Source organism: Microtus oregoni, unplaced genomic scaffold, assembly GCF_018167655.1.
Source record: "Microtus oregoni isolate MIOR12 unplaced genomic scaffold, Mior012 000174F_ref0000296, whole genome shotgun sequence".
Taxonomy (NCBI): domain Eukaryota; kingdom Metazoa; phylum Chordata; class Mammalia; order Rodentia; family Cricetidae; genus Microtus; species Microtus oregoni.
This window is the reverse complement of record NW_024544830.1, coordinates 531722-675900: the sequence shown is the minus strand read 5'-3', so window position 1 is coordinate 675900 and position 144179 is coordinate 531722. Positions and strand designations below refer to the sequence as shown.

The 144179-nt window shown below is 44.0% G+C and overlaps 2 protein-coding genes and 1 long non-coding RNA gene across 6 annotated transcripts; 1 reads left to right on the top strand and 2 right to left on the bottom strand.

Moving 5' to 3' along the window:
- Window positions 1–57698: 57698 nt before the first annotated feature.
- On the bottom strand, window positions 57699–129094 carry LOC121445322 (cbp/p300-interacting transactivator 1-like). 3 transcript variants are annotated; one of them, XM_041647388.1, is made up of 3 exons: window positions 128967–129094; window positions 58856–58980; window positions 57699–58339 (listed from the first exon to the last, which is right to left on the bottom strand). In XM_041647388.1, exons 2-3 carry the CDS (start codon window positions 58913–58915, stop codon window positions 57806–57808), a joined length of 594 nt encoding a protein of 197 aa, XP_041503322.1. In that variant the 5' UTR covers window positions 58916–58980; window positions 128967–129094; the 3' UTR covers window positions 57699–57805. The 3 variants fall into 3 exon arrangements, with proteins under 3 accessions (XP_041503322.1, XP_041503320.1, XP_041503321.1); XM_041647386.1 differs by lacking the exon at window positions 128967–129094 and adding an exon at window positions 60906–61081; XM_041647387.1 differs by lacking the exon at window positions 128967–129094 and adding an exon at window positions 60618–60788.
- Window positions 61862–119109, top strand: LOC121445323. Of its 2 annotated transcripts, none has more exons than XR_005973915.1 (5): window positions 61862–61973; window positions 111398–111500; window positions 112752–112855; window positions 115302–115357; window positions 116208–119109. It is a non-coding gene; the product is annotated as an uncharacterized LOC121445323 (long non-coding RNA). The 2 variants fall into 2 exon arrangements; XR_005973914.1 differs by having other exon boundaries at window positions 115302–115424.
- On the bottom strand, window positions 125949–131486 carry LOC121445324 (histone deacetylase 8-like). Its single transcript, XM_041647389.1, has 4 exons — window positions 131481–131486; window positions 130900–131086; window positions 128967–129108; window positions 125949–126550 (listed from the first exon to the last, which is right to left on the bottom strand). The coding sequence occupies exons 1-4, from the start codon at window positions 131484–131486 to the stop codon at window positions 126496–126498; spliced, it is 390 nt and encodes a 129-aa protein (XP_041503323.1). The 3' UTR covers window positions 125949–126495.
- Between the last annotated feature and the right edge of the window lie 12693 nt (window positions 131487–144179).

The following is a 144179-nucleotide window of genomic DNA, read 5'->3' as shown; positions in this document are numbered from 1 at the left end:
AAACAAACTCCAAAGCATTTTTGATTTCCATTTAACATTTATTACCTTCTTGTTAGCTTAAGATGACTCTATCGTATCTAAGTAGTCTCAACTGTGCAATCCTGCTCACAATCCCGTGTCTCCTAGCACCTGTATCTTGCCCATCAACAATCAAATATTCAAAATCAAGACAGTACTATAGAGGATCCAGAATACCTGTGTACTTCCCAAATTTATGTGACTTTTTCTTTCATAATAATTTTGCTGTCTTTAAAGACTTTATATTTTAACTACTTATTTCTTTCTGTGACTGTCTGTACCCATTTGCTTTTCTTTCTTATGCCTACACACATTGTAAAACACACTGGAACATGTTTATAGGTTTTTCCTTCTAGATCTCTTTCACTCCATACCTTTTGGGCTTTATTTTTCCACATGAGCAAAAAACTGCCAAGCTGTGAGGCTAGAACATCTGCGCAGCATTGGTGGCTTCTCAGGCTACTTCTCAGGTTGGGATAGTCAAGTACAAAGCTCACAGCCTGGTCAGAGGTTTGTGAACAAGAACTGCATTATTCCATTCTAAGGATGAATGCTGGTACCTAAGTTGGCACAAGCAGCGTTTAGTTAGCTTGCTGCTTCTCTTTTTGGTTTACTGCTGCTGGCCTAAAAGCAGTGCCTCTTAGAGGACACATTCCTTTTCTTAATTCCTTCCTTGCTTCCTTCCTTGCTTCCTTCCTTCCTTCCTTCCTTCCTTCCTTCCTTCCTTCCTTTCCTTATTTATTTATTTCATTTTATTTTGGTCCTGTGTTCTTTGGCTCTACATGGAAATTTGCTCCAATGTTGGGCACAGAAATATTTTTAGCTTTTCTTTTACTCTACTCCCACATGGGGCACCCAAATGTTTTTTGTTGAAATTTTATTCTTTGCTCTTTCATCTTTTGGGGGCCTGCCACCCAGATCCCCAATAAATCAGACAAATCAAGCTGTGTTGTTTTGTATAAATGCCTGGTCTTATCTGGCTCACTTCATAACCAGCTTTTCTCAACTTAAATTTTCCCATGTAGCTTTTGCCTGTGGGCTTTAATCTTTCTCTATTTCTGCATTTATTTTTTTCTCATTATTCTGTGTCTGACTGTGTGTCTGGCCCTTAGAGTCCTCTCTTTGTTATCTTGCTCCTTGTCCTTCCTCCCAGATTTCTCCTCCTCTTTGTTCTCTCTGTCTGCCAGCCCTCCCTATCATTGCTCCTGCATTTCTGTTGGCCATTCAGCTCTTTATTCAATCATCAAGAGTTTTAGACAAGCAAAGTAACACAGGTTTATGGAGTGTTAAACAAAGGTGCCATGAAAGAATTCAACATGTCATTGCAAAATTAAACAAATGCTCCACAAGATAAAGAAATGTACCACATCTTAAAATAATGTGCAAGAACAGTTTAGTGTTTTTATAGGACTCTCAATCCTGAGAACGAGTTGGTCTCTGACTCTTGTGCCTGCTCTTGGGGATCTTCTCCTCCTTTTGGTTTGCCATGTACAATTTTGATATGATAGTTTTTGTTTCATCTCAGTGTGATTTTTGTTCTGTCATGTTTGGGTGCTATGTCTTAGAAGCCTTTTTTTCTTATGAGAGAAAAAGTGAATGGATCCAGAGAGGAGGGCAGGTGAGAAGGAACTGGGAGGAGTAGACCGGTAGAAACTATACCCAACAAATATTCTATAAAAATGAATCTATTTTCAATAAAAGAAAGGAATTTAAAAACTATCGTGGATAATCAGAAATGAATATAAACAAGCAGCTGATGCCTAGTCATCTACATTTTTTATGATAAAAGGAAAGACATTTATAATGGGAAGGAAAAGTATCAGCACCAGAACCCCCACATCAAGTTCTCAACCCAAAGGAGATTTATTTGCTCCAGAGAGACAGAGGGAAGGGATAAGTGACAAAGGCAGGAGATAGAGGAAGAAAGAAAATGGGAAGGGTACCAGGGAAAGTTGGAAGAGATATTTGTCCCAGAGTGACAAAAGACTGTCTCTGGATAGAGAGGGGGCAGATGTGGCACATAGGTATGGCAAGTAATAAAGATAAAAGGGGAAATCCCGCATTACAATGAAGTTTTAAATTCTAATTGGGCATGTTAATTAGGTGGACCAAATGGGGCTTTTGATTGCCAGATTTCAATACTTTGATTGCTGGACCTTGGGAGTCAGCCTTGGGAAGAGGGTTTGGCCTGATAAGGGAGTGGACCTTAAGGGTGAGCCAGCTACAGGTAATATAATCCAATTGGGGAGAAGGGCATGGCCTGCCAGAGCTCCCTGTCCTAGTGGGTTTATGTCCCTTCAATAATGTGGTCCATCCTGTGATTTGGAATCACACTGAGGGCATGTGCTTGTTTGTTTCGTATATCTCATTCTGGAGCTCACCATTCAGCTCACAAAATAGTCCGTGGTGACTTCAAACTTGTGGTAATCCCCTTAACTCAGCCTTCTTAGGGACAGAATTGAAGAGATAGGGCATGGCCATCTTGCTTGGCGGTGGGCATGGCTGCTTTTGTTGTTTTTGTTGACTATTACTTTAAGATCTACAGTTCCCTACAAGATACCACTTTGGAAGTTTTTGGAAAATGTTAATTGGAGATTTGTTGAAGGAGCTGTGGGCTGCGTTCCTGCCACCCGGCCCCTGCCACCTGGCTAGCTTATGCCCTGAAATAACAACACACAAACTGTATTCATTTAAACACTGCCTGGCCCATTATATCTAGCCTCTTCTTGGCTAACCTCATATCTTGCTTAACCCATATTTAGTAATCTGTGTAGCACCACGACGTGGTGTCTTACCAGGAAAGATTCAGCATGTCTGACCTGCGTCCATCTTGGGCTGGTGCTTCATCGCATCTGCCCTAGAGGGGAGAGGCATGGCATCTGGCTCACTTTCCTTCTTCTCAGCATTCTGTTCTGTCTACTCCACCTACCTAATTTTCTGACCTATCAGTCCAAGCAGTTTTCTTTATTGATTAACCAATGAAACAAAAGATTGACAAATGATCTTCCCACATCAGAGATTTTCACTTTTTTTTGTCTCGAGGTGGGCCTTGGATACATCTCTTTCTGTCTTCTTTGTTGTGTTGTTTTTCATGCACCAATCTTGCCATCTGTTCCTCAAAGATGCAGATATGTTTAGACTAACAGGGTTAACGATAGAGCTTTCTGTTTCAAGAAGATGATTGCTTTCAATTGCAGTGGTGTGTAATAATTAGTTTTGGCCTTTTTGTGTGCCCTGTGTGTATATGAGAGTATATTCATCTGGGTGCGTGTGTGTACTGAGGATATAGTCAACATCTAATGTCCTTCCTCATGAGTGTTCTACATTTTCTTTCATCTCTTTCCAGACAGATTTTCTCCCTGAAGCCTAGGGTTAGTCAATCGCAGGTTGGCTGTCCAGTAAGCCCAGTGATCTATGTGTCTTTCTGCCTCCACAGCTCTGGAAACATAAGATGTATCTCCTCCCACCCCTGCTTCTGGAATCTGGGGATAAAACTCAGTTCCTCATGCTTGCTTAGCAAGAACGTTATCTTCTGAGCTACCTCTGCAGCCCAGGCTTGTACTTATTTTACTGTCTGGATGCTTTCATGACATCTTGGAGATTCTGTGCTTTTGTTGTTGTTGTTCATTTTGCTTGGATTTCTTTAGAGATGGTGTCCATATGTAGAACAGGCTGTCCCTGTCCTTGGTAGGCTTCTTTCTGCCCCTCTCTCCATAGTAGTTCTGGAAGTATTTGTAATCAATATTTTGCTATTGCTATTTGACTGTTATAAAATAATGGAAGCAAAGTAGAGTTTGAGTTGGGTATGATGCTGTTAACTTTAATTACATTTCTTGCTCTCATTCTCTCTCTGAGTTTGTGGTGGGGCAGGTGTTGTGTGTGTGCATGTGGGTGTGCTAGAGGGTGTGCATGTGTGTATGCATGCCTGCATGTGTTCCCAAGTATGCCAGTGTGGAGGTCAGGGAAAATCATGTCACTATTGGTTCTTTCCATCCATTTTGTGGATACTGGGGAGTAAACTTGGGTCTTTGGTCTTCTAAGTCAACACTTTATACTGTTGAACCTTGTCTTAGTTTTCTATTGCTGTGAAGGAACATCATGAGCAAAGCAACTTTTAAAAAGGAAACATTTAGTTGAGATGGCTTGCTTACACTTCAGAGGTTCAGTTCATTAGCATCAAGGCAGGGCGCATAGGAGCATTCAGGCAGACAAGTTGCTGGAGCTGAGAGTGCTTACATCTTGACTCAGAGACACGAGGAAGTTGACTGTTTGTCACACTGAGGTATGCTACACCAAATGAGACCTCAAGCCCACCCCCCACAGTGACACGTTTCCTCCAACAAGACCATAGTTCCTAATAGTGCCACTCCCTTTGGGGGCCATTTTCTTTCAAACCACAACAAGTTCTTACACTGCCTCATATTGGACATGAACTTTGGCATGTTATCCAGAACATTGGCTTTCCTGTTGAGTTCACGGTTCTACTCTTTTGTATATTTTAGTTGATTATGACATTAGGAGTTGTTAGAGTCATCTTGTTAGTTCCCAGCCACCCACATTCAAAATAACCACACAGAAACTATATTAATTAAATCACGGCTTGGTCTATTACCTCTAGCTTCTTATTAGCTGGCTCTTACATCTTAACATCACCCATTTCCATTATTTTGTATATCACCATGTGGCTGTGTTTTACTGGCAATGTTCCAGTGCATCTGTCTCTGGCAGCAGCTCCATGGCTTCTCTCTGACTCTGCCTTCTTTCTCCCAGCATTAGTTTCGTTTTCCCGCATTGTTCTCTTTTGCCCTGCCATAGGCTCCATCAGCTTCTTTATTCATTAACCAATAAAAGCAGCACTTATATAGGAGTACCCACACCATTTCCCCTTTCTGTTTGAATAAAAAGGCTTTAACTGTAACATAGTAAGATTACATAAAACAAAACAGCCATCAAGCAAGAATCACAGTTACAATACTTACATCTATTTTATCTTTTATCATAACTAAGGAAAAGTATAATTGTAACTATCTATTCTTTAACTCCACCAAAGACTCCAGAAGTGCATTGTAAGCAACTTCCAAAACTCTAGAATTGACAGAGACATCTCGCTGCCTGGACAGTCACCCAAAGTTCTCCTGTAACATTGAGGGCACAGATATTCAGGGCCATAGTATCCAGCAGACTTTTCCATGGAACAGGAAATTTCAAACACAGTTCCACCTATATTGGTAGTTTGTCAGTCACTTCCTTCTCTGTCCTACAGAATGTCTGGAAGGCTCTTTCATGAAGCAGAAATCCCGAAGGACCGTCTCACCTTTAGGCAAGTTCAGCAGTCATTTTTCTGTGGGTCCCGAATGTCCAGTTCATACAGCATAACATCAAGAAGTCCATGAAAGAGGAGTTTCATGCACAAATGTCTAGCAAACTTCATAAGAAGATTCTTCGATGCCTCTCTTCCTCTTGAAGTACATTGGTGCTGCCAGGAACAGATGTGTCTCATTGTCATGAAAAGCCCTAAGTTCTTAAATCATTCTGTAGTCTTTGAAGATCTGAAGAATATCTGTACATCTGAAATATATCTCTGTATATCTACTAAATAAAACTAATGACTACAAACTTGACTATTATAAACGATTATCTATTAGCCTTTATTTCTTAATTGTCCATTATATTTTTATTTATTTTTATAAATTTATTTATTTATTATGTATACAGTATTCTGCCTACATGTATCCTATAGGCCAGTAGAGAGCACCAGATCTCATTAGGGATGGTTGTGAGCCACCATGTGGTTGCTAGGAATTGACCTCAGGACCTGTGGAAGAGCAGTCAGTGCTCTTAACCTCTGAGCCAACTCTCCAACCCCCTTTATATTTTTAAATGAGCTTCACAAACACAATACCTTAATCAAGAGCAGAAATACATACACATATATATATAAATTAATATATATATATAAATATAAATAAATATAACAAAATTGATCACAATTTTTTTTGTCAATGAAACAAAATCCATACCAATGCAAAGTATTGCTCTCCATATCATCCCCTTTAAATGTACGCAAACATTTATAAACAATATTTGGGAAGTTGGGTGCTGTTCTCCTCAAACTGCTTCCTTTCTTTATTGGACAAAGAAACATTAGGGGGTGTTCACAGCAATGTTTTGAGGGGGTCTTAGTCCATCAAACTACATTAGTCTAAAAGGAATCCACATGTTATCATCTTCTGTTAAAACAAAAGAGAACCTCTTTTCCAAATCAAAGAACCTTACACCCAAATATTGAAGTCAAGATACTTGTAAAATATATATGGTGGTTTAGCTTAGCAGCCCATACAATGATATGTCTCTCTGTACTTAGTTGATTCACAGTGAAAAATTCAAAGTAAACACAATAATATACATAATCCAGACTCTCTGTGTATTTTCCATCTTTATGTGGCTTATGTTTCTGTACTCCATTGACCCATGAGTGTCTGTGTTCTGTCTTTTAAAGATTTTGTTTTATTTTTTTTGAAACCATTTACTTCCTTTTATAACTCTCTATACACTTTTTCCTCTCTTTTTCAAACCAAAGTTATTTTTAAAATATGCTGTGTCTCATTTAGAGGTCATTTATGTCTGAAACTGTCCTGTTGTGCATGTGTAATTCTTTTCTGACCAGGACTGCTTCTTAAAATGCTAAGTGGTTTGCCTGGGACTAAGGTTGCTTTGCCTTTTGGCTCTGCCCAGTCTAACATGGTAGAGGCCTGTTCACTGCCTCTGAGACTGTCGGGTGGGAGCTGTCCTCACCACCTCAACTCTGGTAACCAGTTGGCCCAAGCTGCCACCATGTAACTTAGAACATGTCTCCCACAAACCCCACCTCCTGAAAGAGCCAGAGTACTCACTGGCAGCAGGAAGCAGGAAGCTGCCATTTCAAAACGCTTTATTTTATTTTATTTTATTTTATTTTTTGCTGCTGCTGCTGCTGCTAAATCAGGAAGACCTCTCTTAAAGGAACCTCAGTGCTCTACTCACTACCAGCAATCAGAACCCATTGCCAATTTGCTGTTGGCTTGTTCCTTCCTGGCTCCCTAGATTTGAAATAACCACACACAATCTATGTTAATTAAATCACTGCTTGGCCTATTAGCTCTAGCTTCTTATTGTCTAGCTCTTACTTCTTAAATTAACCCATTTCCATTATTTTGTGTATCGCCACATGGCTGTGGCTTACCAGCAAGTTTCTGGTGTATCTGTCTGTGGCGGCAGCTGCATGGCTTCTCTCTGACTCTGTCTTCTTTCTCCCAGCATTCAGTTTACTTTTCCTGCCTAGCTCTATTCTGCCCTGTCATATGCCCGATTGCCTTTATTTATTCATTATTTATTTAGTTTCTTTATTCATTAAGTAATAAAAGCAACACATATATGAAAGGACTTCCAACAGCATTTAGGCAAAAAATTATCAAAAATGGTGGGAAATGTCAATGAGAGGAACACTATGGACAGGCATGGTTCTAAGATTTTGGTGCCCATGTGTATACCGTGCAGCAACAAGCAAGTAATATCTGATGCCCAGTCCTCAAATTTCTCATCAGTAAATAGAGACGTAATAACATTTCACTCCAGAAATTAACTAACACATTTTTAGGGCCTGTGTGATGTCAGGCACAATGACATAGTATTAGAATACTCGTGGGGTCTTAGCATTGTTGGCTCATCCCCCAACAGTAACTCGTGTCTAGATCGTGGGGTCTATGAGGGCATCTGGCCAGTATTGCTGTCCCCACTGCCTTAGCCTCCTGCCACACACAATAGAGGAGCTTAAAGTGACTGATGAACTGAAGCACAGTTCCCAAAAATTGAAGCTGCCCATGAGTAGCAGAGACTTTTGGGTTCAGTCCTGTTGTGGGAGCTGCGGGCCTGCTTTTCGTCCCGCCCGGCTCCCGCACAGCTAGCTTTACACCAGAAATAACAACACACAAACTCTATTCATTTAAACACTGCTTGGCCCATTAGTTTCAGCCTGTTAACCCATTTCTAATAACGTTTGTAGCACCCCTAGGTGCGCTTACCGGGAAGGTTCTAGCCTACGTCAATCCTGGGTCTGAGCTTCATTGATCGCGTCTGCCCGGGAGAGGGGAGTATGGCCTCTGAGCTCAGTTCCTCTTCCTCCCAGCATTCTGTTCTGTTTACTCCACCCACCTATGTTCTAAGCTATGAGGCCAAGCAGTTTGTTTATTACTTAACCAATGAAATCAACAGATTGATATATGACACTCCCACATCATAGTCCTTTAGAGTCTGTGGAAGTTAGTGTAGGGGAAAGAAACATCATGGCAGGTCCCCCAGGACGGAAATACACTAAAATGCCAGGCAAGCATGGTTGCGACAAAAATTCCTGGTGTATAGAAAATAATCTGCCATAGCTGTTCAATTTTATTGCATTTTTAAAAATTCTTGGCCAGGAGAACAAAGCTCAGTTCAGATGAGACTTCTGGGGATGGAAAGGGACTTGAGAAGGTGGTGTGCGCTGCTAAGTCATGCAGTTGCTTCCTCTAGAGTGTAAACAACAGTGTGTGTGTAATTTTAGAATATGCCAAGTATATGCTATCCCTGGTAGTACACACTTCTTTTCAATTAAAAGTGAGCTGAGCCTTAGCTAACAATATTGAGAAGAATCTATAAATGCCATATGCTGTGTTCACAAAAGAGCAAGTAGAGTCACAGGTGCCTCCATGCAGGCACAGTGCAGCTGTGGTTATGTAACAGACCTTTGATAACTGCACAAGGGATGTTTATTAATCTTTTAAAGAAACGGGCAAGGAAAAAGCAAGAAAGGAAGGAATGAACGAGTGTAGGGAGAAAGAAGAGAGGGAGATGGGCAGGAAAGGAAGAAGGTAGACTGGGAGGCTGCATGGATGAAGAGAGGCTTTGAAAGTGACTACAGAAAGGGAGAGCTGGAATAAAGTATTTTCATCTGAAAATGTTGGTGACATTTTACTAGCAGCGGCAACAACTCAAACAAGGCCCTCCATCCCCATCCTTAATCCTTATTAGACTGCCTTCTGTGGAGCCACACCAACCCTGAAAACAGCAACAACAAGAGCCACAAAACAGAACTGGTTTTAATTGAGCGAGATGCACAGAAAAGACTCAGAACCTGTGTGTGTGTGTGTGTGTGTGTGTGTGTGTGTGTGTGTGTGTGTGTGTGCTGTAATATAATGGATTTTATGTGGTGGCTGACTTTTGGAACAGTGCACCAGTTAGAAAGGTCCAGTGTAGGACTGTCAGTTAAAATCAAGTGAAGGTTTTCTTGCCAAGCAGATATCAGACAGGAGAATGGCACTACTCTAAAGTGTTCTGGGATAAGAATGACACAGGTGTACCAGATAGAATGTGCAAAAGAGAAAACTAAAAACATAAAGTTTTTAGCATACAAAATACGACAGAGCCACAGGGAGAGGCGTCCTGACCTGATGACTAGGAAGGCCAGGTATTCTGTGGATAACCTGCTCCCTCTTAATTCGTCCCCAGAATCAAAGGAAATGCGGTCTGAAGTCTTCGCAGCCGAGAGTGTACTGGGGATCTGGAGTTCGGAGACTCACATACACATGGAAGAACAGAAGGAAGGGAAGAGGAAAGTTACATTTGGGTCTGTGGAACAAGAATTAGGAATGTTTCCTAGCAGACATCGTGTCCTACAATGGACTGACAACAGACAAAGGAACAAGCAAACAAACAAACAAAAAACTCATGTCAGTGTAGAACTAGCAGAGAAACCGTGGGATTTAACTCTGGCACAGAAAGGAGAGCTCAGAGACAGTCTCAAACAAGGCAGAGGGAACAGCGTTCCCAGACATGCAAGTGTTCTCTGAGGGATTTACCATGGCTACTGCTGAAAGAGAAAACATGATGGGAGGACAGACGGATGTCCACGACAAGCAAGCATGCTGAACCTTGAAAGGGCAAATTACAGTTTAACAAGGAGACCTACTACTCAAACTGCATGCACACCTCAGGCAGGCACATGCAGAGACACCCATCGCCAAATGGAAGCAATTTTCGCAGCCACCACTAGAGAGTGCAAACCTTAATTTGTTCCTCCCAGGCTAAAGGTGGGATCAGTTAAGTGAGCACCCCTATCCACTAGAGCCTACAGGCCCCACCTCCCTGTAGGCGGAAGTGGGTCTCAGAGCTGCCACCAGTGGGCGGGTTTCAAGGGACGTGCTGGAAGCTCATTGGCCTCTGTGGCAAGGCAGGAGGTGGAGCCAAATACCGCCCAGTAGCCACCTAGGACTGAGGAGAGAGGATCGAGGACCAGAGCTGAGGTTTCTCTCGAGGGCTCAAGCCCCTTTTTCTGAAGGGCCAGCGGAGTCTCTCTAAGTATGACCTGCGTATTCTTCTGTGTCTTTTTCTTCTTCTCTTCCTTATGCTAAGGTGCCTATTTATCTCAGCTTTAGGCCTCTTTAGGCGAAGCCTGCTGGAGAAGGGCAACATCCCAGAAGACCGCGCCTCACCTCAACCCGGCCCCTCTAACCACACAGGCTATGCACAGGCCCCACAGGCCCTGGCCCGACCCCTTCAGAGAGCACCATTCTCCGGGTCACCTGGCGGTCTGGCAATCGCCCCAGAACCATTGAGGTGGGGAGAGGGTGTGAGGGAAGAGAAGCAGCTGTAACAGGGTCCCAACCTTCGAAGTGTTGAGGTGCGTCTGCAAGACTGGTGTACAACTGGGGAGAGAATGTGCGTTTGGCGGAAGAAGAGGGCCTGTGTCGAGTCGACAGAAAGCTGAGTTTGCCAGATACTTTGTCTTTGGGCTAGGTCAGGGACAGGTACTCTGCATGGGCTTCAGAAAACGTCTGTCCCCTGTAGAATGCTGGGAAGGAAGAAAGGGTAAAAGAATGTAACCGAGAGAGATCTGGATGGAATTCGCGAGACTACTGTTTGTTTGAAAGCCAGCATGTCACTGGTTAGCTCGAGTTGCCCTCAGTCGTGATCCCAGCTACCCCAGGTTGATGGGTAGGGATGACTTCCGTGTCCCCTGTCTTCAGAAAGACAGAATGATTTCATGAGCAGGTGTGGGATGGATTGGTCTGTGGGACAAAAGGATAATCTTTTGAAAGGGAGAGCAAGGTGGTGCTAACTATTAAAGTGTGTTGTGATGGAAACTCGAAGGGAGAATGAAAGGAAATGGAATACTGGGCATCCATGAGACTACTGAGTAATTGGTGAATATTTTCCCATGTGTGGAGTGAAGGGATAGAGGGCACCTGGGAAGACAGCTGTCAGCTTCTGGGCTTTGGTGTGATCGTCGAGGGAGGCCTGGGGCTTCCTGTGTGTGAAGGTGTTGTGAGTCTGAGGCGATCGACCCTGTAAAGGAGCCAATGCCAGGAAATTCTTGGGGGTGATGGTGAGGTCAGGTGCTGGGGGAGTGGACAACCCGGTGAGGGTGGAGACTCTGTCAGCACAAAAGGGAGACAAGGGCCAGGGGAAACCATGGCAGGACAGATTGGTAGTAGTAGTAGTGGAGGGCCTGTTAGAGAACATTCTAGCCACCAGAGAGGCATTATTTTTGTTTGTTTATTTGTTTGCTTTGCTTTGTCTTATTTTCTTTTTGCTAAGATAAGAGCAGTTACTATTTTTCTTTCCAAAATTTTTATTACATTTTAAAATATATTTTACATACCAACCATAGTGTCCCCTTCCTCCTCTCCTCCCACTCTCCACCATCACCTCCTTTCTACCCACACCAATCCACTCCTCAGAAAGTGTAAATCCTCCCATGGGAGTCAACAAAACATGGTCCAACAAGTTGAGGCAGGACCAAGTCTCTGCCCCTTTTTATCAAGGCTGAGTGAGGTAGCCCATTTTAGGGAATTGTTTCCCAAGAGCCAGCTTATGTGCCCGTGACAGATCCTGGTCCCATGGTAATGGGCCCTATGTACACACCAAATTACACAACTGTCACCCACATGCAGAGGGTCTAGGTCAGTCTCGTGCCAGACCCCTAGCTGTTGGTCTGGTGTCTGTGGGCTCCCACAAGCGAGGATCACAGTCTGTGTGGGTTTTCCCATCATGATCTTGACCCCTCACACACACACCTTGCTAATATAATCCCCTCCTCCTCTCATCAACTGGACTCCCACAGCTCAGCCCAGTGCTTGGCTGTGGATCTCTGCATCTGCGTCCATCAGTTACTGGATGAAGGTTCTATGACAGCAATTAGGGCGGCTATCAATCTGGTTATGAGGGGAGGCCAGTTCAGGCACCCTCTCCACTATTGCTAGGAGTCTTATCTATGGTGTTCCTTGTAGATTCCTGGAAGGTTTCCTGGCACCAGACTTCTCCCTAACATCATAATGCTACCGTTTTCATTGGAAGAAGCAGATACTCTTAGGCCATGGTGATACAGTGGTATTTCTGCTCTCCACCCCAGAACCATGGAGCAGCAAGACAAAGTGGATGCTGCCTGTGGTCCCTCCGACTTGGAATGTAACATGGGGAACGAGACTGGAGCCCCACTGGTCGTTGGTCCTGGCCTCAGAGGACGTGCGAGCCGCCGAGGCAGAGGCCACAGTTGTACCACCAGAATCCAGGCCAGGTGAGAAACCCGCCTTCCTGTGAGTATGGCGTCTAGGTAGGGGAGAGGGTACAGCTTGCTTTGCAAATGGAGATACCCTGGTCTGGGGAATACACAGGACAATACAGTGGCCATGGTGGTACAGTGGCTTTTCGGCTCTCCACCCCAGACCCTTGGAACAAAAAGACAAAGTGGGTGTCTGCTTCTGGCCCCGCAACTCGGGATGTAGCATGGAGAACAAGACTGGAGCCCCACTGGAAATCAAACGTGGCCTCAGAGGACGTGCAAGCCACCGAGGCAGAGGTGCCAATGGTGGCTCCAGGACGCAGACCAGGCAAGTAACCTGCCTCCTCGTGAGTATGGTGTCTAGACTGGGGAGAGGGTCAGGTTCACCCTGCACACGGGGATACAGCGTCATGGGGGGATACTCATGGGCATACAGGGGCCATCGAGGTATAGTGAGGTTTCTGCTCTCCACCCCAGAACCACGGAACCAAAACCCAAAGTGGGTGTCTGCTTCTGGCCCTCCAACTTGGAATGTAGCATGGAGAACAAGACTGGAGCCCCACTGGGAATCAAACGTGGCCTCAGAGGACGTGCAAGACGCCGAGGCAGAGGTGCCAATGGTGGCACCAGGACCCAGACCAGGTGAGAAACCCGCCTCCTCGTGAGTATGGTGTCTAGACTGGGGAAAGGGTCAGGTTCACTCTGCACACGGGGATACAGCGTCATGGGGGGATACTCATGGAGATGCATTGGCCGTGGGAATACAGTGGCATTTCTGCTCTTCACTCCAGAACCATGGATCAAAGCCACCAAGTGGATGTCTGCTTCTGGCCCTCCAACTTGGAATGTAACACGGGGAATGAGACGGGAGCCCCACTGGGAATTGGACCTGGCCTCAGAGGACGTGCAAGCCGCCCTGGACGAGGCAGAGGTGCTAATGGTGGCACCAGGACTCAGACCGGGTGAGAATTCCACCCCTCACACTCTCAGGTCTTTGACATCTCAGGTGTGCTGCCTCCTTTTGGGTATCCTGTGTGAGTTGAGAGGCGGTCAGGCCCCTTTGCACAAAACTAATAGGAGTCCTCCATACCCCTACTGTAGGGAGCACAGCGAGGCTCTGCCTGCTCTGGGTTCTGAGAAAAGGGTGCATGGTGCACTGCTAAAGAGAAGACAGATTCAACCACCAAGGACGACTAAGGCTGTAGCCGGCAAACCCCTCTGTCAGGGCAAGAAGTCCTCTGCCAAAGCAAGAGGTCACAGTGAGTGTCCTTGGCTGGGGAGGGAGCCCGGGTTTGATTGGAGGGAAGTGCAGCATGAGCAACTGTAGCCAGGCCTGTCTGTCAGAGAACTGCAGTGTGACCATGAGCTAGTGCACCCTAGACCTCAGTGCCCCAGGTAGAAGACATAGTGTCAATGAGAACAGCACTAGTTGGCAGGAAGCAGAAATTTGGGGTGGGCTCTTTGAGCAGGTCCATTGTGAGGAGCTCTCAGAATGGGGGTGAGTATCTGCAGGAGAGCCTGGCGGACACCCAGCAGGGAGGAATTGGTGGTCTTTTTACAGCTGACAATGAGAACACTGCTTGCCAGCCTGAAGTCTTGCCCCTCATAAGCCCCCAGGAGGTAAGGAGAATCTGTTGCTAGAGTGGGCGGCTCCTGCCTTTCACTGTCAAGTCCCTTTCAGCTGTGTCTTGAAGTCAGGGCTTCCACCTCTACCACTTGGTCAGCACACAGCCTTGTGTGACCCTGGGAAAGGGCACTTCCCCTTGGGCCTCAGTCTCCTCAGTGCCAGTAGACCATGCTGAGATTGGAGGGGGTTCAACAGGCTCTTCAGAGCCCTGACATTCTGGGTTCCTGCCCTCAGCCTAAAATTTGCCCAGCCCCTTTTTTTCCTGGCTGGCCTGGAACCCAATCCATGTAGTCCGTGTCTCTGCAGAGCTCCCAAGGGCCTCCATCCCTCTGCTGGCCCCCAGCATTTTCACCTGCACCCTACATGACAACGACCTTGGGCCCGCAATTGATTGCTTTGCCTTCCATGGTGCTCCATGAGGCTTTTGCCTTGTCCAACCCGTGAGTGGAGAGGGTCCATGGAGCCGGCTGTGTCTGAATTGTTGCAGTAGGAGAAACAGGAAAGGGATGATTGTGGGAAGGAGAAGGCTGTGTGTCAGGCTGTGCGGGCAAGGACAGGGTCCTCTCCTGATTTGACAGCTCCTACTCCAGAGTGGCTTTATTTTCCAAGCATCCATTTCCTAGTGGACATTTTGTCAAAAGGATCCTACACCTCTCGCACTGAAGAAAGCACCAGCACAAGGCCTGCCACACAGTGGGCCTTCAACACGTGGGCACTGTTTTTCCACATGGCTACAGATGGGTGAGACAGAAGGTCCTGGTAAAAACTAGGGTCATGGTGGCGAGGGCCATAGAGGCCCAGGGGAAAGTCCAGAGGCCAGCAAGTAAGCCTCCTGGAAGTGCTGTGGTGGATGGGCAAAATGCTGGCAAGAACCAGTCCCTGAAAACAGGAGGCCATCATATCTCTGCAGGGACTTTGTAGATTATAATGCAAAAACTGGTGGATCCCTGATGTCTTCCTCAATGTGTATCTGGGAGAGAATTAAAAGGGGCTTGTGACAATTAATGTCTCAGAAAAAACGTGTCAGACGGGGTGTGCAAAGGAAAACAGGCTGTGCAGGACAAAGGACGTGCCCAAGCCATGGGTCTAAGTTCTCCACAGTCCTTTGGACTCCTACCTTCTGGTACTGCAGAAACCTTGTCAGTCTCAATGGATCAGTGTTGCCCACCCATCCAAGTGTTTAATCCCCTCACCTCTTCTTTCCAGATGCACGGATCAGACCCCCCTGCCGTGTTCCTCCATGGAGTATCATCCACCAGAGACACAGGTCCCTGCAGAGAAGTTTGGGCTCCCGAATGTTGGGCAGGAGGAGCTAAGTGGATGTGTCGAGGAGACCGCCTTGGGGTTGGGAGCAGCTGGCCACTGGAAGGGCATTTGTACTTCTGAGAAGAGGTGGTGGGTGCGCAGCTCCTGTTCTCCTCACACCCGTTTCTTTACAGGGGCCCGTTACCTCTGACCAGGCCTCGGTTTCTGCCCCCTTCGAGTGTGAGGAGATACTGCAGGCTGCTGCGGCCCTGATGACTCTGAAGAACTCTTCTTGGACCTGGCGCCAGACCCACAGTTAACCAGGTAGCTGGCTTCTTAAACAGGACCATGGGGTGGAAATGGGTGGGAAATGGGAGGCTCTGTGGCAAGTTGGTCATAGCTGGGCACGTGGGGGTAAGTTGGTAGTTTGAATGACTTGGGGCTGGGTACCCCTGACTTCTGGAGCAGACTTCAGAGAGGGCACTTGAGGATTGCTCAGAGAATGCTCAGCTCCTCTAGTTTGTGCTCAGCAGCAAGTGGCTGGTGTCCTGATGTCCAGAGAGAGAAGGAGACCGAGGCTCTTGGGGGTTGCAGGCACTTGCCCCAGGGCAGGTCGCATGTTACATGGAAGACATAGAAGGAGCCAGGATCCTGCTTCCTCACTCAGGCCCCATGTCCCCATTCTACTGCACACCGTAGTGGTCTGTAGAAGACATACATGGAAGGAGATATAGTCTCTGGTCTCAGGGGGAATCTCAGTCCAGATGTGCAGCCTGGGTTCCTGCTCAAGGTGTATTTTGCCACCAAATCTCAAGTGGCCCACCCAGAGGGCAAGGGCCTCATAAGCTGAGAAGCCAACTAAACCTCTAGTGTCTCTGGAAAGCAAGGCTGGACACTGTCGAGTACAGAGGCAAATGGGGCCTATGGAGTGTAGGCAGAAGCCACGCTGGACAGACCTGCTGGATTGGAAGGGTCAGGATGAAGCTGGAGAGGTGGCTGACTGATCACAGGGCCATGGCAAGGGTGGGAGAGGAATCCTAGGCCAGGGCTTCTTGAAACTTCCTGTCTGGAAACCCTGTTCCAACTGAAGAAATGTTTACTGGACACACATATATAGGCACGAAGGATAGACATACAAACCAAACATTCACAGACAATAAACTACAAAGAAATTTAATTCAATACTAATCCTTGGAGTACATGTAATTTCCCATTTACTAAAGATAAATGTGAATGCCAAGGAAGTGGATGTGCTTGTTTAATTTTTCCCAAAGAGATAAATCTTAACCCCACATTGGACACTGTGGGGCACAAAGTATTTTCAACATTTTTCAGAGTGGATTGGTACTTTTAATTTATAATCGTCACAGCCGAGGATGCTCTTCACAAAGATAGGGAGCAAAAAACTGGCAGAAGTATGTCTAGGGCCTCTTCTCAAGTGTCAGGAGTACCGCCCTAATCCCAAGCTAAAACTCATCTGACAGTTTTTCACAGGCTTCAAGTCAGCACCTCAAACAGCAGTTTTAAAGTCAAGCATCCTAAAACATGGTGAGGAACCACAGAAGGAAAATATTTAGAGGCTATTGTTTGCCTCGTTTAAACCACCATGTTTCCATTAGAGCCCTCCAACAGGTCTCAAAGCAACCTTTAAACAGGAAGGGAAAGACGGATTCCCCAGGCCATCCTCTGACTTTCCATACCAGCACTTACTAAGAAACACCAGTGTGTGTGTTCCCCTCCTCTACTCTATTTCTCTCTCTCCCCCTCTCTCTGTCTTACACACACACACACACACACACACACACACACACACACACACACGCACGCACGCATGCACGCACGCACGCACGCACGCATGCACGCACGTGCATGCACATCTAGGCCAGGAGGACTGGGTAATGGAAATCCAAAGAGCTTTCCTGACATCAGGAAGGTTTTATTTAGAGACCATGGGCTTGACTGGAGTAGGTTTTGGCCTGTGATGGAGGAATCAGGGAATGTGAGGCTGGAGGTGGGGAATCCAGGCGGGAATATGTCTCTCCCTTGTGTCAGTGACAACTCTTCAACTGTGAGAGACAAAGAAGAAAGGGCTCGAGTCAGGAAAGGGATTCGGGGATTTGTGATCCTTAGGTGGTCCTCATCCCATCCTTTCTCCCTTCAGGTCTTGCATGAGTTGGAGCAGTGAAACCTCCCAGCCCATCCTTGTGACTGGGATCCAAGGCAGGCGACCTCTTGCTATCTACTGAGCATCTGGACTGCACCTCCCTCTTGAGCTTAAGGGCCCAGAGGAGGGGGTGCAGGTTTGTTCAAGGACTGAGTAGTTGATAGATTAACGATAGCTGTCTCAAATGCTTAAATGTGTTTTGTCAACGTTCAGGCGTTTCATAAGCTTTCAGACTCTTTTCATAATGTGGATCCTTGACTTACATAGTGTGTTTTTGTACCTCCATCCCTTGTTCCTTTGGAGGCTAGCACTTTTTAGTGTATGTTCTGTAGGTAAAATGATAATACGGCCTTTCCATTGTTGGGGTTCTACGTGAGTTGGTATGCCAGTGTTTGTATTTGTTTTGTGATGGTGTATGTGCCTGGGCGCTCCTGTACTTTATATCTGCATTGTGGATACATGAGATGTTTCAGTTTGTGTCTAGGCCTGTGTATGTGAATAAATAATAAAACATTGTTGGGAAGCACTACTCAGGTCTTCACTGTAACTGGCTACATTTTCCCCAATGGTCTTTCTTCTGGGACTCTGACCCTACCACTTGTTTGAAACCTTAGCCACTCTGCATGCCTGTTAATGTCTTCAAAAGCTGTGCCGCACCAAATAGAGACCCTCACACTTCACCAAGAAGGGCTGTAGCATGCAATTTGCCTTGGTTCTCTCTGATTCTTTGGGTTAAGGCTTCAACCCAGCCCCTGACATCCATATATCCAAAGAATCTGAAACGTTTAAGCAAAATTTCCTTTTCAATCACCTGCCTTGGGTGTTGCCTCAGTCCTGACTCCACGTCCAAAAAAGCCCATCAAATGGTAAACCCTCCTCAGAGATGCTCCAAACCACTCCCGAATGGTATAGAAACAGTAACCCAGAACAAACAAGTCGTTTTCTGGTCGTCCTTCTTTTTTTATTATTTATTTATTTATTTTTTAACTTTTTTTTATTGAGAAAAGAAAAAAAAAACAAATTTCCTCCTCCTCCCAGCCTCCCATTCCCCCCCTCCTCCCACCCTTCTCCCCCTCCCCCCACTCCTCTCCCCCTCCCTCTCCAGCCCAAAGAGCAGTCAGATTTCCCTGCCCTGCGGTAAGTCCTAGGTCCTCCCCCCTCCGTGCATTTCTAGGAAGGTGAACATCCAAACTGGCTAGGCTCCCACAAAGCCAGCACATTACGTAGGTTCAAAACCCCATGCCATTGTCCTTGGGTTCTCATCAGCCCTCATTGTTCGCCATGCTCAGAGAGTTCAGTTTTATCCCATGCTTTTTCAGTCACAGTTCAGCTGGCCTTGGTGAGCTCCCAATAGATCAGCTCCACTGTCTCAGTGGGTGGGTGCTCCCCTCGTGGTCCCGACTTCTTTGCTCATGTTCTCCCTCCTTCTGCTCCTCATTGGGACCTTGGGAGCTCAGTCCAGTGCTCCAGTGTGGGTCTCTGTCTCTGTCTCCATCCATCACCAGATGAAGGTTCTATGATGATATGCAAGATATTCGTCATTATTGCTCTAGGATAGGGTCATTTCAGGTTCCCCATCCTCAGCTGCCCAAGGAACTAACTGGGGACCTCGGCTTGGGTATCTGGGAGCCACTCAAGGTTCAAGTCTCTTGCCAACCCTAAGGTGGCTCCCTTAACGAAGAACCGTGCTTCCATGCTCCCCCATCCAACCTTCCTTCATCCCAATCCTCCCCCTTCCCCAAGCTCCCCCCATTCTCCCCCTCTCCCCCCTCTCTCCCCATCTCCCCTTACCCCCATCCCACCCCACCCCCAAGATCTCAATTTTCTCCCCGGCAATTTTGTCTACTTCCCATAGCCAAGAGGGCAACTATATGCTTTTCCTTTGGTTCACCTTCTTACTTAGCTTCTTTGGGATCACCAAGTGTAGACTCCGTGACCCTTGTTTATGGCTAGAAACCAATTATGAGTGAGTACATCCCATGTTCATCTTTTTGGGTCTGGGATACCTCACTCAGGATAGTGTTTTCTATTTCCATCCATTTGCATGCAAAATTTGAGAAGTCATTGTTTTTTAACGCAGCATAGTACTCTAATGTGTAGATATTCCACACTTTCTTCATCCATTCTTCCATTGAAGGGCATCTAGGTTGTTTCCAGGTTCTGGCTATTACAAATAATACTGCTATGAACATAGTTGAACAAATGCTCTTGTCATGTGATAGGGCATCTCTTGGGTATATTCCCAGGAGTGGTATTGCTGGGTCCAGGGGTAAGTTGATCCCGAATTTCCTGAGAAACCGAAACACCGATTTCCAAAGTGGTTGCACAAGATTGCATTCCCACCAGCAATGGATGAGTGTTCCCCTTCCTCCACAGCCTCTCCAGCAAAGGCTATCATTGGAGTTTTTTATTTTAGCCATTCTGACAGGTGTAAGATGATATCTCAAAGTTGTTTAGATTTGCATTTCCCTGACTGCTAAGGAGGTTGAGCATGACCTTAAGTGTCTTTTGGCCATCTGAACTTCCTCTGCTGAGAATTCTCTGTTCAGTTCAGTGCCCCATTTTTTAATTGGGTTAATTAGCATTTTAAAGTCTAGTTTCCTGAGTTCTCTATATATTTTGGAGATCAGACCTTTGTCTGTTGCAGGGTTGGTGAAGATCTTCTCCCAGTCAGTAGGTTGCCTATTTGTCTTGGTGACAGTGTCCTTTGCTTTACAGAAGCTTCTCAGTTTTAGTAGGTCCCATTTATTCAATGTTGCCCTTAAAGTCTGTGCTGTTGGGGTTACACATAGGAAGCGATCTCCTGTGCCCATCTCCTGTAGGGTACTTCCCACTTTCTCTTCTATCAGGTTCACTGTGTTCTGACTGATAGTGAGGTCTTTAATCCATTTGGACTTGAGTTTTGTGCATGGTGATAGATATGGGTCTATTTTCATTCTTCTACAGGTTGACATCCAGTTATGCCAGCACCATTTGTTAAAAATGCTTTCTTTCTTCCATTGTATACTTTTGGCTCCTTTATCAAAAATGAGGTGTTCATAGGTTTGTGATTTAAAATTCGGGTCTTCTATACGATTCCATTGGTCAACTTCTCTGTTTTTATGCCAGTACCACACTGTTTTCATCACTGTAGCTCTGTAATAGAGTTTGAAGTCAGGGATGGTAATGCCTCCAGACAATCCTTTATTGTATAGGATTGTTTTGGCTACCCTGGGTTTTTTGTTTTTCCATATAAAGTTGATTATTGTCCTCTCCAGATCTGTGAAGAATTTTGATGGGACCCTGATGGGGATTGCATTGAATCTATAAATTGCCTTTGGTAGAATTGCCATTTTTACTATGTTGATCCTCCCAATCCAAGAGCAAGGAAGGTCCTTCCATTTTCTGGTATACTCCTCAATTTCTTTCTTCAATGCCTTAAAGTTCTTGTCAAATAGATCTTTCACTTCCTTGGTTAGAGTTACCCCAAGATATTTTATGCTGTTTGTGGCTATTGTGAAAGGTGAAGCTTCTCTGATTTCCCTCTCTGTTTCCATATCCTTTGTGTATAAGAGGGTGACTGATTTTTTTGGAGTTGATCTTGTATCCTGCCACATTACTAAAGGTGTTTATCAGCTGTAAAAGTTCTTTGGTGGAGTTTTTGGGGTCGCTTATGTACACTATCATATCATCTGCAAATAACGAAAGTTTAACTTCTTCCTTTCCAATTCGAATCCCTTTGATCCCCTTATGTTGTCTTATTGCTATTGCTAGAACTTCAAGTACTATATTGAAGAGGTATGGCGAGAGTGGACAGCCTTGTCGTGTTCCTGAGTTTAGTGGGATGGCTTTAAGTTTCTCTCCATTTAATTTAATGTTAGCTGTCGGCTTGCTGTATATAGCTTTTATTATATTTAGGTATGACCCTTGTATCCCTAATCTCTCCAATACTTTTATCATAAAGGGGTGTTGAATTTTGTCAAATGCTTTTTCAGCATCTAATGAAATGATCATATGGTTTTTTTCTTTCAGTTTATTTATATGCTGGATTACATTGATAGATTTTCGTATGTTGAACCAGCCCTGCATCCCTGGGATGAAGCCTACTTGATCATAATGGATAATTTTCCTAATGTGTTCTTGGATTCGGTTTGCCACTATTTTGTTGAGGATTTTTGCATCGATGTTCATGAGTGAGATTGGTCTAAAATTTTCTTTCTTGGTTGAGTCTTTGTGCGGTTTTGGTATCAGAGTAACTGTAGCTTCATAAAAGGAATTTGGCAATGACTCTTCTGTTTCTATATTGTGAAATACATTAAGGAGTATAGGTATTAGGTCTTCTTGGAAGATCTGGTAGAATTCCGCATTGAAACCATCTGGTCCTGGGCTTTTTTTGGTAGGGAGGTTTTTGATAACCTCTTCTAATTCTTCGCGACTAACAGGTCTATTTAGATTGTTCACCTGGTCCTGGTTTAACTTTGGTATATGGTATTTATCTAAGAAAGTGTCCATTTCCTTTACATTTTCCAGTTTTGTGGCATATAGGCTTTTGTAGTAAGATCTAATGATTCTCTGAATTTCCTCTGTGTCTGTGGTTATGTCCCCCTTTTCATTTCTGATCTTATTCATTTGCAAATTCTCTCTCTGCCATTTGATTAGTTTGGATAGGGGTTTGTCAATCTTGTTGATTTTCTCCAGAAACCAGCTTTTTGTTTCATTGATTCTTTGGATTGTTTTCTGTGTTTCTATTTTGTTGATTTCAGCCCTCAGTTTGATTATTTCCAGTCTTCTACTCCTGCTAGGTGAGTCTGCTTCTTTTTTTTTCTAGAGCTTTCAGTTGGGCTGTTAAGTCTCCAATGTGAGCTTTCTCTGTTTTCTTTAAGTGGGCACTTAGTGCTATGAACTTTCCTCTTAGGACTGCTTTCATAGTGTCCCATAAGTTTAAGTATGTTGTTTCTTTATTTTCATTGAATTCCAGGAAGACATTAATTTCTTTCTTAATTTCTTCCTTAATCCAGGTATGGTTCAGTAGTTGACTGTTCAGTTTCCATGAGTTTGTAGGCTTTTTGGGGGTAGCATTGTTGTTGAATTCTAACTTTAATCCATGGTGATCTGATAAGACACAGGTGGTTACTAATATTTTTTTGTAACTGTGGATGTTTGCTTTGTTACCGACTATGTGGTCGATTTTTGAGAAGGTTCCATGAGCTGCAGAGAAGAAGGTATATTCTTTCCTATTTGGGTGGAATGTTCTATAGATGTCTGTTAAGTCCATTTGATTCATTACCTCCATTAATTCTCTTATTTCTCTGTTAGGTTTCTGTCTGATTGACCTGTCCATTGGTGAGAGAGGAGTGTTGAAGTCTCCTACGATTAGTGTGTGCGGTTTGATGGCTGCCTTGAGTTTTAGCAATGTTTCTTTTATGTACGTGGGTGCTTTCAAATTAGGGGCATAGATGTTCAGAATTGAGACTTCATCCTGCTGAACTGTTCCTGTTCTGAGTATAAAATGCCCCTCTCCATCTCTTCTGATTGATTTAAGTTTGAAGTCAACTTTGTTAGAGATCAGTATGGCCACACCTGCTTGTTTCTTAGGTCCATTTGCTTGATAAGCCTTTTCCCAGCCCTTTACTCTGAGTAGGTGCCTGTTTTTGTGGCTGAGGTGTGTTTCTTGTAAACAGCAGAATGTTGGATCCTGTTTTCGTATCCAATCTCTTAGCCTGTGCCTTTTAATAGGTGAGTTGAGTCCATTGACATTAAGTGATATTAATGACCAGTGGATGTTAACTCCGGTCATTTTTTTAGTCGTAGAGTTTGTGTGTTTCCCTTCTTTGATTTGTGTTGGTGAAGGGTCTCTAGATGTCTGAGTTATTGTGGTCATTGTTGGACTCCTTGGTTAGTGATTTTCCTTCTGTTTCTTTCTGTAAGGCTGGATTTGTGGCTGCGTATTGTTTAAATTTGTTTTTATCCTGGAAAATTTTATTTTCTCCATTTATAGTGAACGAAAGCTTGGCTGGGTATAGTAATCTGGGCTTGCATCCATGGTCTCTTAGTTTCTGAAGTACATCTATCCAGGACCTTCTGGCTTTCATGGTTTCCATGGAGAAGTCAGGTGTAAGTCTGATAGGTTTACCTTTATAAGTAATTTGGCCTTTTTCCTTTGCAGCTCTTAATATTCTTTCCTTATTCTGTATGCTTTGTGTTTTAATAATTATATGGCGAGGGGATGTTCTTTTTTGATCCAGCCTATTCGGTGTTCTGTATGCTTCTTGAACCTTCATAGGTATATCTTTCTTTAGGTTGGGAAAGTTTTCTTCTATAATTTTATTAAATATATTTTCTGGACCATTGAGCTGCACTTCTTCTCCTTCTTCTACTCCTATTATTCTTAGGTTTGGTCTTTTTATTGTGTCCCATATTTCCTGAATATTTTGTGATGAGAGTTTGCTGGAGTTGCTGTTTTCTTTGATCAGAGTGTTTATTTTCTCTATGGTATCTTCAGAATCTGAGATTCTTTCTTCTATCTCTTGTATTCTGTTGGTTATGCTTGTTTCTGTAGACTCTGTTTGTTTACTTAAATTTTCCATGTCCAGCCGGCCCTCTGTTTGTGTTTTCTTCTTTGCCTCCATTTCAGTTTTCAAGTCTTCCACCGTTTCCATTATCTGTTTGATTGTTTTTCCTTGGTTTTCTAGGGTATCATTCACTGATTTATTCAGATCTTCAAACTTTCTGTTATATTTCTCATCCATTTCTATAAGGGCATTTTTTACATGCTGTTTAAGGGCGTCAATCACTTTCATGAAGTCAACCTTTTCTACTTCTTCTTGATTAAGGTGTTCATGTCCTCCCGTTGTGAGGTCGCTGGTTTCTGGTGGCTTCATGTTGCTTTTCAGCTTGTTGGGCGAATTCTTGCCTTGGCGTCTACCCATCTCATCTTCCAAATGCTCCCTTACGGATCTTCTTTACCGGATCAGGTCTCCTTGCGTACCCAATGCTGGATCTCCCCAACATTGTCTCTCCCCAACGCTGGGTCTCCCCAAGGCTGGGTCTCCTGGCGCTGAGAGATCAGGCCTCCGTGCTGGTGGGCAGGTCGCAAACAAAGCGCCTACCCTGCTTGGTGCAGGCAGGCCATATAAACAAAGAGACTCCCGCCCGCTTGGGTGCCCCGATGATTCGGACCCAGTGCCCAGACTGGCTGGGCTGGGTGATGTTATGTGCAGAAAGAAGGCGGTGGGGCAAAGTGGGGAGGGTTCTGGATGGAAGCTGGGTGGGCTAGGAAGAAAGAGGAGGTATGCAGGGAGTGGGGGCCCTGCCGAGAGCTCAAGAAGGACAGGGGGCCAAGGAAGCTCTGAACTCCCCTTCCCGGGCTGGCGCCGCAGGGTCAGAAACTCACCCCAAGGCTGGGTCTCCTGGCGCCTAGAGATCAGGCCTCCGTGCTGGTGGGCAGGTCGCAAACAAAGCGCCTACCCTGTTTGGTGCAGGCAGGGCATAGAAACAAAGAGACTCCCGTGCCCACTTGGGTGCCCCGAGGATTCGGACCCAGTGCCCAGACAGGCTGGGCTGGGTGATGTTATGTGCAGAAAGAGGGCGGTGGGGCAAATTGGGGAGGGTTCTGGATGGGAGCTGGGTGGGCTAGGAAGAAAGAGGAGGTATGCAGGGAGTGGGGGCCCTGCCGAGAGCTCAAGAAGGACAGGGGGCCAAGGAACCTCTGAACTCCCCTTCCCGGGCTGGCGCCGCAGGCCTGGTCTTCCTTCTTCTAACTCTCTGGGACCTTTGCTATCCATTAAACCTGGACTTTTTCTAATTAATTATTTTTGTTTGTTTGATTTGGATTATTGTGTTGGTGATGAGATTAGTTGGGCTGCCAAATCTTTACATCTGGATGTCCCACTTACGGGATTGTTTTTCTCACCTACCCAGGTTCACATGTTGGGTAAATACCTCCCCCGCCCCGCACCTGCCAGACTAAGATTGGCTTTGTCTGGGTAAGTTCTGAGTTCCAAGTCATTGCCTTTAGAGGCCCAGGGAGTCATACAATTCTGGCTGTCCTACTAAAGATGCAGCCTTGCCTGGGTCCCAATCAGACCAGGAAAAGGACCTGCCTTATTCCAGGACACAAGGGCCTCCCTTGTCTTTCTGGGGTTCCTTTATCATGAGACACTCTGTTAAGGAATTTCTCACATCCATCTGTTTTTTGTTCCCCAAAGTATATCACGGTGTATTCGTTTTACTAAACTTAGAGACCCAAGTCTAGGGATGACTTAGAAAAGGAACGCTAACAATTTGATGCCTGATCTCCAAATGCCCTTGTGCTGCTTTGTACAAAATATTTTTCAGTTGGGGATATCTGACACCTTATGTACCTTAAGGCCTAAAATATATTTTCCCTGTGCAAAACAAACAAGCCCCCATAGGCCCAAGATTTCTGGTTGCTATGCTCCTGCTCCCCCTCTCCAACCTCCCTCCTTGCTTCTCTAGTTGTTTGTTGTTGGTCTCATGCTGGCATTCTCTCTATAAGTTTCTGTTCCCCCTCTCCTTCCACTCTAAAACATCAACAGAGATCCCAGCTACAGTAGGACCACAGACCTAGACATGACCCCAGTAACAGCCATGAACTTTTCCCTGCTATGGCCTTAGTTTCAGCTCAGGCCACACACCACAGTGTGGCCCCTGGAAATCACATGGACCATGGAAATCAATGTGGTCAGGCTGCAGTGCAGACCATGGATATCTGAGTGGTCTTCAGAGGTAACAAGAGCCATGGACATCAACACGGATCTGAGTTGCAACAGGGCAACAGACAAAGACATGACCCTCAGCAACAGCCCAGATATCATCATGGCCGCATATGGCAGCCCAGACCAAGGACATGCATATGGCCTTTTATGCTAACTCTGGCCAGGGACCTAATAAGTTTTCTGTACCCCAATAATAGGTTTCTTTATCAATGCAGTAGGCCAGATGAATCTGTATTGAAAAAGGAAAAGACCAGGTTCTTTTTGAGCAAAATAACTCTCTGGTGAGCTCTCCAGGCCCCCAGAGATCAAGGCAGGAGAAGGGGCTGGAAAAATCACATGGCCAAAATAAAGCTTGACACTTATGTACCCTGTAGTCATGGGGTGTTGTTGTGTCTGCCACAAGCTGAGTTTGTGCCCAATTAGAATGAATTAGGAGGGGATTGGACAGCTGGCAACTTCAGGGGAAGAGCCAATGAATCCTACAAGAATGTGGAACTGGCTTTTGGTGGCTTTTCTTTGTTGTAAATTCTCTGAAAGGGCAGGTCTTAGAGAGGGAGAAATGAGACATTCTGGATCAAGGAGCAGCTTGGGTGATATGGGAGTCCCCTCTGTGTGCTGTGATCAACATTAATTAATAAAGAGACTGCTTTGGAACTATAGCCAGGCAGACTGTAGGTAGGCAGGGAAAGCTAGGCTGTATGCTGAGAGGAAGAAGGACGAAGTCAGAGAGACACCATGGAACCGCCAAAGTGAGACATGCCAAAACATTGCTGGTAAGCCACCTTCCATGTGTTTGCTGGCACCTCCCATGAGAGAGATTTTCATGATTAAGCCATAGCAGGAAAAAAGCCGCACTCACAAGGACAGCAGACAGGAATGGAAGAAGATCTGGGACCATGAGGTTGCTGGCTGTCAGGAAACTCTTCAGGCTTGGTGTTTGTTATTGAGTCAGGGATGTTTTCTAGAGGAGTAGCTCCCTGGTATGTGTGAAGACTTGGCTTCAGTGGGGAGGGAGGAGGAAGAACAGCTCTGGAGGGACAAGACCAGGCAGTTGCAGTGAGTTTGACCCTGAAGATAGGCAGCTGCCTTTTCCTCCATGGTATGTTTGCAGGATTTAAACAGGGCTACCAGGAGGCAGCAGGGTACATCTTCATGTCTCATACAGACTCTGGTACTATGGATGCTCAAAATGATAGAGCTTGATCAACAATTGTACTGACCCATTGTTCAGCCCTTGAGATACTTGCAGGGCATATCAGGAATGGTCTGTAGTCTGTGGGGTCTGTCTTGTGACTTCAGGGGTGATGATTTCTAAGGACCTGGTCTGTCAGATACTACTCAGTCCACCCACACTGTAGCTCTGAGCTTTGAAAATTGACCATCTTGGTTATGATGGGAGGAGCAGGTCAGGAAGATAAATAGCATCTTAGCCTATGGACTCATGCAGGAGGGATCATCAGAGACAGACCTTCATGAGAGCAATAACCTTAGGAACCTTGCAGCTGGGCTGCAGTGTCCGAGTCCCCTGGGCTTTGGGATCAGAGAATGTGCAGGTATTCAGGATTTCAGAGAGCTCTCAATGAAAGGTTTCACTGTAGATGTGATACTGAATGTCAGCTCTGGAAACTGTACCACCTTGTTGAAGGTCACAGAGAGATGTGGTATCACAGGCAAGAGAGTCAAATGAGAACACCATGAGTGTGAATAGTGGTGACACATGAATCATGCCTCCTAGCAACTCACAGGGTCCAGAAACCAAGGGACTGTGAAAGGTCCCTCATGAAAAGGAGAGTTCAGGAGGGTGTTTTTAGCATGGTATGGCACCAAAATCAGCGGCTTTCTGTCAAGTCAGCCAGGACTGTGCTAGTATAGGTGGGACATCTGGCTCTGGGGAATGTGGAATGGGGATTCTGGAACTCTTTCTGTGTGCTGGGCTGGGATAAAGTGATGAGGACTGCTTATTATGAAGCTCTACTCCATTAAGACCATTGTTGCCTACTGGAATTTTGGTTTGTCCAGTGACACCTCCTCCTTAGCCATGTTATGGGTAGGGGGTGGACTCCTCCATTTAAAGGTCCTCTTTCCTGCAGTGTCCTGAGGCCTGAAAGGAGCGGGAGCATTAGAACCTCATCTCATTGGCCTGTATTAATTTGGTTATCCCAGATTCATTTCTCGAATGCCCAATATCCGCATAGAAATTGGCTCTCCACCTGCACACACTGTCCAACATCTACTCTGTGGGTGTCTGGGCTTCGAGTTGGGGGCAGCAAATGGGAGAGTATGCGTTAATGTTCCAGAGCAGAATCTAGGAGCTGCACAATTTAGTGGATACATAATTACCATCTCATTTGGTCAGTACAAGGTGCCCTAAGACAGGGACTGCGTGTTCCGAAATCAGCAAGACAAAGCTCTTCCCTAGAGTGGAGTCTGAATATGGCAATTATGGCAGTGTTCCTAACAGAAGCCACACATCAGTGGGCAACAGCTACAGCTGTACAAAGAGTATGGTTATGTGTGATTGGGCATGTGCGCTCCTGCATGCACTCACAAGCAGAGCAGAAGCAGTAAACGTCTGCATATCTGGAGTGCTGTGGGAAGAAAGAAGGGGGTGGGAGGGGAATTGGGAAGGACTAGGAAAACAGACAGGAATGGAAAGGGAGAGCAGAAGACAGGCGTCCAGGGGGAGATAGAGAAACATTTGCTCTCTGCATCAGCATCATGGGCTCATTCTGCTTTTGATAAGGCTCCTCCAACCACCCGGAATTGCTTGCAAATGTATCCACTCTGATCTGCCCCCTGTCCAGAGAACAATTGCTTTTGTGCTATGTGCTGGGAAGATTAGCCTGCAGCTACTTGTGAGCATTGCAGACCCAGAAAGCAAATGAAAGTCCTTGTAGGGAAAGGGTGTGTCTAGAGGGAACTATAAGTCCGAGGCCCCCAGGGGGAGGAGAATTGGAAGATCTCTGTGTCCACTGAAGGCAAACTAGAGACCCTTGTGTAGATTCCCAAGGGTAGATTGATGGTGTGTGGAGTGAGAGGTAAAGTCTCTTATAGAATCCTTTCATTTGGAAATGCCTGATGGAAGAGAAGCCTCCACAGGCTGGTAAGGAATGTATCCAGCCATGTAGATGTTGGGCTTTCTTAATGAACCATCTGAGGGTCATGACAGAAAGGCTAAATCAATGCACACCTGAGTGGCTGCCCAAGTGGCAGTGCACAGATCATATCCTCTGTGACCTGGTGGAGCCAGAAGGAGTCATATAGTCATGACATTGATAGTACTTAATCCATTCACCGGCCTGGCCTCAGAAAAGGACAGAGTTCCCAGCTCATATGGAAACCACGACAAGAAGCAGAGTTGTGGGTTCAGGTCAAGAAGATGCCAAATACATCCTTAGATAGTTCAATTGTGTGGATTTCAACCGGTCTTGCCAGGTGGTGTCAGTCAAGTTCATGGAAGAACTGACCCAGTCCAGAGCATCACATGACCTCTTCAAAGTCACAGAGATGACTCAGACCAAACCTGGGACTTGACCCTGAGTCTGACTGAGAGGTGTGCACATCCTGTGTCCACTGAGCCACATGAAACTCTCCCAGTCTGACTCAGGCCCTCTGCAACTTGCCCACAGTCCCAGCACTCGGGTAGTCCTGTTATCTTCAGCATTAGTGACTGACATGTAGTCCATCTAACCAAATATACCAGCATTACAGAATAGTTATTCTCCCAGCTTTTCTTTGGTTGGGGAATCTGCATGACTTGTCTAGGTCCTCCACTTTTCACCCTTTCTGACACCTACTTGTAATCAAGGTGTCAGATGCCCACGAACTGTGATCTCATAGGTGGACTGAAGGTGAGCCAGGTGTTGACAGGATCCAGTTCCTAATGCTCTGCAGCATGAGGGCCTTAGCCTGTTTCTGTCTGATAGAGGTATGATTGCCACCAACTCATTGTAAGCTGTTCATCTCCACAGGGACATGTGCAGTTAGTACTGGAGGGAGGAAGTTTGCCTGCTAGGGGAGGCTTAGTCTTGTGACAGCCTGCCCTTGGGCAGCAATGACTTACTACTATAGTTTCCAAATGCTGCTGGATACAAGCATGGCGTTGGGTTGGGCCCATTTCATTAGGACCAACGTTCCTGGAAGGAGGTTGTCACTGAGGGCTGTGCTAGAAGTGTGCTTACCACACGTTTCTGCACTACATGGAATATGCAGTAATGAAAGGTGGTAGGGGGACCTGTTCAAAGAAGGAAGGAAGGGATTAAATGTAGATCTGAGAACACTGAATGCATTCCTAATATGTAAGGGGCAATTCCAGGGAAAGCAAGCAGCATTGAGAGCAACACAAAATTAGGTAACTTGTGAGGTTCCCATGTCATTTTCTGTGTTTCTTTTTGAGGAGTTGAGGTGTTGTCGTGAAAAGTATTCTAAAAATGGAAACCATAAGACCAAGTGGAGGTCCCATGGCCACTGCACACTTCATTATAGAGCCTAGTGCATCATGGCGAGGGCAATCCCATCAGCCCAACAGATTCATTTGGCATGATTCCCAGTACCCAGTGAGCCAGAATCCAAATCAGAGCCTTCGCCAAGATCCAACCAGTTTTTGTGCCAGTAGTGTGGATTTTTTTCACACCGAGATGCAGAGGGAGATCACGCTGTGTTGTAATTTTACTGAATTCTCTTCCAAAGCAGAAATAGATGGGGTGACACATTGTGACATAAACAACCAGACGATGAATGATGGAACTCTGTTGGGTGAGTTCATTGTTGTCAGAATATAAGTTATCACTCCCCTCTAAGCCCTACATGTGGTTTGTGGTTTCTGGGACATTGTGGCTCCTTTTGACCCAGCTCCACGGCCTTCGGCCCACAGCCTTCTTGTTCAGCACTAGAGATGTCACTCAGTCCCTTATGGAGACGACCACTCTTGATAAAATATTTGATACTTGGTTTCCTTTATGTCTCAGAGTCACATACTGTCACCTTCACCAAAACACACAAACCATATACTGAGGAGATGAGAGGAGGACCAAAAAATATTATAAAGCCAGATAACAGAAGTGTGCTTAGCAGTTGGGCAGCTTGGATAGTAAGGACTGGGAGCAACAGACAGAACTTGGTCATCATCTGGGAGTCATGTCTGTGGCACTGTTGATCTTTGAGATTCTGGGTATGTCTGTTGGGAAGGAGAAAAGAGGGACAGTTGGTCGTTGAGCACCTTGAGGAATTGACACATGGGCTATGGTTCTCTTGGTACATAAATGGAGACAGTTAGGCTTGCTGCTATGAGAGAGGCAGAGACTGCGGTCACAAATATCTATAATTCTAGAACTCAGAAGGTGGTGGTAGAGGTTCAGAAACTCAAGGACATGATAGTGATGTCTATGCCAGCTGGGCTCAAGGCCTTGTCTTGAAACAAAGGTAAGGAGAGGAAAGGAATTCCTCTGATAAGGGAGACTACAATGGTTAATAGAAAATCCAGTGTTTTAATGAGAGTCAGTCCTCTTCAGGAAAGCCATCAAAGCCTGCTCTGACATTTGCTGCCTTTTACCAAGTGCTTATTGGGAGGTTTATGTGGATACAGTGGGTCCAGGGCTGTATTCATGATCCCCGGGACTCAGTGACTTCAACATATCCTACTGATATGGGCCATCATAGCCAGCCCATATCTATATTCATTTCACAGAGCAGTGCCATCCAGAGACCTGGGTCACTAGCCTTTTGTGGACAGTGATCAATCACCTTGCCGGGAAAACAGACTCACATGTTTTTGAGTTTGCTTATCATGGGGAAGAAAGGGCGATCCAGCCACCTTCACTGTTAACCTAGGACTCCAGGCTTTTCCCTGCAGGGGAAGGTCTCCAGACAGCCACAGTTTTCCTCATACAGGAAGGTCCTGTCTCAGCCACAGCAGGTAGAGACATTCAGATTATTCCAGAAGTGTGCTGTGCATTTGGTGTAGGAAAGGAGTTAGTGTCAGAGGTGTGCAATCCCCTTAATCCTGTTGTGCTTGTGAAGACTGAGAGCCAGTCCTTTCTGAGAATTCCATCCCTGTGTCCCTGTCCCAGTTTCCCACCACCCCTTCTGGAGATAAGTACATGCTGGCCAAGCACTTGATACATTTTCCTCACTCCTTTGGACCTTGGGATGCCTCACTAACTTGTATATCTGTTTCTCGTCCTGTCCTCCTTTCTCCCCCAAGTCCATTCTAATCAAGCATACTACACCAAGGCCAGTGGTGAAATGACTTATTGAAAGTGGTTTTCCCTACCGTTTAGAATCCGCTAGCAATGATTATCTAAGGCTTAAGACTTGGCAGAAGGTTGAGTTTCGGATTGTTAACATCACATTTTCCAAAAGAAAAACACAGTCACTTGTCACTCACATCTTTCTAGTTTCCAGCTCCATCCACATGTTGACAATTTCAGCAAACAGACAGGGAGACTCTTCCTGTATCTTAAATGTCCCATAAGCTCTCCATGACTAAAGCCCAAGGCCCACCAAGGATCTGTAATCAGACTCCAGGTGTCTCTTCCATGAATTGGTGGCAGCCAAGAGGCTCCAGAGGGAAGCAAAGTGGCAGGAAGTGTCTCACGCGACCCTGAAGCTTGGAGCAGAAAATCTTTTTCTCTTTGATGTACTCAACATGCTGTCACACCTTTTGCTTAGTAACTGGTGTTTATTGGTTGTACATAGAACTGAGTTTTATGCCGACAGTGTCATTCAAGTATTGGAGGAAGCTTTTCTCCACAACCCCTACTCTTCCTTCTGTTCTCCTCCAATTTATGGCAAGTGCCTCAATTTCTTCTAATCTGTTTCACTTCTTCTTTGATGTCACTTAGACATCCATGATTTTATGTATGTATGTATGTATGTATATATATATATATATATATAAAGCTTAGGATTCTCAAGTGTGAGAAAACATGTAAAATTTATCTGTATGACTTACTTAACTTAAAATGCTACACTCCAAATGCAGAAGAATAAGGCTAGATTCCCCACTTCTCTGTGGAGAAACCCATGGCAAGTGAATGACTAGGTTTACTGTAAGACCTGAAACCCTGATAATGATAGAGGCAGACAAGGATTTCCTGAAAAGACCTGTGCTTGTTTAGCAAATGAGGCCAGCAGCAAAGGGAGCAGTTAATCCACTGAAGAGACATCATTCACAATGGAGGAAAAATCTTCACTAACCAGACACCCGGTAGAAGAGAGCTACCTAGCTGTTGAGTATTGAAAAAGGCAGTATGCCTGAGGATCTCTCCATGGTCCTGATCTTGAGGATGCTCTGGCCTAGCATGTAGCAGAGCTGGAGAAGAGCTTGCTAGAACATGATTGGCCTTGAGACCATGACATCTCAGACCCAGAACAATGATGTCTGTCAGAAGCAGCTGTTTGTTTTGCTGTCACTCTTGTGAGGAGTACCACTCTATCTAACCCAGGCTGACCTTGAACTCAGAATCCTTCTGTCTCAGCCTCCCTATGCTGAGGATAGAGGCATACACCCACACAACCAATGTAATGTATGGTTCTGATCTGCAGTAGGAGGAGAAAGAATTTGAAGGTGCACCATGTGCAAACATTTCCAAATAGAGGTGTCCTTGCTGGCTGCTGTTTCCAAGAGTGTCTGAACTAGTACCTGCCTGCAGTGTATGTTACAGGCTGGAATTCTTACAGTTTGTAGTGTTTCCCAGTTTACAACAGGATACAGGCAGCTGATTTCTATTCTGTTTCCATTATGACTCGTGACATGGTACTCTTACTCCTTTTGAGATGGCCATTTCATTTCTATATCTGCCATTCTCAAATCAGTGGTGTTCTCTTCCATTGTAGCTTGTTCCTCTTTGTTCATTTGTTTGTTCATTTTTTCTACTTTTGCCATCAGAGTTCTCAGTGTGCTCCAATGTGTTTCTTCTGCATGATTGAAATGAAGACTGTGTTGTTCTCAGGCTCATTCTTCTGTTTGCTATCCGTGTCTTTTGATTCATTGGATGATTTTCAATTCACTGGCATAGTGTCAGTTTCTTCATGCTCATAATAACCACACAAGGCTGGCAAGATTTACCTGGATGTTCTGCTGGAAATAAAGTATCCATGAGGCTTCAGGGATTTTCCCTCCAGAATCTAACAGGTATGTCAATGTGTGTATGCTGGCCCTAATGCTATACAAATACCTGGGGCCATGACAGACTGTTCCCCATCAGCAATTCTGCCACATACCCACTTGCTCTCTGGTGTAGAAGGAAGAAATCACACAGAATTATAGATTGGCATAAACTGGTGTTTGGGCACATACCTGCCACCCTGTTACGGGAGACTGGATCTGGAGTTTTGTAAGTTTGAAGACAACATGGGATACATACTGAGTTTCAGATCTTAGTCACTTCTCTATTTTTGTGAGGCGACATCATAGCCAAAGCAACTGATGAGAGAAAGAAACATTTTGTTGGGTGTTTGTTTTCAGTTCCATAGGTAAAGTCCTCAGCATCATGGCAGGGATCCTGGTCACAGGCAGGTAGACATGGTTCTGAGCAGATAACACACAGGCGGCCATGGTGCTGGAGCAGTAGCTGCAAACTTACATGTTGAGACAACACCCAGAATGGTGAGAGACCAGAGCTGGCCCTATGGTGTGGTGTGGACTTTTGAAACCTGCAAGCCCACTCCTAGGGACACAGCTACTCCACCAAGCCCATATCTCCTAATCCTTTCCAAACAGTCCCACCAACTGAAACCAAATATTCAAACACATGAGCCTGTGGAGGTCATAGGCATTCACAACATCACATCTACAGCGCTGGGCATAGTGAGAATGTATCTAAAAAACACTCCCAATTCTCAAGACAACCAAGGGAAGCCCAAGCTATTGAAGCTCCCCAAGCATTGCTACCACTAACTCACTGTTAGAGGCAGCCTGATCTACTGTCCCCACACCCTCAGAAGTGTCTGACTCTCAGCACACATTCCTCCTCTCTGCCCTCTCATTTCTGTGAATTACATCAGGACTTCATGTAGACATAAAGGAGCAATAAATATCCTAAAATATAAGAAAGGCACAGAACTCAATAGCAAAGGAAACCTACAGCTATCCCTGTTTGAAAATTGACTGAGAATCTGTGTAGACATTGTTAAAAGGAGACGTATTTCTGGGGGTGCTTTTTTTGGGGGAATTTGGGCACAGTTATTTATTTATTTATTAAAGATTTCTGCCTCCTCCCCGCCACCGCCTCCCATTTCCCTCCCCCTCCCTCATCAGCCGAAGAGCAATCAGGGTTCTGGGGGTGCTTTTAAGGGCATCTCTAGTATATTAGCATTCTCTCTCTCTCTCTCTCTCTCTCTCTCTCTCTCTCTCTCTCTCTCTCTCTCTCTCTCTCTGTAGAAAAACTTGCCGTTAAAGGAGTGGAAGCAGTGTCACCTGGTGTTATGTAACAAACTTCCTGGGGAGATACAACACAGACACACAGACACACACACACACACACACACACACACACACACACACACCTACTTAGCCCAGAAAGCGAATCCAGGAGAAGTAGGTTCTAATGCTTGCCAGTGAAGGAACAGACTTGCAAGCAAGAGCAAGACAAAACAGGCGAAGAGAGAGAAGGCTTTCTTTTTCCATGTCCTTTATATAGACCGCCAGCAGAAGGTGTGGTCTAGAGTGAATAGGGATCTTCCCACCTCAGAAGATCTGGATGAAAGATGTATCTCTCCACCTCAAAAGATCCTGATTAAAAATGGGTCTACCGCTGGGTGGTGGTGGTGCGTGCCTTTAATCTCAGCACTTGGGAGGCAGAGACAGGAGAATCTCCGTGAGTTCGAGCCCAGCTACAAGAGCTGGTTCCAGGATAGGCTCCAAAGCTACAAAGAGAAATCCTGTCTCAAAAAAACGAAAAAAATATATATATATGGGTCTTTCCACTTCAAATGGTTTAAGTAAGAAAAAAAAAAAACCTTCACAGAAGTGCCCAGTCAGTTGTGTTTTAGTTGATTCCAGATGTAGTCAAGAATAGTCACCCCAGTCACTCATTGGGGCTCTCTTTCCAGGTGCTTCTAGGTGTGCTTGCTGTGTTGTGTGTGGGGGGCACTAGTGAACAAACACAGGGTGTTATGGTGTTGCATATGCTAGACAAGCTCTCCAGTACTGAGCAGTAGCCCTAAACCATGTCTTTTTTAAAACTCTAGAATCCACATATGGGAGAAAACATTGAACATTGTCTTTCTTGAGTCTGGTTTATTAGTTTGGTTTATTTTGCTGAATGTGATGCTTTCCATCTATCCGTTTCTCTGAAAACAATATGATTTCTTTTTTATTTAAGGCTGAATGGATCTCCACTGCATACACATGTCACCTGCTCACCATCTTTCCAAGGCTGAGCCTATGGCTAAGATCGCTGGCTTGCATTTCCCTGATGATGGCTAATTGATTTGCAACATTTTTTTTCATATATATATTGCCCCTTTCCTCTATCTCTCTGTTTTTTTTTAACTTTTTAAAATTGATTTTATTGAGCTCTACATTTTTCTCTGCTCCCCTCCCTACCTCTCCCCTCTTCTTCAACCCTCCCCTAAGGTCCCCATGCTCCCAATTTACTCAAGAGATCTTGTCTTTTTCTACTTCCCATGTAGATTAGATCTATGTATGTCTCTCTTAGGGTCCTCATTGTTGTCTAGGTTCTCTGGGACTGTGGTTTGTGGGCTGATTTTCTTTGTTTTATGTTTAAAAAGTTTCTCTTTTTGAGACAAGATTTTGTGTGGCCTAGGTTGCCTCAAAGCTTACCGTATAGCAAGAGAACAGTGACTAAGACCGGAGGTCATATATACCAGAGACTGGGGTATTGCTATGACAGGTCCCACCATGCCATTTGTTAGGAGAATATGGAAGATTCGGGGGCTTTGGATTGGAAAAGTGGTTGGATTCTTTAAATGGGGCTTAACGGGTCATCCTAGTTGAAACATAAAAAACAGTGCTGAGGGCAGTTTGAATGGGGGGGGGGCTCAACTCAAGAAGTTTTAGGAGAGTAAGTGGTCTAGAGACTGTTGTTTGTGTTATTTTGGTAAATGATGTGTTGCTGTTTTGCCCTTGTCCTAAATATCTGCCTGAGGCTAAATTGAAGAGTTTGGGGATTAACGGCATTGGCAAAGGAGATGTCACGACAGCCTAGTAGTGACTGTGGTATGGTTATTAGTGGTCAAAGTTATGGAGATTTTTAATGAAAGGGAACAAGTTAGGCAAGTAAAAATACAGTATGTACAGTTGGAAGAGAAAAGGAGCCAAGTCCAGAGCTCAAGGAGATAAAAAGCTTAAAAAAAAAAAAAAAAAGCCGTTGCTAAATGGAACAAAGGGAGTGGTAACCTCAGGGCAAGACCTCCACCTAGCTAACCTTCCAACTTGTGAAAAGGAATTAAAGAAAATTCAAACAGTGAAGGAAACCCTCAGCACCAGAAAGCTGATTCAGACGCAATTGAACGAGGGGGTCATGTTCTAGCCCCAGCAAGTAGCAGCTTCTTGGCCGCTTCGGCTTTAGAGTCAAGAATAGAAGAACAGGGTTATGGGATCTCTCTACTACTAAGAAAAACCATTTAGGTCAAGTGTGTGTCAGGAGTGTCCCTGCTTGGATCCCCAGAGAGGCCATTGTGTGAAGCTGTGAAGGTGAAGCCTGGATTGCCTTGGAGACCCCAAGATGTTAGAGATGCCAGAGCCGTGGGAAACCTGCTAACAGGGGGTGGAACCAGTCCAAGAGAGAAGTGCGTTGTAGTCACCGAAGCTGAAAGGAGTTGGGATCTGAAGAGGGTTTCTTTGTCTGATGGCATGGAGATGCAGAGTTGGGAGTTTGCCCAGCTGGTTTTTGATCTTGCTTTAATCCAGTATTTTCTCACTATGCGCCCTTTCCTCCCTTTTGGAATGTAATGTATATTCTATGCAATCGTACATTGGAAGTATGTGATCTGCTCTTTAACTTGATTTTACAAGGGTTACAGTTAAGAGATCGCCATAAATCTCCTAAGAGTCTTTGGACTTCTAAACAGGCTTTAGACTGTTTTAGGTATGGGGGACTTTTAAAGTTGCCCTAAATGCATTTTTGCATTATGATATAGCTATAAGCCTATGGGGGACAGGGAGTTGGATGTGGTGGTCTGAATAAGAATGACCCTTGTCGGCTCAGATTTTTGAATGTTTGGTCACCAGGAAGCGGCACCATTTGGAAGGATTAGAAAGATTAAGAGGTGTGGCCTTTTTGGAGGAAGTGTTTGACTGCAGGTGAAGTTTCAAAGAAGTGTCAGTCCCAGAGTCAGTCAGTCAGTCTGTCTGTCTCTCTGTGCCTCCAGATCAAGATGGAGCTCTCAGTTACTGCTCTAGCACCTTCCTGCATGCTACATTGCTCCCTGCCGTCATGAGACAATAAGCCAGCCTCCAATTAATTTCTTTTTATAATAATTGCCTCCGTCAGCCTAGTGTCGTGGCACATACCTTTAATCTCAGCACTCAAGAGAGGCAGGTAGATCTCTGTGAGTTTGAGGTCATCCTGGTCTCCTGTAATGAGTTCCAGAACAGCCAGGGATATGTAGAAAGACTCTGTCTCAAAAAACAACAAAACAAAACAAAAGAGTTGCCTTGGTCACGGTGTCCCTTCACAGTAATAGATCAGTGACTAAGACAAGCCACGGATGACTTTGAATTCCTGACCTTGCTGCCTTCACCTCCCAGGTGCTGGAATTGCATTCATGACCCTTCTTGCCTCTCCATTCTTTTCAGAACTAGCTGTTCAAGATGGTCGTTCGGTTTCTTTGCATCCTTGTCAGCACCCGATGTTCTCACTACTTTATTTTGTTTAGTTAAGACATTTTCTTACTATGTAAGCTAGGCTGGCTTTAAACTTGCTGCAATCCTTCTGCCTCTGCTTCCTGTATGCTTTTGCTGTGTAAGTGCATATGTGTGTGTGTGTGTGTGTGTGTGCGCACGCGCGCATGCGCGCGCGATTGTGATACATGTATAGCAAGTTGTAGTTTTGGTTGACATTTCCCTAATGTCGGTGCTAGTGGCACTGATGACCTCAGGTACTGACATGCCATCTGTATATCCTCTTCACTGATACTTCTGTCTTCACTGATACTTCTGTGCATGCATTTTGCCCATTTTCTTTTTTTTTAATTTATTTTTTTTATTTTTTTAAATATTTATTTATTTATTATGTATACAATATTCTGTCTGTGTATATGCCTGCAGGCCAGAAGAGGGCACCAGACCCCATTACAGATGGTTGTGAGCCACCATGTGGTTGCTGGGAATTGAACTCAGGACCTTTGGAAGAGCAGGCAATGCTCTTAACCTCTGAGCCATCTCTCCAGCCCCCCATTTTGCCCATTTTCTAATTGGATGGTTTGGCTTTTATTGTTAAGCTTAGACTCCAGTCCTTTGGCAAAGAGATGGTTTGCAATGTTTTTTAAGTGGAAACTTGTAAAAATTGCATCTACTGCAAGAGACCAAATGGGCAGGACTGTAGGTGTAGTAGCACCTGCAGGCTACATCAAGGGGCCTCGAGAGGAAAAGTGGCAAGATGTCTTCTTATGTTTGGATGTTGGATGATGAGTTCCTCTTTGTGGAGCTCCTATATGTAATTCATTCCATGGGAAGGAGGGCAGCCCAGATTGGCTGGTGAACAATTCCAGGACATTAGCGCAGTCCACCAGGAATGTAAAGTCTAATACTAATCTGAGTTTAGGGGCGGGGCCTCAGGCTGCCTGAAGTTCTGCTGTGCCATTCCAGTGTAGTCTGGCCTCCCCTGGGATTTCCAGAGCAGTCTGGGGGGTTTGAAGGAAGACAGATTGACTCACAACATGTATCAATAGGCCTTTAAGATGGTGGATAAAGGCAGCTGTCACCAGGTCTTAGAACCTGAGTTTGAGTCCCGGGATATTAATAATAGACGAGAGCGATAAAGGACCCGGGCTCCTTGCAAGTTATTCATCCCCTGACTAGCATGGGAGCGCTACACCATAGCACTGTGGGTGCACATGCACAGACCTTGAGCATGTGCGTCATCTGCCCACCACAGACCCTTCCGTTGGTCCTGGAGAACTTATTCTTATTTTAGATGAGGGAATGGAAGGAAGGGGAAGGAGAGAGATAGTGGGGGAAGAGGGACATGAGGAGAGCGGGGGAGAGAAGAGAGAAAGAGAGGGAGAAGAGAGGGAGAAGTGGGGAGAGAGAGAGAGGAAGAGAGAAAGGAGAGGAGGGTGGGAGAGGGAGGAGTAGGGGGACAGAGAGAAGGGGAGAATGCAGATATCTTTTTCTGGTGTGTTGTTTTTCTTCACCTCTTCATATGGGCTTTCACAAAGCAAAAGGTCTCAATATTGGCAAAATCATTTTTTATTAATTTTTATTTAGGAATTGTATTTTGGTGTGAAGTCTAAGAATTCTTTTCTTAGCATTAGATATTTTGTTTTTGTTTTTGTTTTTGTTTTTGTTTTTAGCTTAGGCTAACCTCAACCTAGAGATCCTCCTGCCTCACATTCCTGAGGTCTGGGGTTACCGGGCACCATTGCCACACCCAGCTTTTTCAGGCCTGTGTTACTGCTCTCCTCCAGTTCTTCCTTTAAGTCGCTTCTGCACCTTTGTCAAAATCATTTGGTTGTACTGTGTGAGTCTATTTCTGGTTTCTTCATTTTGTCTGTTGATCCCTGTGCCTCTTTCCTCCAGCATCTCGTTGCTTTAATTACTGTAGGAGCTTTGCTCTCCGTCACAGCGATTCCTGCCATTTCATTCTTCCTTAACAACATTCTTTGAGCCTCTGTGATTCCTTTATCTAGCCACACAATTTTTATTTTTTTCTTTACCCATATAATATTTTCTCTCTCTCTCATTTTTTTTAAAGACAGGGTTTCTCTGTATAGCTCTGGCTGTCCTGGAACTGACTCTGTATGGCAGGCTATTCTGGAACTCACAGAGATCCCTCTACCTCTGCCCCCCAACTGCAGGGATTACAGGCCTGTGGCACCAATGCCAGGTCCATGTAATATTGTTTTAAGATAGGGGTCTTACTCAGGATCTAGCTCTAATGCATGAACTGGCTGTGTGGAGCCAGTTCTCTATGGAGAGAGACCTTGTTTAGCCTAGGCATGGGGTGGGAGGCGGCCTTGACCCTGTCTCAGTGATGTGATGGGACAGACTTAGTTGACTTCCCCAGGGAGGCTTCATGAATGTTATGTGACCACTCTACTGACTGAGCTATACCTCTAAGCTCCTCTGATCAGGTTTTTAAAATAAATGAATGTAGTAGTGATGAATGGTATCATGTTTTCAATTTTGGTGCCTGTGTGTTCCTTGATCGTATATGGAAATGTGATTGCTTTGGGGTGTTGGTTTTGTGGGTGTTTTTGTAGGTTCCTTGGGGTTTTCTACATAGACCACACACTGAGAACTTTTAGAGAGCATTCTTTTCCAGACTGGCATGCTTTTTTTCTTTCTTGCTATACTCCAGAGCCTGTGACTTACACTGCTGCCTTGCGTAAGAACGGCGAGTGATGGAGTGGGAGACAGGCTCAGCTGTTAAAAGCCTGTACTGCTTTTGCAGAGAGCTGGAGTTTGATCCCCATCCCCCAAGTCAAGCGCCTCACGCCCACCTGGAATTTCCACTTCTGGGGATCATAAGCCTTCTGCTAGCCTGTGCAGGTGCTTACACACGTGTACACACATGCGTACCTATAAGTAAATAATATTTTTTCGATGTTCAGTATTTGCTATTCTTCTCTCATATATTAGCTCCCAACCACAGTTTCCCCTCCCTCCTCTGCCCCAGTCTTCCCTCAAAAAAGAGTAAAGCCTCCCAGGGACATCAACCAAACACAGCAAAATATGCTCCTGTAAGACCAGGCACAAGCTATCAAATCAAGACTGGATAAGGCAACCCAGTAGGAGGAAAAGGGTCCCATAAGTAGGCAAAAGAGTCAACAATTGCCCCCACTCCCAGTGTTAAAAAGCCCACAAGAGGGGCCGGAGAGGTGGCTCAGTGATTAAGAGCACTGACTGCTCTTCTAGGGGACCTGGGTTCAATTCCCAGCACCCACATGGCTGCTCACAACTATCTGTAACTCCAGTTCCAAGGGATCTGGCACCTTCAGACATACATACAGGCACAACACCAATGCACATAAAATAAAAATAAATCTTAAGAAAAAAAGAAGCTTATCTGTTTTTTTAAAAAAATAACCACACAAGAATGCCAAGCTGCTCAGCCACAAATAACATATATGCAGAGGACCTACCTAGGTCAGACCCCTACAGGCTTCCAGATCTCCACGAGCTCCCACGGGTCCTTGGCAGTTGATTCTGTAGGCTGTGTTCTTGTGGTTAACACAGTTTTTAAATTAGAAATATCCAGAAGTTTTTTTTACCGTATTAAAATGAAGGAGGAAAGAAATGAATAGTAGTAATCAGAAGAGACAAAAGAAACCAAATTTGCTGTGAGCTAATCTATACAGAAAACACAATGCACAAAAAGACTTTTTTCTCTTTCTACCACTGTTGCCTAGCATATATAGCTGCCTCTATTATCAACATCCTATACCAGTTAGAGATTTTTGAAGCTACTTCAGCAGATTATAAATAATTTTTTTAAAAAAAAGTAAAAGTGAGTGGCTCATTCCTGTAAACCTATACTTGAGATGCTGAGGCAGGAGGATTGCTATGAATTCCAGGTTAGCCTAAGTTACATAGCAAGACCCTGTCTCAAACAAACACACACAAACAACAAAAAGCTGAGTGTGTTGACGCATACCTATAATCCCAGCACTTGGGTTATTGAGGCAGGGTTGCTACAAGTTGGCAGCAGCCTGGTTTACACAGTGTGTTCCAGGCCAGCCAGTGCTACAAAGCAAACCTCTGCCTCTGCTATAGAGATTTGCATTGGTATGGATCTTGGTTTATTGATACAAATTTAAGGTCAATTTTATTATACTATGTATATGTGTTTCTGCTTTTGATTAGGGTATTGTGTTTGTGTAGCTCATTTAAAAATATAATGTATAATTAAGAAATACAGGTTAATAGATAGTCATCTATAATAGTCAAGCTTGTAGTCATGTTAGTTAGGTTTTATATATATATATATATATAGAGAGAGAGAGATTTCAGTTAGATAGATGATCTTCAAACCTTTAAAAGACTATAGAATATGGCATTTAAAATGTTTTAAGAACTTAGGACTTTTCATGACAATGAGACACGTCTGCTCCTGGCAGTACCAATCTACTTGAGGAAGGTGGACATCAAAGAGGCTCCTCATGGAGTTTGTTAGCCATTTGGGCAAGAAACTGTTCTTGCCTGTACTGCTTGATGAACTGGACGTACAGGACCCACAGAAAAATGACTGCTGAAGTTGCCTAAAAAAGGTGAGACAGTCCTTCAAGGATCCTGCTTCATGAAAGAGATTGCCAGACATTCTGCAGGACACAGAAGAAAGCAACTGATGGACTTTGCCATTACAAGGCAGAACAGATCTTCAAATTTCCTGCTTCTTGGAAAAGTCAGCTGAGTACTATGGACTGAAGATGGATGCTCCAATAATACAGAAGAACTTTGGGTGACCATCCAGACAGTGAGATGTCTCTGTCAATTCTAGAGTTTTGGAAGTTGCTTACAATGCACTTTCTGTTTACTTAGGTAATATTATATTCTTCTGGAGTCTTTGATGGAGTTGAAGAATAGATAATTATAGTTATACTTTTCTTTAGTTATTATAAAAGATAAAATAGATATAAATATTGTAGCTATAATTCTTGCTTGATACCTGTCTTGTTGTATGTAATTTTACTATTTTAAAATTAAAACCTTTCTTCTCATTTAATCAGAAAAGGGGAGATGATGGGGATTCCCCTCTGTATGCTGCAATTACCATTAATGAATAAAGAAACTGCTTTGAGCCGGGCGGTGGTGGTGCACGCCTTTAATCCTAGCACTCGGGAGGCAGAGACAGGTGGATCTTTGTGAGTTCGAGGCCAGCCTGGTCTACAAGAGCTAGTTCCAGGACAGGCTCCAAAGCTACAGAGAAACCCTGCCTCAACAAACCAAAACGAAAAGAAAAAAAGAAACTGCTTTGAGCCTATAACAGGGCAGAACAGAACTAGGTGGAGAAAACTAAACTGAATGCTGGGAGAAAGAAGGTGGAGCCAGGAGAAGCCATGTAGCCCACCAGAGACAGATGCCACCCAGTAAGCCACAGCTATGTGACAATACACAGATTAATAGAAATGGGTTAAATTAAGATGTAAGAGCTAGCCAATAAAAAGTTAGAGCTAATAGGCTAAGCAGTGATTTGAATAATATAGTTTCTGTGTGATTATTTTGGGAGTCTAGGCAGCCAGGAAATGAATAAGCAGCCTCCTACAACATGCCTCAAACTGACAGACACATAAACAAACAAGCACAGCAAGAACTTACTTCCTTGTCTTTTTCTCGGCCTTGAGGGAAAGCATTTAGTTTGTGTTCATTAAGGATGATGCTCTTAGGGTTTGTTTGTTTATCTGACATAATAGGGATGGGATCCAGGGCTATGCCAATCCTAGACAAGTGCTCTACTGCTGAGGCTACATGTCCAGCCCTACTATTTTCCCTCCCTTCCTGTCTTTTTTCTCTCCTCTTCTCTTCTTCCTCCTTTTTTTCTTCCTTCCTTCCTTTTTTTTGTTTTTTTTTTTTTTGAGACAGGGTTTTTCTGTGTAGCTCTGGTTATTCTGGAACTCACTCTGTAGACCAGGCTGGTTTTGAACTCACAAAGATCCACCTGCCTCTGCCTCCCAAGTGCTGTGATTAAAGGTGTGCACCACTATCACCCATCTCCTTTCTTCTATTTATTTGTTTAGTTTATTATGTATACAGTGTTCTGTCTGCATGTATGCCTGCAGGCCAGAAAGGGTCTCATTACAGATGGTTGTGAATCACCATATGGTTGCTGGGAACTGAACCCTGGTCCTTTGGAAAAATAGCCAGTGCTCTTAACCACTGAGCCATCTCTCTAGACCTTCCTTCCTTTCTTTTAAGAAATGTACTTATTTATTTTTATTTTATGCACATAGGTGTTTGCCTGGACATATGTATGTGCAGTGTGTGTAAGCATTGCAGCTGGTATGGACAGGGATCCCAGCAGTCAGAAGCCAAGGAATACTAAGTGCTGCAGCTCAGATGGGAGAGTGTTCTGGCAGTCGGGAGCCAGGGAATACTGAGTGTTACAGCTTGGATGGAGGACTATTCTGGCAGTTGGGAGCCAGAAAATAGCACAGGTCACAGTAAGCCTAGCAGTTTACAGCCCTGCTCTAAGGAAAGGCTTCCACAATGTAACTGCTCCAGGAAACGGCTTCCGCAGCGAGGTTGTTACAGTGTAACTCCTGTGCTCCGAGTGTAACAACTCTGCTCTGCTAGGGGAAGGCTCCCTGGGCGAAAGTGTTACAGTCTAGCTCTGCTCTGTCTCTGCTGGGGGTGGGGTGGAAGAAGGTCTTCACCCAAATCTCATTCAAGAGATTTAGTGGGAGGGAAGAATCCATGAGTGGCTGCCGCTACCAGGGTGGAAGAAGAGCAACCATTATCTGAACAGGTGCGTGCAGGGCTTCTCAGGGGTGGAGTTTTCCCAGGGAGAAGAGGGACTGGTTGGTTTTCCCTGCTCAAGGATGGGTTAGTTTAGTTGGTCAGAGGCAAAGATGTCTGGTTTCAGGGCCAAATTGCTGGCCTTTTTTTGTTGTTGTTCTAGTTTTGGGGCCAGGACATATTTCTTTCACTGGCTCTGATACTAGGACCAAAATGTATTTCTTTGGTACCGGTTTCAGAGTCAGGGTGTATTTCTTTGGTTCTGGGTTTGGGGCTAAAGTATTTCTTTCATTGGCTCAGGTCTCTGAGCCAGGGTGTGTTTCTTTCACCGGCTCTGATTGCAGGGCCAGGGTGGGTTTCTTTGGCTGGCCCTTTTACCCTACAATGGGGACCAGCTACAGCTCAAATGCAAAAGTATTCTGGCAATCGGTGGGGGGCAAGGAATACAACAGGTTACAGCCTTGCTCTAGGGAGAGGTTTCCCCAGTGTAACAGCTCTGCTCTGGCAGGGGAGGGCTTCCGGAGCGAAGTTGTTACTGTTTGGCTCACAAACCTGGGAGTATAACAGCTCCGCTCTGCTAGGGGAAGGTTTCCCCACTAAAAGTGTTGTAGCCTTGCTCTGCTCCAGCTCTGGTGAAAGAAGGTCTCACCCAAACTTCATTCGAGAGATTTATTGGGAGGAAGGAATCCAGGAGAGTGACTGCCTCTGCCAGGGTGGCAAAAGGGCAGCCGCAAACTGAACAGGTACAGGGCTTCTTAGGAGCGGAGTTTTTCCAGGAAGATTTTCAGGGTGGGAATTGGTCAAATTTCAAGCCCTTGAACTCGGATTGGCTAGATCTTGTGCTCAGGGATTGATTGGCTTCTGCTTAGGGTTTGGCTTATTTCCCTGCACAGAGATTGGTTTTTGTTTTCTGCTTAGTTGGTCAGGGCAGATTTGGGTCTGGTTTCAGGGCCAACGTGTGTTTCTTTCACTGGCCCTTTGTAGCCTTTTGGCTCTAATTTCAGAGCCAGGGCATGTTTCTTTCACTGACGCTGATTCTAGGACCAAAGTGTGTTTCTTTGGCTCTGGTTTCAGAGCCAGGATGTGTTTCTTTGGTTCTGGGTTCAGGGCTAAAGTGTTTCTTTCCGCCGGGCGGTGGTGGCCCACTCCTTTAATCCCAGCACTTGGGAGGCAGAGGCAGGCGGATCTCTGTGAGTTCGAGACCAGCCTGGTCTACAAGAGCTAGTTCCAGGACAGGCTCCAAACCCACAGAGAAACCCTATCTCGAAAAACAAAACAAACAAAAATAAATAAATAAATAAATAAATAAATAAATAAATAAATAAATAAAGTGTTTCTTTCACCGGCTCTAGTTCCAGGGCCAGGGTGGGTTTCTTTGGCTGGCTCTTTCCCCCTATGCTATGTATGTGCCTGGTGCCTTGGAGGCCAGAAGAAGGTGTCAGATCCCCTGGAACTAAAGTTACAAATGGCTATTAACCAACATGTGGGTGCTGGGAACCAAACCTTCTGCAAGAACATTAAGTGCTCTTAACCACAGAGCCAACTCTCCAGCCCCTTTCTTTCCTTTCCTTTTTGCTTCTGAGACAGGATCTCACCATGTAGTCCTAACCGGTTTAAAACTCTTTATTGTAGAGTAGGCTGGCCTTGAACTCACAGAGATCCACCTGCCTCTGCCTACTTAGTGTGGGATTAAAGACCTGTACCTTCATGCCTGGTCCGTTTTTTAAATTATATATATATACTTTTATTTTATATATACTATATATAAAACGTGTGTGTATGTGTGTTTTGAAATAGGGTTTCTCTGTATAATATCCCTGGCTGTCCTGAAACTTGCTTTGTAGACTAGTGTGGCCTCGAACTCACTGAAATCTGCCTGCCACTATGTCCCAAGTGCTGAGATTAAAGGCATGCACCACCACCCACCTGGCTTATATATTTATTTTAAGACAGTGATTCATCCTGAGACAGCGTCTTAGCCCTGGCTGTCCTGGAACTTTCTATGTAGATCAGGCTGGCCTCAATCTCACAGAGAACCACTTGCCTCTGCCTTTCTAGTGCTGGGATTAAAGGCATATGATACCATGCACACATATCTTGAATTTTTAAAATGTTACTTTGAGTTGTTATTTTTGAGGTAAGGCCTCACTATGTTGCCAAGGTTTAGTCAAGTGATTCTCCTGCTTCCCATGTTGCTGGAGGTTTTTTTTTTTAATATTTATTTATTTATTTATTATGTAGACAATATTCTGTCTGTGTGTATGCTTGAAGGCCAGAAGGGGGCACCAGACCTCATTACAGATGGTTGTGAGCCACCATGTGGTTGCTGGGAATTGAACTCAGGACCTTTGGAAGAGCAGGCAATGCTCTTAACCACTGAGCCATCTCTCCAGCCCCCTGGAGTTTTTTTTTTTTTTTGTAGTGTTCTTTTATTTTGTTTTTTGAGAAAGAAGCTGCTGGTATGTAGCCCAGGCTGGCCTAGAACCTTAGATGCCTCAGTCCTTTGGCTGCTGAGAATCCAGACTGTACTGCCATTCACAGCACGTTATTGAACATTGAATGTTGAGCCCACTTCACATACCAAAATAAATGCCACTTGGTCATAGTTAGGGTTCTTTATATGTGCTGTTGGATTGGTCTTCTTAATTTTTTTAAGACTTATTTATTTATTATGTATACAACATTTCTTCCATGTATGCTTGCATGCCAGAAGAGGGCACCAGATCTCATTATAGATGGCTGTGAGCCACCATGTGGTCTCTGGGAATTGAACTCAGGACCTCTGGAAGAGCAGTCAGTGCTCTTAACCTCTGAGCCATCTCTCCAGCCCCGGTCTTCTTAATTTTTAAAAAATACTTATTTATTTATTTATTTATTTATTTATTTATTTATTTATTTATTTATTATGTATACAATATTCTGTCTGCGTGTATGCCTGCATGTCAGAAGAGGGCGCCAGACCTCATTACAGATGGTTGTGAGCCACCCTGTGGCTGTTGGGAACTGAACTCAGGACCTTTGGAATAGCAGGCAATGCCCTTAACCGCTGAGCCATCTCTCCAGCCCGGTCTTCTTAATTTTTTGTTTAGAATGTTTGCATTTAAGTTCAAGAAACATTCTTGAGACAGGGTCTGACAGAATAGCTCTGAGTGGCCTGGAACTCAATTAATACATGGACCAACTGGCTTCAAACTTATCGGGATCTGCTTGCCCCTGTCTCTTAAGTGCATGAATTGAAGTTGTGTGTCACCACACCTGGTTCTGGAAATGTTTTGATCTGATGTTTTGTTTTGTCTGTTGTCTTTGTCTAAACTGGATATCAGGATCAGGGTAATGCTTGGAAAGTAACTTTATCCCCTTGGTTTTTCAATCCTGAATACCACAAAAGGGAGGGAGGGAAAGGGAGGGAGGGAAGAAGGGAGGGAGGGAGGGAGGATCAAATCAGTGATCTAAATTTCTACCTCAAGCATCAAGTAAGGGGGTGGTGTTAAAGAGACGGCTCAGCAGTTAAATGCACTGGCCCCTCTTCCAGAGGACCTTGGTTCTATTCCTAGCATCCATATGGAGACTCAAAATCTTGTGTAATTCCAGTCCCAGAGGCTCTGGCAATCTCTTCAGGACTCTTTGGGTACCAGGCATGCAAGTAACGCACAAACTTATATACAGGCATTCACATAAAATAATAAATCAAAAAATTTAAAAAGTCCTCTAAAAACCAAACCAAAAACACATATACATACACACATAGAAAAAATATCAAGCTTGGTGGCCCATGATGGTAATCCCAGATTTTGGAGTAAAGCCAATGTTAATGTCATTAATCCTTCTTTGAATACTTAATGAACTTTTCTAGAATTCTCTGGAGAGGAATCTTTTCCAGAAATTCTTTAATCCTATTTCTCTAATGGTTATGGGATTACTCAGATCTTCTTTTCTTCTTGGCAGAGAATTGCAGTGGCTTGTGGCTTGTGGCTTTTGAGGCGGTGCCGCATTTCTAAGTGGTGGCCCACGTGAGCACAATGTCACACTATTTTTTCCTTTTTCCGTTGGTGGCTGTAGGATCGGTAATGATTCTCTTGGTCATGCCTGATGCCGTTAACTTATTTCTCTTCTCTTTTACCGCTATCACTCTTGCTAGAGTTTAGTCAATCTTATTGATCCTTTTTTTAAGAAGTAACTTTTGTTTCATTGATTTTTCTCTATTGTTTTCTTGCTTTCAATGTTATTGATTTCTGTATTTGCTTGTAGTTCCTTCTTTTTGCTTGGCGCACGCGTGTGTGTATGTGTGTGTGTGCGGTGTTAGGGCTCCACTTCCAGGACTTTGTGCATGTTAGGCAAACACACTACTAGTAAGTAACATACACTCCCAGCTCTTTTTGGTTCTTTTGTCTGTTTCTTTTGTGGAAGAGACTTTTGTAGCCCAGGCTGGCCTTGAAGTTGAGGTGCAGGCAAGAATGACCTTGAACTTCTGATTTGCCTGTACTGAGTTCTGGGAAGACAGGAGCATGTGACCACATGTAGTTTTCTGCAGCAGTGAAGACTGAGCCAGCATCTTGGGGATGCTAGGCGATCAGTCTACCGCCTGAACTACACTGTGAGCTGGAGTTTCGGTTTTCTGAAGAATTCCAATACTGAGTTCCACAGTAGCTGCACTAATTTATATTTACAAACATTTGTTGCTCTAGGTGTTCTTTATTTTATTTATTTTTAATGCATTTTTAAAATTTTATGTACTTTATGTGTTTTTCAATTATGTGTATTTTGTCTGCCTGTAAGTCTGTGCATCATGTGTGTGCCTTGTGTAGAAGGAGCTTGGAAGAGGATATTAGATCCACTGGAGTTACAGGTGGTTGTGAGGTGCCCTGTGGGTTCTGGGAATCAAACCAGGATCCTCTGAAAGACCAGCCAGAGCAACTGAGCCATCTCTCCAACCCCTGTGTATTCTTTGTTTGTATGTTTGTTTTGAGACAGGGTCCTACTCTGTAGCCCAGGCTGGCCTAGAACTAAGTCATTAAGCCTTCAACTCCTGATCCTACTGCCTATGCCTCCCAAGTGCTAGGATTACAGTGTTTACCAGCACACCTAGCTTGGTGTTTATTTTTTTTAACTCTTTCTATTCTGAATGTTAATCCCATGTTGGCTGAGCATGTGGCAGTGCCTTTCTCCTTTCTATAGGCTGTCGCTTTATTCTGTTGACTCCTTCCTTTGCTGTGCTGAAGAGTTTTTTATCCACACATATTTATTGATAATGATTTTGACTATATTATTATGTGTAGTGTTCTTAGTGGTTGTCATAACTATTATCATATAATTTCTCACACCTTACCTTCAACTGGGTTCATATTGAATCAGTTTTATTTGTATGTCTCCAAGTTCACTGATTTTATTCTCTGTCATCTCTTTTTTTGAAACAGAACTTCACTGTTGTAGCTCTCGCTGGTCTGGAAGTCACTGTGTAGACCTAACTGGCCTTGAACTTGCAGAGATCTGCCTGACTCTACCTCCTGAGTACTTTGATTAAAGAAGCAGGCCATCACACAGCTACTACTGAGTCTGTCCAAAGGTCTTTGAAGTTTCAGCTTTTAAAAATACGATGATTTCTGTTTAGTTATTTTTTATAACATATTTCTTTGCTGAGCCTTTTCCATCTATTTATTTATTAGCCTGTGTTTGCAGTATTGGGAATTGGAGGCAAGTGCTTTACCACCAAGCTGCAGCCTTGACCTTTAAAACAACCCTTTTTATTTTTAAATAATGTCTCGTTGAAACGTCCAGGCTTGAAGTTACTCCATAGCTTAGCAGACCTTGAACTTCCAGTCTTCCCATCTAACCTCCACCAACTCCAGGAGCTGCAATAACACTCCATATTACCAGGGAGATTTGTTTCTTTTTTAAATGTCAGTCTTGGAGATTGAACCCTGGGCCTCCTGCATGCAAGGCAAGCACTGGACCACTGAGCCACGTTCCAGGCACATTCACGTGTTAGTGACTTTGCAATTAATTGAGACGTCTTTGTCATATAGCTGCATTTTTGAACGTGTCTTCATGTTGGAGTCAGGTGACTGGTTTATCTCGTCCCAGGTGTGGTTTGCCTGGCTCATTAAGGTGACGGATTTTTTTTCAGTTAGCATCCTGGACATTTCAGGTATGTTAGGTGACTCTTTCGCAAACTTTTAAAACATTGCTTTTAATTATGTGTATGCACGTGGCAGCGGGGAGGTATGCTCATGTGAGTGCAGGTGTCCTCAGGGGCCAGAGGTAGCAGATCTCCTTGGAGCTGGAGTAACAGATGTTTGTGAGTCATAGTTTGTGACTGCTGGAAAATGAACCTGGGTCCTCTGGAAAAGCAGTCAGTGCTCTTAACCACTGAGCCATCTCTCCAGCCCATGTTTGGTGACTCTTGATCCCATTTAAATCTTTTATTTCAGGGCTAGAGAGACAGTACAGCAGTTTAGGTTGTGGTCCCCCAAACGGTTTCATTTTCTGAGCCTTGCAATGTTATTTTATTTGGCTTCATTCTTCTGCTCTTCCTGGGGTTCCTCTTCTAGACGTTGGTGGTCCTATTGACAGGAACGGAAGGCCTTCCAAGTTGTGCGATGCCTGATTCTGCTGGGCCATAGATACTCTGGGGTGAGCAAGCAGCTGAACTAGGGTCTTCTTATGCTGCTGAGCACAAGGTTGGGAAACACAAGGCCTCTGACTGCTACAGGAAAATGTGGCTCCCCAATGGAGCCCCAGCTCAGAACTTAGATGCAGCAAAGCCCAAGATGGCTGTCTGGAGCTTCAGCTGTGGAGTAAGGCTTAGGTCTTCCTGCTAGTCACCCAGTGGGCTGCTCTTTTCCCCAGTCTCTTGCTTAGAGAAAACATACCCACTTCCCAGCATCCCTCAGTCTTTCTCTCTTCCTTGTCACTCAGTCTCGGGTTATCTGCCAGTATGTGGGAGATAAATATTGTTGCTTCCCAAGTCTTGGGGTTCCTAGCCAGTCTATTTTTTTTGTCTTGTTTTCTTTCTAAGGCATGTAATTGCACTTCATGGAGAGAAGCGATGTAAAGTGAGTCTATATAATCTTTTTCTAGAGCCAGAAGTTCTGGCATGGTTTAAATTTGCACTTAACATGAGTGAGCAACTCTTGTCAAGTATTAAAACTTTTAGAGGGGCCGGAGAGATGGCTTATTGGCTAGAAGCACTAGCTGCTCTTGCAGAGGACCTACATTTAGTTCTCAACACTAACTCCAGTTCAAAGGGTTCCTTTTCTGATCCCCAGAGGTACTGGATAAGCACATGGTGCACATACAGACATGAAAGCAAAACGCCAATATTTATATATAATAAAATAAAAAGAATCCTAGCCAGGTGGTGGTGGTGCACACCTTTAATTTACCCAGCATTCAGGAGGCAGAGCCAGGCAGATCTCTGAGTTCGAGGCCAGCCTGGTTTATTAAAAAAAAATAAATAAAAATAAAACTATTCTATTCAGGTGTGGTGGTGGTGCACACCTTTAATCTCAGCACTCGAGAGGCAGATGCAGGAGGATCATTGAGTTTAAGGCTTTCCTCTTCTACTTAGTTCCAGGCCAGCCAGGGCTACATAGTGAGACCCTGTCTCAACCAACCAAGCAAACAAAAAATGTTTTAGAGCTGGGTATGGTGGTGGCACACGCCTTTAATCCCAGCACTTGGGAGGCAGAGACAGAAGGATCTCTGTGAGTTTGAGGCCAGCCTGGTCTACATTGCAAGTTCTGGGAGAGCTAGCGCCCCTGTCTCAAACATAGATTCCTTTGTGACTTCCCATTCCCTTCCAGGAACTCCACAACCACCATATTTTCTGGGAGCGCAGAGCAATGCAGTGCTCACCCCTCATCATCAGAGTGTCTGTAAACTGTAGATACTGTCTAGTGTATTGATTATCTTTTAAAAATGTTTACTATTTGTATTTATGTGTATGTGTGTGTGCTTGCATGATTTTATGTGCACCACTTGTGTGCAGGTTCCTTTGGAAGCCAGAGGGTGCTAGAGCCCCTAAAATTAGAATTCCAGGTGGTTGTGAGCTGCCTGATGTGGGTACTAGGAAATGAAGCCTGGTAATCTGCAAGAACAGTAACTGCTCTTAACCAATGAGCCATTTCCCCAGCTCCATGTTGGTTACTTTTTGGTTTTGGCTTTGTTTATGATATGTATTTTTTGATACAGGGTCTCAGTGTGTAACCCTGGCTGGCCTAGAACCTGCTCTGTAGACCAGCCTGGCCTGTAGACCACAGAGATCTGACTGCCTCTATCAATCCCAATGGGATTAAAGGTGTACACCACCATACCTGTGTGACATTATTTTTATTTTGTTGTTTTTTAAACAGGGTCTCCCGTGTAGCTCTGTCAGGCCTGGATCTCAATATGTATACCAGGCTGACCTTGAAGCCACAGAGATCTGCCTACCTCTGTGTCAGGAGTACTAAAATTTAAAGGTGTGCACCACCATGCCTGACTTTTTGGTGTGTGTGTGTGGCTTATTGTAAATATTTTTTCAATACTTTGTATTTTTATGTAGCTCAAGGTGGACTTGAACTTGTGATCCTCCTGTTTCTACCTCTGCAGTGCCAGGATTCAAGACAAGGGTGCAGAGGCTGTGTGGTCTTTGGAGTGCAGTTCAGCTTTGGAGTGGTAGTGCACGCCTGCAATTCCAACCCTTGGGAGGGTGAGGCAGGAGGTTTGCTAGGAATCCAAGGCCAGTCTGGGCTGCCTAGTGAGCTCAAGGCCAGATGGGGCTGTAGAGTGAGACCCTGCCTCAGCAAACCAAAACCAACCTCCAACAAAAATGCAGCTAAATAATGTAGTTAAATATATCAATGTTTTCCTAGCTTCTGGGCTTTGTGTCCTTGAGAAAGCCTTCTCGTTTCGAGATTGGTTTTTTCTGATGCTTTGTTCTGGTTTCCAGCAGGCCTTGTTCTATCTTCTTGGTAATGTTCCATTTGTTCCTCTGATTGGAGGCTGTGCTCCCACCCTCACTAGTTTTGCTGCCCTGTGCAAGTTCAATTCATCCTTCAAGGCCATGACTGCCTTGGAACTGTGAGTTCCTTTTAATCAGGGACAGGGTCTCTCTAGCTTATCCCTAGGGAACAAGATGGACACTTGGCTCTTAGAGACATTGCTACCTGTCCTCATTTGCTCCAGGCTGTGGGGTCCTTGCCAGCACGCCTTGCTCCTTACCTGTGTGATCTAGGGCCTAAGCAAGGAGACCCCGGGATTTGCCTTCTGGAACTAATGAAGGTATCCAGCTGTGAAGAGGGCTGAGTATAAAACAGTGGCGGCAGGAATGGAGATTTGCACAACCGTCTTCCACTGTGTCTGTTTCTGTCTGCGCTGTCCCTATCCTTCCCTAGTAGACCTGGCCCTCTCTGGAAGATACGTCCTGCCTCCCTTCCCCCTTTAGCTTCACGGAGAGCTGGCTTAGGTGACCACACTTCTTGGGTCCGGACACCAGGAGGCAGGGTTGCTCTCTTCCTCACAGAAACACCTTCTCTAGGTGCGATGGTAACTTCAGGGGGAGCTAAGGATGCCCATATGCCCATACAGCCAGCAAAATTTCCATCTCCGGATGTGGCGATGAGAGACTGGCATTTAAATAATCAGTAGATGGAGTAATGGATGTGTGACTAAGCATCATCTAATCTGTTGAGAGCTTGACTAGAACTAACAGGAAGAGGAAAGGTGAATTAGAGCTGGAACACTCATCTTGCTCATCTGCCCTTGGATGTTACTCAGCACTCCTGAAACTTTGGTCTTCAGATCTTGGTGCTATGACTGCCCTCTGACCCCCGTAGGCCTTCACATCCACACTGAGTCACACCACTGACTTTCCTGTATCTTTGATTGCGGACAGCAGATTGAGGGACTCCTTGGTCTCTACAACCTCGTATTTGTGTGCACTACGTTATTATACGTATCATATATACTAGAAATTACATGTATATATATAATTTCTCTCTCTCTCTCTCTCTCTCTCTCTCTCTCTCTCTCTCTCTCTCTCTCTCTCTCTCTCTCCACACACACACACACACACACACACACACACACACACACACACACACAGAGTTTTTTCCCCTAGGGATAGATACATCTTCATACCAAGACGCAAAGCAGGGTTGGCAAGGATACACTCGGAACAGGTAAAGAGCTATTTCTCTGGAGGACCAGAGGTGGTCAGGATTAAGGGAGAGAGCTGGACAAAGGCTTCTTTAACTGTATCTGGACTCTCTCTCTCTCTTCCTCCCTCCCTCTCTCCCTTCTTCTCTTTCTTTTTGGTCTTATTTTGTAGCTCTGGGTGGCCTGGAACTTGCTATGTCTATCAGGCTGGCCTCAAATTCACAGAGATTTGATTGCTTCTGTCCAACCTAAGTTTTTACTTCATAATTGGTGCTTTGAGTTTTGCAGTGCTGGGGATAGAACCCAGAACTCATGCATGCTAAGCAAGTGCTCTACCACCAAGCCACATATCCTAGATTATACCATGTATTTATTACTTGTAAGATGTGAAAATAAATAAAGGGACCGGTTCAATCCTAGAATGCCTTCCCCAAACATCACAGGTAGATGGAGTTATTCCTTTTTCTGGGATCAAATAATACTGTTCCTTGTGCTCTGGAGAATACAGGTTTATTGCAATGTTTGTGTCCTTCTTTCTCTGAGATGGGAAACACCCTCAAAGGTACAAACTTCATCTAATTCTTGATCCCAGTGTTCAGCAAAGTGCCTGACTCTGAACAGGTCCTCAGGGAAGGCCTTTTAGTAGTAGGCGTCTTGAATGTGCTCACCATGGGACAAGTCTCATGTTGCTCCCCAAAGGCTAATTAATAATGTTCAGTGGTCAAAGAAGAACATCCTCAGGAGTCCGAAATGTGGGCAGCAGTTTCCAGCCCTTACATGAGGCCAGGGCTGCATTAAGACCTCGGATCTGAGGCAGAGTCATTATCTTGTCGCTTGGCTTTCTTTTGAACTCACTGCCTCAAGAGGTCTCTAAACATTGAAGTTGTCAAGCCTGGACCTTGTTTGTACTTTTTAGGTTGGAGAGGGCCAGTCTAAACAGGACATCCTCACACAGGGTGGCCAAGGAGGTAGGAATGAGGGGACACACAGGCTAGCTTAGAGTCATCTAGGCTTGGAGGAGAGGAACAAGGAGGTGTCAGAGGGGCTTGAAGAAGGCACCTGGAATCTTGCTTTAATGACAAAAAAGTTTATGTGTATGCATTTTGCCTGTATATATGTGTACCGCATATATGCTTGATGCTGGAGGTCAGAAAAGGATGTCAGATACCCTGGAATGGGAATTATGGCTGGCTGTGAGTTGCCCCTGTGGGTGCTGGGAACTGAATCCCAGTCCTCTGCAAAAGCAATACATGCTTTTAATTCTTGAGCCATCATTTCAAACCTGGATTGGCGGCTTCTAGTGTTGGGAACATATGCCATGTAGCCAAGGGTGTGCCAATGGCAAGGAAGCTGCAGACAAATTTGAAGCAGCTTGTCTTCCAAGAATGCCTTGACCACCAGCTCCTGTGCTCAACCTTCAAGAGGACAGTGTTTGTGGGGTGTTAGGGAATTGAAGCTAAGTACCTGGACTCTTGAGGAGATAAGGGCAGTGGTAGCAGCAGCAAGAGTTCCGAGACCACCTTTGCTAACCCTCCCCAAAATCCTCAGACTCTTGCAACCCAGAATTAACAAGACTATGAGAGTGCACACCACAACTTTAGACATTGATAAAGAACATAGTCAGTTATCTCTTTGCAAGTAACTTTTATTTACAACTGAATTGGTGGCTTTGTTCCTCAATTTTTAGGGACACTTGGAATCGGCAGCCAGAGGGAAAATCTGCAGTGAAATCAAACTCATTCTACCCCAGCCATAGCTCAGGAAGCTCATTGGCTCGGTCTAGCCCCAGCTCTACCACCAGAGACATCAGCACTTCCTCATCCACTGGGTCAGAATCAATGATAGTAGGGCTCTGGGAACCAGAAGGAGTGGCTGATTCTCCCCCTTCTGCCCCTTCCAAACCTTCCACCCCTTCCACCTCTTCCACCCCGAAGCCCCAGTTTTGCAGGGGCCCTGCCTCCCCTGGTTGGTCTGGAGTGGCAGCAGCAGCTGCTGCCGCAGCGGCAGCGGCCCCATGATACTGGCTATTAAGCTTCTGCAGCTGCATACTGGCCAGCAGATGAGGGGCAGGGAGCAGGTTGAAGGGTGGGGGCTTGGTAGAAGGGCTGGCAGTAGGAGAGCCTCCTGGAGATGCTGATCCAGAGGAGCTCGCAGGAGCTCCATTGGCTTTGGCTCCATTTGAGTTGACCGCAGGGTAGTGCAGGATGGCCACTGCTTTGTGTTCCTTCACCCCGAGGTTGGAGTAGTCCAGAGAGGTCATCTCCTGGTCGCCATTCTAGAAGACAGAAAGGTATACCATAGTAGCCCTCCTGGTTTTCTTTTTGGCATTCACTGGATCTGGACTGCTCCTGCATGCCCTGCATTTACTGCTAATAGTGGGAAGGTGAGAGGAAGAGCCCCTGGACAGTGAGCTTTCTTTGGCTACTATGGTTCTGATTCCTAAGTTATCCAAAGTGGGCCTCCCTCCCCTGCTACTCAATGTGGCCCCCATCTAAAAAGGGCACCCCTTTGTCCCTCTCCTCAGCCCCACTATAATCTCTTTGCTACAGTGGTCTTGTTTCAATTCTGCTTCTTTGCTCCCTTCCTGCTGTCTGTCTTTCAATACCCCTAGTGAGTTCAATTCAATTGCTTTTAGACAAAAGCTACTCTCATTTTTCCCGACAAAGCCCTGCTGTATCTTCTCTGGTCAATCACACTGGCTACATGCACACCTAGGAAGGCTAGGAGCATGTCCCCTAAAGTCCATCTTTCCATGCCGCAGTATCTCCATCGGTAAAGTGGCAAAACTTACCTCCTTCACAGAGTTGGCACCACCCTTGACATCAAGTGCAGGCCTTGACATAGTTGGCATTTCAGAGTCTGGGCAGAAGTCAGATAAATCGGTGGGAGTTGAGGCCTCCAGCTGGAGCTGTTCGTCTGTAAGTAAAAGAGAAAAAATGAATAAAGGTGAAAGGCTTTCTTGACAAAGGAAGCACTAGAAAATTCCAAGTCAGGATCCATTCAGCTACACAAGGACGCTGATCAGATTAAACTAAACAAAAATAAAAAACCAAAACAAAACAAAAAACCAAAAAACCAACCAACCAAACAAACAAAAAAACAGAGAGAATCTGGGCAGGGAGCAGAGACTGAGGTGAACTCTGACCCGAGGCCAGGAATATGCTCTATTCAGCCAGGCTCTAACAACGACCCCCAATGCCGAGAGAGAACACATGAACATTTACTCATACAGGTTATTACAGAGTCCAAAGCTAGGGGTGGCGCTGTTCCTGATTCCCAGAGCAGGCATGTCCCTGAGAAAGCAGCGCACCACGTCAATGGACCACTAGCCGCCAGGTCTAGGTCTCCGATGGGACTGGGGGAAAGAGAGAATTCGGGAGAAGGATGCCCTAGAGTCTCCAAAGCCCTGTCTTGGGGTATGCCTACAAGAAGACAGCAGACCAGGGGGTTTTGGAGGCTCCGAGGCAGCAGGAGCCACAGAACAGCTGGAAGTAGCTCAGTTCCTCCATGTCTCAAGCACCTACGAGACAGTCCCTAGATTGGGCTTTGCTAGGACAACTGTCCCAGAGCCCATAGCCAGGCCACACCCATGTGGGCACGAGAGAAGAAAGGATTCTTCCTGGAGGGAAAATCCGATGAATCCAATGGTTTTCAGCCTGGAAGCAGCGGCAGCAGTTTGTAAAGCAGCATCTTGCAGTCCTTTGCCACATAGCTCTCCTGACCACAGGTCAAGTCCTCATACCCGAAATACTCAGATGGCTTCTAAAGAAATGATTCTCTTGCCCATGTGCCAAAGAGATAAGAGAATAAAGGGGAAAAAAATCAAAACCAACCAACCAACCAACCAAACAAACAAACAAACAAAAAACCACTTCGAACTCAGAAAATTAAAATTTCTTATTTTTCTGGAAGCATATGTTTAAAACCCTCATATATTCTAGCATTGTCATCTTAAGGAACCCAAGAGTCATTTCCCCAAAGAGACTAGAATTTTGCTGGGACTCTACCCTCCTTGTTACCCCCAGCGGTTGTTAAGAATGCGTTGGCTTCTAAAGGTACCACTATCCTTTTTCCTCTTCAGCAACCGCCTACTGGGAGAAAGGAAGGCAGGGGAAAAAAAAGGAGAAAACATAGAGGGGGCACTTGCTGGGTCCCGCACCACTGCTTGACTGAAGTACAAACAGAGCTGATGCAAGCCATCTATATTTCAGCCATCTATCTCAAGACAAGGGCGCTAAGCGTCTCGTCGTCAGGAGAGCCAGCACCGCCACTATAGCAAGTTCCTCATCGCTTCACCTTCGTCTCCATCTTATCCCTCCCGTATGGCACCCGTACCCAAATGTTCAAAGGAAAAAAAAAGCCCCCCCTCCCCAAGAGCAACACTAACAGGGGTTAGAAAATATGAGAAAAGTGCGTGTGTTCTAGTGTCGTCTCTCAGGGCAGGCCCTTGTAACATTCCCCTCGAGGCGCTCCAGCCCGCTCGGAAAGCGCAGAGCCCATCTCTGGGGTGATCTTATTTCCTGCCCCCCGCGATCCCATTTTCTATCCCCTACCCGATCCGTCGGCCATTGGAGGGGAACAACTTGATTCACGAATGTCTGGACGAGCCACGAAGTGACCACTGCGAAGCCGCCGGGAGCCGCCGCGGAAAAAGCCGCGCAACAAGTGCCGGCTCCGCGGCTTGCGCCTCCCCTCCCCAGCCCCGCCTGGCCGCCCCCCGCATCGATCCTCCCCCGCGCCCAAAGGGGGGTATGAGAAGCGGGGATGGAGAAAAGGGAGAGGCAGGTGGGGGGGGGGTCATGAACCTGTCCAGGGAGCAAAAGTTAAAAAATGACACCAACCGGTAATCTCCATCTCCATTGCTACTGAGAAATCTAAAAACAAATCCAAACAGCACTGCGGCTTGGCTTGCACGCCTCCAAGCAGCCCGTTGTTTACCGACAGCTCCCCAGGCCTCCTCGATGCGCCCCGGTGAGGGCCACCTGCGCGGGGCTTGGCCGGACGCAGCTCTGTCCGCCAGGAGCAAGCAGCAATGCCTGAGGGCTCCAAGCTTCCTTTACCTCAGGTGCTCTGAAGCAGACAGGCGATGAGACCTACATTTTGTTCAGAGCTACTTAGAGGGATCATATGGCAGCCTCCGTGGCTTCCTTCAAGGCCCAGGGTTGATGTCAAGGCTTTCTGTCCTGTGGTCATCCAGGGCAGAAAGAGGCAGGATGCGACGACGCTGAGAAATGCTGTTCTACGGGACGGGACCATGGGGCTAGGTGCACGCATGCAGTTCACATGGTTCATGGAAAAGCCAAGAACAGGCAGCGGGTTCGAAAAGCTTGCCACAGAGTTCGCAGAGATTCCTCTTGCCTTCCCACGATGCCAGGTTATTTTATTTTGATTATATAATTATTCACATCTAGCAAGAACAACATTTTGCACTTGGAGCACATCTCTCTTGTGTTGGTACGTTTTCTTACAAATCCTTACTAAAAGAGATCTGGGGCTTCTCATTTCAAGGCATGTTCCCTGCGGCTGGAAACTCCCACCGCACCCCTTTCAGGAAGGCCACCAAGATTACCCTATGTAATCAAGCCCCCCACCCCCTCCCACCCTCTCCTTTCAACAACTCAGTTTTTACGCCGTTTGTAAAACATGGCCTTTTGAAAAAGTACGATGTTTAGGAAACGAGGGAGGAATGTTACAAAGGCCTTTTCACTGTGTGTGCCTTGTGTCATAACTGGCTTTAAAGACCTGAAGATCTTTTTTCTTCTTCTTCTTTTAGGATGGCAAGTGCCCTGAATTTGCTCTTCTAACAGAGTCAGACCTGTTTGTTGATGAAATGACCGGCTTGCTGACAAAGAGGGGCATCAATGGAGAGACAGATCTAGGCCCTTCTTTGGCATTTCGAAGAAGCTAGGGTGAGTACCCTGGATGGATAACTAGGGAAACCCATTTTACCCCCGTTGGGCTAGAAAGCAGCCTTTCTTGCGCTGCTCATTGCTGCCCCCCCCCAGTCACTCTGCTGCAAGTCCAACCGGGGTAACAAGCACACTCCACTTGCCATTGCTACACTTCCTCACTTGGCTCGAAGACTCTGATTCTTTCCTGCAGAGAAGAGGCGCGGTCTGTGGGACCCTAAAGTTCTACTGGGGTAGCAGGAGAGGTACACCTCCAAAGTCTCTCGGTATTTGCCTGGGGTGAGAAAAGTTTCTGTGAAAGCAAGGGTGGAGAAGGAGCGGATTTAGGCTTGGCGTTTGAATCACGGTTGCTAATTTGGACCCCTGACCTGCCCCCTCCACCTCTGTTTGGACTCGGGCTGGTTGTAAACTACAGGACACAGCTGGGCTGCAGGCTCCCGTTCCCAGACCCGTGGATCCGCCCTCCATCTATTGGATGGCTCCCAGGCCAATTGTTAGAAAGAGGCATATGTTCATCTCAGCTTCTGGAGTGTCTCCGGAGCAGTTGCTCAACAGCTAGCCCCCTCCCCCATCCGGACCATTGAAGGCCAGAAAAAGGAGCGCCCTCCACCACACTTCTATATGCCCAAGTTCCAGAAAGATCCCCACCCCACGGGTGACTTCCTGTCATCTCCACTGCCCACCTCCCAGAGAGTAGGAATGAGAGGGCTATAAGCACTCAGCTTTGAAGCAGAAAAGTCACCCATTTCCTTTTGGGGGAATGGGAGTTGAGGTTAGTGGCAGAGACTGAGTGGGGGCTAAGAAGACATTTGCATTTCTAGGCAAATATGCCTTAGATCACTGACTTCCCAGCCGACTCCAGGGTTAGCTCGGAGCTCCGCTAAACTCTTTTCTCCAACTTAGCAAGTAGACCACAAGCTTGTGAAGCCAAGAGAGAAGTGATGCTCACCCAGCAATAGCCTTCTAAATGTCCATCATGAGCCGGACAACGAGCATCCTCTCTCTCGCATCATCTCATCCAACTCCTAGGACACCCCTGTGAGGTTGGATTACCAAAGGTGAATTAGCCTCAGAGAAGTGCCCAAGTTGGCACAGTCAAGAGGAAGGGAGTTTTTATTCTGGCGAGGCTGGCTGCAGTCTCTACCCTACAGCCCTACACCCTGCTGCCTGGAGGGCAAAGAAGAGGTCCAGAGTGCAAGTTCAGGGGTCAGTCGCCTGAACTAAATCCCTTCTCTGCCATTTGCTAGCTGTGTGGTCTTAGGGTAAGAGGCTGTGCTGGTGATGTATGTGTGCTCAGTTTTCCTATTAAGTGTATATTGTAAGAAATTAACAGAAACTGTAAGGTTAGGAAGGAATCTTCAGCTCGAGTGATTGATGCTGGGTGGTAAAATGGTTAGTACATGCTGGGATTGGTGTTGGTGCTGTAATGTGCCTTCTGATTCTTTTCCTTTGACCCCATCCCTGCCACAGCTCACACCCTTCAGGTTCAATAACACTTGCTGACTGAGTAATTGAAATATCAGACTGGGAGGGGGATGAATGAGCTCTCTAAACTCAGGAAGGAAAAGATGAGAATGCAGGTTTGTTTTCAAAACTCCACTCGCCACTGCCAAAGCTGCCTGGACCATGTGACTGGGATAAAAATGGGGTTGGTAAAAGATAATCATGCTTATAGGTCAGTCTGTAAATGTAGAAATGGACCCCAAAAATATAGTCAATATGTGCACAGAAAAGTTAAAAGGTACAAATTTAAATTAAAAAATTGTGTGTGTGTGTGTGTGTGTGTGTGTGTGTGTGTGTGTGTGTGTGTGTGTGTGTGTGTGCTTTCGTGATTTCATTTGCACCATATGCATGCAGGAGGTCAGAAGAGGGAATTAGATTCCCTGGAATTGGAGTTACAGGTGGTTTGTGAGCTGCTATGTGAGTGCTTGGAACTGAACCCAGGACCTCTGCAAGAGCAGTAAATGCTCTTGACTCCTGAACCATCTCTTCACCCCCCAACACACATTTATTTGAGTATATTTAGAAAAGCCAATGTGGTAGCACACACCTGTTACTCCAGTACTCAGGAGGATCATTAGTTCCAGGACAGCCTGGGTTACACAGCAAATCCCAGGCCAACCTGGGCTACACAGCAAGTTCTGGAGCAGCCTGGGCTACATATAAATAAGCATACATACATACACACATATATAAACAATTCTCTGTCATATACATATACACACATTCCATACATATACATATATGAAGGAGAATTGTTTATAATAGAAACCAACCATAAAGGTCTATGGCCAGGGAGTTTCCCTTGGTACCTTAACCACTACCTCCCAAATTCATTTTAAGATTTTAAGAACTTTTATTCATGACAAAATATTGAATAAAAGCCCTGGGTACAAAGTTGCATAAATATGAGGCCAAGGTGCGGAGGGTACAAAGGCTCCAAAATGAAGGTTTCTTTGCTTCCAACCCCATAGGACTATGGGAATAAAGCATTGGCCGGAGAAACACCCGAGAGGCAGTGCCAGTAAGGGATACGATTCTGAATTATCCTTTTCTATTTTCTCTAGTATGTAATTGTATTTACGTATTTGGTGTGTGTGGGAGATGTGTGCACGCGTGCCCCGTGTGCACCTGCCGCCGTGTATGTGTGGAGGTCAGAGGGTAGCTTCAAATGTGTGTCCTGGAGATGTAACTCAGGCCATCAGGCTCATTACCTGCGCAATCATCTCAGCAACCCAATGTCTCCTTTTTTTGAGATAGGGTCTCTCTATGTAGACTTGGCTGTCCAGGAACTCAATGTGTAGACCAGGCTGGCCCCAGACTCACAGAGATCCCCTTGCCCCTATCTCCCAGATGCTGAGATGAAAGGTGTGTGCCACCTCATCTAGCTTATTTTTCTTTTAATTAAATGTACATTTATAGTTATTAAGCTCCTTGAAAGTATATTTTGTTTCTTTTTTTGAGGCAGGATGTTATTCTGTAGCCTAGGAAGGCCTTGAACTTTCAATCATTTGGCCTCAGCCTCTTAAGTACTTGGACCTATTTTTGTTGAAATTATAAGTATACATAGAAAAAATATTGGGTGCAAATATACTAAAATGTTAACAGTGATTATAATTGAGTAGTGGAATTATGAGTAATATTTTTCTTTTTCCTTTTCGAAATTTTTTTGCAGTATGATTACATTGTTTTTTCACAATTAGAATAGATTCATAACTTGAAAAGTGCATAATCAGTAGTATTCTACTAGTGGTAAAATTATGAATGCAAATTGAAAAAAATGGGAAGGAAGTATATTGAACTATTAACAGTTTTTATATTAGCTGCTAAGGGATTGTGGGTAATTTCTTCTCATTTTTCTGTAATATGGTCTTATTATTTTTATAATTAAAATAAAATGATACCTAAAAATAGCGTATACAATATGATCCAATTTTTGCTAAAAATTAATATATGCATAGAAAAATAATTGATTATTCTGAAATGTGCTTGTCTCTGTGTGGTGGGGTATGAGTGATTTTTTATTCTTTTCTTTATAAATAAATTGTTTCTTCATTTTCCAAATTTTCTACAGCTATCATCTATTATTTTTAATTATGAAAAATGTAAACATTCATAAAGCAGTTAATAGTGGAGTACTTATGGGAAAAGGGTGCCTTTCTGAGATTTGCTTTAAAATAGTTCAGTGTGGGCCAGAGGAGACCGGATGGGGCTATAGATTAAATGAGAAAATTGTTGAGGATGGGTGTATGAGGCTTTTGTTTTCTTTTGGGAATGCTTGAAATTTTTATAATGAATATTTTTCTTAAAAAGCCTCTTTCACAAAGACCATTTCTTTTCATTTTTGCCAACTGTATGTGATTCCCTCCATTTCCCAGACAGCTGTGACTCAGAGTCGGAGTTATTTGTCCCGGGTCTTCTCACTCCAAGTCCAGGGCTCTGTCCACATCCCAGGTGCTGTTGCTGGGCATCTTCTTTTTCTTTATTGTTTTAAAAGTTTTTAAAAAGGTTTATTTATTTGTATTTTATGAGTATGGATGTTTTGCCTGCATTTATGTATGTGTACCTTGTCCATGGTGCCTGGTGGCCACAGAGCCAGAAGAGGGTGCTGGATTCCCTCGTATTGGAGCTTTGGATGGTTGTAAGCTGCCTTGAAGATGCTGGAAACTCAACCTGGGTCCTCTGGAAGAGCAGTATGTGCTCTTAACCCCTGGGCTATCTCTCCAGCCTTTCTTTTTTTTGTTTGTTTCTGTTTTGCTTTTGCACTGCTGGGGATCAAATCTAGGGCTTCATGCGTACTGTACCAGTGAACTGAATCCTCAGCTCTGTTTTCTCTCTCTCTTCTTTTAGTAATTAAAAATAACATTTTATCTGATTATAAATGTAATTGTTCACGGAACCGACTTTTGAGTGAACAGGAATGTACTAGAGGAAGACATACTAATCCACCCCCAAGCAGTGTTGTTAACCCTTGGCTGTTGGTTCTGTGGACTGTCTCCATGCCTCTTCTTGCAGAGGTACTGCTAGCGGTAAACCTCTTAGGGAGAGTAGTTAGCCATCTCTGAGTGCATCTGCAGCTGTTTAAGGTTTACCCATCCCAGCTCTCTCGTTGTCCCCTTCAGAGGCTGTAGTCTGGGTCCCCTTTTAACAATCACCTCCACCCCAACAATCCAAACAAATGAAGCCCATTAGTGGAAGTTCAGGTGACCCTTCTTCCCTCACCAACCTGGGGACTCTGCCCAGAAGCCATCTTAGAACCTGGGCATTTGCAATGCTCCAAGTGGGCCTGTGCCTCCATTTCCCCATCTGGGAGATACTAGTGAGACTAGCAGACCAGTAGGCCCCTGCCAGGGAGTGATGAGCTAACGTCTGTAGCGCTTTCCAGCCCCTCTGAGCAAGGTGCTGGAGCTTCCCAGGCTTGGCCTGCGCCTGCTGCTACCAGCCTGATCGAGTGCCTGGCCTGGCCTGGCCATTCAATGGAGGGAGCGGCTGCATTCCTCTGACCCAGGCCAGCCCAGCAGGCTTGGACAGGCCTGCTTTTGCTGCTGAGTTTTTCAAAAAAAAGATGGAGAAGAAGAAATGGAACAATATCAGTTACTAGGAGGAAAAGGCCCAGAAAAATAGAAATCAACAGATAACCGAACACCCCTTGGTGCCCTAGTCAGGCTGTAGATTCTAGCGGTGCTTTCTTATTGACAAAGGGGCGGGGGAATGTTTGGAGAGGGCCAGCAACTGGACCCAGTTAAGCAGATTCCCTGCTTGAATTCCTGACATTTATACATAACAGAAAAAATAAAGATACACAAACAATTCCAGCCATTGGGGTTCTTTCATCTTTCTGGATGGTTCTGCCCACTCTGTTCTTTGAGAATGCTCAACCAGTATAGGCCCCTCCTCTGTGTCCCTTCTAGCATCCAACCTCCCAAGAACCCTAGGAAACCAACCATCATCTCCATGTCGTTGACTTATTATTATGTTTTACTATGCTAGAGATGAAACCAGAGCCTTCCACATGCTACAGCTACAAGGACCCCGTCCCTCACCCCCAGCCGCAATTTGGAAGGAAGGATCAAGGCTCGGAGGTGAACCAAGCCCTAGATCCCACAGCTAGTAAGGAGCAGAGCTGGAATTCACAGCAAACTCTGACTGACTCACCATTGAGGTCAAACTCCCCTAGGCTACTGACTGGTCTGTCGTCTGCATCTGTACCTTCCTTCCTTCTTCTAGAATGGTTGCTTCACCGCATCCATTCATGGTAAATGGTGAACACATGTGGCCTGAAAGTCTAAGTGGTTCCGGTTGAGGCAAGAGCCCAGTTAAAGGCAGTCCCAGTCAGGGACAGTCATAGCCATCTCTTGAGACCATGTACAGGGTGGGAGAGGGCTGCAGCCTGGTGGATGGCAAAGAGGATTCTGGAAGAAATATCATCCAGGGAAAGGCGTAGGGTTCAAAGGAAGAGAGTGTGAGGTGCCAGAGAAGGGAAGAGAGTAGCAGCTAGGCAGCCTGGCCCTGAGCTGTTGGGTTTCAGCAGTGAAGCTGGAGGCCTCGGGAAGGTGTGAGGCTTTGTGGGGGAAGCAAAACTCTGCTTTAAGCATGTTTAGTTTAAGCTGTTGGCAGAACATCCAAGTGGAAATAGCTTGCACACAGCCAGGAATATAGGACTGGAAAGAAAGTGTGAGGTTGTGTCAAAAAGAGCAATCCTCGGGATGACTTTGGGCCAAACTGTGGAGAACTTTCCCCTGCCTCCATCTATTGACACAGAGAGGAGCTTTCTCCTGAGGACCCTAGAGACACTGTCTTTACTGCACCCCCCCTCCATCTCTGGCTCCTCTAGCCTAGCACAATCATAGACACATGCTTCAAATCCCTGAAGGGTAGAGTGAGGGGATCTCAGTCTGTAAATTTTTCCACGCCAAGGACTGACAGGGGCCTCATCACGCTTTTCTGAATATATGTAGGCTAGGCCTTCAGGGTGCCGGATCCTCCCTGGTTTCTCTTCAGCTTCTGGAACACAAGCCTTTGGGGTCTTGTGTGTTCTCTTCTTTTTGCCACCTGCCATTCTCAGCATAACACAGTATCTCTCAGTCCACTTGTTTTTTTTTGTTTGTTTGTTTTTGGTTTTGTTTTTTTTTTGTTTGTTTTTTGTTTTGTTTTTCGAGACAGGGTTTCTCTGTAGCTTTGGTGCCTGTCCCGGAACTAGCTCTTGTAGACCAGAGTGCTGGGATTAAAGGCGTGCGCCACCACCGCCCGGCCCACTTGGTTTTTTCTTTCCGTTTTTTTGTTTGTTTTTGAGACAGGATTTCTCTGTGTAGCTGGCTGTCCTGGAACTCACTCTGTAGACCAGGCTGGCCTTGAACTCGCAGAGATCCGCTTGCCTCTGCCTCTTGAATGTTGGGATTAAAGGTGTGTGCCATAATCACCCAGCAGCTTACTTCACTGGTTTAAAAAGGCAGGGATTTTTTTTTCTCTCTCTCATAGTGCTAGAGTTCGAACTCTGAACCCCATGTTGTGGAAATGCTCGACCATGAAGTACATCTGAGCCCTAGCTGAAGCCATTTTCATCTGGCTCCCTGCAACGATGAAACTTCCTTGTGCTTAAGACCTGACATATAATGGCCCTTCCTCTCTTTTTCATCTTTGTGCCTGGGGCATTTACCTGCATGGCCCCTTTTCGGGTCTGTGCCTTTTCCTGCTCAACCTCCCAGTTCTATCCTAGTTGAGGTTTCATATTTGTCCTCCTCTGCCAGAACCTTTGTTGCCATGGCTAAGTGTTCCAGGTTGAGATACTAGCCCCTGTTGTTGCTCTTGGCCTTTGACTTTGGAGGTTAACATGGATGTGTGATTCAGTTCACGTCCATAACCTGGGGAATTATAAATATTTCCACTGGTTCCTACTGCCTCAGAGATTTATCCCTCTGGGGATCAGCTATTGAAGCTAGAGGTGAACAGGATCTTAGGGCACGTATTTCAGAAGGTCAGGGTGCAGGCTCTGTCGTCACCTAAGCATACAGGATCACAGGCCTGGTTGCTCAAGGTCCCTTATGTATTACGGTGTCCCCTTTGGCAAGAGTAGCTGGAATTGTATGCTGGTTCTTCCCGGCTTTGTTCATGTCTCATCCTAGGACCAATGGCTTGGAGAGAAGAACCCAAACTGAATTGCAGTGTACAACCTCCATGAAGCTGACTTTGAGGTCCAGCAGCCTTAACTGTGGATCCTACACAGATTAGGTTTCTAGTACCACCAAGTACATGAGCTCAGGGAAGCATTATTCCTACTGGGTCTGAATTTAGCATCGGGGTCATGTTCACTGAACACTTACTAGGTGACAGGCCCTTACTGTTCACCAAGTCCTACAACAGTCTAAGGTGTTAGTGGAGCATTGTTATTATGTTGTCCCTGTGTTCCTGACAGAGAAGAGAAGAATAGACATGGTACATCTTACTGAGGCTGTACAGCCTGTGTGTTTGAGGTTGAGGAGTCAAGCCAGGCTGACCAGCCACAGTGTCTCTGCTACTGACCCCGGGACCTTTCTGCCTCCTTAAGAACACCCATTGCCACCTGCCCCTTAGTACAAGGTCAATTGTCATACGTTTTCTTTACTCCATGTTCAGTGATCATCATCATTATCATCCATCCTATCTTCTAATCAAAGGAGGAAAGCTCAGAGAAGGGAAGTGACTGGACGGCCCAGCTAGCAAGTGAGAACACTGGTGCTGGAAGCCACTTCTGCCTGCCTCACCTTCTCTTTTCTCCCCTCCCCCACGGCAGTTCTCACCTTTCTGCAAAGGGCACGTGAGATGATGCTAGAAGGGAGAGTATTTGGGTGAGGAAAGGAACTAGTGGGAAGGGAGCCAGAGAAAATAATGGAGGACATGAGCAAAGTATATGATGGGTTATATGCAAATGCCATAATGAAACCCATCATTTACACAATGAATGCAAGCTAATAAACAAGTAATAATAATAATACTATGGGGAGATGGCTCAGTCAGTAAAGTGCTTGCAGTGCAGACACGAGAACCTGAGTTCAATTCCCCAGCACTTGTGTAAAAAAAGCCAGGAGCACCGTTGTAGTGGTGCACACCTTTAATCCCAGCACTCAGGAAGCAGAGGCAGGCGACTCTGTGCGTTTGAGGCCTATAATTCCAGCCCTCATATAATCCTATTGCTGGGGAGGTGGAGACAGGAGGATCCCTGGGACTTGTCGACCATCAGTCTAACTAAATCAGTGAGCTCCAGGTTCAGTGAGAGACCCTGTCTCCAAAAGTAAGATGCAGAGAAATTGAGGAAGATGCCCGGTGTTGACCCCTGATCTCCACATGGGTGCACATATACATACATCTACGCACAAACACACATGCATACAAAATAATGAAAACCCCAATACAGCAGATGGGGACTGGAGGGATGACTGTGTCTAAACCTCGTTGTGTGACAGAGGAGGAAGCTAGCACTCCACCTGGTTAGAGTTAAGGCCAAAAGGACAGACTGAACAAGAAGTATATATTCAGTGGAGAAATCCAAAATTCAGTGAGAGGAAGAGAAAGATAATGATGGGGACAGGGGGAGCAGTGGAGAATAGGCATTTGGGGGAGAAAACAGGGTAAGGAAAAGAAATCAAATTCTTAAGGAAAAGGCTTAAAGTGAGGTGAAAGCATAAGTGACTGGCCATCTGGAACCAGCACAGAGCTGCGGGGGGGGGGGGGGGGTGTTTGTGAAGCATGGGAGCTAGATCGACAGGTGCAAGGGCCCAGCTGCTGCCAGCCAAGAACTGTCCGGGCCCAGTGCCCAGCCGGAAAGGAGCATAACTGAGAGAGACTTCTCCAGGGGTATTTTGGCTGGGGGACCATGGGAGGAAGCCGCCCTCTCTCACAGCCTGGTGGGGCTTGCCTCTGGCCAGCTCCTAGAGAGAAGGGACCTTGACCACTCTTTGGATTTGCATTGTCTTCAAGCCTTTTCCAACTGTTGCCTTTGGGGCCTGGAATATGGATGATTCTTTGTTCTCTGAAATATGGATGAGTCCTGGAATGGCCTGAAGGATTAGGAAATGCCATTTCATGCTACCATTAGCTGGAAAGCTCAAAGGGATAACGGGCTAGATAGAGAGTGGAATGGTTGCCAGAGTCATTGGATAACCTCCCATTTAGCTCCGTGTGTGTGGCTTAGTCTCGTAGTGACAGTCTGACCCTGGTTCGAGTCTCTAGGCTTCCACTCCTGGCTGGTTGACTTTTGGCAAGCAACTGGCCCTTTGGGTCTCAGTTTCCTTAGGTGGAAGGTGAGGAAAAGTAAGAATATCTGCATCGTGAGGCTGTGCCAGGGTTGGATGAGATAATGTCTGTGGCTAGAAACTCCAGTGCTGTACACATGTGAGTAATTATTCTCCCCTGACCTCTGTTCCCTGCTGCTTGGGGGATGGAGTCAGCCTTCCAATCTGAGTCCAGTTCCAAGCCTGACTTCACCTCTTTGGCCCTGTTTTCCTCTTGTCACATAGGACTGTATGGGGAAGTCAGGCCTATTGACCCACTGCAATGGACTTAGGGTCAGCCACGATTCGTTGTGCAGTTTTTATTCAGGCTACTAATGTGAAGTGAACCCCTGCTTCCCTCACTAAGACCTCGAGGGGACCAAGGCATCACCTTGGTTCTCAAAGAATTCCTGATAACTATACTGAGGAGATAGGAGAGCAGATGTTAATGGAATGGAGTAGAAGATAGGCAGGCGACATCTGAGCCAAGGCACCAGGGACAGCACAGTCAGAGGCCTTGATGGGAGCTAGGAACCAGACTTGGACACCACATTAAGAAATCCAGCCTTGATGTTGTGGTCATTGAAGGTAATGTGGGCAGATAACCATGGAGATGGGGACGGTTGGTTACTCAGAAAAGCGTTCATTGCCGTGACCTTCTTCCTCCGCCTTATACCCCTAGTGGGTGAGCTCCAGGCTTCCTGCAATTCTTCCAGGCTTCTGCCCTGAATGTGAGCATGTAAGGCTTGTTGCCTCTCTGATCCCCCCAAGTTCAGCAAACAAGCACTTCTGTTCATCCTACTTTTCAGTCCTAAATCCCACCATGCTCTTGGCCAGTATTTGCCTGATGAGCACATGCTCTTCATATAAGAGCCCTTCCAGTGCAGCCTGGTGCCGGGGCTCTTCTTACCACTTCCATTTCCACTAGCCCAGCCCTTGTTGCCGCCCCTCTTCTTTTTAATTTATTATTAATTATTGCTATTTTAATTTGTTTCTCAATACAGGGTTTCAGGTGTACTCCTGAAACTTGCTCTGTAGATCAGTCTGTCCTCAAACTTAGAGATTCACCTGTCTCTGCCTCTCAAGTGCTGGGATTAAAGGCGTGTGCCACCAGGCCCGGCTTTAATTTTTATTTGTGTGTGTGCATGTGCGTGCTTGCGTGTGTGCGTGTGTGTAAATGTGGGATGCACATGCCATGGTGGTATATGTGAAGGTCAGAGGAATTGGTTCACTCTGTGGGTTCTAGGGCTTGAACTCAGGTCATCAGATTTGCATGGCAGGTGCTTTGGAGTTTGCGCTTTCTTTCTTTCTTTCTTTCTTTCTTTCTTTCTTTCTTTCTTTCTTTCTTTCTTTCTTTCTTTCTTTTTCTTTCTTTCTTTCTTTCTTTCTTTCTTTCTTTCTTGCGTGCGTTCTTTCTCTCTTTCTTTCCTCCCACCCTCCCTTCCTCCCTCCCTCTCTCTCTATCTCTCTCTCCCTGCCTGAGCTGTGTGTTTCCCCTTCTCATTCTGCTTCTGTCATTGATTAGCTCACAGGTGTTGGCGCCACATTCACCCCTCCCCCATCCTCCTGTCTATTACCTGTTTCACTGCGGTAGCCTGCTGATTCATTTCAGCTCTCCAGCTCCTGCCCCCTTTCAGTGTGTTCTCCAAACCGTGGACCAAAGAATCCTCTCCTTAGTTCTGGCATCTGCAATAATAGCTCCTCATCCTCCCCAGAGGGAAAGGCAAAGTCTGCACACGAGCTTCTTCCTCGTGCTTCTCCATACTTCCCTCTCCTGCTCTCCCCTTTGTTTTCGTTAGCTCTGGGCACACTGGTCTGGCTGTGTCTTGGATATGGTATGGCACTTGCCTTTTACTGCTTATCTTCGTCCCCCCTCCCCCCCACCTCAGCCGAACATGGTCTCTTTATGAAGCCCAGGCCTGCCTCAACCCCTCTGGTACTGGAATTATAGGTTTGCAGCCCTCTGACCAGCTTAAGGCGTTTCTTTCTTCGCTATCTATCTATCCATCTTTCTCTTTTTGAGACAGGGTCTCATTAGGCATTCCTGGCTGCCCTGGAACTCTCTTTGTAGATCAGTCTGGCCTGAAAATCAGAGATCCACCTGCTTCTGCTTTCTGAGTGCTGGAATTAAAGGCATGCCCTATCAAGCCTGGCCTCAAGGCTGGTTTTTTCTTTCTCAGACAAACAGGTTTCTCGAAAATACCTGGCTCAATAATGAAAGGCCTTAACAAATCTAGTGCATTCCAGGCGTTTAAGCCTAAATTTCAACAAAATCAAGTTAAGGGGGAAAAAAAAAGTATGACATTCCAGAAGAAATCACTGTGAAGGTAAATATTTAAAAATTAATGAATGATCTATTTACATCTTCAAAAATGTGTAGTAAATATTTAGAAAGATACATAGGTTAGGCTCAAAGCTGTGCGTAGGCTCTTTTCTTTTAAGATTTCTTTTTATTATTTTTAAAGCATGTGTATGTGTGTGTATGCATGCGGGTATGTGTACACGGATGCGGGTGCCCACTGAGGCCAGAGGTCTTGGAGCTGGAGTTACAGCTATCTTCCCAGCCCCTTTATCTTAGATTCTTTACATCTATTGTCCCTCTGCTCACACATCTGGAGTCAGGTCTCTGGTCAGCACGGATCTCTCCAACAGCACTTATTCAGGTATGTTTTCTTTTTGTTTTTTTGAGACATTGTCTCTCATGAAGGCCTGAGTGTTCTGAAATCTTTTTTTAAAAAATAAGATATTTTTAAAAGAGCAGCTCTATTCCCTTGCTTCACCCCCCCCCCCCCAGAGCATAGCTCCACCAGGTCATATCTTTACCTCCAATGAGAGAGAAACCCCCAGCTGGGCAGGATGGCACACACCTTTAATCCCAGCAGTCTGAGCTTGAGGCAGGTGGATCTCAGTGCTTGAGGCCAGCCTGGTCTACAGAGCAAGGTCCAGGCTACACAATGAGACCCTGTCTCTAAAAGGGTGTGTGTGTCTGTCTCAAGAGACAAGGCTGTGAAAAAAGAAAGAAAAAGAGACCTTTAGGAGAGCAGGGATTTTTGTGCTTGATTCTTGTTTATTTCCTCCACTGATTAGTACATTGTCTGGGTGTCAGTAGTTGTCTGTTCATTGGGTTCCATCTTCAGCACCCTAAGAGAAGCTGTAGGAGAATCAGAGGGGAGGGTGCAGAGATCAACCAGGCCAAACGTGCTCTGGAGAAGATGAAGGGCTCTCTGAAGAGGACACAAAGATGCAAAGAGGAGGCGAGCTGCATGGTGACTGACAGAGAAGGCTCGTACTTCATGTAGAAGGAACAGGGATGGAGGGATGACAGCTTTCCTTGCTTCCAGCTTCCCATGCTATTAGTAATACCAGGATCCTATCCTGGGACCAATAAGCAGGGGACAGGCACCTTCAGGAGAAGATAGCCTGGACTTTCTAAAAAGAAAACTGCAAGACAATGCTAGTTTCCATCATCCAGGCAGAGGAGAGGGCTGGAGGTGATTGGCCAGGGCAGGACAGGGGCAGACAAAAAAAAGTGCATGGTACTTAGCTGACTGTGAGAATGGCACTTCCCACCTTTGCCAATACCCAACTGATTTCCAATTTTGACAATTTGTTTTCTGCCTGATTTTGCTTACAAACATGCATATAATCCTCACAACCCAGCACAACGGTCCTCACGAGGTGTTCATCATCACTACCAAAAATGCTAGCCAATGTCTCTTGGTACCCACAGCAAATCCCAACAGGGCTGCCAAAGGTATTTGGGTGCCTTTTAGGGGAAGCTAGAGAGAACCAGCAGAAGCTTAGAGTAACTGTTCTTCCCCTTGAGTCCTCCCAGCAGTGACTTAGGTCCCTAAGTCATGTGGCAGTCATGAGTACTGAGCCTGAGAAGGTGGGAACGAGCTGCATCACAGTGGGAGACACTGATAGTTAAATAACCAAAGAAGTGCGGAGACAGTCTCAAATTAAGTGATTTTATTAGCTATCGTCAGTGAGCTACAAACTCCCCTATATTCAAGAAAAGAAAACCCAGAGGAACGTGGCCCAAGAGGATCTCTAAAGCAATAGCTAAATGCGCCATTCTGTAAAAAGGATTTCTGTACCAGAGGCCGAGAGAGGACAGAATCCTGTTAAATTTTCTCGGAACTATTTTCTAGCCACACTGTTTATGGAAATACCAGAACCAGCTTATGCTTGTGGTTTGGGGAGAGCTATTTATGTTGAGAAGAATGTGGGCGTGAGGAAAATTGAGTTGGGGGTTATCTAATTATTTTGTTTATTTGGAACAGCGACAATAAATAAGCTTCCTTTAAAAAAGGATTTAGCAACAAACACGTCGAACATGCTCAATATCATTAAAGAAAAGTGAACATTCAAACAATGGCTACCTTAACCTCTTAGATGGGTGAAGACCAAGTTGAGGGGAAGGTGCCTTTAGCAAGCCACCTTCATACACAGACTTCAGTGGGAACCACGACAAAGGTTCAGAGAATGCCAGCCTGTCGTTGTTGTGTTTGTTTTTAATGCACATGCTCTTTGATCCAGCTGGTGCCTAGCCCCAGATTTGTCTTGAGGAAGTGACACTACAAATGAGCAAGGGGATCAACAGGGAGCATCTCCACTGCAGTGGGTTTTGTGAGGTGACATTCACAGGACAGTCGGCCATTTTTATTTATTTATTTATTTATTTTTTGGTTTTTCGAGACAGGGTTTCTCTGTGGTTTTGGAGCCTGTCCTGGAACTAGCTCTTGTAGACCAGGCTGGTCTCGAACTCACAGAGATCCGCCTGCCTCTGCCTCCCGAGTGCTGGGATTAAAGGCGTGCACCACCACCGCCCGGCTCAGTCGGCCATTTTTATAGTGGACAATCCAGTGACATTTGGCATGTTCACAAAATTGTGCTATCTAGTTCCTAAACATTGTCATTACTCCAAACTAAAGCCACTTCCCATTCAATAGTTGCTAACACTCCAGTCGGGCTCTGGGAAGAGTCAAACTGGTGTCTCTGCATTTGCTTATTTATTATTTAAAATATATTATTTTACTTATTATTGCCATCACTTGAGGTTTATTTTTTGAGCCAGGGTCTTACTCTGTCACCCATGTAACTCTCTTCTTCTGTCTCCTAAGTGCGTATATTACAGGTTTGCTCCACTGGGTCCAGTTTATTCTGAATAGTTTATGTAAGTGGAACCATACAATATGTGTGGGCTTTTCTATTTGGTTTCTCTCACTGAGCATGGTTTTAATACCGTAGCACGTTTCAGAACTTAGTGCTTTTTATGGCTCAATAGTATTCTGTTGTGTGCAGATACCACAGTTTTTCCATTCACTAGTTTATGAGTGTTTATTTGGCTGTTACAATATTTATTTGGCTACCTTTTAACTATTGCCATTTGTTTGGGCGCCTCTTTTTAGTTCTTTAGGGCATGTAGTTAGAAGTGGAGTTGCTGGGAGCGAAGGTAATTCTATGTTTAGCTTGTTGAGGAATCACCGAACTGTTCCCACAGCAGTTGTGGGATTTTTACATTTCCCCGAGCAATGCACGAGGGATTCTACTTCTCCACATACTCAACTCTTGCAATTTTTTTCACTTTTTAATTATAGCCATCCTTGTGTGTGTGAAATGACATCTCATTATGGCTTTGATTTGCATTCCCAAATGACTAATGATGTTCAGCATCTTTTCATGCATTTGTTGGTCATTTGTATGTCCTCCTTGGAGAAATCTCTAAGTTCTTTGCCCATGTTTAAAATGGAGTTGTCTTTTATGTGCTGTGTTTTTACATTTTCTCCTCCTTCCCTACTCCTTCTCCCCCTGCCGTGGGAGTTGACCCCAAGGGGACCTACACAGTAGGTAAGCACTCTGCCATTGCACTACACCCCAGGCCCTCATTTTATTTTTCTTCTCACAATTTTCATTAGCATATAGAAATTATTCAGAATAACAATATTCCTGGGGACTTCTTTTGAGACAGGGTCTATGCAGTCTGAGCTGGTTTCGACTCCTGTTTCGTCTACCCTTTTCTCCCAAGTGCTGAAATTACAGACACGTGCCACCATACCTGGGTCATTTGGAATTTTGTGTACATGCATATCTATTGTGCTTCGATCACATTCGCTGCTCCATTACCCTGGCTTACTTTCCCTCCCCGCTCATCCCCCCACTCTTCCCTAATAGTCCCCTTCTATCTTTAGACCTTCAATCCAGATTCTCAAATTAGATATTTCTTTCTGAGTTTGGCATCTGTTACTCATCATCATAATCCTCAGTTTCATTCATTTTTCTTCAAATCACAGGATTTTATTTTTCCTTATGTTTAACTAATACTCTCTGGGCATATTTTCTTTATTCATCTGTTGATGCATACTTAGGCTGATGCTGGCTATTATGAATATGCTGCAAAAAACAGGGAGGTCCAGGTATCTCTATGGCATGCTGCCTTTAAATTCCTTCGAGTGAATACTCAGGAGTGGTATTCATGGATCATATGGTAGATATTTTAAAAATATTAAGTATTTGTGTGTGCATAACATGTATTCATGGGCGTCAATGCCATGAAGTGTGTCTGGAGGTCAGAGGACAACTTTGGGAAGTTGATTCTCTCCTTCTACCTTTATGTAGCCTTGGGGCATGAAACTGTGGTCAGCAGGCTTGCCCATAGAGCAGTTCTAGTTTTAGGTTTTTGGAGAGACCTTTGTACTGATTTCACAATGGTTGAAGTCATTTACATTCTTACCATCAGTGTCTAAGGGGTTCTTTACCCGGCATCTTCACCAGCCTTCGTTGGTTTGTGCTTTTTGTTTATTTTTGTTTTTGGAGACAGGGTCTCACTAGGTAGCTCTGGCTGTCCTGGAACTCACAGAGGCTACACGTGATCCTGCCTCTCAAGTTCTGGGCTTAAAGCTGCTTGCTACCATGCCAGGCTTACGTGTTTTCTTGATGATAGCCTTTCTGACTGGAGTGAGATGGCCTCTCAGGGTAGTTTTGATCTGCATTCTATGATGGCTAAGGATGTGGAACACTTTACAAAAAATACTTACTGGCCATTTATACTTCATCTTTTGCAAAAATGTCGGTTTAGTTCATTTGTCCATTTATTGATTGGATCGCTTGTTTTTTATGTTAAATTTTGTGAGTTGTTTATACATTCTGGCTATTAATCCCCTGTCAGATGAATAGCTGGAAAAGATTTCCTCCCACTTTGTAGGCTGTCTCTCCTCTCTGATAATTGTTCCCTTTGCTATGCAGAAGCTTTTTAATTTGATGTGATTCCATTTGTCAGCTCTGCTATTATTTCCTGAGCTATCAGAGTCCTGTTCAGAAAGTCATTGCCTGTGCTTAGATCTTCAAGTGTTTTCTCTAGTGTTGGTTTCCTGGTAATGTCCTTTGCAAGGAAAAAACTGTGAGTTTTGATGAGGTCCAATTTATTTTTCCTTTGTTGCTTATGCTTTTAGTGTCATATCTAAGAGTACATTGCCACATCCAAGGTCCTGAAGATTTTACTCCCATGTTTTCTTCTGAGTTTTATAGCTTGGATTCTTACAAAACTGTGATCTCTTTCAAATTTATTTGTTCTTCTCCTGTGAGATAGGGGTTCAACTTCATTGTTTTGCGTGTGGAAACATAGTTGTCTCAGTACCATTTGTTGAAGAGCTTGTTTGAATGGACTTAGTAAATCTATTCAGAATCAGTTGGTTATATTGTGTTACATTATTTCTATGTTATCTGTTTTGTCTCATTGTACCTCTATACCTGGGCTTATGCTAGTATCATAGTATTCTGGTTGCTACAGTTTCTTAATAATTAAAGCATTAAAAAAATAAGTTCTCATTATGTAGTCTTGTCTAGCTTAGAGCTGTCCATGTGGATCAGGCTGGCCTCCAGTTTACAGTGATCTGCCTGTTTTTGCCTCCTGAGCGCTGGAATTAAAGGCGTGCACCACCACGCCTAAGTGTACCAAGTTTTTTGTTTGTTTTTTACTGGCGAGTATGAGTCCTCCAATTTTATTTTTTCTTTTCAAGATAATTTTGACTATTCAAGGTCCATTGAGATTACATATGAACTCAAGGATGGAATTATGCAAAACAGTCATTTAACATATAACAGAGATTTTTAAAATAGAGATTGGCTTTACTCTTAATGCTATTGGCACCTTTCCAATCGTTTTTTCTATGAGTTTGAGTTATACACCGGATGTCTCTCCACTTGAATTTCTTGAAAGACAGCATCATTTTATAGTTTTGGTACACAGGTCCTTTTGCTTGAGTGTTTCATTTTGTGAGTATTTTTGTGAGTAAATTCCCTTCTTTTCTTTTGAGACAAAGTGAAATACTATGTAGCCAAGGATGACCTTGAACTTTGGACCCCCCCCCCCCCCCCCCCGTCTCTATTTCTCCAGGCAGGACTTACAGTTGGGCATCAGCATGTAAAAATTACACTTGTTTATGGGGGATACGGTGCAATATTTCAAAACACATACACCACCTGCACTGATAAGATTGAAGTAACTAGCATCTCCAGCTGTTTATTTTTTTACATTTGACACTGTCACCTTGCTGTCTGTTAGTTCTTAATAAAATATACAATAAGTTATTGTTAACTGTGATCACCTCACAGTACTGTAGAACATGGAAACTTATTCTCATCTATGTTCTGAAGGTGCCCATTACCTAACCTCCCTCTATCTTCCTATCTCTTATATTTCCTAGCCTCTAGTAATTACCATTCTATTTTTAGAATTTTTTAATATTTTAATTTTTTTTTTTTTATTTCAGAAACACATAGAATTTGTTTTATTTAGATCATGTTATGGTGGTGCTCAATCTAGCTACGGGAAAAGTATATACCTTTTAATTACCAACTGTTAGACAGAATAGAAAAGAGCATCGAGAGGGAGCCTATAAAGGCAGAGAGTTGCAAAAAAGGAGAGAAATTTAGCAAATAGCTCTTCACAATCGTGATGGACATTTGAAATCCCTTTGATTGGGAGTCATTTCCTATGGTTTACTTCAGTGAGAAATTTTCAGATGTACTTTCTTCTGATCTGGTGTTCCAATTTTTTATTTTTCATTTTCATTTTTTCAAAACTACCTATATATGTGTGTGTTTCTGCGTGGGTGCATGTGCACGGTGAGCTGCCCAACCACCTGTAACTCTAGCCCCAGGGGATATGACAGCCTCTTCTAGATGCAGACACCTGCACTCAGGTTTTCTGCATCATCAAGCCATCTCCTTAGCCCCCCCCCCCCCCATTTTTCTTAAATTTCTATTTTGAGATAGGATAGACTCACCATGTAGTTCTGGTGTTTGGAAAAGTCTGAGTCCCTGTGCGAGGCAGCAGTAGATGCTCCTACCATGAGACAATCAGGGAGAGGAGGACTGGCTCCCGGTTGCAGGGAGGAAGAACAAGGTCCAAGTGAATCCATGAATGCTAAAGTATCCCATACCTCAGTGTGGCCACATGTTCCCTCTAAGTTGAGGACACACGGGCCTGTCATCACTCTGTGACCAGCTAGTTTTCTATAGCAAGAGATCCTAACACATTAAGATGACAAATATACATTCTTTGGTCAGCTTGAGGTTTGTGGTGCATGGAAGAAGACCCTAACATTTGATACCGAAAGAGTGCCGGAGGAAGTATTATAGACTGTCAAGCAGATGAGCAATTTTCTTTTCTGATCTTGAGGAACAAATTCACTGAAAACAAGTACGCTTTTGGCAGTGCATTTGTATTAGATCCTCTGTCTCCCATCCAAGTGCTAACCAAGGCCAACCCTGCTTAGCTTCCAAGACCATACATTTGGTCTTTCAAAGCTCCTTCTGAGGTGTCTGAAAAAGTATTCATTGAACATTTTTTTGCCTCCTGGTCTATTTATTTGCTTTAAAGTGAACCTCCTGTTTCCACGTTCTTCCATATTCAGAAACACTTCTTAGTTCTATATGCTTAATTTTGTTTTTTAGACCCTGGCATGGTGGCACACACCTTTAACCCCAGCACGTGGGAGGCAGAGACAGGAAGATCTCTGGAAGTTCAAGGCCAGCCTGGTCTACTCATCGAGTTCCTGGACAGCCAGGGCTGCATAATGAGAGCTACTCTGTCTCATCTATTTTTAATTTTAGGATATCATGAAATTCAGTTCCATCTTTAATTAGTGAAAATGTACGAGTCAGAAACTTTCAAAGTTCCCCAATCAAACATAAACTCAGTGACTAAAAGCCACAAGGCTTTCCCCGGGGAGCAAATAAGATGCCAACGGCAGGGATAGGACTCCACACTGCAAGAACTGGTCCTCAGCTCTGACAATACCTTCGAGTCACACTGTGAGCTTTACAGCATCTTAGGATACTAGAAGTGCAGCTGTCCTAGGAGCACAGGAGACTAATGGCGGGCGTGGCAAGGAGAGGGTAGCAAGGTATAAAGGAAGATGCTCAAAGTAACTTATATACTTGTACAAAACAGCCTAATGTGACTCATATAATAATGATGGTGATGGTGGTGATAATAAATAATAACAAACAAACAAATAAATTACACGGTCGGGAAGTCAAACCCAGAATGTCCGGAAGTGGCACGACTGTCAGCAGCTTTTGAAGCTCCCTGGGTAGTCCCCCTCACACCATCCCAAGGCTGAGGAACATGGATCTTGACTGAGACATGATTTTCACCATCTTGCGAAGTGAGCATTGCAAGGAATAAATTCCAAGAGCTGATCTTAGATCGTCTTATAGGCATGTATAATTTATAACTCCAGATTCTGTTCTCTGTCAAATGCAATTTCATATTTATAGAGTCTTTTATGGTATAAAAGGACCACTTTTTAAAAAAGCACTATCTATAAATTTCAGGAATTTTTTTTTTTTTTGTGATTTGAATCTGCTGCAACTTTACTAAAATTCAAGCATCCACTTTTAAGAGATTACAGAAGGAAGTTGGCAGACATAAAAGTTTCCATAGAAAAATGATTACAGACAATTGATTATTCTCAGCAAGTCTTGTGGTCAGGGCCAGGTGGGTAGAGCTTTTCTTTGAAATTCGTCTCACACCACCAACTAACTGTGCTTTCTCACGGCCCTAAATCATATCTGCCCTCAAGGTAACCAAGGTAACCCAAACACCATTCTTCAGGATTCCACCCCCAGGGTTTGTTCCAATATTGAATGGCTGGCTTCATGTTATGAAGAATATCTTGCCTTTCTTTCCTATCTGATATGTACCAGGGGTTTCTCATTCTGGCTAGCCTCTCCATAAATGGTAACTCATGCCATTCCATACATTTTCCTTCATAATTTGCCAATCTTCGACCAAATCTCCTATCATGAGCTCTTTCTGTTCTAGGGTATCTGTAAATTCCCCCAGAGAGCGAGCCAGAGTCTTTTTTTTTTTTTTTTTTAATTTATTTATTTATTAAGGATTTCTGCCTCGTCCCCACAACCGCTTCCCATTTCCCTCCCCCTCCCCCGATCAAGTCCCCCTCCCTCATCTGCTCGAAGAGCAATCAGGGTTCCCTGACCTGTGGGAAGCCCAAGGACTGCCCACCTCTATCCAGGTCTCCTAAGGTGAGCATCTAAACTGCCTAGGCTCCCACAAAGCCAGTACGTGCAGTAGGATCAAAAACCCACTGCAATTGTTCTTGAATTCTCAGTATTCCTCATTGTCCGCTATGTTCAGCTAGTCCGGATTTATCCCATGCTTTTTCAGACCTAGGCCAGCTGGCCTTGGTGAGATCCCAATAGAACATCCCCATTGTCTTAGTGTGTGGGTGCACCCCTCGTGGTCCTGAGTTCGGCCTGAATCAAGGGAGGGAACTGACGCATCAGTTCCTCCGTATTCAAGGAGCCATTGGGAATGTCTCCTGGTTCCTTGAACAGATTAAGTTTTTGTCAAGAGAAAAATAGAACAGAAGAAGAAGATAGCAGAGTCAATGCAAGAAACCATCCCCAGAAACAAAGTGAAAGAGGTCTTTGAGGCTAATCAGTCACCTCAACTCGAGCAGACTGCCCGGGAACTGCCGGGGGCCAAGCTCCAAGAAGCATGAGCCCCTCATTTTGAGATGGCTACTACCTGAGAGGCATTTTGTCACACAGGCAAGACAGCCATGGATGTGGCATGGCAGCTTTTGCAGACGACCCTGGTTCAATTCCGAGCACCCATATGGTGGCTCACGTCCATCTGTGACTCCAGTTCTAGGAGCTACGTTTCACTCTTCCAGCCTCTTAGGGCAACACACACACACGCACACACACACACACACACACACACACACACACACACACACACACACACACACACACACACGCTGCAGGCACACATGCTAACAAAACATCTTCACCCTGGCCCTATCTCTCTAATCCTGTCCCCAGCCCTCTCACCTGTCCCCATCCCTAATATTTTAATTTTTTAAAATTATGTTACAACATACCAGGTTTGATATTGGATTTTCATTCATACTTCATTTCGATTGATTCCCCTCCTCTCGTTCTGCCTACCCCCATCCTCCCCCCACTCCTCTTATACTTTTGCCCCCAGTACTTGTCCTTCTACTTGTTGAATGACGGCAGGCAAATGTTGACAAGGCAGAGGCAGAAGGGTTTTTTGGGGGGGCTACTTTTTTTTTAAGTTTTTTGTTTTTATTGAGCTATATATTTTTCTCTGTTCCCTTCCCTCCCTCTCCCCTCCCCTTCTACCTTCTCTCATGGTCTTGGGGGGCTACTTCTATAAAGCATGGTGTCAGTATTTGATGGGGAATGCACAGACTCTGTAAATTGTTCCGGTATTAAACTGTGTTCCATTTTAATTGTATTTTATATGTGTGGGCACAGGTATGCAGTGGCGCATGTGTGGCGGTCAGGGAACAACATGCAGGAGTCAGTTTGCTCTGCCTTTTGGGTTCCAAGCACTGAACTCAAGTTGTCAGACTTGGTGGCAAGTGCCATCTCACCTGCTTAAGGGCATTTTTAATAATACTGATTCTTTTAATCCATGAGCAGTGAAGTTTTTCATTTTTCATATCTTCTTCTATCACTTTGTCTTTTTATTTTTCTTTTGAGACAGGGTTTCTCTGTAGCTTTCTCTGTCCTAGAACTGGCTCTGTAGACCAAGCTGGCCTCAAGCTCACAGAGATCTGTCTGCCTCTGCCTCCTGAGTGCTGGGATTAAAGGCATGTGCTGCCACCACTGCTCACTTTGTCTTTTTAATCAATATTTCTAATGTCAATTTACAAGTCTTTTACTTCCTTGGTGAAATTTATTCCTTAGGTATTTTATTTTTTGTAACTATTATTAATGGGATTGCCCCTATGATTTCTTTCTTAGCAAGTTTGTTACTGGTACACTAAAGTGCTACTGCTTTTTTCTTAAAAAAACTTTTTTTCAAATAGTTTTTAAGATTACCAATTTGTTGATCAGTTCTAAATGTCTTTTTTTTGTGGAATCTTCAGGTTTTCATTTATATGGAATTATGCCATCTGAAAACAGATTATTTTTTCAAGACAGGGTTTCTTTGTGTAGCCCTGCCATCCTGGAAGACCAGGCTAGCCTTCATCTCAGAGATCCATCCAGCTGCCTCTGCCTCCCCAGTGCTGGCATTAAAGGTGTGCAGTTCCACATCTGGCTTTGAAGATTTTTTATTTGCATGTCTTTTTCCTTGCATAACTGGTATGGCTAATGCTTACTTTTATTTTGTAAAGATATTTTTACTAGATAATTCTTAGTGCCTTTAAAATTTTAAAATATTTATTTTATGTGTATGTGTGTATATACCTAAGTGTGTGTGTGCCACATGCATGCAGGAGCCACCAAAAGTCAGAAAAGTATGTCAGATCCACCCATGGAACTGGAGTTATAATAGGTTGTAGGTGCTGGGAACAGAACCTGGATCCTCTCCATCAGCAGTGCGTGATCTTAACTGCTGGGCCAACTCTCTAACCCCTGGTGCCTTAAGAAAAAAAGCTTGCATTATGCCTCATGAGAAGTCAATTGCTAATCTTTTTTGGGTACCCGTATGTGATGAGTCTTTTGTCTCTTCTTGTGTTCGAGCGTCTTTTGCTTTCCAGCATTTCACTACCTGTTATGACCTTTGTTTACCTTACTTGGAATTAACCGAACCTGGGCATGTAGATAATATCTTCAGCAAATGCGAAAGGGCTTCAGCAATTATCTCTCTGACTATCTTTCTGTGTCCTTCCTGCGTTCTTTCCAGTCCTCCACTCGTGTACACTGATGTACTTAATTACATCCTACGTTTCTTGGAGCTTGCTTAGCTTCATTCTTTTCACTGTCTGCAGATTGCATAATCGCTATTCATGTATCTTCACATCGTTTGATTTATTCCTTTGCCAACTCTAGTCTATTGTCAACCCCTATCTAGCAAATTTTGCATTTTAATTATTGAACTTTCAATTCCAGAGTATTTGTTTGGAGCTAGGTAACATACACCTGCCATCACAGTACTTGGGAAGCCGAGCAAAGAAGACTGCCACACAGGCTTTCCAGGCTACCTGAGGCTACATAGACAGATCCTGTTCCCTCCCCCCAAAAAAGAAAGGAAGGAAAACAAACAAACAAACAAACCATCCCCCCCCCCAAACAAAAAACATAATGTATGTGGTTCCTTTTTCCTTTACAGTTTCTACTGGCATCCTATCTTCCGGAATTTCTATTTTTTCCACAAAAGGTCTTGCCATGTAATGAAGGTTAACCTTGAACTCGTGATCCCTCCTGCCTCGGCCTACAGAATGCAGGGATTATTAGCATGTAACATCACATCTGTGAGAAAAGCCTGTCTCTTGCCTCATTTCCTTAAGTATTTCTACCTTTTGTTCTTTGAGTGTAGTTATAGTAATTGCGATGAAACGTTAACTCACCGTCTGAGCCCCTTCCAAGATTCCACTGAATGCCCTTTTTTCTATGAGGAATACTTTGCTATTTTTTTTGATATGCCATATTTTTTTGTTGAAACATATTATTTAAAATATGATATTGGGACCTAGGCCCTCTGCATGTGTATAACAGTTGTGTAGCTTGGTCTGTTTGTGGGGTTTCCAGGAATGGAATCATGACCTGTCCCTGGCGTTTGAGATGGCTTTTGGGATCCCAATCCCCAAGTTGGGTTGCTTTACTCGACTTTGATGCAGGAAGCAGAGCTTGGTCCTGCTTCAACTTGATGTGCCATGCTGTGTTGACTCCCATGCCCCTTTCTGAATGGAGACGGAGGATTGGATGGAGAGGAGTGGAAGGGAGGTGGAAGGGAGGTGGAAGGAGGGAACCGGAGGAGAGGAGGGAGGGGAAACTGGTCAGGAGGTAAAATACATGAAAAAAATTAATAAAAAAGAGCTCAAACAAAAAATAAATAAATAAAAGATGGTATTGGATCTTTGGTTAGTGATTTTACCCGCTTTCCACCAGAGATCATTGTGCTGTTAACTTCTTGGACATTTATTTGCTTACTGATTTGAATGAATTTGTTCTGTGAAGTCTTCCTCCCCTGCACTGTGAAGCTACTGATGTCATTGCTGAGGTCCGCCCCTTTGTTTAGTCTTCTTTTAACTTTTGGGTTGTACAAGCCACTGACAGAGGCTGTCTTTAAGCCACAGAAGCCAGTTTTAAGTTTTAAAAGTTTTCCCACTGATGGTTTTGGTTTGGTGTTTACTAACAGGGTTCAGGAGTTTATATTCTTTCTCCCTATTCATCCAGAGATTAGCAGTTTGGCAGTTTCCTCTTTGATAGGTTTGGAGGACGAAAAGCCTTGGGGCTCGAGTGCAGTCCTCCAGACTGTCCGGGGTTGGGCTTGGTTTTTATTTTAAGCTTGGTTTCCCAGGAGTGCCCTTGGGCTAGAGCAGGTTATTATTCAGTCAATGTTTAGCCAGAAGTGCATCATCAAGCCTCTTGTGCCCATGATACATTTCCCCTGTGTTGATGGGTCAGTGTGCCGTTCAGGGACTGCTCAAGACTGCCCTAAGGCCTGAGCTGATTGCTGCTGAGTGGGTGTAGCCTAAGACGCAAGCACAATTCTCAACTCCTAGAGAGGACTGCGATACCAGGAGGCCTCTTTGTTGTCTTTTCCCTGGTTATCTCCACTAAAATGGCTGTTGGGCTATTTTATTTGCATCATAGAGCTACCAGTCTGTCTTCTCTTAAATTTTCTCCACTATACTTTGTGATTTTAAAAATACTGTCCTTAGGCATGGGGTTTCCCAGTCCAAATGTCTAGCCCTTCAAACAGGTCTAGCAGTTCATTGTCTTGATGGCTATCCTATCTCCCATGGGCAGAGCACCTATGTTACTGCCCCAGAGCTAGGGATGGCAGCTCATTGTTCTACCAGTGACATCCTACATCCACGGGGCTCTGAAGGCTATCAGCACCTTGCCTTCTCGGCACACCCTTCTTTGTGTGCAATCTCTGTGTGTGAGTGAGCTGAGGTTAGAAATGTCAGGGCCTTTACATTCTCAGTCTGCCATGCCTAGAGCAGAGCTGCGTCCTTCAAGGGGAAAGTGGGTAGAGGGAGAGAGACCTGGTCCTCTTGACCAGATGATTTCTTGCCTTAGAACTTCTTCAAAAGGATTGGGAAAGCTAAGAAATACAGCTACCTGCTCTTCTTTGAGCGAAATCATATGTAGCCTGGGAACTAGGGAAAGAAAGAGCTTCAGTTTCTTGGCTGTTACTGCTCAGAGGAGTGTAGAGCACTTGTGTAAAGCGGAACCGGGAAGCCGTGCTGGGGGAACGGGTCCTAGATCAGATAGCACAGGCTATCATTGTCCTTTTTGAGTCAGTAGATTTTTCTTGCCGATTGCTAAATGCCCTAGGAACAATTTCTGGAGACTTTGAATGACTGGGCTTTATTTTATCTATCTATCTATCTATCTATCTATCTATCTATCTATCTATCTATCTATCTATCTAGTCTTTGTTGTTTTGGCAGTCATCACTAATTTTTATTGTTGGTTTGGAGTGGTTCTTCAGAGATTCTTTCTAACTCTTCCACTCTGAAAGTCTCTAACCTGGACTTACGGTTTTTTTTTTTTGTTTTTTGTTTTTTTAAATATGGACTTGGAGACAGCTTCCCCGTTTTTCACTATTAGTCTTTCATTGTCTCTAAAGAAATCCCAAATCACAGTTATAGTTCAGGATCCTGATTCTGGAGGTGGGTGACTTAGGTCTCATTTATCTGCACTGTTAATTTTCAGACACATAGATACCACCCCAAAACTTTCTGATCGTTTCTTCTTAACGATTGTGGCTTGTTGAATTTGAAACACATTCACTATCATTTCCTTCGAAGATTACCTTGTCCTTCCGTCCTTGAGAGACAGAACAAGCAACACCCGTCCTTGTCTGAATACTGCAGATGCATTTTTCCCTATAGCTTAGCAGTTTTATTCATTTCTTAAAATTAATTTTTATATTTATTCTATTTAATGCCCATAAATATTTTGCTTACGTGTATGTATGTACACTACATGTGTTCCTGGTGCCCTCGAATGCCAGATCTCCTGGAACTGGAGTTATGGATGATTGTAAGCCACCACATGGGTGCTGGGAGTTGAACCTGGGTCCTCTGGAAGAGAAATAAGTGCTTTGAGTCATTTCTCCAGTCTTCCATTGAATTTGGCCAGCCAAGAGATTTTCAATTGCAATGAGAAAAACCTTCTCCTAAATAATGCCACTGATGGGGGAAGTGAGCATACAGAGGCTTCATCATGTAACAGAAGCCCAGGGTAACACCCTTGATCACGTTCTAAATATGACCGCAGATAATCCATGTAGAAGCCAATCTCTTTGTTTCCTCACCATTTGTCAACCAACAGTCTCTTTTTTTCTTTACAAGGAAATGCAGATTTGCATTGCTATGACTCTAGTCCCTCTAGAGGGTTCCTTTGGGGCCCTTCATAATAATTGCACCTCCCGTTTGAGCTCTCTCAACATTTCCTGGAACGTCGGCAGTCTGACTGCTGAGAACGGCTTCATTTTCACAGTAGATGTGGTGAACAGAGCTTGAAAGAGCCTCTTCACCAGTCTCTCTGCTTTTGCTTTTGTCCTTCCAATGACTATTCTTCAGCAGTAGCAGAGAGAGCATGGTTTTCTCTTCAGTCCCGTCAAATTCATTCACAGGTTCCTTAACAGCCCTATAGTTCTGACTTGGTAAAACCTCATCACCTGCTATTCTTTCTGTTATTCATTCTGCTCAGACACTCGCCTCCTTCTCTGTCCCTCAAGGAGGGCACACTCCAATGATGCCTTTGTGTGGTTTGGGTCTGAGGAGTATAGTAATTCCATCGAGTGAGCTGGGTGGGGCTCCATTTCTTTCTATTTGCAAGAACTTTTCTAAGACTGGAATTAATTCATCTTTGACTGTTTGGTTAAACTATCTACACATACTCTTCTTTCCTTGTAAAATAGTTTAAATTACTGACTGAACTTCTTTCTATTTTTGAGGGGGAAAAAAGCCCAGGTCTCAAAATTGCTAATAGCTAAAGCTGACCTTGCACACCTTGATCCTCCAGTCTCCATCTCCTAAGCACTGGGACTCTGGGTGCATGGCACCATGTGCTGCTTCTGATTGAATTTTGGTGGTTGTGCCAGTATCTATGTTTTCTATTTTTCTTGATCAATATTTCTGGGATTTGTTAAGTTTTTCGTTATTTAACAAGTTTTACGAAGCAAAAGACAGAATTTCGTGCTCAGGATGGCTAGTCTAGTGGGTAGAGAGCTGCGGAGAAGCTTGGAACTAAAGGTGTGGACTCTACTAAAGTGGGAGACAAGAGCGGACAAGAAGGGCTAGGCAAACTGAGCAGAGGAAGCACTGTGAAGCCGCTGCAGCAAGTTTGGGTTCCCATTCAAATGGGCAGGGAGTTGCTGGAGTTAGTGGAGGCACAGTGGAAATGCCATTACAGACGGCCTGTGCTGCGAGGCTACAAGGAGAGACCAGGCAGGCTAGCAGAGAGCTGCAATAACCTAAAGCATGCTGGACATGGCAGAACAAAGCAGTATAGGAGAGAAATGAAGGGGTTGGACCTGGTGAGTGATTCTGTATGGAAGAAGCCACAGAGGCAACAAAGTTGCCAAAAGTAGAGTAGATGTGGAGAAGAAGGAGACCACTGGCTGGGAAATCAAGGGTCAGTTGTAGCACACATGTTATCTTTTGTCAGCGGGAATGCTGATGCACACTTGCAATCCCATCTCTTGGGAGGCAGGGTCGGAACTGCTACAAACTAGCCCTAGTCTACATAGTGTGTTCAAAGCTTACCAGAGGTTCATAGTGAGAGCCTAATCTCAAAAACATAAATAAAAAAACCAAGTAAACCAAACCAAAATGATTTTTTTGTCATTCTTGCTGCACAGGGTCAAATTTCCTAAGCAAGAATACAAAGAGGCCACCCATGCAAATGATCAAGAAATCTGTCCATTTTCCCAATGCCTCCTGAGCTGCCTTCCCTGCCTCTATTTCTATCACCCTAGCCTAGCCCCTCATGGCTTGTCACCTGGGTCACTGTACTGAATTTTGCATCACTTTTATTCCATACAATCTGAATGACAATTGGTATCATCTTAAAAATGTCAATATGAGTATACCCCTGTGCTGCATAATGCTTCTTTGGTCTGTTATAGTTTCTCTGCCTCCCTGTCTCCCCTATCTCTCTCCTCTCCTCTCCTCTCCTCTCCTCTCCTCTCCTCTCCTCTCCTCTCCTCTCCTCTCCTCTCCTCTCCTCTCCTCTCCTCTCCTCTCCTCTCCTCTCCTCTCCTCTCCTCCCCTCCCCTCCCCTCCCCTCCCCTCCCCTCCCCTCCCCTCCCCTCCCCTCCCCTCCCCTCCCTCTCCTCTCCCTCCTCCTCTCCTCTCCTCTCCTCTCCTCTCCTCTCCTCTCTCCTCTCTCTCTCTCTCTCTCTCTCTCTCTCTCTCTCTCTCTCTCTCTCTCTCTCTGTCTCTCTCTCTCTCTCTCTCTCTCTCTCTCTCTCTCTCTCTCTCTCTCTCTCTGAATAACAGTCATTGTACTGTAAGGTTACAGTGGAACTGGGCTGGAGATATATAGTCAAGTGTAAGTCATTTGCTAGGCACGCACAGGGTCCTGGGTTCAACTCCAGAATAAAAAAGAAAGAAAATTAAGGGCAACTGGGGCTGACTCAATTGTTAAAGAGCTTGCATAAGCACAACAATGTGAATTTGCATCTCCACATCCATGTTAAGGCAGGATGTGGTGGCTAGCACAGGCCTGGAGTTCCAGCCGTGGGGAAATGAGGAGAGGCAGACCCCTGCAGCTCACTAGACAGCTGGCCTGGCAGAATCATTGATCTCCAGGTTCAAATCAGAGACCTGGTCTCAAAAAATAAGGTAGATAGTGATAGATGAAGACGCCTAACAATGACCTCTGCCCTCCACATGCATGAGTACGCATGTGCACATACCTGCACACACAAACACACACATGAACACAGACAAAAAATGGAACTGGAAACTTCCTATTGACCAGTGACCCTGTAGCTGTCACGTTGTGGAAAACACATCGCCCTGAGCTACCAGTCATATAAAAGCATAGCGCACACAATTACAAATGCTACCTATATTTAAATGATAATAATGTATTTGTTTTTTTTACATTTATTCATTTCTGTGTGTGCATAATGTGCCACAGGGTGCACCTAGCAGTCAGAGGACAACCTTTGGGAGTCAGATCTCTCTTTCCACTATGTGGGTCCCGGAGACTGAACTCAAGGCATCATCAGGCTTGACAGCAAGCACCCTCACTGTGACTATATTTTGGAATAAAATTGACTTAATTAGTTTTTAAAAGCCCTGTAAAACAGTATGCTAGCAGGGTGTGGTGGCATTCAGTGGCTCAGATAGGACGATAACTGGAAGTTTGAGGCCAGGCTGGGCTACATCGTGAGTACCAGGCAAGCTATGGTTATACAGCAAGTCCTTGTTTCAAAAACACATGAGCAAAATCAAAGCAAAACAAAAGGACAACAAAAGCAGAGGCAGCAGAAGCTTTATCTGTCTCATATCTATTGAACCTGTCAATTGCATTAGGAGGCCATATGGAGTGTTTGACTTAAACTAACCATGTATTTGTATAAGCATCTTCTATAAAGTGTTTTCAGCCATCAACTCACCTAATGGCACACTGTTCAGAATGTATCCACATTGTTGCAATCTGACTACTCCGCTAAAAAAGTCCTTGGTTTCCAGTGTAGTTGAAGTCAGATTGCTGCTCATCTGTCCATCCAAAGTGAGGCTCTTGTCTTCTTGAGCTCATCCCACCCATTCTCCTTAAAGATGCGCATGAGCATCTTTCCCTTTCCGGGAGCGTGCCAGCTCTTTTCACACACTGACTGGAATTTAGCTTTGCTGGGATCCTTCCCATCTTTCATACTTCAGGCCTCTCCTTGACTGTCCCAGAGATCCTTCTTAACCTCTGTATCATCTGTTAATTTCCTTATTAGCACGTATCGCAATGTGGAACTAGTTAATTGTGTGTTGACTGTAAAATTTCTAGTAGATTTACAAGTTTCTTTTTTTTTTTTTTTTTTTTTTCCGAGACAGGGTTTCTCTGTAGCTTTGGAGCCTATTCTGGAACTAGCTCTTGTAGACCAGGCTGGCCTCGAACTCAGAGATCTGCCCGCCTCTGACTTTAATCTGCTGGGATTATAGGCGTGTGCAAACACCACCCGGCACAAGTTCCTTTTTGTTGTTTTAAACAGGGTCTCATCTAGTACACATTGGGCTATAACTTACTTTGTAGCTGAGATGACCTTGAACTTCTGATCTCCCTGAGTGCTGGGGTTATAGGTATGTGTGCCACACTGATTTTAAGGCTGTTTTGGGGGGCCATCTCCAACCAGAGATTGACGAATTCTGTAAGGCAGTGACAGCGTTTTGACTGTGGCATTTTTAGTATCCAGATGTCACCAAATGAGTCTGGATGAATAAATAAATGAAAGCAGTAATGGAAGTAGGGGGTAGTGAAGGAAGAGGAAGATGGAGTTGTTGGAAGAGTTAGTTCCATTGCATTTTGAGACTAGCAAGCCTAGTTTCCCTTGGCTTGTGGTATAAGAAATTCATACAGGATTGCAGCCAGTCGCCAGACGATGTGCAAACACTGCAGTAGTTAGGGACTGAGGAATTCAGCTTCGGTCCCCAGAAATTCGCCAAGCATTACTGTGTGCTAGGCTCTATGCTGGCGCTGACTGTGGCCGACAGAAAGATGAACAAGTTCACACTTCAACAGTTTGCATTCAAGAAGTCAGAAAAAGGAGATAAGGATGCACAGATGAAAATAAAAGGCAGAATTTAATCAAACAAAGGCCTCCCAGGCAGGGGTTTAGGAAAAGCTTCAAGGAAATTTACTCTGACCTTGAAGTCAACAAGTTCCAGTCCACAATGAAAGAAGAGCACAGACAGTCCCTGCTGTTCTTCCTCACAAAATACTTCATAAAGCAAAGGACTAAAGCAAAATATCTGAGATGACCTTGGAGGCACTGTGTTTAAGGGGAGACAAATGGGCTTGGGGGTTTTGGCTTTGCCATTTACCATTTGGGAGACCTTGGACAATTGGTTTCTTCTTTTTACAAATGGTTGCTGCAGGCCTACTATGTGCCAAGTACTTTACAAATGCGATCCTATTGAATCATTTATTTTCCTAAGCTTTAGTGTTCCGTCTTTGAAAATTACTGGCTTAGATTTCTGGTTCTCAAAAACAACTGACGCTGCCTGGGTTCAGATTTGCAGCTATTTCTTTCTGCCTCTGGGCAGTAGCCACACTTCTGCGTGAGAACAACAGAGCAGCCTTTGGTGATGGAGATCCCTGAACTACTCATGTGATGGGGAAGGTGAGTGAAAATGCTGACCGACTGAGGTGTGGGTGGACTTGGAAGCAGGGAACAGCATCCTGCATGTCTACTGGGAAGTGGAGATGTGAAGGTGTCCAGAAATGACACCAGAAAATTGTTACTGAGCAGAAGACATACTACAGCATAGGAAAGGACAACATGACGTAATGCTTAAGACGAGCAGTAAAGTGAGCTAGGCGCAGGAGAGGATACATGTCAGCATGTTTCTAGGATGACCATGGAAAGCCATGTGTATTTCCAGATGATGACTCTGCACATCTCTAGGTAGGACTGTTCCAAACACTAAGGAGGACGATGTATCAGGTACCTACATTTGATTTTTTTTTAAGAAAATCTATTGTGACTATCCAATTTCTTTGCTTGAATTACGTGTTCACCAAACAGCTTCTGAGTCTGTAACTGGTTTCTTGAATGGGAAGACCTCCTATCATCTAGAAAGGCCTTATGCAAGTGATAAGGGTCTGGTCTTGCATATATCACCAACTATAAATAGCCACTTTGAGGTCTGCTTTAAATAGGTTGTGGCAGTATGTGGGAGTATTTGCTCCCCAGAGACTCCTCATCTCATATTAAGACAGAGAATGGGAGAGAAATGCGTGGCAGCAAAACCACAGAGCAGGGAGCTCGAGAGACAGATAGCTCAGTGCTATGGAGCTCATTCCGGTCTTATGGAGGACCTGAGTTTGGTTCCCAGAAGCCACATAGCGTGGCTCACAACTACCTGTAACTCCAGCTCCAGAGGAAATGGAGGTTCTAGTCTCTGTGGATACTTGCACTCATGCACATGAGTGCACGTGAACACACACACTCGTACACATACATATACACACACTACAAACACACACAAAACAAAACAGAAAACCCTAAACCTAATAAAAACGATGAGCCTGAGGATCTTCTGGTGCTGGTCTCCTACAAAGACCGGCCGGGAGCAGTTGCTGGCTTTACCTACTACATCACAGCAAAACTAGTCCCTTACATTTGTTCGGTGCTTTTAACTTTCAAAGTACATTTATATAAATTATCTAATTTTATCATTTTATCTATTATACCGTCTTTAGCTCACACTGCTTGCAAAATACATTTGCAGAGCAGTGCCAATGACACAAAGAAGCAGTGATATTCTGAGTATGTTAGGAACAAAACGACCGTCTATGACAGGGTCATGGCAAAATAGAACAAACTAAGAAAACAAAGGTAGTCAGAGTGGATGGTGCTGCAGGGGGACTTCAGAATCTGGAGCTAGCCCTAGAATGACTGTGGGTGTGAAAAAACCCACCAAGCTTTGGCTGTAAATATGTTGCTGACAGAGCCTTAGGAAATGCCCATAGGTAATCCCAGCGATCAAGGTGGGCCTGCAGGACCAGCCTAGACTTGGAGAAGCTGTAATTCAATTGGCTCACTGGAAACTGCTAAAGGAAAGCATGTCACGGGGAGGGGATGGGGGGCAAATTATTTGAAAAACAGATAGCTAACATATGTCACTGTTTGTTCAGGCCCTCCTATCCACAACTGGACAGAAGGGCAGGCAAGGATGAGGGAGGGAAGTCCACTTCTCTCTCTCTCTCTCCATCATAGCAGTGGCTCGACAGTAAACAGAGCCAGGCGGACCAGGTAACCATGCATATGGTGCTCCCTAAGCAAGCAGACTCAGGTAAGAAGCAGAAGTCTGCTTTTGTGCGTGCACTTTGTCATTCTGCTTCCTTCAATTCTAAGTCCATGACCATCCGATAACTTAAGTTGCCTGGCTTTCTTGAGCCTGGGAAAGAAATGCCCCAAGAAGAGATAAGACTATTATTTGATTGATTACTTGCCAAGTATATCCTCTCCCGCAAATTAATGCAATTAAAATATATTTATGTTTCTTTCCCTCATTTTTTTAATTTGGAAGACCTTCAAATCTATAGAAAAGCAGAAGCAGCAGCATTACAAACATCTGTTTGTTTCTTTTACGAATTTGTGGATAGATAGCTAACTGCTCCAGTGCTCTCAACTAAAAAGGTTTCCTTCACTGAACTGCTTTTGGACCTTTGTCAAAATCCAGTTTAGTTATATTTATTGTGGGTCTATTTCTGGGATCTTTATTCGGTTCCTTTAATGTGTCTATTTCCTTGAATGCCATACATCCTTCATTACTGTAGTTACCTATTGTCTCAAAATTGGTAAAGTGATTTCTCCCACTTTATCCTTATTTAAGAAAATGTTTCAGCTACTCCAGCTCCTTTGTTTTTCCAAATGAGTTTTACTATAATTTTGTCTATATCTTCAAACAGTCATGTGAGAATTTTGTCAGCAGCTGTGCTAAATCCATACAGAAAATTGGAGACTGGGCTTCTTTCGTACACTGAGTTCCAATTTATGAACACCACATCTCTCCATGGAGCTAGAGTCATTGATTCTTCTAAATCATCCCGGTTGGGCTTTCAGCAGACAAATCTAGTACCTGTTCGCTGAGGGTCATGCCTACTGCTAACAGATCCAGTAGCACAGGGCTGCAATCCCAGCACTGAGGAGGAGGCAGGAGAATTGGGAGTTCATGACCAGCTTGGGGCTATATAGTGAGTTCTAAGCCAGTGTGGCCCACCTTGTGATACCCTGTCTCAAAACAAATAAACATAGAACCCTAAATACAAAATAAAAAAAAAAAAACAAAACTCCCCAAACTGACTGTAAAATGAAAACTCTTTAAAATTTCGGATAGGACATAAAACCATCTTCATACATAAAGCTAATTAAGAGCATTTCTCTAGACAGGCTCTACTGCGTTATCCACACTGCCTATAAACTTGGTGGGCTCAAGCAATTCTCTTGTTCCCGTTTCACAGGTGCTGGGTCTACAGGCGAGCGCTATCGTGCAGAGTCAGAATTGATTTTTGTATACTGAAGTAAGCCGCAACGTTGATGAACTCATTTATTAGTTCCAGGAGGTTTTCGTAGATTACTTGAAATGTTCTATGTACACAATCCTGTCAGTTACAAACAGAGAGTTATTTTCCTTTCTGTTTGGTGTGCTCCCGAGATGCAGCCTGCTGTGTCTTTCAGATCTGCAGGGCTGAGAGCAGGGATGGGGTCTCTTTTCCTTTCTCTATGCTATCTTTGTCTGGTCTAGGTGTCAGGATAATAGTGTCTTAATAAAGTTGGAAGGTGTTTCCTCTATTTCTTGGAAGACTGGGTAGAATTGGTGTGAATTCTTCTTTAAATGTTTGGTAGCATTCTCCAGTGAGAACATCTAGGCTTGAAGGCTTGCTTCCTTGGGGGTTGAGAAAGTTATAAGTTCTGTCTTTAAGCAATAGAGATGTTGAAATTGTTTCCAATTCGGTGAATTATGGTAGTTTATGTTTTGTGAAGATGTAGTCCATTTCATCTAAGTTGCCAGGTGCGTGCATGCAGAGTAGCTGGCCATGTTAACAGTGTTCTGGTGTCTGCAGGGTGGTAACCTTTTTCATTCCTGATGTGGCTAATTTGTGTCTTCTGCTTTTTCTTCATCAGCCTCACTCCAGATTTATCAATTTAATGGATTTTTTCCAGGGAAGCATTTTGATTTCACCAAGTTTATTCTCCTTATTATTCTTATTGTTTTCAGTTTCATTTATTTCTTCTTCATATGATTTAATTCCTCCTATTTGTGTCAGGTTTATTTGATCTTCTTTTCCAGTTTGTTAAGGACGCTGCTTAAAATTATTGACCAGACTATCCTCTTTTTAATAAAAGATCTAATTTTATAAATTGCTCAGCATCGCTTCAGCTGTATTTTACGAATTTTGACATAGGGTATTTTTATTTTAATTCAGTTTAATCTACTTCAAAAATCTCTTTGCCCCACGGACTATTTAGCAGTATATTCTTTGGTTTGTTAGTATTTAAAGACCATTCCTTTTCCTCATTGATTTTCTGATTGATTTCATTTTGCCTAGAGAATACACCCTATTTGATTTTGTTCTTTATAATTGGCGGGTTTTGTTTGATGAATCATGATATACTTCATTTGAAAAGATTTGGTCATTTTTCTATTATTTTGCTAAAATACATAAAGCATAAAGTATGTCACTGTAACCATCGGAAGTGTATGTTTCACATTTCTAATGCTGTGCAAACATCATCCCTATTTATTTATTGGGTTCGCCCACCACTTCCCAAGGGAGTGTTGTATCCATTAAGAACTATCCTGTATAATGCACCCATTCCCTGGCTGCTGCCAATCTCCAATCTCCATTTTATTTTCATGAATTTGTCTGCTGCAGATAAGACATACAGGTGGAGCCATACATTATTTGGAGTTTTGGGCTTGCTGCTTTGCTTTATTTAATGTAATGTATTTAAGGTTTATCTGTGTTATAGTACATCAAACTGTATTTCCTTTTAGTGTTGAGATAATATTTAATTCCATGCTACTATCACATTTCCTTTATCTGCTCATCTCTTGATAGTTGTTTGTTTCTAGGTTTTGACGATTGTGAATAATGATCTATAAAATTGGTGTTTAAGTATTTGTGTTATGATTTATTCCAGATATGGTCTCTCTATGTAGCCCTGGTTTCCTGAAAATCACTATTTAATCAGGCTGGCCTTGAACTCATAGAGATCCACCTGCCTGGAACATTTAGGAGGTAGTCCCTAGTTAGAAAAAAATGGGTCACCAGAGGGTGTGTGTTATGGCTTGGTGCCTGTCAGAGCACTGTTTCCTGACTGCTCACATTTAAACAGTCATCCCACCCTCTTGCTGCCAGTCATGATCTGCTCCAACCTGGCACAACTTCCCTGTTACAGACTGTGAAGCACAATAAATCCTCCCTTCTGTAAGCTGGTCTCTGTCAGATTTCCGCTCACAGTTATGAGAAAGGTAATAAACATACACTCTAGGAGTGCATTTTATTCTTGCGTAAAATAAAATTTATATATCTCATGAGGTAATTTGTTTGTCTAGATATTTGCCCATTTCATTCGAGGTATCCAATTTGTTAGCTTACAACTGTTAACAGTATTTTATCTTAATACTGTCCATTTGGGTGAGATCAATAACTATCAAAAAGATAGCTTTAGTTATTTATTTGTTTGGATGTATCTGTGTGTCTGAATATGGGTATGTACACATGAATGGAGGCTGAAGGAGGACACCATATCCCCTGAAACTGCATTTCCAGGTGGCTGTGGGGCTCCTGATGTGGGTGCTAAGACCTGAACTCCGGTCCCCTAAGAGCTGCAAAGGTTCTTTACCAATGAGTCAGCTCTTCCACCCCAGAGCAACAGCTTCTGATTATAGCTATTTGCATATTTATTATGTCATACTAGCCAGGAGATCTTTTTTTCAAAGACACAAATTTTTGTTTTACTATTTTTTTCTTTAGTCTCTATTGCATTTACCTTTATTCTAATCTTTTTTCCCTTTGGTTAACTTTGGATTTAGTTTTCCTTTTCTAGTTTTTCTAGTGCAAAATCAGGCAGATTATTGATTTGAACATTGTTCTTGCAGAATTTCAAAACTGCTGGTACATTCCTATTTGGAAATTGGAAAATATCCTGGGACAAATAAAAACACAAGCATAATGTACCATCAGTTTTGAAATTCTGCAAGAACAATGCTCAAATCAATAAGATGCACCCATTGGTTGTTTAAAAAATGTAGTGTGTAATTTAAAGAAATTTGTAAGATTTTTCTCTTTTCCTTCTGTTGTTGATTTTAAAAGGCCTTTAACAGCTTAATTCCATGGTATTCTGTACGTGGTGGCAACTCCTGATCCTTCCTTCCCACAGCCAAGGCTTCATACATGCTTGACAGGCACTCTGTCACTAAGCCACACCCTCTGTTCCTGAGCTGAAATCTTTTAAAATGTATTAGTACTTGGTTTGACCTAACACATGGTCTATTGTGGAGAATGTTACAGTTCTCTGCTATCTTTATGATTTCTCCATTATTGAACTCATGGATTGAAGTTTTCAAGCATTATAGAACTACTTCTCTCCAATTGTACCACCGTTTACTATATATATATATATATATATATATATATATATATATATATATATATATATTAGGGCGCTCTTGTTTGGTATATATAACTGTTACATCTTCTCAATGAATTGACCTCTTTATTAGTATGTAATGTCTTTTTCCTAACAATTTTTGATGTAGAAGTCTATTTGTCTGACATTAGCTCTTCTAGGTTACCATTTGTATGAAATACCTTTCTCTTCTTTGTCACTTTAAACTAAATTCATCATTGAATCTAGAAGTGGTTGTTTCATAAGCAACATATATTTAGACTTCTTTTTTCTTTTTGAGAGTGGGTCTCACTATAAATGCCTGGCTGGCCTTGAAGTTGCTATAAGATCAGGCTGGCCTTGAACTCACAGAGCTCCAACTGCCTGTGCCTCCTGTCTGCTGGGATTAAATGTGTATACCATCACACCCATTATTATTTAACTTTTAAACAAAAATTTATTCTTCAAATTTCTGTCTTTTGATTGGAGACTTTATTCTACTTATATTAATTTTGTTTGCTGATTAGGAAGGACTTGTTTTTTCTGTATCTTCTACCTAGTTTTAGCTCTCATCTTTTCCATTACAGTTTTAATAGTTGATTATTCACAGAAAATCATTTTGGTAAATTTTGTACATTTTAGCATGTACCATGAGTATTACACTTAATATCCCCAATGTGTTATAATCTAGCTTTGAGACCAACTTTGTTCTTGCTTACTTCCATCCACTTCTGCAAGATAATGCTGTTCACAGTCTATACACTGTATGCACAATAACAGATTTATAATTGTTTTTATGTCTTTGTTAGATATAGAATTATAATTATTCTTTAGCTCTTTAATTGAACCCTTTAAAATGATGAGCCAAATGTATCTTTCCCCCTTTAAGTTGCTTACCCCACCCAGGTGTTTTGTCAAAACAATACAAAACTGACTAGCACACACATGGTGGGGAGTTGCTATGGTTTAAATATCCTGTACTTTAATTTTAACAGTATTGAGAGGGGGTTCATTGTTAAAGGATTGTAACATAACTGTGTCAGTGTGCTAGTTAGAATTGGAGTGGGTTCATGATAAAAAAGGATGAATTTAGCCTAACTTTTGTCTTTAGTCCACTTGTCCTTCTGCCACGTTATCATGAATCACAAAGCAAAGAATCTTGCCAGATGATGGGATCATGGTGCTGGACTCTTCAGCCTTCAAACTGTAAGCCAAATTATATTATTTATAAGTGACCTCATTTATGATATTCTGTTACGGCAGCAGAAAAGCCATCTGATGTAGGGCTCCATTCAATTAAGCCATTCATGATTTGTTTTGTGATCATTCCCATGTGGTCCAGGCCGCTCTCAAACTCACTATGTAGCCAAGGCTAGCCTTGAACTCCTAATCCCCCTGCCCCACCTCCCAAGTGCTGGGATGCTACTCTTTATATATACAAGATCACAAAATTATTGTCAGTTGTAGAGGTGATTAGAGCATATACAGACAAAACAGGAGGAAAAAGTAGCATAGATGAACCATACATGTCGTTAATAAAATGTTAGAATTGTTTTGGATTTTGTGGTATTTATAGTAACTTTCAGCTTTTTAAGAGCTTTTTTTTAGAGCTTTCATATTATCATCCTAAATACCCACTTGTACCTAATTTTATGTTCACATTTAAAAAATTTTTAATATATTACCCTGTCTCTAGCTGTACAACTTCATAAATTCAGGCTGCCAAAACTCAGGTCTGTCACTGCCTCTATGTTAAGATTGAAACTATAGTTCTATGTCTCCCTTCCCCCATTCTGAATATTCCCGGTGTTTTATAGTGCCTGGAAGAAACCTGACACATTGCAATCATTTAATGAATGATTGTTGGTTGAACTAATGAATCAGGAAATGAGGAGAAAAAAAACTATCAGGTTGGTGCCCAGGAGCTGAGGAAGTGGGTGCTCTGGGAGAGTGCCTCTCAGGAGTTGAGTGACTGAGGGGGGAAGCCAAAGCAAGAAACGGCCTGCTATTGGCATAAAAATAGACAGGGGGACCAATGGAACTGAATCGAAGACCCGGATATTAATCCACACACCTTCGAACAGCTGATTTTTGACAAAGAAACAATAAATATCAAATGGAAAAAAGAAAGCATATTTAACAAATGGTGCTGGTATAACTGGATATCAACATGTAGGAAGAATGAAAATAGAACCATATCTATCACCATGCACAAAACTCAAGTGCAAATGGATCAAAGACCTCAACATAAAGCCAGCCACACTGAACCTCACAGAAGAGAAAGTAGGAAGTACACTTGAATGCATTGACACAGGAGACTACTTCCTAAATACAACCCTAGTAGTATAGACACTTACAGATACAATTAATAAATGGGACCTACTGAAACTGAAAAGATTCTGTAAAGCAAAGGACATGGTCAATGAGACAAAACGGCAGCCTACAGAATGGGAAAAGATCTTCACCAACCCCACATCAGATAGAGGTCTGATCTCCAAAATATACAAAGAACTCAAGAAATTGGTCATCAAAAGAACAAATAACCCAATAAAAGAATAGAGTACAGACCTAAACAGAACTATCAACAGAGGAATCTAAAATGGCTGAAAGACACTTAAGGAAATGTTCAACATCCTTAGTCATCAGAGAAATGCAAATCAAAACAGCTCTGAGATTCCATTTTCCATCTGTAAGAATGACCAAGATCAAAAACACTGATGACAACTTATGCTGGAGAGGATGTGGGGTAAAGGGAACACTTCTGCATTGCTGGTGGGAATACAAGCTGGTATGACCCCTTTGGATGTCAGTGTGGAGATTTCTCAGAAAATTAGGAAACAACCTTCCTCAACACCCAACAATACCACTTTTGGATATATACCCAAAGGATATTCAATCATAACACAAGGACATATGACATTATTTGTCATAGCCAGAGCCTGGAAACAACCTAAATGCCCCTCGACCAAGGAATGAATTAGGAAAATGTGGTACATTTACACAATGGAGTACTACACAGCAGGGAAAAAATGACATTTTGAAATTTGCAGGTAAATGGATGTAGCTAGAAAACATCATATTGAGTGAGGTAACCGAGACCCAGAAAGACAATTATCATATGTACTCACTCATAAGTGGTTTTAAAGCATAAAGCAAAGAAAACCAGGCTACAAATCACAATCCCAGAGAACCTAGACAACAATGAGGACCCTAAGAGACATATATGGATCTAATCTACATGGGAAGTAGAAAAAGGCAAGATCTCCCGAGTAAATTGGAAATACAATAAAATCAATAAAAATAACAAAAAAGAATTTATGCAACAATATTCGTATATAGGCTTCCAACAGTGTGTGGCCTAGGCATGTCTTCCTGTTTCAAGATCTAGATTAAAGGCATGTATCTTCCCACCTCAAAAAAAAAAAAAAGACACGATAACCCTTGACCAAGTTTCAGCAAGCTGAATAAACAACAAGATAACAAATGCATCATGACCATGTAGGTCTTATCCCAGGAATGCAGTTATTTTGCAAGAGAAAAGTCAGTGCAAGTCACTAAAACAGAATAATGGATGCTAGATGATCATTTTAGCAGACGAAGAAAAAACATTTAACAAAATTCTATGTTCATTAGTGAGAAAAGCATCTTTAATTAGAAATGGAGAAGAACTTCCTTTTCCTAATAAAGTACATGCTTGGAAAAAAAGCACTTTCGTTAACATCACACTTTACAGGAGAAAATTAAGTGCTTCCTCTCTTTGAATAGGATGTTCACTTTGTTTTGCCACTCAGCACTGTACTGATGGTCTTAACCCACAGTTCCAAGCAGTGCAGTAAGACAAGAAAAAAGAAAGAAAATGTATAAAGATTGTATAATGGACTTAAAATTCTAAATTCATAGATGCCATGCTCAGGTACAAGGAACATGCTATTTAATTACAAAAAAGAAACAAAGATCAAGGTTATATTGTTCAATATCAATATTCTACTTAAGATCTATATTCTGGCAACACTTAGAAATTATTTAGGATATGCTATGTACAAAAAATCAGTACCATGAAATGACTTAAGAGTAAATTTAACAAAATTTGTTGAAGGCCTGTCTATTGTAGTTTAAACTAAAATTAAAAATTTAAGACTATATAAGTAAATGGGTTCAAAGACTAGATTAACTATGAAGACATTATTACTTCCAAATAAATACATATAAATTCAGTGGACTTTATCAAAAGACTTTTACAGTAGTAATATCAGTTTGTATATAAATCAATTTAATTTACTTTAATAGCTACATGTATTTCTTAATATGAACAAGGTAGTTTCCTAACCATTTTATGAAAAGCAGTCTGGTGAAATAGTGTATTATTTTGATGATTATGTGTATTAAGTTTGTGCTTAAAAAGTTACTTTCAAGAGTCAACCCTCTAAAGGGTCCCTTGACTCCTCGGCTGTGGCTTTAGAAGCTGATATGATATCCCTTAATCCATTAGATTGGTTACAATATTTTATCTTTATTGAGATTCTCATTTTTCTCCTCCTCCTAGTAGTTCTGCTGTTTCCTTGTCTCTTCAGGTTGCTGCTCAAGTCCTTACATACTATGAAACGAGATATCCTTGAGCTATGTCTTAAAAACAAAAAACCGGGAAATGCCACACCAACTCCAGTGTCGTCTGTGTGACATGACATATGTCATTATGCCAGACGGGAGCTACGTGTCCCATGGAACTAGGCTTCCTGGAGGTCAATGGCAGATAGCCTGGTATTGGCTGCCCTTGGGGCACAGACAGGATTCTCAAGTAGCTGGCTATGTGGGATATGGGCTTTGCACAATCTCTTTTATAATAATGATAATGTATACACACACACACACACACACACACACACACACACACAAGACAAGGATCATTCTCTTCAGGAACAGCTCTGGGATAAGGAAGCACAGTATGGAAATGTATAAGACTACAGCAGAACCTTTGTCATACACAGGGTGTATGATGAGCAAGGGAATAGATGGGTTAATGTTGATGGACAAAGACTGTTATATTATACTTTGAACTTTATGGATAGGCTTGCTAGATCCCAACCCCCATGATGTCTGCTGCATAAGAAGGTACTAAAAAGTATAGTTCAGCAGGTGCAGAGACCTAATATATTTGGTCACTAGATGAAATAAAGGAAGATTAAGGGCCATGATAGCGATAATGAGACAGAAACTTTCTATTCATAAGATGAAACCACTTGTCTGAGGTTTACAGTCCCAAGGACAAGATTTCCTCTTCTAAGGATGCTTTGTGTCTAACACCTGTTCCTGATAATGTGCTTTTTTAAAATATTGCTGTGACTAAAAGAAGCTTTCATACTGTGCCAAAAAAAAAAAAAGTTACTTTCCACAGGGCAGGGAACCCTGACTGCACTATGTATACTACATAGAAGAAGAAAGAAGAGGGCATCAGATCCCTTGGAACTGGAGTTATGGATAGTTGTACACCACCATATGGATCCTCGGAACAGATTCTGGCTTCTTTGAAAGAGCTATAATCACACTTACTTTTAGGCTATCTCTCCAGCCCTGTCTTCTTTAAATATATACATACTAAACTTTAAAAATTATTTTATAATTTTTTGGAGGGGTGCTATGTATTTCTGTGTATCATGTATATTCAGTGCTTGTGGAATCCAGAAGAGGGCACTAGATTCTCCGGGACTATAGTTACGATGGTTGTGAGCCACCATTTGAATGCTGGAGATCAAACCCAGGTCCTTTGCAAGAGCAATCATTGCTCTTAACTGCTGAGCCAACACTCCATTTCCCCATTTAACATACGTATTTGTAGATACAAATATCTGACTCTGCTTTAGCTGCATCCCATAAATATGATATGTTTTCATTTCCATTTCCCTGAAAATAGTTTAATTTTTTTATGATTTGTTCTTTGACACATTATGTAGAAATTTGTAGTTTAATTTTCAAATATTTGTAAATTCCTCATATTTTTTTCTGCTACTGATTCCAACCTTCATTCAGTTGGAGCAGAGAACATAGTTTGTATAATTTCATTGGTTTAATTTTAAAAATTGTCAATATTTATCTATTTATTTATGTGTATTTGTGCACTTCCATACTATGGCTCACATGTGGAGGTCAGGGAACAACTTGCTGTAATCTAACACCATGTAGGTATGGGGAATTAAACTTGGCATCAAGTAAGGCTAGAGAGATGGCTCAGAGGCTAAGAGCAATCTGTTGCTCCTCCAGAGGACCTGGGTTCAGTCTTTAGCACTTTGTATTAGAGGTCTAGAAGTTCCAGCACCTTTTTCCGGCTTCCTTGGGTACCAAGCATCCAAGTGGTATATAGACATATATGCAGACAAAACATGCATAATGTATAACATATGAATAAGTTAAAGTAAAAAGAAATTTCAAAGAGGTTGGCAGCAAGATACTTGCTAAGGCATCTCAGTGGCTCTTTCATTCTTCTGTGCTATATTATTATGGTTTAGCCCTATGGTGCATTCTAGAGAATGTTCCACGTACACTTAAGACTGTCTATTTTGTTTTCTAGTAGAGTGTCCACAGATGTTCCAGGTCTCATTAGTTGGCAGTGTTGCTCAGTCTTTTATTTCCTCTATCTACATATATAAATATACATATATATATTTACTTGATAACCATTAATAGGGTACTGAATCCTCACATTATTGTTTGTATCTTTCTTCTTTCTTCTCTATCCATTCTGTCAGTTATTTTATTAGGTTGTTGTGATGGTTCACTGTCAGGTACATACATTTTTTTTGTTGTTGTTGTTGCTGCTGGTTTTTGTATGCTTGTTTTTTTTTTTTTTTGAGATAGTCTTGCTATGTAGCCCAGGTCAGCCTTGAATTATGGTGCTTCTGGCTCAGCTTCCACAGTGCTTGGATTCCAGGTGTGTACTGACTGTGTGCTCATGATGAGCTGACCTTTTCTCTTTGCGGTACCAAGGATTGCACCTAAGTCCTCATACATGCTAGACAAGCTCTCTACCATAGTTACAGCCCTAGCACTCTTTTCTCATCTTCAAATGTAAGACAGGCTGGCCTTAAACTCACTGTGGAGCCCAGAATTTGCAATCCTCCTGCCTCAGTTTCTGAAATAGTTGGGATAACAAGACTTGCACCACCAGGTTTGGCTGGCTTTACCCTTTCTATCATCGTAAAATGTTTATTTATATTCCTAGCAATACTTCTCTTATAAAGTCTATTTTTTACTTTGTGTATTCAATGTGGTTTTTTAGAGTTGTTGCTTACAAAGCTCATCATTTTCCTCTTCCTTTTACTTTCAATATATTTGTATTTCTACAACTCTAACACCATGCAGGTATGGGGAAGTGTTGGATTTCATTTTATAAAATAGCAGTCTGACAGCCCAATAGCAAAGAAGTATGTCTTTAATCTAAGTGCTCAGGAAGCAGAGGCAAGTGGATCTCTGAGTTTGAGGCCAGCCTGGTCTACAGAGGGAGTTCCAGGACAGCCAGGGCTGTTATACAGAGAAACCCTATCTCAAACCCCTCTCACCACCAAAAAAATAGAAAAGAAAACAAGGGTTCTTACTATTCTGACATTAGAAAATATAGAAAGTAAACGATCAACAAATTAGAAATATATATTTTGAATATGCATCTACAGTTTCCATTTAACTTTCCTGAGACAAGGCGGTAGCATGAGTCTGCAGACTGTGGATAACGGAAAGGCTTTCTCTAGAGAGAACACCGGATTTACAAATCACAGACTGAAGGATATTCACCCTCCTTTTGCAAGGAGCAGTTTCAGGAACTGCTCCGAATTAAAATAAAAAGAGGTGCTAAGAGAAAAAAAAAGAAAAGAATAGTTGTATTTCTTGTTCTCCTTGAAAATATTCCATTAAATAGACTATGTCATAGATAAAAATATTTGTACTTCTGAAAACTGAAAATCATGAAAACAAAGTATGCGATGCATTGGCAGCCAAGAAGAGCCTGGGCAGTCCTGATGACGCCCAGGGGTCCTGGGTGCGCTCCTAGCAGGAAAGAAAAGGGCACGAGGGAAGACGAGCTGCGATCTGAATCAGCGCCTGATCGCAGCTCACACAGATGCATTAGTGTGGTTCCTTTGCTGGACCAAGTGTGCTGTCATGCTTGTGTCAAGCATGTGACAAGCAAAGGAAACTGTGGCGTGTTCAGGAAGTCTGTAGTAGCTGTTCATTTTTAAAATAATATTTTTTCTAGTAAGTCAAGTTTATTAAAAAGTTCTATTTCTTAGCCCAATTGAAATTATTCTATTAATAAAAAAATCCACAATACTGAGGGCTTAACTCATAGGCCTAGATTAAGGGCAGTAAAAGACTTCAACCATGAGTTGCCAACAGCTCACGGACTCTACATTCCTCAGGAATCCAGCTCGGCCACAAATCCAGAAACTGAAATCCTTTCCGCAAATTTCAATGGGATCAATGATTATAAAGACAATAAAGCAGGCTGTTAAACTTTGCTCATCCCAAACAACTCTCTAGCCCTAAAGCGCACCGTAGACAGCAGGCTTCTCAAGCAATGCAATCTCTGTGTGCAGAAGTAGAGCTAATAATTTCCACGGACTCAAACAAGCTCAGGGAGTCAGGGCCTTTATCAGCTGTCTGCCCTTGCAGGGGGAGGGCGTGCACAGGTCAGCCCAGCTTTAAAGACTCTCGGCCCAAGTACCCAATTTACCCAATGGTCTGACACTAGCATTTTTGCAAGTAAACAAACTCCATGACCATTGCTCTTCTTGCCTAATGATTCTTTAAGAACAAAGTTCCACAAATAGCATATCTACCGGTAGCTTAGGAACTGATGCATGAATCCTCAAGGGACATTCTGGCCACAGTAATTAGTAAATTAGTAATTAGTAAAACAGATTTCAAGGTGACAATGTGTTGATTCCAAACAGTCATACTTCCATTAAAATTATAACTATTTATTAAAGACACATGAAAGAAATCAGTTCAGGAGAAGACTAAACTGATGAAAGAACGCAGATGAAGATGGGATGGACACATAGAAAAGCCAATGCCTGGAGGATGAGTTCATCAAGAACTCTCTTGCTGAACCTTGCCCTCCCTCTAGTGGTTCCTTCATTCAAATGCAACACTCACATAACAGCTCAGCGGGTTAATGTTTCATGAAATCAACTACACTCCGACTGCTTATCTAACTTTGGGATAATCTCTCTAATCTCTCTCTCACCCCTGCCCCTCTCCCCAACCTCAACCTCCCTTTCCTCCCCTCCCCACTCTTTCTGTTCTGATAATTTCATTCAGTCTGTTAAGAGATTACCATTGATTCAGTCAACATATACTGAGAGCCTACGATGATAAAGCATTTGCTAATCTTACCAGTTTAATCACTTTATTTTCTATTTCCTAAACATTGACAATCAATAACTTGACTGGTAGCACTCGCACCCATGGCTGGAAATTCGTATTTCCTCCTTTTCTTTCTGCCGTCTATTCCAACTTTCACGCTCATTTGTCTCTGCAAACATTTTCACTGGGGATTTGCTATATGCTAGATACAGTTCTAGGCAGTGGAGCTACAGGCACGAATAGAAAGGCCACACAGAGAAAATGCTATGAGAGGACCTTAAGGGAATGAGGTGGCATTCTTTGAATGAGGAGGAAGTGGGGACAGCAATGGGAAAGGCCTGGGGCTAGCACAAGGAGTCCAGTGGCTAGACAACACTGAAGGAAGGAAGAGATTAATAGTTTTACCAAGGAACGGAGACAGGAGTATTTGGTAGGGATGAACAGACCACAGCATGATGGGCTTTTTTTTTGCTTTTACTCTACATCAAACAGGGAGGCAGCCAGCCAATGCAGCAGAGGAATGATGGAATCTAACTTATTTTGTAAAAGGGTCACTGTGGCCGTCCTGAGAACAGACAAAAGGGACAAAGCTAGAAGCAAGAACACTAGCTGGGGAGCTGCTGCAATAAACCAAGAGAAATGTTAGTAGCTGGCATGAGGGATGTCAGGCAGGAGGTAGAAGGACATGACAGATTCTGGACATCTGAAGACAGAATTACTTTCCTTTGAAAAATCATCTAAGAGATTGGATGTGAATCATGAATAGAAAGAGTCAAGAATGACTCCAACATATTTGGCTTCTATGGCCTCAAGAATGGCGTAGTTTTATTTTGAACATACTGAGTTCAGGATGTCAACTCGATACCCAACAATCAACTTACACTTGACCATTCTCTATCCTAGGCAGTCACTTTTGAGGGGCAGGGGACTCCCTTAGCTTAGGGTTCCCCTTGGAGCACTTTGCCGGTTATCTCAGCACAGTACAGGGGGTTTCTCTTCAGTAGTTCTGATCTAGTCATATTACTCATTCCTGCTGCCTTCGCAGCACCAACCTGTCAAACTAACTAACTAGGACATTATCTTTCAACTCAGCTTCTCTACAGCTTTCGGGATTCGGGCAGAATGAAGGCAGATACTTGGCCAGAGTATCACACAAATGCACTCTATCTGGGTTACAGATAGTCTTTGTTCCCCTCGGAAACTTCATGAACCAGCCCTTCACAGAACACATTTCTCTTAGCATGCTTGTGTTCCAAGTTACCGGAACAGCCCATTAAGTTCTACTTCCGGCATTGAACAGCCTTTCTAAACCCAAAGCACCGGACGTGTCCACATTCCAGCCACAAACAGTTGCAAAGGCCCAAGGACCAAGCAGTCAGGTTTATCCCAGCCACGAAGCATGTCCTGGTACCAATTTCTGCCTTAGTTCCTTTTCCCGATGCTGTGATAAAATCCTCTGACAAAAGCAACAAAAAGGGAAGGAGGTGGTTATTTTAGCTTAATTCCAGGTCACAGACCATCATGGCATCAGGAGCTTGAAGCATCTAGTCTCCTTACATCCTATCAGAAGAGGGATGAACACATGGCTGCTTCCTAGTTCCTGTTCTCCAGGTAACAGTCCAAGATCCTCTGGGAATGTTCTGTTCACAGGTAAGAGAGGTCTTTCTACGTCAATTAATGTAACCAAGATAACCTCACACAGGCATGTCAGAAGCCCATCTATCTCCCAGACGAGTCTACTTCCTGTCAAACTGATAAGGTGTTACAACGTTAACCATTACAGCACCTCTTTATTTTGATGGTAAGTATGTATGCATGCATGTGTGTGGACAACACGTATGGAGGTCCAAGGTTGATATCTGAAGTTTTCCTCATTCTCCTCCGCCTTACTCACTGAAGCATGGTTTCTAAATTGAACCCAGGAGCTCACTGATACAAGCTAGCCAGCTTGCTCTGCGGATCCTGTCTCTACCTTCTGAGCCCTAGAATTACAAGCAGGCTGCCACCTCCACAATTTATTTCCATGGATACTGAGGATCTAAACCTTGATCCTCAGTATCTTCATGTTTTGACACCAAGTGCTTTATCCACTGAGCCATTAGCTTCAATGTGCTTTTAGATCACTGTTTCCAGATTCAGCTGAAAACAACATTTTCCACCTACTTGGGCAAGGAACTCGATATTTTTGCCATTCCCCTTTTTTTATGCTCAGCAGCCAATTAATCACCAAGGGTTGTTTATTTATTTGCTAAATAATGCAGGCTCGTGTCACCCTTATGGCAATCTTCCTGCCTCATTCCCCACATACTGGGAGGATAAGCATGTGCCAAGGAGACTGGCTCTGTCACTGAGTTCTGCTGGTGACACCGACAAGACCGCTCCAGGACTCTCTCTCCTTTGCACATCTGTTGTTGCTATCCTTGTTCTGCTTTCATGACCCCTGAGCTGGCCACTGAGCAGAACACTGTGATTTTTTTGCCTTCATCAGTAGGAATGAATAGAGGAGTTCAGTTCTTCCAGGGTCAGGAAGTAGGGGTGGAGGAAGGGGCAGGGCCCAAGTAAGAGTATAATTCACTCCCAGTCCTGGTACTTGGGCCTTAAATAAAGGGACTACCAGACTCACACTTGAGAGAGTACTAACGTTGATTGGGGTGAGCATAGCTATAACAGGATTATCAGAACAGTGTCCCCTGGGTGCACCAACCTTTCCTCGTCAACAGCTCTGCCAGTCAATCAGGCAGTAGGCCAATTGTGAACCTGCTAGAAATCTGGCTCTCTGTGACGATACAACTGTTCCCTTAATATCCTACTAAAATAAACAAACAAATGAATAGGAAAAATAAGAGAACTGCTCTCTCTCAGATTTCAGGTCTATGGGAGCACGCGGCAGGGTACAATGTAGCCGCACTACACCATGGGCTAGTGAGAGCCGGGAGGAGCGACCATGGCGGAGGAAGGACACAAAGGTAAAGGAGATGTTCTGCTGTAGGAGGGCAGTGGGTAGATGACTAAAATTCATTTCAAAGATTTCTGGGCAAGAGTCCTTCAAGTTTGGGCTTGTGGAAGTGGATCTGTGCTGAAAGGCAATGTATCTGGTGTCACCCAGCTAGAGACTCCAGTCGGCAGAATTCATATAGAACTTAACAGCACGCACTCTCTGGGGGTTAGTGTGTATCAGGAGCTGCTGTTCTTTATAGTGCATGGTTAGTATTCCTTATAATACAATGGCTTCACGAGATAGGTACTATTATCATCATCACCGCTTAGATGTGAAGAAACTGAGGAGAGAACTTCTAAGCTATTCAAGGTCAATGTAGGAGGCGACAGTGCTGGGATTTAAACCTAGACAGTGTGGCTTCAGAGTCCCCTAAGCCTTATGCATTGTTGGTAAAGACCAACTGAACGTGTCCTTGCGGACTGCATGTATGAGTTGTCTAGGAACTTAACAAACCCTGGTTACTGATGCTTAGAGCTGGCATGAAGGAAGTTTGCTGGGGAAGTGTGCTGGAGGGAGTGGTTAGGGGTGAACACTGGAGTCTGATCGTGGTGGGCCTGCTGACTCATCCAGCTACAACTACAGAGCAGTGCTCTGGTACTGCCGAATGGGAAGGAACTCTCAGGGGAAGAAGGTAGCAGCACCTAGTTTGTTCTGGGCGAACAGTAAGAGGGGTCTACCAGTAGTTTAAAGATGTTATAGATGTGGGGAGAGGAAAATCCTCACTGAAGTTCATTCTAACAGCGGTCCAAGTGCCTGGAGGCTACCCTTAGTCTGCTTTATTTCAACTGGAAGGATAACAGAGGCACACGAGAGGTAGGCCGGGTACAAGGCAGATAAAAGATCCTTTGGAGCCAGAGTTCTCAAATAGTATTGACCCTCAAAAGAACCCAGAGAGAAACTAGTTCCAACTGAATGCGTTTGTGCTACAGCCCTAGCAGGTCTGATTTAAGAATAGTCACTTTAGGATGAACGCACAGGTAGCTTGCTGATTCTCCAACAGTTTATATGCAAAGTGTGAATAGGCTGTACGGGCCTGTTGGAAGAGGAACCATGGTTGGGCATGGTGCATCTAGGAACATAAACCTTTGGGCTGTACCATGATCAACTTGAATCTTTGTGTACGATAACATCTGCCTGCTGTCTATGCTATTGCTAGAGGTGAATGATTACAATGTTGGGCTGGAACCAGTTCCATTGCTTCCTGATAATCTAGTCTCCAAGTCTGCTCTGGCCGCTCCAGAAGGTAATGGTTTGGGCTCCTAATAACATGCTGCCTCTTTTCCTTTAAGGAAGCACCTCCCTATCTTCCAAGTGGCCTTGATCACTAAGAGCTCTGGTTATTACTTGGGGCAATAGACCTTGTTTGGGTACAGCTTCCTAAAGAATTGGTACAAGGAAGGGGATCAGAATATCCTGATCCTTCTAAGAGGGGACAGTACCCCTACCTCTGCAAGCTGATGACAGTGGAGACTGCAGGTTGTCTTGGCTACTTTTCAATTGCCATGGTAAGACACCATTACCAAGGCAACTTATAAAGCATTTAATGTGGGCACACAGTTCTAGAAGGTTAGTCTATGACCATCGTGTCAGGGAGCATGGCAGTAATCAGGCATGGCATTGAAGCAGAGACTGAGAGCTTATATCTGATATACAAGCATTGGACAAAAACGAAGAATGGCACGGGCTTTTGAAATCTCAAAACCTGCCCCCAGTCACCCATCTCTTCCAACAAGGCCACACCTTTTAATCTTTCATAAACAGTTCTACCAAGCATTCAAATATATGAGCCTACGGGGGTCTTTCTCATTCAGACCACCACACAGCCCAAAGTTGAGAAGTAAATGGAGACCTTAAGTTACTGGAAGGTCTTGTGTGTGTGTACGTGTGCGTGCTTGAGAACTAAATAACGTTATCTTAAGGGGATGGATACTGGGGTGCTAAAGATGCAGAGGGACCATGGAGCTGCTGCCGTTTTCAGTCACCTAGGAAACTTCATTTCACAAAGGTTCACATCCAGCTCATGCAAACTCTGGCACACACACAAAAATGTAGTTTGGAGGGAGGCGCTATGTTCATTTCTGCGGAATGAGCCTGGGAAAAGTACCGCTGTAATCATTGCATTAGCACCTCGCCCAGAGAGCCTAGCATCGTATTAGGTGAATTTATAAAAACACTGCCAAGAGAATCACACCTACTCTACGAGGGGCTCAACATCTCATCTGCTGCAGGGAGGCGGGAGTGCTGTACAGGAACTTGCTGTTCATTACCGTTCCTGATCTACGTAAGGTCTGTGAAGACCTTAAACTCAGGAACTGATTAGAAGGTTTCAGATCATGGAAAGGATTTTCTGGATAGTAATTACACTGACAGGATTATACCAACAGAAAGATTCCCCCCCCCCTTTTTTTTTTCAGAAAGCAGCTCAAGACCAAGATGAAGAGATAGAGGATCTGATAAAACCTGCTCCAAGGTACTGACCAGACTTTGGTTTTATAGAACGCCTTGATATGAAGCTGAGAGAGCGAGCGCCTTTGCTGGTAAATCTTGAACATCAAGGTTTCTAAATCATCACTGCTGTCAGTTTATTTGCTTCAAAGGAGTGAGCTGGACTGTAGCAGAGTGAGCGGTTGGTTAAAAGGGGACTCTCTGCAAGAGTAGGCATGGTGTAGGAGGGTGGAGGCTTGCTGGTAGCCATACCCTGAAATAAAACTCTGATATGGGTAGTACAATAGTCAAATTTCAGACCAAAGTGGTATAATCAGAAAGGGAAATGCCAGTGTACCAGGCCTGGTCTCAGCTGCACAAGCAGCTAGAGCTACTGAACCAAGGGCTTTGTCTGAGAGGTTGCCTGAGATGCCAGGGTAGAATCCAGTGTGGGTATGGTAAATGACTTTTTAACCAATACTTACTAAATACCATGATCTTTAATGTGATTATCGCATTTAATCCTTATAATCCCATGAAGTGGATATTATTACTACCTGTAATTTATGTGGACGTGGAGGCCCAGAGAGGTAGTAACTGATGGATCTAAAAATTACTGAGGCTCAGAATGGCTGAGAATTCTTAGGCTCTGTGTTCAGAATTAATGGCACTTGGATCCACTATGATAGTGTCTGTCCCAGCTCTACAGGGACCATAGGAACATACCTCATCCACTGGAGGGTAGGGGAGAGTGCCATAGGGACTTAGTTGGTTACTGCTCTAGTGGCCAGGTGACAGTTTTATTATGGAGAAACTGGCCCCTGATCAGTTAATATGTATCAAGAGAACAGTTTGGGCTGCCCACTGATTTCCCTGGTACTGTGCTTGTTTTGTAGGTGCCAGCGTGGGAAAGGTCTGAGCAGCAAGAGACAAGGACCCACGGATGAAATGAGGTGTCTGTCTTCGTGGTGAGATGACGTGGCTGTCTTGGGATCCAGATCTCCTTTTCATGTAGTTATCTACATGTTGGTAAGGCTGGAGCTGAGGACAGGTGGGTGGAGGAGAACGTTTGGCTGCCACGGTAACACGTTCTGCTATGTACAGAGCTCTTCGGAGAACTGGGCCTCTAGTACAGTCACTTTGATTTTCTCCATCTGATATATAAAAAGATGGGGGCTCCTGGGACTCCAACTCTTGCAGACTGACCTTAACTAGACAGTAAGTACAAGTTAGAAGCCCGGCTCTGCCAGGCCGCACACAACAAAGCCTTCTGTCTATCATTCACTGCCCCCTGGTGGAACACACGGGAAACAACATCTGGAACAATCGTCTGGACAATGATCTCTTTCCTACAGGGGCGGAGGCAAAGATGCTCTATGTGGTCAGGTGGAAGGCTGCAATGCCATGCAGTGAGAGGGAAGAAGACAGAACTGAGGGCTGGAGAAAAGTGTAGCTGAGCTGAAGATGCAGGTCTTATGTGTGCTGTCAGAACAGGATGAAGAGAGATGTTGGGAGCTAAGATTTAGAACCAAATGGAGACAGACATACCAGGCAGGTGAAGGGCTGAGGACTAGCTAAAGGGAACAGCCCAATGTCATCTAGACAAATTGAGGAAGTTGAGTCACTGTCCTGTGGCAGGTTCTAATAATCCTCTAGCGCTGTTTACAACGGTAGGGTGAGCTCCATTTTAAGAAAATCTGGATGGAACAAAGTGAGTTCCTAATAGACTGGCCTCAGAAGAATCCGATGACTCAAAGAGGTTCATGGGCAAATGAAATAGGAAAGTGAGTCATTTCACACGGAAGCAGGCAGCCTGACAGGCTTCTCCCCTTGCTCATAGGTAACCCCCACATTCCTGCCACAGTCATCTATGACGACAGCCCAGGCAGGCCTTGAACTTGCAGACTTCCTGCTTTGGCTTCCCAAATAGCTGAGATTACTGGTTTGTGTCACCAGGGGTGACTCTCCCTGGCAAAATTAGCACCATTTAACTGTGTGATTCTGTTTTCCACGAAGCCTAACTCATCTTCTGTCACTGTCCAGTTTACACTATAGCCCGCCCCCACCTCCGGCAATATGAGCTCTAAGCTGGACCTGAGGCCTCCCTGCTTTTTGGGGTGCTGCTTCACATTCAATTGATGTTGATTTCACGTCTTATTTTATGCTGCTTTGCCTCTGCAAATGCTATTGAGGCTTACTGACGTACCCTTCCTCTACCTCTTTAGATTCCCGGCCCGGTCCTTTTCACCCTCTGAAGCTTCATCTACCCCCGTACAGATCTTCTCTATAGTACTGCTTCTCAACGATTTTCTCATTACTGTGCCTGGCTCCCACTCCAGGATCCCTTTAAGACAGCTTTCCTTAATCACCTCCTCCTGCCATGAAATTTTAATATGGTAGATACACTGTACATCTGTTTATGTACTGAGTCCCTCTGGACGACTATAAATTACTATAACACTAAAGTTAGTTCACCTTCAGTAATGAATTTTTGCTCCTCCGGGACACCATCACCCATGTGGTGAATGTATGCAAAACAGGGTCAAACACTGCTATTCGAATGTGTCTTTCTGCGGGGAAAGTCATTCTTGAGACTTCCTAATTCTTTGACCCCCAACCCCCAGATAGGGTTTCTTTTTGTTGTCCGGTCTGTCTTGGAACTCCCTCTGTAGACCAGGCTGGCCTCAAATTCACAGAGATCCACCTGCCTCTGCCTCCCAAGTGCTGGGATTCAAGGTGTGTGCCACCATGCCCAGCTGACCATCCCTCCTCAAAATCTCACCATAGTCTTTTATGAGCTGCCCATGTGTGTGTCCTCTGGGGATGGAGTCCAAAGCTTCACACATGGTAACTATGCGCTCTACACTGAGATAAACCTTAGTTTCCTTTAATAACTGCCATTCCGCAAGGCTCAATATTTGTTTTATCTCCTCTATTTTATACATTCTTTCCAGGAGATGTGGTTTATTTCCGTAGTTTTATTAACTACCTATGATGCTATTAAATATGAGCCTATCATTTCACTAAAGTGCTTGCCCTTAGCTACAGTCTCTTGCTGTTATTAGCATAGTCTATAGGCTAGTGGTGGGCAGCCTCACTGAGGGTTTCTGTCAATGGAGATTCCCAGGTTTTGTCCCAGACCTCTTGAACCAGAGTTTGCATTTTAACAAGCTCCTAAGATATTCTGTATGCATACTAAAGATAAAGAAGGCCCAGGGCTGTGTCCTATTACCAGCTCTCTAACGGATACTGTTAATAAGATGTAAGCACATTAATCCTGATGTACCTCAACAGAAGAGTCATCTACACACAGAGTCCACGCTGCCCACCTCTTCTATGTCATTTCTATCTACCTGGTCACATTCCTAGCTGTTCTACTAGTAGATGGCTCTTGACTCTATTTCCTCTTCTATGCTAATCACTATTGCTTTCATCTACTCTGAGGTAGATTACCATTGAAGGCCTAGCCGATTTCCTGAGTCACAGCCTCTCTCCCCCGAATTTGTCGGCCAACTACAGTTAGAGATGTATTTCTAAGCTACAAGCCTGAAAGAGATGGAACTCGTGGCTAAATTCCTTTCAGTGACTCTTCAATGTGGAAGTGAGGGTTCTGGCATCCAGAACAGGGTTTAGGAAATCTGAAACTATAAGGAAAATTTGTGTTGTTTTCATTTTCAAGGGACAAAGAAACAGTTTTCATTAGATTTTCTGAGGTGTTCTAGGACAAAGTCAGTTAAGAACGACTAAAGAAAGGACCAAGTTGACAAAATCCAAACTATTTAGTTTGGCATATAAAGACCCGACCCTCCCTCCCTCCCTCCCTCCTTCCCTCCCTCCCTCCCTCCTTCCCTCCCTCCCTCATCTCTCTCCACCTGTCTGCAGGAGCCCACGCTTCCAGGCTTAAGGACAGACACAGCAGTCCCTATGACTTTTCCATCTCTCTGCTTCTGCACTCCCTTTCTGAAACAACCCTGTAGTTGCACATCCTTCTAAGTAGTAGAGCCCGGATGTGCATCCAGGTCTTACTTCAGAGCTCACAGTCAATTCTACAGTGCCATGACATTTCGCATTCTTAGTACTCACAAGTACACCAGATTTCCACCCAAAACAAGTTTCCTGCAATTCTCATGTGTAGATCTCATATATCATAGATATCCTAGGTACGACAATGTATACCAGTGTTGCAGTTCACTAAGTTATAATGCCCCATTAATGAGTTATCACAATCAGTATTAAAAATGCCGCACTAGTCTTTTGCTGATACAGGGAGTTCTCATTTCTGCGCAGCTATTATTTTAGTCCTAGCATTTGCAAGGTTTCGGGACTTCCTAGGAATGCAAAAGCTATGAATGTGTTTGCTAGTGCACTGACCACTTACTATCAGCTTCGACTCAAGCAACCCTCTCAACTGTGCACTAACATCCAGCCCCTCCAGCTGTTCATTTCCAGTCTCCTAGGTCATCAAAACCATCACCTAGCAAATCAACACTAATTTATCACCAAGTAAAGCTATAAATCTTGTATAAAATACAGGATATCAGGGACTGAGCACACAAAATTGAAAACATCAGTATGGTAAACTAATTCATAACTGAAAAAGAAGAAAATAAATAAGGATCATGATTGTTAAATGTAGTTTGGAAGAGGCTGTGGTGAATACTAAGAAGATTAAGGAGAAGCTTGCAGGAAAACAGGTGAAATCCTTGAATATCCTGGCCCAAATCAGCCCTTAATAACCATGCTGCAAGAATCTCACAGGATCCAACACATCACCTTGAAATACCATGCAATTTTGTTTAAAAAAATAGACCTTAAACAAAATCCACCAACCCTTGGCATGTTGTTTGTTTACTGGGGGAAGTGCATAGTTTTATACACGCTCATTTGTACGAAACAAGGAAACCAAACTAACGGGGCTTTCTCCTTACTCGGCCTCGCATCCTAATCAGGCTCCAAACACCCCTCCTTTAAAAAGGTTTGTGTCCATTTTATGTGTAAGGGTGTTTTTCCCGCATGTGTATACGTGTGTGCCCGGTGCCATTGAAGGTCAGAAAAGGACACCATATCCCTTATAACTGGAATTATGGACAGTTTTGAGCCACCACGTGGGTGCTAGGAACTGAACCCAGGTCCTGTGCAAGAACAGCAGTTGCTCCGTTGAGCCATCTTTCCACACCCACCTCCCCCTTTCTACAGCTACAGTCTCACTATGTAGCTCAGGCTGGTCTCAAACTCGCAATCCTCTTGCCTCTGCCTCCAAAATTCTGAGGGTACAGGTATGCACTGCATTGTCACGTTAGTACCCCTTGAAAATGGCTTCACTAGGTGACCACTTGTCTAGTCTCACTTGAAAAATAAGAACCTCCCATATGCTTGTTTCCTTAGCGTATGACATACAGCAAGGGCTTACTGTTTGCTAAATGAATGACTGCAATTGTATCTTCTGCCCCTGACTCAATAGCATACTGAAATATACCAAAATTCTTCAATAAGTCCTCGCCAACACCAGGAAAAAAGCCCTACTCCTTAGCACAAAACACAAAACTTAGTGATGCTGGCCTGACTTGTCCTCATCCTCTGGCCGTCTCACTACTGTGGCTCGCCAGCTGCAGCATACTGCTGCTAGGCTGCCATCAATCCTTCTGCCTGGCAATTCCTTCCCTACCAAATGAGAGAGAAACTGACTCCCTTCTCGTTACATACCACCTTATACCTGATTACAAGCACACACACTCACTACCCCACATCAGCACTGCCTCCCATTCATAAAAATAACGTCGTACAGCAGAGAAAAGAGAGGAGACCGAAACAGAGGTGGGGATAAGTGTATATGCACACAAACTTTAAAGTGCCTTGAAAACTTGTATTTTGTATTGGTTTTAAAATTGATCTCATACATTTACACAAGGGAGTACAGCAGAAAAAAATAACAACAGCTTGAATTTTGCAGGAAAATGGATTGAGCTAGAAAACATCATTTTGAGTGAGGTCACCGAGACACAGAAAGACAATTATCACATGTACTTACTCATAAGTGGCTTTTAAACATAAAGCAAAGAAAATCAGCCCACAATTCACAATCCCAGAGAACCTAGACAACAGTGAGGACCCTAAGAGAGACATACATGGATCTAATCTACATGGGAAGTAGAAAAAGACAAGATCTCCTGAGTAAATTGGGAGCATGGAGACCTTGGGAGAGGGTTGAAGGGGAGGGGAGCAGAGAAAAATGTAGTGCTCAATAAAAATCAATAAAATAAAAAAATATTAAAAGAAAAAAATAAAATTGATCTCATACATATACATATAAAATATACACCCATATTATACTTGTGAAGTCAGCTATTTTGTTATATTTTAAGATTTTTCCAGGTGTACAAAATTTTTATGAGTCTAATCTAAATGAATGTATGCTATAACTACTTGCCCTTTAAAAACAAAACTGACATTATATGAAAGGCATTATTTTCCCTACTTATGCAGTCATCAACCCACCATTTTTTTCTGCTTTTTTGAGACAGGGTCTCACTATGTAGTCCTGGTTGTTCTAGAACTCATTATGTAGACTAGGCTAGCCTCAAACTAACAGAGTTCCACCTACCCTGTACTGGAATTGCCACCACACCCAGCTCTAATCAGCATTTTTAATGGCTATATAATATTCCAGAGAGAATGCTACCTGACCATTCTGCTATTGTTGAATGTTTAGCTAGCCTTACTATTGACTTGGGGTGGTTTAAATAAGTGAGAAAGTATCACTGTCATACACAGTCATACACAAAATACCGTATTTTGGATTATCTATTTTAGAATATCTATTTTTAGAATAGATTATCAAGAGTCATCTGAAATTTGGCAGGAAGGAAAAATACATATTTCAATCTCTCTATGTGGTGCTAAGTATTCTTTTTTCTACCACTTGTATATTTGTGTCTTTTTGTCTATCTATGAGAGTACCAGTGTTAAACTAACTAGAATAATGAGTTTAACTCCTCATTATGTGCTCGATTTTTTTTTACATTTTTAAATACAGGTTTAAAGTGTACTTTTGCCTCTTTTTATTTTGGTAAATCTCAGCTTTCAGAGCAGTTATAGCTACGAAACTTTGTAAAGTAGAGAAACACACACACACACACACATGCACGCACACAGACACACACATTTAAATCATGAGCTAGGCGTCCCGGTGCATGCCTGTAGTTGTACTGCTTGAAAAGCAAGCACAGGAGGAATTCTGCCAAATTGAAGCTAGCCTGGGTTTCAGAGTTAGTCCTGTGCCAGCCAGAGCCACAAAGGGAGATGATGTCTCAAAACCAACAAAACTTAGGAGTACCTCTGCCACTGTAAGATGACCAGTGAACTCATCCCCACTGCTTTCCTCATATGTGCAGTGAGCGAGCTAATTACAATATACATACAATTTTAAATACTGCATATATATATATATGTATGTATAATCAGTTTTGAAATACCCTATCATTTTCATAACCGCCATTAAAAATAATAGCACGAGGGCCTGGGATATATGTAACTCAGCGGCAGAGCACGTGCGACACATGTAGGCCTTCGGTACAGTCCTTACAAAAGAACACACACACAGAAACAAAGCAAAAAAGCATACCATACATAATATTTCACCGAGTAAATTCACCATTCCTTTATTCTGTCTTGCTAGATGCTCTATTTTTTTACATTTTTACATACAGGTTCAAAGTGGCTTTCTGCACTGGGGTTGCTTGTCTGTAGTCCTGGGGACAGAAGGCAGGCTCTGCGCTTCCATGCTCGCCACTGACCTGTACCCCGGCATCAGCTTGTTTAAATTTGCATTTTTGGTTAGTAACAAACATCTTCTCGTATCTTCTGATTGCACTCAAACTGTTGTGTAAACTGTCTGTCGGTGCTCTTTTCCATATCTCTGCTTCTACATCGCGAGGCATGTGTGCCTTCAATGACACAAGCCCATCGCACTTTGTCATCTTTAGGCCACATGGCCCTTGTCCGTTTGTGTTTATCTTTCATTTTTACTGTGGCTTAAAAAACATTTCTGTTATATTGGTTTTTAAATTTTAAATTATAACATTTTGATCTTTTCCCTTGAAAATATTTCCTGTTACCTCCTAAACTTAGAAACTTAGTTCTTGTTAGAAGCTTCATATTCATCATCATAGTTTTGTAACTTGCTTTTTTCTATTTAACTCTTCAGTCCAACTGCCACCTATTTTAGTTTACGACAGGAGATGAGCATGGAAGTGCCACGAGCTGTCTCAGCGTGATCCGATGAACAGCCCTTCTATCCTTACTATGCATCCTCCAATGCAGAGTAGATCAAGAAATTATGGCTCCAATCGTGATGTTCATTTCTAATCTTGGCTCTCAGGAGGCTGAGGCAGGAGGACCATAAGTTTTAGGGCAGCTTTGGCTATGCAGTGGGATTCCATCTCAAAAAACAAAAGGAAAGAATCATTTGTGTCACACCAACAAGATAAGTATGTTTATCAATACACATTGATCCCCATTAAAACTCCGGTCCTGCGTCAAGGACAAGTAAATTTTTGGTCTTAACATTCTTCATTCTTCCACACATGATTAAGCGTTGCTCATGAGCGCAAGGTGAAAGTGGAAACAGCTGGATCCTGCACTGCTTTGATCACTCTCTATCTTCATTTTTTGAGGCAAGGTTTCTTAAACCCAGAGCTCATCGATTCTGGCTAGTCTAAGCTAGCCAACTTGCCCTGGGAATGCAGTCCCGTGTCTTGGCCGGCCTCTTTAGTGTGGGGATTATTGGAAGCCACCATAATTGCCCAGCTTTTGACTGAGATCTGTGGATCAGAACTCCGGTTCTCATGCTTGCACAGCAAGCTCTTTATCCGCAGACCTACCTCTTTAGACCCCTTTGCAACATTAGGTTCCCACCTGTGATCTCCATACTGCTTCTTAGCTATACATTCCTACCCTGTTCAGGCTTTATTCAAGACAGAACACAATCTCAAAGTTCTTAAAGCTCCCCTGTCCTCCAGATCCTGGAGAAACTATGTACACATTAGATTGCGAGGAGACAGAACAAGTGACCTTTGAAATGACCTTTGAAAAAATGTATGGAGGCATACTTTACAGACTATAATTTGACAGTGGTCATTAGGTGAGGGAAATATCAGTACAGATTTATTAACTAGTATAGAGATTCCAGTAGAAATGCCTCTTTGAAAACAAAGTAAAGCACATCATCAAAGGCACAGATAAAATACTAAACTGTTTAGACAAGACTGAGCACCTTAAATGGACATACAGACTTCAGACATATAAAGATGAAATAGCAGGTCAGGGATGTATCTCGGTGGCAGAGCACTTGCCTGACATGCTTGAGGTGCTAGGTTCAGTTCCCAGCAAGGAAACTTTCAGAGTTCAGTAGGTAGAGTGCTTGCATAGCATGAAGGAAGCCCTGGGTTCAACCCTCCGTACTGCACAAACCAGACCTGCTGTAACACCAGCACTTGAGGTAGAGGCCTGAGGATCAGTAGTTCAAGGTCATTCTTGCCTACAAAGAGAGCTTGAGGCAATCAATCAATCAATCAATCAATCAATCAAAAATATATGCAGCTGGGCAGTGGCGGCGCGTGCCTTTAAGCCCAGCACTTGGGAGGTGTTGAGGCAGGTGGATCTCCAACTTCGAGGTCTGCCTGGTCTACAGAATGAGTTCCAGGACAGCCAGGGCTACTCAGAAAAAGGGGGGGGGGGGGGGGGAAGTGCCATAACAGTTGACTGCCAGCAGGTGGCACTTGACCCACAGCAAAGTATGGAGGAAAAACAAATTCTGAAATCAAAGAATGCTACCAAGTTCCCAGGACACCGTCGGTAGATGAGTCTTTCACACAGAAAGCTGGGACTGCAGATATTTAAGGAAGAGGGCAGTAGTCTGTAACAGCGACAGTCTGTTCAGCTGTCTGTGTTGGGCAAGGAATAAGGCCCCTTCTCCCATCCCTTCTAGTGTTGTGGTCGGGCTACGAGTTAGCATAATAATTAATTAACCAGAGAAAAATCATTTTATTCATTTTCATATATACATTGGAGCCTTATTATTAACGAGACTGAGAAGCCCAGATGACGGACGATGACATAGCATCCAGAGCTACTGAATAAGGAGTTTCTGGGGAAATGGCGGAGACATGTGACGGGGACTGAGGGGAGAAAACACATGGCAAATAGCGAAAATGCCTCGAACCCCTCTCTTCCTCCTAGATACTGTTGCTGTGTGCTCTACCCTGTGGCCGAAGGGCCTGGATTTGTGTACCAACTGACTCACTGGACTTGGTCAGCTGCCCTAGGTCGACAATGAGAGAAAATGAGAAACAGGAAAGAGGAGTTTAGCAGCAGCTCAGCCTAACCAGGCAGCTAACCTGGACTTTCCCAAGGCATCTCTTACGACCCATTAAACTTAGTCAGACTTGGTCTCTCCGAGGAGCACACTATCTTATGCCAGTGTTTCCATTATTCTGGCTTTGTACACTGAATATTCGGTAGCACTAGTCTTTTTGCAGGATTTTCTAAAAGAACCCTTATATAAATTTCAAATGCAGTGATTTCTTATATCATCCCCAAGATATCAATTTTTTGATGGCAGTATTGGGTTATTTCCTTAGAATAGACTTCTAAGAATTTTGTATGAACATATTTCCCACTCTCAACACTAGTAAAGTTTTCACGAAGCCAGTTACAAAAGAACCCTGTCAGCACCTGAACAGTTTCAAATCAAAGATTGTTTTTTCAGTTGGGTGCGGGGGGGGGGGGGCGTAGACTTTGCTTCAATTTCCCTACCTCCCATTACTAAAGAGAAAAACCATGTGCTTGCCACATACAGTTTAGTCAATGCTGGTTTAAGGAATGGGATCTAGGAATCTGTGCTGCGTGTACCTGGGACGTTTAAACAATGTGACTGCAATGGAGAGAAGAGCACGTGGAAACCTGACGGGCAGCTTAGGGCAGGGACCCTCGAGCAGCAGTTCCAGGAATGCCCAGATGCTGGCAGGGAGCTCTGCTTTCTTATCTCCTCTTAGTGAGTGTCCTTGCTTCCCTGTGGGTGTGAGCAGAACTCCGCAACTCTAAAGGGCTTCTGGCAGACAGCTCTGGAACTGGAGCTCTGGATTTTCAGGATGGAAATATTGGATCTACCCAGTCCTTAATTTCAGCCTATCTCCTAAATGACGTCAGGGTTTCATCTTCAGAGCAGAGACTGTTGGGATATCTGGTGGAGATAAGAAACCAGAAGTTCTGGCTCTGGCAGGAGACTTAACAGTCCAAGCTACTAAAATGAAAGAGGTAATTAAAGTAAGGCCTAGAGCCCACCTTAGGCATGCTGAACAAATGGGAGGAACAATTCACACCCTCAATGAGAAGATGTACTTTTCCTTTCCATCCCAGAAATCCCACCCTCCCACCTCACTTGGGTATGGTTGCTCCTGGAGCCTTCCCTGGGTTAAGCCTGCTTGCTTTTCTGAATTACTTAGATAAGTATAACTGTTCCTTTTTCTCCCCTCCCCTCCCCCTACACACACACACATACACACACACACACACACACACACACACACACACAGAGAGAGAGAGAGAGAGAGAGAGAGAGAGAGAGAGAGAGAAGAGAAGAGAAGAGAAGAGAAGAGAAGAGAAGAGAAGAGAAGAGAAGAGAAGAGAAGAGAAGAGAAGAGAAGAGAAGAGAAGAGAAGAGAGAGAGAATATGTATACACACATACACATATACACCCAGATGCTGGCCATAATCTAGACATGCTTCTCCTGATACTCTGGGCTTTCTCACTCTTTTTCTCTGAAGTTATTACTACCCCTGACTCCTAAGCACTGATTTCTTCCATGTGGTGGTTTACAAAAGGCATGATTTTTCTCTCTTCTTTTTTTTTCCTGCTACCTAGCAGCTACCAAGATTTACAGCTTTCCAGCCCTAAGGGTTTTCTTTTAAAGACTAATTAAATTGTCATTGTCCTCGGGCTTCCTACTGAGTCTTTTTTTAAAGACAGAGTCTCACTAAGCAACTCTAGCAAGACCAGAACTAAGAGGTCTGCCTGTTTTGTCTCCTGAGCACAGGGGCCTGAGTCTCTTCTTAAATTCTTTAATTAGTGGGACTAAAACTCAAGAGGAAACCCCAATTTGCCCAGTAACATGTGACACTCCAGGTTGGGCTCCCCAAAATTTCCTAGTAACAATAATAGGTAGCGCCTAGCTTCTAAACTAATAAGCCTGTTCTAGGGGTGTCAAGAACACCTTGGAATTCGGACTTGACTTAAGTCAATGCCCAGAAACTAATTTACGATCACTACAGTCTGTCTGTTTCCAGACAGGATCAGCAGAAAGCTGTCTTCAGCACTTAATGAAGCGAGCACCTTCACACCTGCAGCCAGACTGACTCCACTCCAAGTACAGCCTCTGGCAGAAACACAGCGGTAAGAAGTGGCAAGGTATGAAAGTGCCCCAACTCCTAGCAGGTCTTCTGCAGCAAAGGGAAACGGGAAATGACAGCGCACTTGCCAGAGCAAGCACGCTCGTGAAGCCACAGGGCTCCCTTACTCCCTGTGCCCAAAGGACAGAGAAGTCCTGGATGTAGAAAATCTTGTTCTTCTTTTTTATTCTTTGGCTTTAATAAGAAAAGATCCTGTTTTAATTTTGAACTTAAAAAAAAAAAAGCTAACAAAAGCGGGCTATTCTCTTTGTTTAAGACCATGTGGAATCATTACTAAGACGTCAGTTTTCTATTGTCTAGGTAGTAGACTGTAGTTATTTAGTTTTACAAGGACTTCTTTGGCCAAGAAATCTGTCCATTTGGAAAAGAATAGTATTGCATACTACTATGCAGATTTGCACACGCTACAATTGTAGTGCCTTTCAGTCTGAAGGAATCAAATGCTGGGTCCTTTTTACTGAAGACCAAGGTCTTGGTTGGCTGCACCCCATTTGTGAAAGACAGCCGCTTTCTTTCACTCAGACGGCAGGCACACTGATAAGTTCAAAATCCCCCTTCCCTCGCAAGTATTAAGTAACAGAGCAAATGAGATGGCAGATGCGGAAGAAGACCTTGTCGTTCTTGTCACTTTCCTCGATTCTTTTGAAGCCTTTTGTTCTATGTCTAGTCTCATCAATTAGCTACTTATTCAAACACCCATTTCTTACTTCTGTCAAGTAATGGCTCTGACATGCTCCTCTCCCAACACCTCCATGATCAACTTCTCCCGACTGCCAATCTATCTTATATACTACACATATTCCCTTAGTACCATAATTTATATTATCTTCTAACTATTCGAATTCTGTTCCTGTTCCTAGAGCCAGGTCCCTGAGACAGGGAATTTCCAAGGAATGCGTAGGTTGTCTAGCTACTTCCTTTTCCCTGTCCCTGATGAAGAACCTGGGGTCTAGGGAGGTCTGGACAAGTTTGCAGGAAAACTAGGCATACCGCGCAGATGCCTTGACTTTCAGTTCAGTGTTTTCCACTGCATTAGGTCATTTATCTTACTTGCATCTTTTCAGAACTCCTTATAAAACGCTAGACATATTCGTGGTTCCCTTGAGTATCAGTATAACAAGTGTACAGGTTTATCTAACTGAGAGATTGACCAGGGAAAGAGTAAGAAGGCAGAAAGGCATTTCCTTACTTCTTTGCGTGATGCCACCCTCCAGACCAGTTAATCGCTATTTTACACTTCCCGTCAATCAGGCACTGGGCAGCAGTGATTGTAGCTCCTCCCACAGCAGCCGCATAGTCAAATATTCCTTCTGTGGCTGGGCAGTCATAACCTGGGGGCAGAACCCAGAAAAATCTGTTAAAGAAGATCTGGGGAAGGAAGAATAGGTTAAGCTGTGTCAACAGCACAGCCTAAAGAAGGTTCTGGGCTAAAACCAGCTCCACTGGGGACAGATAAGCATCTCCAATGTTAGACAGGGAAGGCTTTCAAAGGTTAGAAATAGAAAGGGTAAAACCTTCAAGATGAACTTCTCATATCCCACCAGCAGTCCATCAAGGCCCGAGAGGTGATGTATTTTGCCAGTGGTCACACAGAGCCAGGCCTGGGACCGGGTCTTTTGATAGCCCCACCTAGTATCTTTCTTTAAGCCACACAGTTTCTCTAGAAGAGTGGTGCCTTTGACATCGCAGTATGCTGCTGTCGCCTACAAATGTGTTGGGCCCTATTCATAGCTATCGTGGGAGGCATGTGGCCCACGAGCTGCAAGCTGGACACACCTGCACTAGACCATGCTGTTGACAATTCACTGTGATTTTTTTAAGGCATCTGTTGATGAAGGATAAGGTAGGAAAATTAGCCAGAATTTAAACATTTACCTAATGCCATGCATGGTGACGCATACCTTTAATCCCAGCACTTGGAAGGCAGAGGCAGGTGAGTTCCATGCCAGCCTGGGCTTTACAGTGAGACCCTGTCTTGGAAAAATTAAAAAAAAAAACCTCAAACCAAATAAGTCAATACTTAAAATATATGATCACTACAGCTAGTGCAGCCCCAAGTGCTGCCCTTAGAATCTTAGCACTGAGCGATTCTTCTCCATCAGTCTCATGGTTCTCTTGTGTTCGACTCATAGAGTGTTCACAATATGACCAGACTGAGGGATTAAAATGAACAGTTGGGGCTTGAGATGTAGCTAAGGCAGAGTGCCTCATTAGCATATCCCAGGACCTGGGTTCCACCCTCAATAACACACACAGGCACAGACAGACAGACAGACACACACACATACAGACACATGTGCACACATGCATCAGTTATATTATTTCTTAATTTAAAAGTATCGGGCCACAGAGGTGGCTAGCAGTTAAGAGCATTTTTTTACTCTTCCAGGGGACCTGGGTTCAATTCTCAGAATCCACATGGCAGTTTCCAAACATCTCTAACTTCAGGTCCAAGGGCTCTACGGCCTCTTCTGACCTCCACTGGCACTGCATGCACGTGGTACACACATACACTCAGGCACACAGGCGTACACATAAAACTTAAAGATAAAAAAGAAACAAGTATTAAGGGTTAGGGAAGTAGCTCAGTCAGTAAGATGCCTGGCACACAAGGATGAGGGCCTGAGTTCAGATTCCTGGCATCCATGTAAAAGCCGGCACACGAGGCATGAATGTGTAACCCCAGCACTGGAGGGGTGGAGACAAGTAGATGCTTGGAGACCACTGGCCGTCCAACCTGGTCAAAATGGTGAAGTTCAAGTTCAGTGAGAGCCTCAAAATGTAAGGTGGTGAGTGATTAAAGAAGACACCCAGAGCCAGGTGGTGGTGGCACATGCCTTTAATCCCAGCACTCAGGGGCAGAGGCAGGTGGATCTCTGTGAGTTCAAGCCCAGCCTAGTCTACAGAGGGAGGTCCAGGACAGTCAGGGCTACACAGAGAAGCCTTGTCTCAAACGAAACAAAACAAAAGACACCCAGTGCTGACTTTTGGTTCCACGTGTGTACCAGCAGACACAAGCACACTACTGCACATACACACATCCTTCTACATAAACACAGAGAGACAAATTAAGTACCATAATCTACAAGCTGGGGTCCCACTGTTGCCCGAGGGACTCTTACCTAGTCCGTATTCTATAGAGTCCGGATGGTCCTCATCACCTTCTTGGCTGACCTTTTGGAGATGTTGCAGATAGGCATCAGTGTGGAAGGTGGCCATATCCTCCATGGAGGCCACTTTGGGCTTCACTATCCTAATAATAACAGCGTGGACATACAGAAGTACATGAGACTCAGAGTATGCAAAGAGCTGGAAATAGCAGTCAATATCTGAACAGAAAAGACAACTCCCAGCTTCTGGTTCCAGTGAGCCGAAGTCATAAACACACTGTCGCTCTGCTGCACTGCCCAGCCTTCACTTCCTCCATCTATGATACTGACCCCACTAATAAGAGACAAGAAGACAGATTTTTTTCTTTTGGGTTTTTAGGTAGGAAACGATAACTGAAAAACCATATTTAACTCAAACAGATAATCTTGGGTCAAGGTCCCTGGTTTAGCCACATAGAACGCATTAACCCGGGGCCAGAAGGATGGCTCAGGGGGTAAAGGCATCTGCCATTAAGCCTGCCAACCTGAGTTTAATCCCTGGGACCCACATTGTGGAGGAGAGAACCAACTGCCCTGGCAAGTTGCCCTCTGACCTCCATGTGTGCTCTCTGGTACACACATCCCCCTAAAGAAATACGTATCATTTTTAAAAAAATTAAAAGAGCTCTGGAGCTGGAGAGATGGCTCAGGGGTTAAAAGAATTTGTTGCTTTTGCAGAGGACTGGGGTTCAGTTTCCATCTCCCACATGGTGACTTACAACCACGTGGAACTCCAGTTCGAGATCTGACCTCCATAGGTACCAGGCGCGCGCGCACACACACACACACACACACACACACACACACACACACACACGCCAAGCACTCATACACATAAAATAAGTAATCATAAAACTATATGTCTAGAAGGCTGAAATATAAGCTTTACTCCGTAAGTTACATCTCATGAGAAAGCAGGAAAGCTAGTCACGTTTGAATCAGTTTCTGCTTGGACCAGGCAATTCTTTCAGTGTAGTCTCTTGCTTTAGTTTTGGTGCTGAGCCTTGTCCCCTCTCCCCCACCCCGCATCCCTCTGTGACTATTTGAATAGGCAGCTGGGTTATCAAGCAGAATTTGAAGCCAGAGAACTGAATTCCTTTCCTAACTCCGTACTTACTAGTTCTGTTAACTTCAGGTGAGTTGACTGTTCTATACCTCAGCTTTCTCATCTGTAAAATGGGTCAGTTTAGTGGACTTATGTGGAGATGAAATAACATATACAAAACTTCATGGACAACTAGCATTAATATTAGAGTAAAAAGGTGGGAAACTGGACGGGGGATGCAGAGCAGTTATACAACATCTGCCTGTCATGGGCAAGGCCCTACGGTTGGTGCCAAACGCTGCAGAAAAAGGTAATATGTTAGATATGGTGGCAAATGTCTGTAATCATAGCACTTGAGAGGCAGGAGAATCATGAGTGTGAGGCTAGCCTAGGCTACACAACAAGTTCTACACCAGACTGGGCTCTATAAGAGTGTCTCAAAAAAAATGAGAAGTCAAATGTAAAAAGTGTTTATTTATGGGGGGCTGTATGGGCACAAATGCAGGGGTTTTTGCAAGCCCGTGCATGCACAGAGGCCAGCAAAGGAGGCCACAGCATGATACACATGTTACAGCAAGATACACATGCACTTGACATGATACACATGCACCTGACATGATACACATGCACTTGACATGATACACATGCACCTGGCATGATACACATGCATTTGACATGATACACATGCAGCAGCATGGTACACATGCACCTGACATGATACACGTGCACTTGACTTGATACACATGCACCTGACATGATACACATGCACCTGACATGATACACATGCACTTGACATGATACACATGCAGCAGCATGATACACATGCAGCAGCATGATACACATGCAGCAGCATGATACACATGCACCTGACATGATACACATGAACTTGACATGATACACATGCACCTGACATGATACACATGCACTTGACATGATACATATGCACCAGCATGATACACATGCACCTGACATGATACACACGCACCTGACATGATACACACGCACCAGCATGATACACACGCACCTGACATGATACACACGCACCTGACATGATATACACGCACCAGCATGATACACATGCACCTGACATGATACACATGCACTTGACATGATACACATGCACCTGACATGATACACATGCACTTGACATTATACACATGCAGCAGCATGATACACATGCACCCGGCATGATACACACGCACCTTACATGATACACACGCACCTGACATGATACACACGCACCTGACATGATACACACGCACCTGACATGATATACACGCACCAGCATGATACACATGTTACAGCAAGATACACATGCACTTGACATGATACACATGCACCTGACATGATACACATGCACTTGACATGATACACATGCACCTGGCATGATACACATGCATTTGACATGATACACATGCAGCAGCATGGTACACATGCACCTGACATGATACACGTGCACTTGACTTGATACACATGCACCTGACATGATACACATGCACCTGACATGATACACATGCACTTGACATGATACACATGCAGCAGCATGATACACATGCAGCAGCATGATACACATGCACCTGACATGATACACATGAACTTGACATGATACACATGCACCTGACATGATACACATGCACTTGACATGATACATATGCACCAGCATGATACACATGCACCTGACATGATACACATGCACCTGACATGATACACACGCACCAGCATGATACACACACACCTGACATGATACACACGCACCTGACATGATATACACGCACCAGCATGATACACATGCACCTGACATGATACACATGCACTTGACATGATACACATGCACCTGACATGATACACATGCACTTGACATTATACACATGCAGCAGCATGATACACATGCACCTGACATGGAACACACGCACCTGACATGATACACACGCACCAGCATGATACACACGCACCTGACATGATACACACGCACCTGACATGATATACACGCACCAGCATGATACACCTGCCCCTGACATGATACACATGCACTTGACATGATACACATGCACCTGACATGATACACATGCACTTGACATGATACACATGCAGCAGCATGATACACATGCACCTGACATGATACACATGCACTTGACATGATACACATGCAGCAGCATGATACACATGCACCTGACATGATACACATGCACTTGACATGATACACATGCACCTCACATCATACACATGCACTTGACATGATACACATGCACCAGCATGATACACACGCACCTGACATGATACACACGCACCTGACATGATACACATGCACCAGCATGATACACATGCACCTGACATGATACACACGCACCTGACATGATACACACGCACCTGACATGATACACACGCACCTGACATGATATACACGCACCAGCATGATACACCTGCCCCTGACATGATACACATGCACTTGACATGATAAACATGCACCTGACATGATACACATGCACTTGACATGATACACATGCAGCAGCATGATACACATGCACCTGACATGATACACATGCACTTGACATGATACACATGCACCTCACATCATACACATGCACTTGACATGATACGTATGCACCAGCATGATACACACGCACCTGACATGATACACACGCACCTGACATGATACACATGCACCTGACATGATTCACACGCACCTGACATGATACACACGCACCCGACATGATATACACGCACCAGCTTGATACACATGTACCAGCAAGATACACATGCACTTGACATTATACACATGCACCTGACATGATACACATGCAGTTGACATGATACACATGCAGCAGCATGATACACACGCAGCAGCATGATACACATGCAGCAGCATGATACACATGCATCTGACATGATACACATGCACTTGACATGATATACATGCACCTGACATGATACACATGCACTTGACATGATACACACCCACCAGCATGATACACACGCACCTGACATGATACACATGCACCTGACATGATACACACGCACCAGCATGATACAAATGCACCTGACATGATACACACGCACCTGACATGATATACACGCACCAGCATGATACACACGCACCTGACATGATACACACGGACCTGAAATGATACACGCGCACCAGCATGATACCCATGCACCTGACATGATACACATGCACTTGACATGATACACATGCACCTGGCATGATACACATGCATTTGACATGATACACATGCAACAGCATGGTACACATGCACCTGACATGATACACATGCACTTGACATGATACACACGCACCTGACATGATACACACGCACCTGACATGATACACACACAACTGACATGATACACACGCACCTGACATGATATACACGCACCAGCATGATACACATGTACCAGCAAGATACACATGCACTTGACATGATACACATGCACCTGACATGATACACATGCACTTGACATGATACACATGCAGCAGCATGATACACATGCAGCAGCATGATACACATGCACCTGACATGATACACATGAACTTGACATGATACACATGCACCTGACATGATACACATGCACTTGACATGATACACATGCAGCAGCATGATACACATGCAACTGACATGATACACATGCACTTGACATGATACACATGCACCTGACATGATACACATGCACTTGACATTATACACATGCAGCAGCATGATACACATGCACCTGACATGATACACACGCACCTGACATGATACACACGCAAATGACATGATACACACGCACCTGACATGATATACACGCACCAGCATGATACACATGTAACAGCAAGATACACATGCACTTGACATGATACACACGCACCTGACATGATACACACGCACCAGCATGATACACACGCACCTGACATGATACACACGCACCTGACATGATATACACGCACCAGCATGATACACATGCACCTGACATGATACACATGCACTTGACATGATACACATGCAGCAGCATGATACACATGCAGCAGCATGATACACATGCACCTGACATGATACACATGCACTTGACATGATACACACGCACCTGACATGATATACACGCACCAGCATGATACCCATGCACCTGACATGATACACATGCACTTGACATGATACACATGCACCTGGCACGATACACATGCATTTGACATGATACACATGCAACAGCATGGTACACATGCACCTGACATGATACACATGCACCTGACATGATACACATGCACTTGACATGATACACATGCAGCAGCATGATACACATGCAGCAGCATGATACACATGCACCTGACATGATACACATGAACCTGACATGATACACATGCACCTGACATGATACACACGCACCTGACATGATACACACGCACCTGACATGATACACATGCACCTGACATGATACACATGCACCTGACATGATACACACGCACCAGCATGATACACACGCACCTGACATGATACACACGCACCTGACATGATATACACGCACCAGCATGATACACATGCACCTGATATGATACACATGCACTTGACATGATACACATGCACCTGATATGATACACATGCACTTGACATTATACACATGCAGCAGCATGATACACATGCACCTGACATGGAACACACGCACCTGACATGATACACACGCACCAGCATGATACACACGCACCTGACATGATACACACGCACCTGACATGATATACACGCACCAGCATGATACACATGCACCTGACATGATACACATGCACTTGACATGATACACATGCACCTGACATGATACACATGCACTTGACATGATACACATGCACCAGCATGATACACACGCACCTGACATGATACACACGCACCTGACATGATACACATGCACCAGCATGATACACACGCACCTGACATGATACACACGCACCTGACATGATATACACGCACCAGCATGATACACATGCACCTGACATGATACACAAGCACCTGACATGATACACACGCACCTGACATGATACACACGCACCTGTCATGATATACACGCACCAGCATGATACACATGCACCTGACATGATACACATGCACTTGACATGATACACATGCACCTGACATGATACACATGCACTTGACATTATACACATGCAGCAGCATGATACACATGCACCCGGCATGATACACACGCACCTTACATGATACACACGCACCTGACATGATACACACGCACCTGACATGATACACACGCACCTGACATGATATACACGCACCAGCATGATACACATGTTACAGCAAGATACACATGCACTTGACATGATACACATGCACCTGACATGATACACATGCACTTGACATGATACACATGCACCTGGCATGATACACATGCATTTGACATGATACACATGCAGCAGCATGGTACACATGCACCTGACATGATACACGTGCACTTGACTTGATACACATGCACCTGACATGATACACATGCACCTGACATGATACACATGCACTTGACATGATACACATGCAGCAGCATGATACACATGCAGCAGCATGATACACATGCACCTGACATGATACACATGAACTTGACATGATACACATGCAACTGACATGATACACATGCACTTGACATGATACATATGCACCAGCATGATACACATGCACCTGACATGATACACATGCACCTGACATGATACACACGCACCAGCATGATACACACACACCTGACATGATACACACGCACCTGACATGATATACACGCACCAGCATGATACACATGCACCTGACATGATACACATGCACTTGACATGATACACATGCACCTGACATGATACACATGCACTTGACATTATACACATGCAGCAGCATGATACACATGCACCTGACATGGAACACACGCACCTGACATGATACACACGCACCAGCATGATACACACGCACCTGACATGATACACACGCACCTGACATGATATACACGCACCAGCATGATACACCTGCCCCTGACATGATACACATGCACTTGACATGATACACATGCACCTGACATGATACACATGCACTTGACATGATACACATGCAGCAGCATGATACACATGCACCTGACATGATACACATGCACTTGACATGATACACATGCAGCAGCATGATACACATGCACCTGACATGATACACATGCACTTGACATGATACACATGCACCTCACATCATACACACGCACCTGACATGATACACATGCACCAGCATGATACACACGCACCTGACATGATACACACGCACCTGACATGATACACATGCACCAGCATGATACACATGCACCTGACATGATACACACGCACCTGACATGATACACACGCACCTGACATGATACACACGCACCTGACATGATATACACGCACCAGCATGATACACCTGCCCCTGACATGATACACATGCACTTGACATGATAAACATGCACCTGACATGATACACATGCACTTGACATGATACACATGCAGCAGCATGATACACATGCACCTGACATGATACACATGCACTTGACATGATACACATGCACCTCACATCATACACATGCACTTGACATGATACGTATGCACCAGCATGATACACACGCACCTGACATGATACACACGCACCTGACATGATACACATGCACCTGACATGATTCACACGCACCTGACATGATACACACGCACCCGACATGATATACACGCACCAGCATGATACACATGTACCAGCAAGATACACATGCACTTGACATTATACACATGCACCTGACATGATACACATGCAGTTGACATGATACACATGCAGCAGCATGATACACACGCAGCAGCATGATACACATGCAGCAGCATGATACACATGCACCTGACATGATACACATGCACTTGACATGATATACATGCACCTGACATGATACACATGCACTTGACATGATACACACCCACCAGCATGATACACACGCACCTGACATGATACACATGCACCTGACATGATACACACGCACCAGCATGATACAAATGCACCTGACATGATACACACGCACCTGACATGATATACACGCACCAGCATGATACACACGCACCTGACATGATACACACGGACCTGAAATGATACACGCGCACCAGCATGATACCCATGCACCTGACATGATACACATGCACTTGACATGATACACATGCACCTGGCATGATACACATGCATTTGACATGATACACATGCAACAGCATGGTACACATGCACCTGACATGATACACATGCACTTGACATGATACACACGCACCTGACATGATACACACGCACCTGACATGATACACACCCAACTGACATGATACACACGCACCTGACATGATATACACGCACCAGCATGATACACATGTACCAGCAAGATACACATGCACTTGACATGATACACATGCACCTGACATGATACACATGCACTTGACATGATACACATGCACTTGACATGATACACATGCAGCAGCATGATACACATGCAGCAGCATGATACACATGCACCTGACATGATACACATGAACTTGACATGATACACATGCACCTGACATGATACACATGCACTTGACATGATACACATGCAGCAGCATGATACACATGCAACTGACATGATACACATGCACTTGACATGATACACATGCACCTGACATGATACACATGCACTTGACATTATACACATGCAGCAGCATGATACACATGCACCTGACATGATACACACGCACCTGACATGATACACACGCAAATGACATGATACACACGCACCAGCATGATACAAATGCACCTGACATGATACACACGCACCTGACATGATATACACGCACCAGCATGATACACACGCACCTGACATGATACACACGGACCTGAAATGATACACGCGCACCAGCATGATACCCATGCACCTGACATGATACACATGCACTTGACATGATACACATGCACCTGGCATGATACACATGCATTTGACATGATACACATGCAACAGCATGATACACACGCACCTGACATGATACACACGCACCTGACATGATACACACGCACCTGACATGATATACACGCACCAGCATGATACACCTGCCCCTGACATGATACACATGCACTTGACATGATAAACATGCACCTGACATGATACACATGCACTTGACATGATACACATGCAGCAGCATGATACACATGCACCTGACATGATACACATGCACTTGACATGATACACATGCACCTCACATCATACACATGCACTTGACATGATACGTATGCACCAGCATGATACACACGCACCTGACATGATACACACGCACCTGACATGATACACATGCACCTGACATGATTCACACGCACCTGACATGATACACACGCACCCGACATGATATACACGCACCAGCTTGATACACATGTACCAGCAAGATACACATGCACTTGACATTATACACATGCACCTGACATGATACACATGCAGTTGACATGATACACATGCAGCAGCATGATACACACGCAGCAGCATGATACACATGCAGCAGCATGATACACATGCATCTGACATGATACACATGCACTTGACATGATATACATGCACCTGACATGATACACATGCACTTGACATGATACACACCCACCAGCATGATACACACGCACCTGACATGATACACATGCACCTGACATGATACACACGCACCAGCATGATACAAATGCACCTGACATGATACACACGCACCTGACATGATATACACGCACCAGCATGATACACACGCACCTGACATGATACACACGGACCTGAAATGATACACGCGCACCAGCATGATACCCATGCACCTGACATGATACACATGCACTTGACATGATACACATGCACCTGGCATGATACACATGCATTTGACATGATACACATGCAACAGCATGGTACACATGCACCTGACATGATACACATGCACTTGACATGATACACACGCACCTGACATGATACACACGCACCTGACATGATACACACACAACTGACATGATACACACGCACCTGACATGATATACACGCACCAGCATGATACACATGTACCAGCAAGATACACATGCACTTGACATGATACACATGCACCTGACATGATACACATGCACTTGACATGATACACATGCAGCAGCATGATACACATGCAGCAGCATGATACACATGCACCTGACATGATACACATGAACTTGACATGATACACATGCACCTGACATGATACACATGCACTTGACATGATACACATGCAGCAGCATGATACACATGCAACTGACATGATACACATGCACTTGACATGATACACATGCACCTGACATGATACACATGCACTTGACATTATACACATGCAGCAGCATGATACACATGCACCTGACATGATACACACGCACCTGACATGATACACACGCAAATGACATGATACACACGCACCTGACATGATATACACGCACCAGCATGATACACATGTAACAGCAAGATACACATGCACTTGACATGATACACACGCACCTGACATGATACACACGCACCAGCATGATACACACGCACCTGACATGATACACACGCACCTGACATGATATACACGCACCAGCATGATACACATGCACCTGACATGATACACATGCACTTGACATGATACACATGCAGCAGCATGATACACATGCAGCAGCATGATACACATGCACCTGACATGATACACATGCACTTGACATGATACACACGCACCTGACATGATATACACGCACCAGCATGATACCCATGCACCTGACATGATACACATGCACTTGACATGATACACATGCACCTGGCACGATACACATGCATTTGACATGATACACATGCAACAGCATGGTACACATGCACCTGACATGATACACATGCACCTGACATGATACACATGCACTTGACATGATACACATGCAGCAGCATGATACACATGCAGCAGCATGATACACATGCACCTGACATGATACACATGAACCTGACATGATACACATGCACCTGACATGATACACACGCACCTGACATGATACACACGCACCTGACATGATACACATGCACCTGACATGATACACATGCACCTGACATGATACACACGCACCAGCATGATACACACGCACCTGACATGATACACACGCACCTGACATGATATACACGCACCAGCATGATACACATGCACCTGATATGATACACATGCACTTGACATGATACACATGCACCTGATATGATACACATGCACTTGACATTATACACATGCAGCAGCATGATACACATGCACCTGACATGGAACACACGCACCTGACATGATACACACGCACCAGCATGATACACACGCACCTGACATGATACACACGCACCTGACATGATATACACGCACCAGCATGATACACATGCACCTGACATGATACACATGCACTTGACATGATACACATGCACCTGACATGATACACATGCACTTGACATGATACACATGCACCAGCATGATACACACGCACCTGACATGATACACACGCACCTGACATGATACACATGCACCAGCATGATACACACGCACCTGACATGATACACACGCACCTGACATGATATACACGCACCAGCATGATACACATGCACCTGACATGATACACAAGCACCTGACATGATACACACGCACCTGACATGATACACACGCACCTGTCATGATATACACGCACCAGCATGATACACATGCACCTGACATGATACACATGCACTTGACATGATACACATGCACCTGACATGATACACATGCACTTGACATTATACACATGCAGCAGCATGATACACATGCACCCGGCATGATACACACGCACCTTACATGATACACACGCACCTGACATGATACACACGCACCTGACATGATACACACGCACCTGACATGATATACACGCACCAGCATGATACACATGTTACAGCAAGATACACATGCACTTGACATGATACACATGCACCTGACATGATACACATGCACTTGACATGATACACATGCACCTGGCATGATACACATGCATTTGACATGATACACATGCAGCAGCATGGTACACATGCACCTGACATGATACACGTGCACTTGACTTGATACACATGCACCTGACATGATACACATGCACCTGACATGATACACATGCACTTGACATGATACACATGCAGCAGCATGATACACATGCAGCAGCATGATACACATGCACCTGACATGATACACATGAACTTGACATGATACACATGCAACTGACATGATACACATGCACTTGACATGATACATATGCACCAGCATGATACACATGCACCTGACATGATACACATGCACCTGACATGATACACACGCACCAGCATGATACACACACACCTGACATGATACACACGCACCTGACATGATATACACGCACCAGCATGATACACATGCACCTGACATGATACACATGCACTTGACATGATACACATGCACCTGACATGATACACATGCACTTGACATTATACACATGCAGCAGCATGATACACATGCACCTGACATGGAACACACGCACCTGACATGATACACACGCACCAGCATGATACACACGCACCTGACATGATACACACGCACCTGACATGATATACACGCACCAGCATGATACACCTGCCCCTGACATGATACACATGCACTTGACATGATACACATGCACCTGACATGATACACATGCACTTGACATGATACACATGCAGCAGCATGATACACATGCACCTGACATGATACACATGCACTTGACATGATACACATGCAGCAGCATGATACACATGCACCTGACATGATACACATGCACTTGACATGATACACATGCACCTCACATCATACACACGCACCTGACATGATACACATGCACCAGCATGATACACACGCACCTGACATGATACACACGCACCTGACATGATACACATGCACCAGCATGATACACATGCACCTGACATGATACACACGCACCTGACATGATACACACGCACCTGACATGATACACACGCACCTGACATGATATACACGCACCAGCATGATACACCTGCCCCTGACATGATACACATGCACTTGACATGATAAACATGCACCTGACATGATACACATGCACTTGACATGATACACATGCAGCAGCATGATACACATGCACCTGACATGATACACATGCACTTGACATGATACACATGCACCTCACATCATACACATGCACTTGACATGATACGT

Bases quoted from the DNA above. Each gene is read 5' to 3' on its own strand.
- LOC121445324 (XM_041647389.1), bottom strand. The intron at 129,109-130,899 runs GTAAGAGTCCCT...TTCTGCCCCCAG, and splicing joins CTCTATAGAATACGGACTAG to GTTATGACTGCCCAGCCACA. The intron at 126,551-128,966 runs GTAAGGAAATGC...TATCTCCACCAG, and splicing joins GGGTGGCATCACGCAAAGAA to ATATCCCAACAGTCTCTGCT.
- LOC121445322 (XM_041647386.1), bottom strand. The intron at 58,340-58,855 runs GTAAGTTTTGCC...TCTGTCTTCTAG, and splicing joins GTGCCAACTCTGTGAAGGAG to AATGGCGACCAGGAGATGAC.